Here is a 114634-nt window from a genome sequence, read left to right on the forward strand (position 1 = left end):
GCTTCAATCCCTGGGAGCTGTCATCTCACTCTATACCATTTCTGGCTGTTTTTCTGGCATATTTTGTTGACGGCCTTGGAGTGCTCACCTTTGTTTTTTTTCTTTTCCTTTATTTTTTTCTGTGTCACCTAGATTGGAGTACAGTGGCACGATCATAGTTCACTGCAGCCTGGGACTCCTGGGCTCCAGCAATCCTCCCATCTCAGCCTCCTGAGTAGCTGGGACTAAAGACACGCACCAGCACACTCAGCAATTTTTTTTTTTTAAGAGATGGGGTCTTGCTGGACAGGAGTGGTGGCTCACGCCTGTAATCCCAGCACTTTGGTAGGCCAAGGTGGGCAGATCACCTGAGGCTGGGAGTTCGAGATCAGCCTGACCAACATGGAGAAACCGCATCTCCACTAAAAATACAAAATTAGCTGGGCTTGGTGGTGCATGCCTGTAATCCCAGCTACTCGGGAGGCTGAGGCAGAATTGCTTGAATCCAGGAGGCAGAGGTTGCGGGGAGCTGAGATCACGCCATTGCCCTCCAGCCTGGGCAACGAGAGTGAAACTGTCTCAAAAAAAAAAAAAAGAGAGAGATGGGGTCTTGCTGTCTCCCAAGCTGGTCTTGAACTCTTGGCCCAAGGCAATCCTCCCACCTGGGCCTCTGAAAGTGCTGGGGTTGCAGGTGTGAGCTACCACCCCCAGCCTCGTTCTCATCTCTTACATGCATGGAGGAAATGTTTTCCTTCTGGCTTGCATCTGACCCTGCTCGCTCAGCACAGCCTCAGGTAGTATCAGATCTTAGTTGCAGTCCTGACTCCCTCCCTTACTGGCCATGACAACTTGAGGAAGACCATCCTTTCTGCCTCAGACTCAATTGTCAAATAGGATTTATGCCACCAGCCCCAGCTGTCTCATGGGACTCTTGGACGGATGGAGGTGAAAATGCTCCAAGCACCTGAAGGTGGCAGAGAGGAAAGCTGACCAGCATTGGGTCCTGTAAGAACATCTGGGGAGAGAATGGTAAAGCCAGGTGCCCTCTGGGCCACACTGGGAAGGGCACGGGGAAGATCCCGGGACAGCTCTGAAGAATCTGTTGATATCTTTCCTTCTCGTAATTCCTTTCCACCAGAGGGTAGAGCAAATACTTGGAACCTGGGATTCACCCCAGGCCTCCCCTCACCTGGGAATGCCTTCCAGCTATGCAGGTGGGTCCTAATCTCTCATCTGCCTAAAACTTGCTGTGAATCTAGACCACACCCCTCAACTTTTCTGAGCCCCAGTTCTTCATCTGTAGACTGTGTTCACGCTGCCTCCATTGTGGGAAAATTGAGATGTGCACAAAAGTGTCTAGAGTGAGTACGGGACAACTAGGGCTGCTGCCCCTTCGCCTTATGGGCCCCCACTGATCTCACAATTCAGAGCACCCCTACCACCTGTGAGGCAGTCCTGTGTTGGCTGGAATCAGCCTGTGTTCTAGAATCTTGTCCCCTCCACTGTCCTCCTGGTTCTAAAATCCCACTGCTATTCCATACCAGGCACTCTAGAACCAGAGACTGCTGCTTTTCCTGGGCAGGGCCTGCTTGCTCCAGCTCTCAAGTCTGACTTGCATCTACTCTGTGGGCAAGATGCGGCTGCGAGACCGCATCGCCACATTCTTCTTCCCAAAAGGCATGATGCTCACCACAGCTGCACTGATGCTCTTCTTCTTACACCTGGGCATCTTCATCAGCGACGTGCACAACTTCTGCATCACCCACCACTACGAACGCATGAGCTTTCACTACACGGTCGTCCTGATGGTAGGCTCGGGGCAGGGACGCAAGGGCTGGCTGCAGGAGGCCCGGGGGGCTGATGGAAACCCCACTGTTGTGTCAGGGGGCCACTCTCCCACTAGATGGGCCTACAGTTCTCCCAGGTGATCAGCATCTGCTGGGCTGCCATGGGGTCACTCTATGCTGAGATGACAGAAAACAAGTACATCCGCTGCTCTGCCCTGACCATCCTGAGTGAGTGGCGAGAGGGGGAGGGTGCAAGGGGGAGCGGGGAGCTTTGGAACCCTGAGATATGGCAAGGAGTAGCCAGGGAAGGGTACTGGGGCTCATGGGGGGCTCTCTCCTCCACCCAGTGCTCAACGGAGCCATGTTCTTCAACCGCCTGTCCTTGGACTTTCTGGCCATCGAGTACCGGGAGGAGAACCACTGAGGCCTGGGGAGTCGGAACAGGGCTGAGGAGGCTGAACGAAAAGGCTGCCTCGGGTGTTTTAATAAAGTTGTTGTTTATTTCCACCTGCCAGCTCCTTCATGGGGCAAGGGGTGGGAGGCTGGAGACCTGGGAGGAAAGCAAGTCAAGATAAATGCTTGACCCGCGGGGACTCCAGGCCCGTCCTGCAACCACTCTGGTGGACTCGGCTTTGGGTCCGGGGTCTTAGTGTCTTAGGCTTGACGGAGAGGGGCAGTGAAGAGGTGCCCCCAGCCTCCCCATTACGCCGCCTCTCCTCCACAGGACCCAAGTCCTAGGCTGGCCTAGCCACAAGCAAGGGGGCTCAGGAGGGGCCCACGCGGATGTGAGGGTTCATGAGTGGGTCCAGGTTGGGGTCGCTGTCTGCTGCGGCCCGGCCTAGGCGAGACATGAGGGCAAGGAGGGCCAGAAAGCCCAGCAATCCCAGGAGTAGCAGCAGCCCTGCCCGCTGGAGCAGGGTCAGCGGTCGCTTCCGAGACCCGGCCCGGCTCCTGGGGGGATGAGGGGAAAATCAGGTCAGGCCCCAATCCCTGGTGGCCCCCACGGCCTAGAGAGAAGCCCCGGTCACCACCCATTCCTGAACCTCCATCTCCTCGTCTGTGCCTCAGAGATGATCACTCCTGCACTTGCCACCATAGGGCCTTATTGTGCAGCTCAGACCAGCTGAGGCACACGACTGTGTTCTGGAAACTACAACGTGTCAGGCGTCGGGGAGAGTTACAAAGATTAGCGGGTGTCAGTTCAGGAAGGGGCCTCAAAGAGCCTGAGTCCAAACCTCCTGTGTAGGAGGCACTGAGACAGCCCCAGAGAGAAGCAAACCACAGCTTCTGCTGCACAGCCAAGGCCTCTGCACACCCCAACACCAGGTACTGTCACTCCCCAGAACGAGCCCCTTTGGTTATGAAACTGTCCCTCCCAGGGCCTCTGGTTCCCACTCCCTCTCCACCCCTTCCCGGCATTCCGCCCGCCTGACCCTGTGTACCTTAGCAGCTGGGCCAGCCAACCCAAGGCAGGCCGGCGTCGGTACTTGTCATCGTCACAGTCTCCATGGAGGCCTGGTGTCCGGTCATCATCCCGCGTATCATACACCTTCCTAGGGGCTACAGGGTGGAGCCACTAGCACCAATAGACTCAGGAAAACTGGCCGCTTTGGGGAGGGCTAGGGGGATCACCTGCCCTCCTCAGTCTGACAGAGCATCTCAGAATCGTGCGGAGGTAATGGCTGTGCCTGGATTGAGGACAGGTTCCTCCAGGTGGGTCTCTCTCTGGATCCTCAAGCTCCCCGTACACAAACCACTCCACCACCCTCTTTCTATCCTTCCGCGGCCTGGGTCACTCCCAGGCTCACCATGAGTTAAGGGCTCAGGATTGCCCATGTGGATCACTGTGTGCGGCTCGGGCCGGCCTGGGGAAGCCGGGGGCCGGGGGGCCTGGCTGTAGAAGGCTGGGGCAGCAGAGGCGCTGTCTACCTCCTCTGGTCCAGGGGTACTGCTGGCTGTGGGCGGAAAGAGAGCCATCAGCAGAAGTAGTGGGTAGAGCTCAGGGGTAGAGCATGTGACTGTAGACCAAGGGAGCTGTCAGCAGAGCAGGGAGGCTAAAGCCCAGACAGTCGGTGGAAGCCACCACTTACCATTAAAGCTAGACCAGTCAGAGAAGTCAGACGTGTTGAGGGGCTCGGGCTCTGGGCTCACCACCTCATCGATCTGGAGGAGGGAATCTGGGTCACCAGGCTGCCTAGTACTGTCCCCACCCATCTGGCTCAGGTGGGGCCCAGGGCAGATGGATGGTCAGACAGACAGAGGGACTCTCACCAGAGGGAGGCCCAGTCCTGCCCGGGCCCAGTTGACCGTGGCCAGCTTCTCTCTCAGTGCGGAGGCCACAGGGCCAGCCAGGTTGGTTGGGGGGAAGATGGGGCCATTGCAGCTGGGGCACTGGTAGCCGGCAGGTGCCGTGTTTCGGGGTAGCTGGGCAGCACGTTCATTGAGGCAGGCCCAGTGAAAGAGATCTTAGGGCCCATGAGACAGGGGAGAAGAGACATGAGGAAGAAGACACTTAGGGCTCCTAGCCTAGCAATAGCCCCCAAACCATTGCAGGACATATGGACACACGTGTGTGCCAGAGCCTTCTCCTCCCCGTCCTGTTCCCTAAAACATCAGTCTTCTTGGCTATCACCATCTAAGTCCAGGCAGTGCTACCAAGCTGTCCAGCTCACAGGGGTAAGTTTGGGTGGGAAGAAACGCCACCTCTCCTTTCAGTGAGTCCTCTCTGGGCCTGCACTCATCATACTCTTTGGGCTAATGGCTAATAATGAACAGTTGCAGAAAAGGTTCCTTGATATACACACAGGCACACATATGCATGTACACATCCCTGGGCACACATGTACATGTGCTTATAAGCACATAATCAAACACAAGTAGCATTCACTATATCTACACTATGGGCACAGGAGCCCTCACACATACACATCTATACACTCACAGGTTTGCTAACACTCAGGCACATTCAACCATGCATTCTCTTGTACTCCCACAACACACCTGTGTTCATATGTTTACGTACATACATTTACCCATTCATTCACCCCCAAGTACTAATCAACACACTAACACTCATTTAAACACACAGTGTACATTAAGTGCCTGCAAGTACACACACGCACTCATAAGGAAAAACACATATGGAGCTGCCTCTTGCATGAGCTCCTTCAAAAACTGGAGCTAAGGCTCTTACTCCAGATTCAGGTCAAAGTCATGACACATATGTCTGCTGACTTCTTTTAGCTAACTTTAATGTGGGAAACTCACTTCCTCTCTGTTTAGACTTGGAATCAGTGGTGGATCCTGAATATCTGAAAGCGACATGCCGGTCTGGCTAGCTGATAGTCACGGCCACCAGCATACACATAAGCTTGACTGGCTCTCGCTCAAACCTCCAGATTGGCAGGTCTGAATTTTTAGGAAAGAGGAACTAGGAGCTTTAATTTTTAGGAAAGACAGTGAGGCCTAGAAAGGAAGAATAACTTGCCTGAACTTACAGAGCAGGTAAGGAACTTTAATAGGACTAGAATCTGGGTTCTGAGACTTGGGGGACTCACTGTCCTGCTGCTTGAGGAGGGCCTGGAAACCAGTCACCAAGCTGGCCCCTGAGGCTGGCCTGATCCCCCCGAGGTGCCAAGGCCTCACCATAGCAGACAAGGCGGGTCGTCTCTCGGCTGGCCAGGGGTATGTTGCACAGGCGGCAATTGGGGTTGTAGTCGCTATCTTGGAGCCATTGCAGGTAGGACTGGACGATGCACTGGAGTGGGAGAGAGATGTCACAACTGGTGCTGGGGCTGCTCGGCCTATCACCCCAAGGTCTGACAGTCTCTTTTTCTCTAGTCACAGAGGAGACTCATCCTTTTGTTTGTTCAATCAATATTTATTGAGCACATACTGTGCGCCAGACTCTCTCTTGGGGGCGGGGGATATATCAGTGAACAAAATAAACCAAGTCCTTGCCCTTGTGGGGCTTACATTCTAGCGCGGGGACCCTCATTGATTTGGAGGAAGCCAATACCGCCTTGCCCACCCAGTGCCCTGCTCAGTCGCTCCCCTGAAGGCCCCACCTTGGCGTGATTGGCTACCAGGCAGTGCTCGCAGACGTTGACCCGGTGTTCGAAGCAGAACAGGTTGGTCACCTTTCTCTTGGGGCACTTACAAAGCCCCATGATCGATCCTGGGAAAGGGACCTGAGTTGGTAGGAAGCCAGGTTCTGGTGGCCACCACTACGCTCTCACCAGCCCAGTTTCCACTCTTAACTCCCCCAGACACTCTCTTATTCGCCCCGACCCAAGATTTCTGCCCACTGTTCCTCCTTATGCGGGGAAACACCCCCTGCATAAATCCCACCTCCGGCGACCCCTCAATCCTTCTGGATCCCGCCCCCGGCCAGGCCCCTCCATCAGCGACTCCCCGATACCACCGGCCCCGCCCCCAAGGCCTCCCCTGAGCCCCACCCCCTCCAAGCCCCGCCCCTTCTCTACAGACCCCAGTCTCTGTGTTTACTGATCGGCCGCTGCACCAGTTCCGAAGGGCGGCAGCGATGCTTCGAGGCGAGGAAGGGCAGGGACCACGCTCTCCAAGGATCTTGCTCCGCTCCCTTCAGCCCCGGCCGCCCCGATTATCCCTCCGCTGCCACGTCTCTTCCGGGTGCGGCGCGCCCTGATGACGCCATCGCACCCCTGGGCCACGCCTCCGCTGACGCTAGACGTGAAGACCGGTGGAAAAGAGAGGGGGCCCGAGCGCCGCGGACCTCTGTCCCTACGTCACTTCCGCTTCCTTCTCCGCAGGGCGGGTAATTCGAAAGTTTTTTGCAGCGAGTGGCCTTCCCCGTTGGCGCGCGCCCGGGGCGGCGGCGCTGGAGGAGCTCGAGACCGAGCTTAGTTATGTCTGGGAGGCGAACGCGGTCCGGAGGAGCCGCTCAGCGCTCCGGTGAGCGGAGGGCACGCGGGAGACGTGAGGTCCAGCCGTTTGGGGGACGCAGTCCTGTGAAAGATTGCCCTTCCCTCCCGCTGCTGCCTCCAGAGGAGGCGCCCTTAGAAGGGCTTGTTTGGGAATTTTCTCGCTGTCTCTAGAACCTGTTCTCTGGACTCTAAGCTTAGTCTAGAGTCCTCCTCTACCACTTAACTTTTTTCTCTTTCCAGGGCCAAGGGCCCCATCTCCTACTAAGCCTCTGCGGAGGTCCCAGCGGAAATCAGGCTCTGAACTCCCGAGCATCCTCCCTGAAATCTGGCCGAAGGTGAGCCCCAGGTTTCTCACTTCCTCCCCTTGTGGCCCCTCACCTAATGTTGAGCTCACGTTCATCCCTCTTCTCCAGACACCCAGTGCGGCTGCAATCAGAAAGCCCATCGTTTTAAAGAGGATCGTGGCCCATGCTGTAGAGGTAAAGGCTAAGGAGGGTGTTGTGGGTGAGTAGGCGGGCGAAACTGGGGGCCAGCTATGAGATCAATTGGTATTGTACCCCGCAGGTCCCAGCTGTCCAGTCACCTCGCAGGAGCCCTAGGGTGAGTTCACTTTCATCTACTTAATTAAGTAGAATCTGGGTCACTCTAGAGGTGGACAGCACACATTGGCTGCTCACATCTGCCCAGGGAGCTGTTTTGCAGTACTACAAAAACAGTTTGCCTTTGGGCACCTGCATGCATTGCCAGTCTTGAGTACTCCCTGAAGACTTAATACACTTAACTTTTTATGCCTTGTGTATTTCTACCATTTTCCTGGAACTTCATGTAAAAACTGAGCGATGTCTTAACTCCACATATTGCCTTTCTAATCCATTTTGCCTTTAGCTTTCATTTATGGGTGTTCTAAGATAAGTCATGTGTATGACATTTTTACAGTTTTAGCACAAGCTATTGTCAAAGGATGTTTCATTAATAGACAATCTGAAGACATAATGAATGAGAAATGTGAACTCCTTTGAAGAGCTGATAGGGCTTAGAGTCAACTAGGGAGAAAGACAAATGACCAGTGATGGCAGCGTTGTGTACTGGGACTGCAATAAGGAATACTAGATGCTATGATGGTGGCTAACCCAGACCATGTGGCTCAGGGAATGTTTCATGGAAGAAGAAACATTTAAACTGAGTCTTTAAAGACAAGTAGAGGGTGGGTGCAGTGGCTCACACCTGTAATCCTAACACTTTGGGAGGCCGAGGCAGGCAGATCACTTGGGTCAAGAGTTTAAGACTAGCCTGGCCAACATGATGAAACCCTGTCTCTACTAAAAATACAAAAATTAGCCAGGCATGGTGGCACATGCCTGTAGTCCCAGCTACTTAAGAGGCTGAGGCAGGAGAATCGCTTGAACCCAGGAGGCGGAAGTTGCAGTGGGCCAAGATCGCACCCCTGCACTCCAGCCTGGGCGACAAAACAAGACTCCATCTCAAAAAAAGGGGGCGGGGTTCCAGGCCAAAGAAGAAGCCATGTTTGCAGAGATTGGGAATTTAAAGAAAAATCACAAGGTTTGGGGAATAGCAATTTGTTTAGTGTCTGCAGCAGACCTCAGCAGGGGAGGGGGCACCCTAAGGCAGAGCAGAGCCCGATGAGGCACAAAAGCCACACTCATGACTTGGGCTTCATTCTTGGGTCTGTGGGCAGCCTTTGGAGAGTTCTGGGTAAGGTAGTGACTGAGTCAAGTTTGAATGTTTTAAGAAAGACCCTTCTGGGAGCTGTGGGGAGAATGGTTTGGAGAAGCGCTACCTTGGGGCTCCAAGACCAGTGGAATGACGTGAAGTCCAGGAATTCTGAAGCATGAAGCCAAGGGCGTGAGCTAAAGCCAGGATGACACACAGTACTGGGTTCAGACGGAATCCCTCCCCAGAGGCCTTCCCTGATCACCCTTATCCTATTGCTGGCACATTTCTCTATGTAATTCTCTTAGGCCTTACCAGTTCTTTTTTTTTTTTTTTTTTTTTTTTGAGACGGAGTCTCACGCTGTTGCCCAGGCTGGAGTGCAGTGGCGCGATCTCGGCTCACTGCAAGCTCCGCCTCCCGGGTTCCCGCCATTCTCCTGCCTCAGCCTCCTGAGTAGCTGGGACTACGGGCGCCCGCCACCGCGCCCGGCTAATTTTTTGTATTTTTAGTAGAGACGGGGTTTCACTGTGGTCTCGATCTCCTGACCTTGTGATCCGCCCGCCTCGGCCTCCCAAAGTGCTGGGATTACAGGCTTGAGCCACCGCGCCCGGCCAGGCCTTACCAGTTCTAAAGACAAGGTCTTGCTCTGCCACCCAGGCTGGAGCACAGTGGTGAGATTTTGACTCACTGCAGATCCTCCTTCCTCAGCCTCTCAAGTAGCTGGGACTACAGTCGCACACCACCATGCCTGGCTAATTTTTTTATGCTTTCTCTAATTTTTTTTGTAGAGATGAGGGTTCACTATGTTGCCCAGGCTGGTCTTGAACTCCTGGACTTAAGTGATCCTCCCACCTTGGCCTCCTAAAGTGTTGGGATTATAGGCATGAGCCACTGTGCCTGATCCTTACCAGTTCTTATAGTGTATTTTCTTGCATGTTTGATGTCTTTCTCTCCTCTCTAAGAACATAGGCACCTTGAGGGTAGGGACGTCTGCCTTTCCTAGTAGCCACTCATTCTTGTTGACTGACTGAGATTCATGGTACATCAAACAGGATAAAGTTGCCAGGACCTGGGTGACTGCTTGGCTACAGAGGATGAGGAAGTGGTAGTCAGTGGTGACCACCAATTTATTCAGCTTCCCTGTTTTTTGTTTTTTTGAGACGGAGTCTCATTCTGTCGCCCAGGCTGGAGTGCAGTGGCGCAATCTTGGCTCACTGCAAGCTCTGCCTCCCGGGTTCACGCCATTCTCCTGCCTCAGCCTCCCAAGTAGCTGGGACTACAGGTGCCCGCCACCAGGCCCAGCTAATTTTTTTGTATTTTTAGTGGAGACGGGGTTTCATCATGTTAGCCAGGATGGTCTCGATCTCCTGACCTCGTGATCCGCCCGCCTCGGCCTCCCAAAGTGCTGGAATTACAGGTGTGAGCCACCGTGCCCGGCCTTTTTTTTTTTTTTGAGTTGGAGTCTTGTACTGTCACCCAGGCTGGAGCACAGTGGCGCAATCTCGGCTCACTACAACCTCCGCCTCCCACGTTCAGTTGATTCTCCTGCCTCAGCCTCCCAAGTAGCTGGGATTACAGGCACCTGCCACCACGCCTGGCTAATTTTTTTGTATTTTCAGTAGCGACGGTTTCACTATGTTGGCCAGACTTGTCTCGAACTTCTGACCTCAGGTGATCCACCCACCTCAGCTTCCCAAAGTGCTGGGATTATATGCATGAGCCACCATGTCTGGCCACCCGTTACCTCTTGAACTTCATCTTCAGTTTCTTCCTCTTTCCTTCACTTCAGCCACGCTGGCCTCTTGTTCTTTGACCCTGACTAGTACTCTGTGGCCTCAGGGTTTTTGGACCTTCTGTTCCCACTGCCTAGAACACTTGGCCACGAGTCACTCCCATACCTCCTTCAAGTTGTAGCTAGAATGTCACCTCAGTGAGGCCTGTATTGACCTTTATCTCTTCGCAATTCTAACCTACCCCAAGCACTCTGTCCTGTTCTGTGTTTTCCTGTAGTGCTTGATACTGCTCACATAATACTGAATTTTCTTATCTGTTTTTCCCTTAGAATGGGGCAGGGGTTTTCTCTGTTTTATTCCCTGCTATATTCCCAGTTCCTGGCACAGAACAGGTGACTGATAAATACTTATGGACTGAGTGGACATTTTAGGACAATGCTCATCAGCTGTGTGGCAGATGGACCACAGAAGGCAAGGGCGGAAATGTGGAGAGAAATCAGAAGGTCGCTGGGACCAGCCTGGGCAACATAGGGAGATCCCCCTGTTCTACAAAGAAACAAAAAAAATCAGCCAGAGTGGCACGTGCCTGTAGTCCTGGCTACTCAGAGGCTGAGGTAGAAGGATTGCATGAGCCCTGGAGGCTGAGGCTGCAGTGAGCCATGATCGTGCCACTGCACTCCAGCCTGGGCAACAGAGTTAAGACCCTATATCCGGAAACAAAACAAACAAAAAAAGGTTGCTCAGCTGGTCTGGAAGACACCTAATGAGGGCTTGAGTTGGTCAGAGGGGAGGCTGGATGCTGGGCACATTTTGGAAGCAAGTGACAGCATCAGCAGATGGGGGCAAGTCCACTCGTGTCACAAAAGCAGACTCCTCGGAAGCAATGGTGGGTTGTTTTCTTCTCCCCTCGTCTCTTTCAGGGTCTGATTTGTCTCTTCCTTAAAAAAGTGTGTGTCCTGTGGGTCTTTCTTTCCACGCTGAATCTTCTCAGGCTTTTCTGGAAGTAAGCAGTCCAACTAAGTATTGGGGGCATCCTCTCTTCTGTCCTGGTACAGATTGCCTTTTTCTTGGAGAAAGAAAACGAGCCCCCTGGCAGGGAGCTTACTAAAGAGGACCTTTTCAAGACACACATCATCCCTGCCACCCCCACCACCACTCCTGTGCCCAACCCTGATGCCGAGTCCAGCTCCACGGAAGGAGAGCTGGACGCCAGAGACTTGGAAATGTCTAAGAAAGTCAGGCGTTCCTACAGCCGGCTGGAGACCCTGGCCTCTACCTCCACCTCCACCCCAGGCCGCCGGTCCTGCTTTGGCTTCGAGGGGCTGCTGGGGGCAGAAGACTTGTCCGGAGTCTCACCAGTGGTGTGCTCCAAATTCACTGAGGTCCCCAGAGTCTGTGCAAAGCCCTGGGCCCCAGACATGACTCTCCCTGGAATCTCCCCACCACCCGAGAAACAGAAACGTAAGAAGAAGAAGATGCCAGAGATCTTGGTGAGTGAGAGGCAGGGGTTTTTCTCTGCCGTGTGCTCCAGCAGACGTGCACGGCTGGGGCTCTGGCTCTTTTGGGGGATAGGCAGCACCTGCAGGGTGTGGGTGAGATGCTCCAGCCACCATGTTCCCTTCTCACTCACCTGCTCCCCATTTCTCTTCCCTCAGAAAACGGAGCTGGATGAGTGGGCGGCGGCCATGAACGCGGAGTTTGAAGCTGCTGAGCAGTTTGATCTCCTGGTTGAATGAGATGCAGTGGGGGGTGCACCTGGCCAGACTCTCCCTCCTGTCCTGTACATAGCCCCCTCCCTGTGGAGGGGACACTTAGGGTCCCCTCCCCTGGTCTTGTTACCTGTGTGTGTGCTGGTGCTGTGCATGAAGCCTGTCTGCCTTTGAGGGCTTGGGCAGCAGTGGCAGCCATCTTGGTGTTAGGAAATTGGGCCGCCTGGCCCAGCCACTCACTGGTGTCCTGTCTCTTGTCGTCCTGTCCTTCCTATCTCTCCAAAGTACCACAGCCAGTTTCCAGATGGGCCATAGACTGTGGAGGAGACTCACTGGCCCAGCCAGAAGTTAAAGGGCTGAGGGTTGAGGTGAGGGGCACCCTCTGCTCTTGCCAGGAAGGGTGGCTCCTTGGAAATAGGCCCAGGGGTTCTGCCAGCCTCGGCCTTTCCATCCTGAGTTGCTTTCTGTTGGTGGCTTTCTTCCTGAACCCATCTGCGTAAAGAAGTTTTCGGTTCCGTGAGTTTTCCTTCCAATTCTGTAAATAGTCCCAGAGAGAATTCGTGGGCGGAGGGCAATTCTATCTTGGAGGAAGAAGCTGGACATTCAGCCTGTGAAGTCTGAGTTTTGAAGGATGTGGGGAGCCTTAGTTGGGTCTCAGACCATAAGTGTGTACTACACAGAAGCTGTGTTTTCTAGTTCTGGTCTGCTGTTGAGATGTTTGGTAAATGCCAGGTTGATAGGGCACTGGCTGCTTGGAGCAAAGGGGCCACCAGGTGCTGTGGGTTTCTGTGGCTCACAGCCTCTGGGCTGGTGCCTTGCGCAGGGCCCACGCTGGAGTCTTACCACTCTGCTGCAGGGGTGGAGGTGGCCCCTCTTGTCACCCACACCTATTTCTTACAAAATAAGTTACACAGAGTCTACTTGGCCCTAGAAGAAAAAGTTGAAGAGTGCCAGTCTTACTAGCATTTTGCGACTATGCCTGTAAAGTCCTCGGAAACTCCTTGTGTACCAGACAGCGGCGGGGGCTGAGAGCAATTTTAGTTTTTGGCCTCCCTATCCTCTCACATGAGAACACTGCCTGGATGCATCTCATGATCTCTGGAGAATTTCCCCATCTTTCTCTTCTTTGAATACTGAGGATTCAATAGTGTGGATTTGAAGGCTGCCCTGCCCCGACTCTCCCACCGCACCCCAGTCCGTTGTACCTTTTGATGTTTATAAGTTCATGGAAGTAGACGCTGAGGTATGCAGAGGAGCTGGTGGATAACAGAGAATGCCAGTGAAGATGAGTGCTGGGTCAGGGTACTTGGAAGAAACGTTGCAGGCCAGGCAGGCCCTAATAAAACCCTCTGCCAGGCCTGGGAGTCCCAGGCCATCTGTTCAACGCTCTGTGCTTTGTCAGACTTGCAAGCAAGCCCCCTTGCCGGGGAGGCCTAGGTGTCCTTGAGCTGAACCGCACTGAAGAACTCTTGTCCTCACGGGCTGATATGGCAGAACTCTTGGGAAATGTCTTAGTCCTGCAGAATCAGAGGTCACCAGATGATGCGGAGTTGAGATCATCACTGCAAACTTCTCTGTTCCTGAGGAACTAAATTTAAGGAAAAAAATGGGATTTTGTTTTATAGTTGGAAAAAAATCCTGATTAAAGATTTTCTGCCTGTCCATGGACTGTTTCTTTTATTGAGTCAAAGGCAGAGCCAAGGGTAAGGCCAGGCCTCCTGTGGGCTGCATCACTGGAGTTGTCCCTTTGTCCGGGCGCTCCTAGCCCCGCCCACCCCCATTCGCCCCATGGTAGATCACTGTCCTGCCCCACTTTTTTTTTTTTTCTTGAGGCGGAGTCTCACTGTGTCGCCTAGGTTGGAGTCCAGTGGCGTGCTCTCAGCTCACTGCAACCTCCACCTCCCGGTTTCAAGCGTTTCTCCTGCCTCAGCCTCCCCAGTAGCTGGGGTTACAGGCGCCCACCACCAAGCCCAGCTAATTTTAATTTTTTTTTTTTTTGAGACGGAGTCTCTGTCGCCCAGGCTGGAGTGCAGTGGCCGGATCTCAGCTCACTGCAAGCTCCACCTCCCGGGTTTACGCCATTCTCCTGCCTCAGCCTCCCGAGTAGCTGGGACTACAGGCGCCCGCCACCTCGCCCGGCTAGTTTTTTGTATTTTTTTTAGTAGAGACGAGGTTTCACCGTGTTAACCAGGATGGTCTCGATCTTCTGACCTCGTGATCCGCCCATCTCGGCCTCCCAAAGTGCTGGGATTACAGGCTTGAGCCACCGCGCCCGGCCTAATTTTAATATTTTTATTAGAGATGGGGTTTCACCATGTTGGCCAGGCTGGTCTCGAACTCTGACCTCAAGTGATTTGGCCTCCCAAAGTGCTGGGATTACAGGCGTGAGCCACTGCGCCTGGCCTGTCGTGCCCTTTGTCTTGTTTATTTCTGTCCAGTCCCTAATCCGCTCCTCTTCCAGGAGGAAGAAAGTCGGGTCTGGGGTGAGGGTGCTGAGAGCTCCCCCAGTGCCCACAGGAGATGCCTGGGAAGTAAACATCCTCCCAAGTCCAGCCCTTGTTCCCCATTCCCTTTCAGGCTCCTTTGAAGGAGCCTGAGTTGCTCACTCCATGGTCCAGACTGGATGCTGTGTAGCAGCTGGTGCTGTGGGACCCCTGGGGAGCTGCTCAAAGATGCTGATGCCTGGAAATTCTCCCACTTGGCCTTAGGTAAGGCTAGGACCCTACATGTAGGTGGCACAGACCAGCCTCCCATCCCATCCTCCATACTCGTACTTGCCTCCTAGTCATCCAAACAAATCAAGGCCATTAAGTTTTCAGCAGACTTAATTCACTTTGACCTCCTTTTCTGACCCAGAGGATACGGGTCCCTTCTTCAAGGCTAACCTTTCCACCTTGGCTTTTGATCCAATTATCTTGTCTCTGAAACCTTCCTCTTTCTGCCAAGTCCTAAATGGCTTTTTTTTTTTTTTTTTTGAGACGAAGTCTTGCTCTGTCACCCAGGCTGGAGTGCAGTGGCCGGATCTCAGCTCACTGCAAGCTCCGCCTCCCGGGTTTACGCCATTCTCCTGCCTCAGCCTCCCGAGTAGCTGGGACTACAGGCGCCCGCCACCTCGCCCGGCTATTTTTTTGTATTTTTTAGTAGAGACGGGGTTTCACCATGTTAGCCGGGATCGTCTCTCGATCTCCTGACCTCGTGATCCGCCCATCTCGGCCTCCCAAAGTGCTGGGATTACAGGCTTGAGCCACCGCGCCCGGCCCTAAATGGCTTTTATTTGCTTTGTTGTTAAAAAATGACAACCAGGCTAGGCACAGTGGCTCACACCTATAATCCTAGCACTTTGGGAAGCCGAGGCAGGAGGATCACTTGAGCTCAGGAGTTCAAGACCAGTCTGGGCAACATAGGGAGACCCTGACTCTACAAAAAATGTAAAAAAAAAAAATGGGTGTGGTGGCGCATATCTGTAGTCCTAGCCACTCAGGAGGCTGAGGTGGGAGGATCACCTGAGCCTGGGAGGTCTGGGCTACAGTGAGCCATGATGACGCCATTGCACTCCAGTCTAGGCGACAGAGTATAGACCCTGTCTCAAAAGACAAAAACAACCAAAAGTTGACCAGCATCTGTCGTTAGCTACCACCATTACTCCCTCCTTTTAAGCTTGAAGGAACGTTCCAAGTTGCTGTTTACTTTCTTTGAATTTATTCCCAATGCCCTCATCACTCTCTTTACAGCTCAAAGGTAACCAGTGATGTCCTAATGTCCAGTATTCCAAGCTCAGGACTCTGCCAGCACACCCTCTTTGGAGCTATGGCACTGCCAGCTCCTTTTTCTTGGCTTTTCCTGAAATGTCTGCATACCAGGCCTCAGTCCTGGACCCTCTTTCCCACCTGCCTGCTCTTGCCAGGTAGCCTTAGGTTCTCTGAACTGCCTCCTTGCTCAAGACTTGGCCATCTTTATCTCCAACCTAAAACTGTCCTGAGCTACAAATCAGAATCTAGAACTGCCTTTCAGGAAGTCATCTGAAGCTCTGCTCATCCAGCAGCTTGCTTACTCCTGTGTTCTCTGTGCCATTAGCAGAGCCACCAGCTGACACAGTCACACAGGCCAGGAACCCAGGACCAGCTCCTTCCTTCACCCCATCTGGCCAGCCCCATCCCCCTCAACATCCCCCCACTCCGCAGTCACCAGACAATTGCACTAGCCTCCTGTGGGTGCTTCCCTTTGGCTGCTGTGTCTCCACACTGTCTGCACTGCAGCTAGAACATATTTCCTAAAACACACAATATGATCCTGTCTCTTCCCTCCTTAATTTTTTAATTTTGAGATGGAGTTTCACTTTTGTTGCCCAGGCTAGGGTGTGGTGGCACAATCGGCTAACTGCAACCTCCACCTCCTGGGTTCAAGCAATTCTCCTGCCTCAGCCTCCCGCGTAGTTAGGATTACAGGTGCCCGCCACCATGCCTGGCTAATTTTTCTATTTTTAGTAGAGACGGGATTTCATTATGTTGGCCAGGCTAGTCTCGAACTCCTGACCTCAGGTGATCCGCCCGACTCGGCCTCCCAAAATGCTGGGGTTATAGGTGTGAATCACCATGGCTGGCGTGCTGGGCCTATTTCTCCTCTCCTTAAAACCCTTTCTTTTTTTTTTTTTTTTTGGGACTGAGTTTCACTCTTGTCACCCAGGCTGGAGTGCAATGGCACAATCTCGGCACACCACAGCCTCCGCCTCCCGAGTTCAAGCGATTCTCCTGCCTCAGCCCCTGAGTAGCTGGGATTACAGGCATGTGCCACCACACTCAGCTAGTTTGTAGTTTTAGTAGAGACTGGGTTTCTCCATGTTGGTCAGGTGATCCACCATCCTCGGCCTCCCAAAGTGCTGGGATTACAGGTGTGAGCCACTATGCCCAGCCAAAACCCCTGCCTTTGTTTTTTTTTTTTTTTTTTTTGAGACAGGGTCTGGCTCTGTCGCCCAGGCTGGACTGCAGTATTGTGATCTGGGCTCACTGCAACCTCCACCTCCCAGACTCAAGCCATCCTCCCACCTCAGCCGCCCGAGTAGCTGACACTCAGGCATGTGCCACCATGCCTGACCTTTAAAACCTTTTAATACAATTTCACATCTGAGTGTAATAAGACCAGAGAAAGTTGAAAGCAGGGATTGGAATAGATTTGTACACCCATGTTCCTAGCAGCATTATTCAACAATAACCAAACAGCTGGAAACACAAATGTCTACCAGCACCTGAATGGATAAAGTGTGACCTATCGATACAGTGGAATATTATTCAGCCTTAAAAAGAAGGAAATTGGGCCAGGCGCAGTGGCTCACACCTGTAATCCCAGCATTTTGGGAGGCCAAGACTGGCGGATCACTTGAGGTCAGGAGTTCAAGACCAGCTTGGCCAACATGGTGAAACTCCGTCTCTACTAACAATAGAAAAATTAGCTGGGCCTGGTGGCGGGTGCCTGTAATCCCAGCTACTTGGGTGGCTGAGGCAGGAGAATGGCTTGAACCCAGGAGGTGGAAGTTGTGATGAGCCAATATTGTGCCACTGCTCTCCAGCCAAAACAGAAAGCTCTGCTGACTTCCCATGCTCCGTGCTGCGGTAGAATGGATGGTCGCTGGTGGATCCCCGCAACCAGGACCTAAGCTGATCAGATTCCCCACCTTGAGCAATGGGTGTGAGGAGGGATGAAGGCACCGCCTGTCCAGCAGTGTCTGGTGGGGGGAATGTGTTTGCTCGTCTGCAGGCCCTCCCCCGTCCTGGTTCTGGCAGTCGGCGCCCTACAATGCTTGCCCTTTGAAGTCTCTTCTTTCCATGAGTTCTGTGACTCCCCAGCATCCTCCCAATAAACTCCTTTTTGCTCAAATCAGCCAGCATTGTTTCCTGTTTGCACCCCAGAACCCTGGCTGGTCTAGGGGGCTCCTGACACCTTAGCGGGGCTGATGAGGACTCCAGGCCAAGGCTGGTGTCCAGGCTTCAGCCCATAGACCCAACGCAGGCTGCGAGTTGCTCAGAGGTCCCTGCCTCTGAACCTTTGCTCTCTGCCTCTTGTGTCTTTTCCCACTCCTGCGTCACCTGGGTAGCCCCGCGTCATTAAGTCTGGCTCACACGCCACACCTGCTCAGCCTTTCCTCCCTACCTGCCCCACCCAGTGAAAGCAAAGAGCACAGGTTCTGCAATCCAACCCGGTTTGAATCCTGGCTCTGCCAGCTTCTAGCTGTATGACCCCAGGCAAATGATAATAATTAGACTTTACTGTGCCTCAGTTTACTTATCTGTAAAATGAGGACAATAATAATACCTGTGCCACAGTGTTTAAAAATGAGATGGCCGGGTGGGTGCGGTGGCTCACACCTGTAATCCCAGCACTTTGGGAAGCTGAGATGGGTGGATTGCTTGAGGTCAGGAGTTCAAGACCAGCCTGGCCAAGATGATGAAACCCTGTCTCTACTAAAAATACAAAAATTAGCTGGGCGTGGTAGTGGGCACCTGTAATCCCAGCTACTCGGGAGGCTGAGGCAGAAGAATCACTTGAACCCCAGGGGCTGGAGGTTGCAGTGAGCCGAGATTGTGCCACTGCACTCCAGCCTGGGTGAAAGAGCGAGACTCCATCTCAAAAAAAAAAAAAAAAAAAAAAAAAACAATGAGATAATACAAGTAAAGCACTTAGTGCATGGTGAGTGCTTAATGAACAATTTTCAAGTAGAACTGACCATTCCCTCCCTTTTTGAGTCCCAGAAATCCCAGAAGTCCACACAGACCTCCATCATAGCACCTTCAAGCTCCATTCTGTCTGCTCTGCACACATGTTTACACAGTAGCTGTGTCAACTCCAGCTCAGGCTGGAGGCAGGGTCCTATTTGTCTCTGTTCTCCCAGTGTCCAGACACGTCATGGAGTAAGTGGGTGTGGTGGTTTCTCACCAGCCTAGGCAGGTGTGCCCCTCCAGTGGGAGCTGGGGACAGCGGCTTCAGAGAGCCTCTGAGTGCCCGGTAGGAGGGGCACCGGTGGAGTCAGGAGTGATGGCGCCTGGCACCCTGCCTCAGGTATGAGCCTCCCACACCAAAATTCTAGTCCCACTAACGTGCATATGAGGTGTGAACCCCTGGCTCACACCTGTCCCTATTTCTTGGAGAATGAACTTCACCCTCCCTCTCCACAGGGCAGTTCCCCACACAGCCTACGGACCCCTGCCTCCTCGCCTAGGTCCTCAGCCCGGTGGCCCACCACCCCTTGAGATGAGGCTTTGGCTCAGGCCTGGTGGTTCTCCCAACATGTGGGCCTAGACCAGGCTGCCTTCCCCTCTCCACAGTGTGGCTGACAGGTTGGCAGGCTCCCTGATAGCCACCTGCTTGGGGATCAGTACACCCCCATCTGTGACTCTTCTCGAGCCCTGGTTTTCTCTTTTGAAAAGTGGGGCCAATTCCATCTCTAACGGAATTGGTCGGGAGGTTGTTTTCAAGGTTGATGTCATATGCAAAGCAACCAGCAGAGTTCCTCATCACTGATGGCTAGTAGCATTTTACGCAGCCTGTGATTAACCCTCAAAGGAGGAGATTCATTTTTGTACCCTTTCAGCATTGAGGGTAGGGCCTTGCACAAAGTTAGGGCTCAACCAATATTTGTGGAGTTGAATACCCATTTCACAGGCTAGGAAGCTGAGCCTGAGTTCCTGCAGCTGCCCCACCTATGAGCAGCAGAGTAGGACTCAAATCCGGGTCCTGAGCTATCTTCTGTCCAAGTCTGAATTAAGCACCTGTCTCTGCTTGGCTGGTGGGACCCTGAGAGGACCCCAGTCCTGTCTGTCTGTCTATCTGCTCATCTTCCTCACGTACCAACTGGTAATCATGGAGCTTTTCATGCCTCCCAGTGTCCTCTGATGGGCACCAACATGTGGCCGTGGTGTTAGAGTTGCTAGATTTAGCAAAAAATACAAGATGCCCACTTAAGCCTGAATCTTAAACAACACAATTTTTTAAGAATAAGCATGACCCTGCCTCAATCCCAGCACTTGGGGAGGCCAACGCAGGCAGATCACGAGGTCATGAGTTTGAGACCAGCCTGACCAATATGGTGAAACCCCGTCTCTAAGAAAAATACAAAAATTAGCTACTCAGGAGGCTGAGGCAGGAGAATCGCTTGAACCCTGAAGTCAGAGGTTGCAGTGAGCTGAGACTGCGCCACTACACTCCAGCCTGGGCAAGAAAGCGAGACTGTCTCAAAAAAAAAAAAAAAAGATAAGTGTTTCCCAAATCAGAGAAATAATAGTTTTCTAGTACAACTATGTCCCATGCCACATATGGGGTATAAATATGTGGGGTGAAAATCCTAAATCCTGGCTGAACGTGGTGGCTCACGCCTGTAATCCCAGCACTTTGGGAGGCCGAGGCGGGCGGATCATGAGGTCAGGAGATTGCCATCATCCTGGCTGACATGATGAAACCCCGTCTCTACTAAAAAATACAAGAAATTAGCTGGGTGTGGTGGCGGGCACCTGTAGTCCCAGCTACTCGGGAGGCTGAGGCACAAGAATGGTGTGAATCTGGGAGATGGAACTTGCAGTGAGCTAAGATTGCACCACTACACTCCAGCCTGGGTGACAGAGCGAGACTCTCTCAAAAAAAAGAAAAAAGAAAATCCAAAATCCCAAACTGTGAGCACTGCCCTGACATTCACTGTAGCATTTTGGATTCTGGATTTTCAGATAATGCTAATATTCCAAAATCCTAAGAAATCTGAAATCCAAAACACTTCTAGATAGGCATTTTGGAGAAGAAATTCTCAATCTGGCTGGGTGTAGTGGCTTATACCTGTAATCCCAGCACTTTGGGATGCCAAGGCAGGAGGATCACTTGAGCCCAGGAGTTCAAGACCAGTCTGGGCAACATGGTGAAACCCTGTCTCTACAAAGAAGACACAAATTAGCTGGGTGTGGTGGCAGGCCTGCAGTTCTAGCTACTCGGGAGGCTGAAGTGGGAGAATCATCTGAGCCTGGGAAGTTGAGGCTGCAGTGAGCCAAGAGGATGCCACTGCACTCCAGCCTGGGCGACAGAGTGAGACCCTGTCTCAAAAATAAATAATAAAGTCTCAAAAAAAATTCATCATTTATCTGAGATCCCAATTTATTTTATTTTATTTTATTTTTTTTGAGACAGAGTCTTGCTCTGTCGTCCAGGCTGGAGTGCAGTGGCCGGATCTCAGCTCACTGCAAGCTCCGCCTCCCGGGTTCACACCGTTCTCCTACCTCAGCCTCCCAAGTAGCTGGGACTACAGGCGCCCGCCAACTCGCCCGGCTAGTTTTTTGTATTTTTTTATAGAGACGGGGTTTCACCATGTTAGCCAGGATGGTCTCGATGAGATCCCAATTTAACCTGGCATTCTGTGTTTTATTTGACAACCCTATGTGGGTACACTGGTACGCAGCTCATACCACCGTAAGATCCACTTTTGTGATGTGACAGGGTCTCATGCACACCTCCAGGATTAACACAGTTTAGACACTTGTCATATGCAGCAGTTAGTGGCTTGTCTCTCTTCTTCACTTCCAAGGCCCTTGGCATCCTGCCCTCAGTGTCTACTCCTTCCACCTATCCTCTGAACTATGCCAAACAGCCCACATAGACAGACACACAAAGATCCCCATGCCTCCTCGTCCCCTGTGGGCTATAGCCCAGGCCCTGCCATGGGCCCTTTGCAGGACCCCACCGCTCTTGCTTACACCATTCCCTCTTCTGCTTTCCCCTGCATCCTTGTTTGAGACCAGGCGGCACATCCTGTGTGCAGTCTTTCTGGAGCTCCGAAGCAGAGTGCATGGCTCCTTCCTCTTGCAGCCAGGGCTCTCTGTACAGACCTCTGTGTGGCTCATCCCCCCGCACTGTCAGCTGCAAACCTGGGGCCTCCCTCATCCTCTAGAACTTCTCCTGGGCAGAACCAGGTTGTGTCCATCTATATGTTCCCAAGGCCTATGCCACAGGCAATGTTTACAGGAGACCAGTAAGCACATGAGTGAATTGTGTCCTACCATGTGAAAAAGTCTTTGTTTCCTTACCACTTCTTATATTTGGGCCTTTTAGGCCCCTTCCAGTTTTTCTTCATGGTGTAAATCAGCTACTGTGGTCGTCCGTGTGAATTACTTTTATTTGGAGTTGTTTCTTTAAGCCGTTTCCAAAGTGAGGTTCTCAGAGGCACGACTCTCCATCATTCTGTGGATCTTGTTATACACAGCCAGGTTCCCCTGGTGACAGAGTTGCCTATTCTCCAGCAGCCATACCACGCTGGAGCTCAGGGACTTTCCAGGGTTACGGGGCCCTCTGCAGAGCTGTCGGTTTATATCACATGGTCAGGAATTGTGTAATTTTAGGCTGCCTGGAAAGGTACAATATAACAGTATAACAGGGGCAGCCACAAGCCCCCTGCCGCAAGTCCATGGGGATCTAGAGGTGCAGGTGGACTCAGTGTGAAGATGGACCATGTCTGTGGTTACTTGGCCAGTAGATGCACAGGATTCTGGAAAATACCAGGGTGAAGAATAGCCACAATTCTATTAACTTCAGCCTTTTTTTTTTTTCTGAGAGTCTCGCTCTGAAGCCCAGGCTGGAGTGCAGTGATGCAAACACACCTGAGTGTAGCCTCGACCTCCCAGGCTCAAGTGACTCTCCCACCTCAGCCTCCCAAGTAGCTGAGGCTACAGGCACACACCACCATGCCCAGCCAATTTTTAAATTTTTTGTAGAGATGGGGTCTTGCTATGTTGCCCAGGTTGGTCTCTAACTCCTGGGCTCAAGCGATCCTCCTGCCTTGGCCTCTGAAAGTGCTGGGATTACAGGCGTGAGCCACTGCACTCAGCCTCAAAAAAATTTTTAGCATGTAGTTTGGTAGGACTGACAGATAAAATACAGGACACCTAGTTAACTTTGAGTTTCAAACGAGCAGTGAATCGTGTTTTAGTGTAAGTATATCCCAAACATTATGTGAGACAGATACTGAAAAAGTCTCCATTTTCAGCTGAAATTCAGATTTCACTGGGTAGCCTGTATTGTATTTGCTAAATCTGGCAACTTTCACTTTGAGGGGGTCTGGCATGCTGGATAAAGCTGGTGATAGACGCTCCCCAGGCTGGAAGCTGCCGCACAAAAACCAGACCAGGCTAGAAAGGGCGTGGGGGGATGGTAGGTGTGGGTGACTAGCAGGCTTCTGTCTCTCTCAGTCTCTTAGGAGCAGACAAAGAGCCCACTCTAAGTTGGCCAACGAGCGAGTGGCACAGCCTGTTGAGGAGCAGGAACCCAAGGACACTCAGGCTGCCGAGGAGTGGAACTCGGAGGTGACGGAAACCCCAGCACCTCCCAAGGCGGCGGGCAGGGAAGGCAGGACAGCTGGAGAAATTCTTCCTGTGTCTGATTGGAGGCCTGAACCCCTGTCGTCACACCCAACCTCCAGCTGTCAGGGCGTCCAGGCCCAGCTCCTGGGTTCAGAGCTGAGGAACGGGTGCAGGGGAGTTCAGCGCTGGAGGGCCTCCTGGACGGGTCCCGTTCACACCTCCTACCACACTTTCTCTACAGGGTGGGGGATACAGAAGATGGGGCCCCTGAAAGGCAGGGAGATGGCAAGGATGGGGGGCGTGGGAGGACCCGGGCTGTTGGGTGAGCAGCCTTGACCCTCTCCAGTCACCTTGGCACCTTCTCTACAAAGCCACCTTCCTCAGAACAACTGGAACCCACCGTCACGTTCCTGTTTACACTCCTGAACACGTCTGAGCCCACTGAGCCCAAAGACCCTGAATCGTAAGGCTGCATGAGAGAGAGAGAGAGTGTGTGTGCACGTGCAGGAGCATGCAGGCACGTGCAAAACTGAGGGAGGCGGATGGTGTTTCTCCCCACCCCATACCCAGAAATATTCAAACCTGGGCCAGGACTCAGCCTTGGCCCGTGCAGAGAGGAGGCCCAAAGAGGCCTGCTGGAACCTGGGCCTGTGGCTGGGCACCCCCACACTGCCCACCCACCTCCCTCATCCCCTAGACCCTCTGGCCTGACCTTCACTGCCCACTTGCTCCAGGGACTCGGAGGTCCAGGAGTACCGGTTCCTAGATCAGGAAGACTGGGGCCCCCAGCGGACCTCAAAGGAGATCAGGCGGTTGCAGAATGACTGCATGAGGTGAGCTGGGCGGGCAGATGGGGGCAGGTAGGGTGACAGGGCTGCCCCCAACCGAGGCCAGGTCTGGCTTTCAGGTCAGGGCCCACATGCCTGGTGAGCGGGCATTCAGGAACCCCCACCTTTAATTGTCCAAGAACTTGAGGAATGTTCAGTCTCGGGGAGGGGCTTGTTCCCCAGATGTCGGGCTCTGGAGCTGGGGCCTGCACAATCCCATGGCCGCTCACCCCTCTCGGGTAATGCTGGAGTCAGAGCCCCATCTGTCAGCAGAGGTCCTGAGGTGGGGGCGGGGCATGACAGAGGCGTCCAGGCCATAGACCTGAGTGATCAGCCCTCCCATTCATACACCTCGGCAGGGCTTGTTCCAGCATTGACCCTGTCACTGGCCTGGAGCCACCGAGAATCCTGTGGCAACCCTGCCTACAGCCCAAAGGAGCAGCTAGCCCTCTACCACCCACCCCTTCCAAGGGGAGCCTCAGAGGGTTTCTAGCTCACCCAGAAGCAGCCTGCCCTGCTCTTGCAAAGGAAGGCAAAAAGCATACTTAGTCTTTCTCTGGGTCCCCTGCTACCAATCACTCAGGGAGAACAATTCTCGTCCCACCTGTGGTTTTGCTGGGACAGGAAGACTGGGCTCTTAGTGAGACACTGGTCCCAGGTGGCTGTAGGACCAGGTGGTTGATGCAGGAGGTGGGGGGAGGGGTGCTGCCTGGAACAAAAGCCTGGGGGCTGAGGTGGGAGGGGTCTGTTTTTCAACCCTAGGCTTCGGGAGTCACTGAACACCACCCAAGTGCACAACCTGGCCCTGGGGGAGAAGCTGCAAAACCTGGTGAGACCCTGAGCCAGGACCCCCTTTCTTTGTCTTGCCTTCTCCCTGCCTCCCAGCCCAGCTCTCCTAGAGGGGCCTCGGGTTGGCCTGCACAGCGGGCTACCCACCTCGGGCCCTGCAACCCTTTGTCCAGCCCACCTTGTTGTATAAGAGCCTGAAGGAGGGAGCCCAGGCCATCCAGGAGGAGGCCCAGGCCATCCAGGATGAAGTGAAGGCCCTGCAGGAGGAAAGCCAGGCCCTGCTGGAGGTGGCTCTGCTCAGGTGTGCGGGCAGCTGTGGCGGCGGGGAGGGAAGAGGCGGTTGCCCCACACTGCTCGCTCAAGCTGTCTCTGCCTGCAGTGAGCCAAACCCCCGGAGGGCAGGTCTCCTCTTCATGCTGCCTGACCTGCCCCACAGCCACAGAGACCAGGGTCAGGCCTGGCTGGGCCCCAGGTCAGAGGTCGGACACCTCCTCGGGAGGCCACTCCATCAGCCAGCTTCTCCCTAGATCCCGGAAATAAACTTAGAAGCTGAGCTTCAGCTCCGCCAAGTGTCTGTGGGCCCTGGGCTCAGGTGAGGAGCAGGAGGTCACCATGTCCACACTGAGCTCGGCTCCTCAGCCACCCTCTGACATCACCCCCACTCCCTCAGTTCACCCATCCTGGATCTACCCCTCCCCGACATGGCCCTGCCCTCCCTCCGCCCCTTACAGAAGGTTCCAGACCTGGTTGTCGTCAGCCTTGAGATGAAAGCTCAAGGGCGATGTTCCCAAGATAAGCACTGGGGTGGGGCTGGAAAGGGGCCGCAGTTCCTCCCCAGATGATCCGGGTACCTGCTGTAACTCCAAAGTGCAGAAGGATACTGGGGTGTGGGTGGGGGAGGGATAGGGGAAAAGCCACTAACCATCTGGTGACCTTGGAAAAGACCCTTCCCCTTTGTAAGTCATGGGGTTGGGGGGCAGAGAGAGGTGGTGGCAACTCCCCAAGGGCCTGCATCCTACACCCCTCAGGACTGGAGATACATATCGATTTTTAGTTTCACCCCCAACCCAGAAGCCCTGTGGCCCAGGGCCTCCTGGGAGCCCCCAACCCTCCTCCACCAATGGGGTTGCAGAAAAGAATACAAAAATCTGACACATATATAGTCAAGGCGGAGAAAGGAAGGGATAATGATAGAAGACTGCTAAATTACATACGAAATTGGTTAATATTCTATAGGGCATTTATTTTTAAAATCCCATAACCTGGGCTGAGCACAGTGGCTCACGCCTGTAATCCCAGCACGTTGGGAGCCTGAGGTGGGCAGATCACCTGAGGTCAGGAGTTTGAGACCAGAGTGGCCAACATGGAAAAACCCGGTCTCTACTAAAAATATAAAAAGTAGCCAGGTGTGGTGGTGCATGCCTGTAATCCCAGCTACTTGGGAGGCTGAGGCACGAGAATCACTTGAACCTGGGAGGCTGAGGCTTCAGCATACCAAGATGGCACCACTGCACTCCAGCCTGGACGACAGAGTGAGACACTGTCTCAAAAAAAAGAATTTAAAAATTTAAAGTAAAATAAAAGGTCTCATAACCCTAAGGCTTGTATTATTCACTGGGCAGAAATCATTTGCATCTTAATCGGTTTTCTGTAAAGTAACCTCTAATTTTACAGCATCTAGGCCTAATCGATGGTGAAAGATCAAGCAGAATCCCTTCGTTAATCCTCGCGTGACACAGAAGGGGCTAAGGATGATCATTTTGCCTTATGTTCACCGTAGGGAGACCACAGCCAAGAGGATGGAAATTCAGGTTTGTGGCTCCTCCCCAGGCCTGGTTTGACTTACACCAGACTCCTAGGGATCAGGCCTGGGCAAAGTAACTGATGAAGCGCTTGATTAGTGACCATTTAATTCTGCCCCAGCCTCAGGCTGAGTTGAGCTGAGCTAACATCTCTTTTCTTCTTTTTTTTTTTTTTTTTTTTTTCAGACGGAGTCTCGCTCTGTCACCCAGGCTGGAGTGCAGTGGCGCAACCTCGGCTCACTGCAAGCTCCACCTCCCGGGTTCACGCCATTCTCCTGCCTCAGCCTCCCGAGTAGCTGGGACTACAGGCGCCCACCACCACACCCGGCTACTTTTTTTTGTATTTTTAGTAAAGATGGGGTTTCACCGTGTTAGCCAGGATGGTCTCGATCTCCTGACCTCATGATCCGCCTGCCTCGGCCTCCCAAAGTGCTGAGATTACAGGTGTGAGCCACTGCGCCCAGCCTATTTATGTATTTTTAAACATGGATTCTCACTATGTTGCCCAGGCTGGTCTTGAACTCCTGGACTCAAGCAATCTTCCTGCCTCAGCCTCCCAAAGTGTTGGGATTATAGGTATGAGCCACTGCACCCAGTCAGGAATGCAATTTTAAATAGAGCGGTCAGGGAAGATCTCATTGAGAAGTGACATTTGAGCAAAGACACAAAGGACCTGAGGGAAGGAGCCTGTGGACAACTGGGGAGCAGGGTTCTAGGGAGCCGGAGCTGCCAACACGAAGGCACTGAGTCAGGAGCATACCTGGTAGGCTCAGGGGACAGCAGCAGGCCAGAGCTGCAGGAGCCGTGAGTGAGGAGGACAGGGAGGGGACCAGGTCTGAGACATGAAGGGCTCTATGGTCACTGTCATGACTGTCACTCTGAGTGTGAAGGGAGACTTGGAGGGCTGTGAGCACGGTCGTGACATGGCCAACCTGGGTTTCACAAAGCTGAGTCTGACTGCTATGTAGAGAAAAAAACTGGAGGAGACAAGAATACAATCAGAGAGGCCAGTTAAGAGGCTACTGCAGGCCGGGCGCGGTGGCTCACGCCTGTAATCCCAGCACTTTGGGAGGCCGAGGTGGGCAGATCACCTGAGGCTGGGAGTTTGAGACTAGCCTGACCAACATGAAGAAGCTAAAAACTCTACTAAAAACACAAAATTAGGCCGGGCGCGGTGGCTCAAGCCTGTAATCCCAGCACTTTGGGAGGCCGAGGCGGGCGGATCACAAGGTCAGGAGATCGAGACCACAGTGAAACCCCGTTTCTACTAAAAATACAAAAAATTAGCCGGGCGCGGTGGCGGGCGCCTGTAGTCCCAGCTACTCAGGAGGCTGAGGCAGGAGAATGGCGGGAACCCGGGAGGCGGAGCTTGCAGTGAGCCGAGATCGCGCCACTGCACTCCAGCCTGGGCAACAGCGTGAGACTCCGTCTCAAAAAAAAAAAAAAAAAAAAAAAAAAAAAAACACAAAATTAGCTGGGCGTGGTGGCATATGCCTGTAATCCCAGCTACTCAGGAGGCTGAGGCAGGAGAATCACTTGAACCTGGGAGGTAGAGGTTGTGGTGAGCCGAGATCACGCCATTGCACTGCAGCCTGGGCAACAAAAGCAAAACTCTGTCTCAAAAAAAAAAAAAAAAATTAGGCACCTGAAAATACAAGAGTTCAGGGGATAGGTTAGACTGGAGACATTTACTTGTGGGTTTCTGGTCTATATTTGGTCATTTGTATTGGTTCTCTATTTTGCTGTGTTACGAATTACTCCAAAACCTAGCAGCCTAAAACCATAAACATGTATTATCTCACACAGTGTCCACAGGTTAAGAATTTGAAAGTGGCTTTGTTGGGTGGTACTGGCTGAAGGACTCTCGTGAGGCTGCAGTCAAGACTCTGGCAGCAGGGGCTGCTGTATTCTGACAGCTTGACTGGTGCTGGAAGAACCATTTCCAACGTGACTTATTCACAGGGCTGGCAAGTTAGTGCTGAGTGTTGGCAGGAGGCTTTAGCGCCTCACCATGAGGCCTGTCCACAGGGCTGCTTGAGTGTCCTCACAATATGGCATCTGGGAGGCCACATGACTCTGCAGGCACATCCAGGGGCAAGGGTGCAGGCACAGAGGAAGCAGAGAGTGAGTCAGATGTAACCAGAATGGGGTTTTCCCAGTGGATGTGACCAAAGCAGAGAGGATTGGGGGTTGAGAGGGCTTCCAGGGCCTCAAACTGGGCAAGGTGAGTACACGTGGGAGGTGAAGGAGAGTGCGACGGAGGCGAGCGTGTGGGGCAGGTGGAGAGTGGGGAGGGAGCCAGCAGCAGTGCATTGCTGGTCCTGGAGGATTGAAGACCCCTTGGAGCCAGAGCCATTGGGAGAATAAGGCAGGAAAATGAAAGGTGTTCATGTGCTCTAACTACCTTAAGTGATTTCCAGGAACTCCCACAATCCAGAATGTTCTGGGAGGGGCCATACTACCCACCCAGCAAAGATGGAGGAAGGAAAATTGACCAAGTTAATGTCTGGTGCCTACAGCCATGTAGACACCAGTGGATTCCAACAGCCTGAGTGAATCTCTTGGGTGTCACACACACAGGTGTTTGCACACTCTCCGACACAAACCACATTCCCAGGAGTCATCACTCAGATGTCACACACTCCTGTCCAGGCGTCCTGTTTGTGACTTCACATGATCGAGGGGTTAAATCCTTCCAGGAGTGGGTGGGGTAGGACCATGTGGCTGCTGCCTCAGTCCCTCAACTTATCAGCTGACCTTGGCATCCCACTCCCCACCTGGTGGTGACTGTCCTGTGTCTTCATAAGGAAGGTGTATGCTCCCTGCACTGATGGGTTTCTGATAAGATCCAAGGTCATATTCTGGGCATCGATAATCACCTTGCCAAGAACTGTGGCTTCCTGGTGCACCTCCCTGAAGTCACTGATCACACCACATCCCCTCCCAGACACCCCTAGTCCTCTCATGCTGACCCTCCTCACCAGCAGCACAACAAATGGTGGTGTCCACAAAATGGGGTTTGTGAGCAGGAAGGAGGCTGCTCTGAGAGGGGTCTGTGAAATCTCACACACACGCACACGCACACGAGGGCGCACGGGTGCGCGCACACACACATACTGCCCTGACCCAGCCCCCAAGCTCTGCAGGCATCTTTGAGCCCATCCATGGGCTGCAACCTGCGAGGCAGAGTTAAGGCAGGAGAGGCTATGGGAGGGTGGGAGAAGTCCCAGCTCAAGTCCCTAGGGACCCCCGCAGCCCCGCCTGGCTCTCCGTGAGGTCTGGAAGAGAGGCTTACTATGTGTATGGCGTACTTGAAGTGTCACTTCCCTCTCAGCCCTTGCACATGCTGGAACACCTTCTCAGCCTTAGAGGACCCCCGCAGATGTTCCCTCCCAGACAGAACCCCTCGCTTTCTCACTGGGAGCATGGTGGTCCTCCCTCTACAGGGCACTTTCCACATGGCTGAACCCGAAGCCTGTCTGCCTCGCCTGCTGGACTTTGCTTCCCCATGGCCTTGCATGGCTCTAGCACAGTGCAGAATGAACAGTACTTGCATGTACAAGGGAAGGAATGAATAAGTGAATGGAGGGATAGGTGGATGCATAAATAGGAGGGTGGATGACGGAATCCAGGCAGAGCCAGGGATTAGAAGAGGAAGTCAACTCGCCAGGGAGGCATGGGCTTCCCCTGCTGCGTCCTCTGGGACAGCCTCCCTTCCCAGGACTCCCACTCCTCGCATCGCTGGGCTCCCTTCAGGATAGATGCGGAGAATTCTTCTGGGTCCTCCTCCTTCCTTTAGCTCTAGGCCTTCTGTTTTTGATGGTCAGATGAGGGATGAGTAGTTAAAATTAATGAGCTCCCACTACATGTCAGACACTGCACTAGCTATTTCTTTTTTCTTTTTTCTTTTTTTTTTGAGACGGAGTCTCGCTCTGTCCCCCAGGCTGGAGTGCAGTGGCCGGATCTCAGCTCACTGCAAGCTCCGCCTCCCGGGTTTACGCCATTCTCCTGCCTCAGCCTCCCGAGTAGCTGGGACTACAGGCGCCCGCCATCTCGCCCGGCTAGTTTTTTGTATTTTTTAGTAGAGACGGGGTTTCACCATGTTAGCCAGGATGGTCTCGATCTTCTGACCTCGTGATCCGCCTGTCTCGGCCTCCCAAAGTGCTGGGATTACAGGCTTGAGCCACCGCGCCCAGCCTGCACTAGCTATTTCTACAGATGCCATCTTGTTTAACGAAAATGACAAACCATAACTGAGTGCGGTGGCTCACTCCTTTTTGTGAAAATACAAAAAATAGCCAGGCATGGTGGTGCATACCATAATCCCAGCTACTTGGGAGGCTGACGTGGGAGAATCTCTTGAGCCCGGGAGGTGGAGGTTACAGTGAGCTGAGATCGCACCACTAGACTCCAGCCTGGGCAACAGAGTGAGACCCTGACCAAAAAAAAAAAAAAAAAAAAGATGAAGAAGAAAAAAAAAATGACACCAGAGGGTTGTGAAGCAGGTTTTATTATCCCCACTGTGCAGCTAAGAAAACAGGAGCAGCCGGGCGTAGTGGCTCACGCCTGTAATCCCAACACTTTGGGAGGCCGAAGTGGGCAGATCACAAGGTCAGCAGTTCGAGAACCAGCTTGGCCAACATAGTGAAACCCCGTCTCTACTAAAAATACAAAAAATTAGCCGGGCATGGTGGTGGGCACCTGTAATCCCGGCTACTTGGGAGGCTGAGGCAGGAGAATTGCTTGAACCTGGGAGGCAGAGGTTGCAGTGAACCGAGATCACGCCATTGCACTCCAGCCTGGGTGACAGTGCAAGACACAGTCTAAAAAAAAAAAAAAAGAAAGAAAAGAAAACAGGCGTAGAGAAGCTGAGTGAATTGCCCAAGGTCACACAGGTCCAGCAAAGAGGGGATCTCAACTCAAAATCTGCTCAGGCAGGCAGGGCTGGGTGTGCTGCAGATTAGCCGCCTTGGAGGGAGGCAGAGGCAGTGAGGGTGGCCAGTGGGCACGGCCCTGCTGTGAACACAGGAGCTCTGAGTTCCAGCCCTGGCTTGGCCTCTGTTTTCCTGGGATACCCCGGATGAGACCCTTCCCTCTGGGCCTGTGTCCCTGGGCGACCTTGTTGCCCTTGGAGGGCCATTCCAGGTAAATGATGCAGAATGTGGTGGATGTGGATGGCTCCTGGCTCTCACTGCGGGATGTTCCCTCACTCTCCCTGCCAGCTGGGAGTCAAAGGGCAGTGCCATCCATGGGGTAATGGTTAACCAGGCCCAACACCCCCACTATAGGGAATAACCTATAGACCAGTCCCACACCAGCTGGCCAAGAGTCTGCAGGATGCAGTGGACGAAGGTGTTGGGGCTGGGGCTGGGGGCTGCTGCCCTCTTGGGGCTGGGGATCATCCTGGGCCACTTTGCCATTCCCAAAAAAGCCAATTCACCTGCCCCCAGCGTCTCAGCCCCCCAGGACCTGGACCTGGAGATCCTGGAGACCATCATGGGGCAGCTGGATGCCCACAGGATCCGGGAGAACCTCAGGTGAGAGGCTGGGCCGTCTGCTCCTCCGTTTGCCAGAGGCCCCCTCCCTGATGCTGGCCCTGCCCCTCCCTCTGCCCACCCTGCAGAGAACTCTCCAGGGAGCCACACCTGGCCTCCAGCCCTCGGGATGAGGATCTGGTGCAGCTGCTGCTACAGCGCTGGAAGGACCCAGAGTCAGGCCTGGACTCGGCCGAGGCCTTCACGTACGAGGTGCTGCTGTCCTTCCCTAGCCAGGAGCAGCCCAACGTCGTGGACATTGGTGAGGTCCTGCCCAGCCTTGGGAATGCCCAGAGGGTTGGTGGGGGGGAGCTGCTGGGCCCAGCCATGACACTGCCATCCCCTCCAACAGTGGGCCCCACCGGGGACATCATCCACTCCTGCCACCGGACCGAGGAGAATGTGACCGGGGAGCAAGGGGGGCCAGATGTGGTACAACCCTATGCCGCCTATGCTCCTTCTGGAACCCCACAGGTGGGCCCGGAACCCCCCTACTGCCCTGGCCCAGCTCCCTTGTTTCCACCTAGGGTTCTCCCCACCCTGACCCAGGGAACATGCCTCAACTGGGGCACAGCGCCCCCTCCCGAATTTACTCACGTGGACACTCCATCGCTGCTCCTTTCCTCCACCAGTCATTCAACAAACACTAGTGGCTCTGCTTAAGGCCAGGCCTGTTACAGGGCACCCAGACATGGAGGAAACCAGGGGTGACTGTCCTTGGGGAGCTCACAGGCTCTGGGTGAGGTGGAGGAACAGAATCTAAATTCTCCCTCCTGCCATCCAGCCTTCCCCCACCCCTTCCCCACCCGCCCTTCGCTGGGCCCAGCTCGAAGGATCACCCCCTCTTGGGACTAGGGCCTCCTCGTCTATGCCAACCGCGGCACGGAAGAAGACTTTAAGGAGCTACAGACTCAGGGCATCAAACTCGAAGGCACCATCGCCCTGACTCGCTATGGGGGTGTAGGGCGTGGGGCCAAGGTGAGTGGCAGCCCCCAGTGCACGAGGCCTGGGTGAGGAAGGGGCCGGGCAGTGGACTGGAGGAAGTGAGGGGAAAGGGAAGGAGACGGGGCAGTGTTAAGTGGGGACCCAAGCCCTGGGGTGGGGCAGGAAAGGTGAGGTGTTTTCAGGTTGTTCCACCAAGGGGCTGTGTGGCCTCGGATGCCTCCCTGACCCTCTCTGAGCTATAGGAAATAAAGGGGCTGAGTACAATTTTCAGGTTTGGTATTCCGGAAGTCTAAGTCCTCCTGTGAAGTAGTTCTGAATATTCAGCTTAAGTCCCTCATGTTGGCCATCTCCTTGTCCCTGCCATTTCTTTTCCATCAAAAATTCTGACTAGGGGCCGGGCGCAGTGGCTTACGCCTGTAATCCCAGCCCTTTGGGAGGCCAAGGTGGGCAGATCACCTGAGGTCAGGAGATCAAGACCAGCCTGGCCAACATGGCGAAACTCCATTTCTACGAAAAAGGCAAAATTAGCCACGCGTGGTGGTGCATGCCTGCAATTCCAGCTACTGGGGAGGCTCAGGCAGATGAACTGCTTGAACCCGGGAGCCAGAGATGGTAGTGAGCTGAGACTGCACCACGGCACTCTCCAGCCTGGGAGACAGCGAGACTCTGATCAAAAAAAAAAAAAAAAAAAGTCTGGACGTGGGCATGGTGGCTCACTCTTGTAATCCTAGCACTTTGGGAGGCCAAAGCAGGTGGATTGCCTAAGCTCAGGAGTTCGAGACCAGCCTGGGCAACATGGTGAAACCCTGTCTCTACTAAAATCCAAAAAAAAAAAAAAAAAAATTAGCTAGGCATGGCAGCATGCACCTGTAGTCCTAGCTGCTCAGGAGGCTGAGGCAGGAGAATTGCTTGAACTCAGGAGGTGGAGGTTGCAGTGAGCCAAGACTGCACCACCGCACTCCAGCCTGGGTGACAGAGCGAGACTCCATCGATTAAAAAAAAAAAAAAAAAAAAAAAAAAAAATTAATATAAAAAGAGTAGAATGAAAGAGGGGAAGGGAGAGTTGGTATTTAATGGGGACAAAGTTTCGGATTTGTCAGATGAAAAGAGTTCTAGAGATGAATGGTGGTGATGGTTGAACAATATGGAGGTACTTCATGCCACTGAACTGCACACTCCACATGCTAAGTTTATGTTATGTGTATTTTACCACAATTTTTTAAAAAGTGGGTCAGGCACGGTGGCTTACGCCTGTAATCCCAGCACTTTGGGAGGCCAAGGCAGGCTCATTACCTGAGGTCAGGAGTTCGAGACCAGCCTGGCCAACATGGTGAAACCCCGTCTCTACTAAAAATACAAAAATTAGCCGGTCATGGTGGTGGGCGCCTGTAATCCCAGCTACTCAGGAGGCTGAGGCAGGAGAATCGCTTGAACCCAGGAGGCAGAGGTTGCGGTAAGCCGAGACCGTACCATTGCACTCCAGCCTGGGGGACAAGAGCAGGACTTCATCTCAAAAAAAAAAAGTGTCTATAATAAGAGCTGGGAAAAGAGAAAGAAAGAAGGAAGGTGGAAAGGAAGGAAGAAAAGAAAGGGAAAAAAGGAAAATAAAAAGAAAAGGGAACAAGTAGTGTAGAAATACACAGATTATTAACCATCACCACTACCCATTTCCAGAACCTTTTCATCATTTCGAACAGATACTTTATTTAACAATAACTCCCCAGGTCCCTGCCCCAGCCCCTATTCTATTTTCTGTAACCTCAATTCTACTTTCTGTCTCTATGAATTTGCCTATTCTAGGGACTTCACATAAGTGAAAGTATAAGATACTTGTCTTTTTGTGTCTGACTTATTTCACTTAATATAACATCTTCAAGACTCATTGACGTATCATAACTTTATTTCTTTTTAGGCTGAATAATATTCCATTATTTTTGTTTGTTTGTTTTTTGTTTTTTGGGGTTTTTTTGAGACAGCGTCTTGCTCTATCACCCAGGCTGGAATGCAGTGGCATGATCTCAGCTCACTGCAACCTCTGCCTCCTGGGTTCAGGTGATTCTCATGCCTCAGCCTCCCAAGTAGCTGGGACTACAGGTGTAGCCACACCTGGCTAATTTTTGTATTTTTAGTACAGACAAGGTTTCACCATGTTGGCCAGGCCGGTCTTGATCTCAGGTCATCCGACCTCAGGTGACCTGCCTGCCTCGGCCTCCCAAAGTGTTGGGATTACAGGCATGAGCCACCACACCCGGCCTTCACTGTATGTTACAGCCCACATTTGGTTTAGCCATTCATCTGTTGATAGACACTTGGGCTATTTCCTCCTCTTGGCCGTTGAGGATAACATTGCTGTGGACGCGAGTACACAACCGTGTTATTTTATGCAGCTTCATGGTATTCCACTGTAGGATGTCCCCGTTATTCAGCCAGACTCCACTGATAGGCACTGACTTGGCTGTGCTGAAATGACCTTTGCTGTTGCAAGAGGCACTGCCATAAATGACTTGTGCAAACATCATCTTGCCTATGGGAAGATTGGTCTATCCTGGCTTCCATAGTTGAGGAAGGAGGAAGAGGAACAGGACACATCCGGTCCAGTCCCTCCCTTATACACGGCCTCCTCTGCCCGCTGCAGGCTGTGAATGCTGCCAAGCACGGGGTGGCCGGGGTGCTGGTGTACACAGACCCTGCCGACATCAACGATGGGCTGAGCTTGCCCAACGAAACCTTTCCCAACTCCTGGTACCTGCCACCCTCAGGAGTGGAGCGAGGCTCCTACTACAAGTATTTTGGGGACCCTCTGACTCCCTACCTTCCAGCCATCCCGTCTTCCTTCCGCCTGGACCCTGCCAATGTCTCTGGATTTCCCCCAATTCCTACACAGCCCATTGGCTTCCAGGATGCAAGAGACCTGCTCTGGTGAGTTTGTTCCCTGGGATGTCCTGCCCAGCCCCCAGTGGCCTCCAGACTTCAAGCCCCACACTCACATTTACCCTGAGGGGTCTCTTCCTCCTCCCCAGTAACCTCAACGGAACTTTGGCCCCAGACACCTGGCAGGGAGCACTGGGCTGCCACTACAGGCTGGGTCCCGGCTTCCGGCCTGATGGAGACTTCTCAGCAGACAGGTGAGATGCAGCCAGACCAGTTCTCCCTCAGTTGCCCTCTCCCCCAACTTGCCTCTCCCCTTCCCTCGTGATTATGTTCCCTCTTTCCACTTCAAAGCCTGACCTTTTTCCCTTTCTTCTCTCTCTCAGACCCTCTCCTGACCCCAAAATATCTGTCTTGTCTTTGGGGAAGCCCCTGGATTTCCCTGCCCCTCCCACCTCATCTCGACGTCTGCACCCCACGACTCCCTCTCTTGAAAATGCCAAGCTCCTTCCCAAATCAGGGCCACTGCCACTCCTGACATGCACCAGCCTCCCTCCCTGCAGCACCCCCTGGCCTCCAGGTGCCCTCTCCTCCCAGGCCCCTTCACCCAGCTGTTCCTGTCCTCGTGGTCTGTCTCACTCGGGAGAGGGAGGCCTCATGAGCACCAGGTCCGCATCTGTCGCAGTCATTGCCCAGAGCCTAGTCAGGGACTGAGCACCCAATAAGCGACTCCCCAGTGAGTGAGCAGGAGAGCCTGGCTCCAGCCTTGCTGCCTCTCTTGGTACTTCTGGGCCAGTGACCTTGCCACGTCACTTTCTGGCTCCGGGCCTCGGTGTCTCCTGCATTGGGTTGGGGGCAGTGGGCAAGGCCAAGAGTCTCCTCACACCCTTCACCCTCCCCAGCCAGGTGAATGTGAGCATCTACAACCGCCTGGAGCTGAGGAACTCTTCCAACGTCCTGGGCATTATCCGCGGGGCTGTGGAGCCTGGTGAGCCCTCCTCTTGCTGACTGTTTCCCAGGCCCCTGCTGTGCTCTGGGTGCCACTGCTACTGTGTCACCACCCAGCCCAGCTCCCCGTGCCCACCTCTCCCTCTCCTCTGGTTCTCTGCCCCTTTTCCTCTGGTCAGATCGCTATGTGCTATATGGGAACCACCGAGACAGCTGGGTGCATGGGGCTGTCGACCCCAGCAGTGGCACCGCCGTCCTCCTGGAGCTCTCCCGCGTCCTGGGGACCCTGCTGAAGAAGGGTGAGGCGGCCCCCTCCCCTGGACCAGGGACCTTCGCCCCCGGAGGTCCCCTTCCTGTTCCACCTCCTCTCCCTCACACTGCAGTGCTCCCTGTGCCATGCCTGAGGGCCCTGGGGGCAGAAATGCATGACACCAGCCTTGGCCTGCAGCAGCCCAGTGTGGTACAGGGAATAGACTGTGGGTTGATTCGTGTGCAGCTTCCAAGTGCCTCCGGTGTGCCTGGAAGGAGCGAGGCCCAATGCTGCTGTGAAGCAGGCAGCGCCCAGGCTCTGCCCTCTGGGAGCTTTAGTTCAGCTGGGTCAGGGATGGCAGCCGATTGCTAACTCTGATGTCTCTAATATCTCATGTGCCTTTGATGTGCCAGGCCAGGTTGGGACAAGTCTCTCAGTGGAGGCAGCACTTCAATGTTTCAGTGCTTCAGGGAAGGAGAGGAGGGCAAGGAGGTGGCAGCCGGAAAGGAGGTGGGCAGGGCTGGGTGAGGTGACAGAGCAGGCAGGGCCAGGCCAGGCTGGGAGTTTGGAGTTCAGTCCAAGGGTTGTGGGAAGCTGGTGAAGGCTGGGCATGGTGGCTTATGCCTGTAATCCCAGCACTTTGGAAGGCTGGAGTGGGTGGATCACCTGAGGTCAGGAGTTCGACACCAGCCTGGCCAACACAGTAAAACCCCATCTCTACTGAAAATACAAAAATTAGCTGGGCGTGGTGGTGGCTGTAATCCCAGCTACTCGGGAGGCTGAGGCAGGAGAATCACTTGAACCTGGGGGGCAGAGGTTGCAGTGAGCTGATTGCGCCACTGTACTCCAACCTAGTTGATGAGAGTGAAACTCTGTCTCAAAAAAAGAAAAGAAAAAAAGAAAAAAAATTTTTTGAGACAGGGTCTCACTCTGTTGCCCAGCCTGGAGTGGAGTGGTACAATCACAGCTCACTGCACCCTCGACCTCCTGGGCTCAAGCGATCCTCCTGCCTCAGCCTCCTGATTAGCTGGGACTACATGTGTGTGCCACCAAGCTCTGATAATTTTTTACTTTTTTTTTTTTTTTTTTTTTGAGACAGAGTCTCGCTCTGTCGCCCAGGCTGGAGTGCAGTGGCCGGATCTCAGCTCACTGCAAGCTCCGCCTGCCAGGTTTACGCCATTCTCCTGCCTCAGCCTCTCGAGTAGCTGGGACTACAGGCACCCGCCACCTCGCCCGGCTAGTTTTTTGTATTTTTTAGTAGAGACGGGGTTTCACTGGGTTAGCCAGGATGGTCTCGATCTGCTGACCTCGTGATCCGCCCGTCTCGGCCTCCCAAAGTGCTGGGATTACAGGCTTGAGCCACCGCGCCCGGCCTTAATTTTTCACTTTTTATAGAGACAAGGTCTTGCTGTGTTACTCAGGCTGGTCTCGAACTCTTGGGCTTAAGTGATCCTCGTCGCCTCAGCCTCCCAAAGTGTTGGGACGTGATAATGACCCTGATAGCAAAATAATTTTTTGGCCCAAGCTCCAATCCAGGATCACACTAGTGATCTGGTCACTAGTTTCCTTTAATCTATAATAATTTTTTTTTTTTTTTTTTTTTTTGAGACGGAGTCTCACTCTGTCGCCCAGGCTGGAGTGCAGTAGCGCAATCTCGGCTCACTGCAAGCTCCGCCTCCCGGGTTCACGCCATTCTCCTGCCTCAGCCTCCTGAGTAGCTGGGACTACAGGCGCCCGCCACCGCGCCTGGCTAATTTTTTGTATTTTTAGTAGAGACAGGGTTTCACCGTGGTCTCGATCTCCTGACCTTGTGATCCGCCCGCCTCGGCCTCCCAAAGTGCTGGGATTACAGGCGTGAGCCACCACGCCTAGCTATAATTGTTTGTGATCCGCCCGCCTCGGCCTCCCAAAGTGCTGGGATTACAGGCGTGAGCCACCGCGCCTAGCTATAATTGTTTAGCTGTTCTTTGTGTTTCATGATTCTGCGATTATTGTCCTATTATTTTGTCAAATAACCCTCAATTTGGATTTGTCTCATTTGATTTAGATTATATATTTTTGGCAGAAAAAAGTGTAAAAATGTGTAATTGCAAGCATGTGATCACATCACACTGAAAAATTCATTTGCTGGTTGTGGTGGCTCATACCTGTAATCCCAGCACTTTGGGAGGTGAAGTGGGTGGATCGCTTGAGCTCAGGAGTTCAAGACTGGCCTGGGCAACATGGAGAAACCCCATCTCTACCAAAAATACAGTAATCAGCCAGGTGCGGTGGTGTGTGCCTGTGGTCCCAGCTACTTGGGAGGTTAAGGTGAGAGGATCGCTAGACCCCAGGAAGTTGAGGCTGCAGTGAGCCGAGATTGCACCACTGCACTCCAACCTGGGCCACAGAGTGACACTAGGTCACCCAGGCTGGATGCTGTGGCACAATCTCAGCTCACTGCAACCTCTACCTCCCAGGCTCAAGCAATTCTTCTGCCTGAACCCGGGAGGCGGAGCATCCTGCAGCCTGGCTTCCACCTCCAGTCCCTATACCCACAGTGTGGAGCCAAATATCTGGATTTGAAACTGGCTCTGCTGCCTACCAGCCTTGGGACCCTGGAAAGTCATTTAGCTTCTCTGTTTCTTCAATTGTGAATGGAAATAATAATAGTATCTCCCTCAAGGCATTGTTGTAGGGATTGGTTCAATGTGGATAACGCCCTAACAGGAAATGTTCATGTGTTATCACCAAGTGAAGATGGCTATGGAGTTTGGCCTGGAGGCGGGGGTTGAGGGTGGCAGGTCAGAAGTCTTCCCAGATCATGCCCACAGAGAGAGGGGCAGCGGGCATTCTGGTAGAAGGGCCCACCCGACCCTTCAGGAGGCTTGGAGTTGTGTTCAGTGTTTGGTGCGGGAGCCTCCTGGAAGACCTGGCTGCAGAGTGCCAGGACCTCCTGTCACCAGCTGCCCCGCCTTTTCCAGCTCTCCCCTCCTCCTCACATCCTCAGCCTTTCTCCTAAGGCATCCTAGGATCAGGAGGACCCTGTCCTCCAACCCTCTGTCCTCCATTCCCAGGCACTTGGCGTCCTCGCAGATCAATCGTGTTTGCGAGCTGGGGGGCTGAGGAGTTCGGGCTCATTGGCTCCACGGAATTCACAGAAGTGAGTGTCCCTACAGGGTAGGGGATCAAAATGGGTTCCCGAGGCAGAACAGCGCGGGGCTGACGTCGCCCCTCGCACCCGCAGGAGTTTTTCAACAAGCTGCAGGAGCGCACCGTGGCCTACATCAATGTGGACATCGCGGTGTTTGGTATGGAGGTGGCGGGGAAGGAAAGGGGAGGGGACGGCCTGACGACGGGGTGGGTAAAAGAAGGGGCTGGGGCCCAAATAGTCTTTCTCCCCTCCTCCCACAGCCAATGCTACCCTTAGGGTGCAGGGGACGCCCCCAGTCCAGAGTGTCGTCTTCTCTGCAACCAAAGAGGTGGAAGGGGGCGGGCCGGGCGGGGCTGAACTGGCGGGGGCGGGGCAGTGCGGTGGGCTGGCAGTGTGCTGCACGGGTGGGCGGGACTGGGGAGTGGTACTCTCCAGATCTGCTGGGGCCAGACTGAGGCTAGGGCGAGCTTTTTAAGAAGGACTGGACTGTGGGTGGGCAGGAGACGGTGGAGGACCCGCCCTGTTGTTGGGTCTGGGGAGGGCCCCGCACCGAGACTAAATTCTCCTTCCGGCCAGATCCGCTCACCAGGCCCTGGCGACCTGAGCATCTACGACAACTGGATCCGGTACTTCAATCGCAGCAGCCCAGTGTACGGCCTGGTCCCCAGGTGAGCCCAGGGATAGAAGGGGGCTCGGAGCGAGGCGGTCCGGCCCAGCGCTCTTTATCCTGGCCCCCTTCCTTCCCGCAGCTTGGGTTCTCTGGGTGCTGGCAGCGACTATGCACCCTTCATTCACTTCCTGGGCATCTCCTCCATGGACATCGCCTACACCTATGACCGGGTGAGCAGGCGCCCCTCCGTCCCTGCCTCGGTACCTTGCTGCATGCGCCCCCTCCTCTCTTTGGAACTGTTCTCGCACAGACTGAACCCTGCTCCTTTACTCACTGCTACCTCTGCCAAGTTTCTTAAAAATACACACACACACACACACACACACCCCCACGCGTGCGCGCGTTTTATATAGACGGAGTCTTGCTTTGTTGCCAGGCTGGTCTTGAACTCCTAAGCTCAGACCATCCTCCCACCTCAGCCTCCTAAAGTGCTGGGATTACAGGTGTGAGCCTTGGTGCCAGGGCTCTGCCAAGTTTAACCTTTTCAAGCACCTCTTTATGCTCATCTGTTATTTTATCAAATGTAAGATACTACTGATTATAAGATGTGATTCAGGAAGGGAAAAAAACCCACCGCAAAAAGCCACCGCTTCCAACCAGTTGTAAGATGACATTGCCTGTAAGAAGCATTCTGGGCCAGGCGCGGTGGCTCAAGCCTGTAATCCCAGCACTTTGGGAGGCCGAGGCGGGCGGATCACGAGGTCAGGAGATCGAGACCATCCTGAGGAACACGGTGAAACCCCGTCTCTACTAAAAAATACAAAAAACTAGCCGGGCGAGTGGCGGGCGCCTGTAGTCCCAGCTACTCGGGAGGCTGAGGCAGGAGAATGGCGTAAACCTGGCAGGCGGAGCTTGCAGTGAGCTGAGATCCGGCCACTGCACTCCAGCCTGGGCGACAGAGCGAGACTCCGTCTCAAAAAAAAAAAAAAAAAAAAGAAGCATTCTGTTTCCAAAGATCTTAAAATGTAGCGGGGAAAAAGGTTAATCTCAGCATTGATTAACTCAGATCACTGGTGTGAGCGTTGGCATGAAGGTAAAGCAAGGGTTGCAGAGTGCCCAGCTGGCACCTCCCTGTTTGATGCTCCAAAAAGTACGTTCTCTACCTCACAGCCACAGCAATTCTCCGTAGCAGAGCTGGGATTTGAATCTCTCTGACTCCAAAGCCCCAGGTTCTTCTCCTTCCTGTGAAACTGGAAACTGGCACCAGACCCAGCTCTTCCACTAATTAGCTGTGTGATGTCAGCAGGTTAACCTCTCTGAGCCTCCGTTTCCTTTTCTGTGGGAGTTCTAGAACCCACCTCACAGACATGGCCAAGATTCAATGGAGATATGCCCACATTTTGTAGCTCACTGGAGGTACACCTTCTCCCCCTTCCCATCCCAAGCCTGTCACCTCTGGGCTTTGTTCCCCCAGAGCAAGACTTCAGCCAGGATCTACCCCACCTACCACACAGCCTTTGACACCTTTGACTATGTGGACAAGTTTTTGGACCCAGGTGAGGAGGGAGACAAAGGGCATCCTGAGAACAGGACAGGAGAGGCTGAAGACTGAGTCCTGGCCTTGTGACCTTGCCGCAGGCTTCAGCAGCCATCAGGCTGTGGCCCGGACAGCGGGGAGTATTATTCTCCGGCTCAGTGACAGCTTCTTCCTGCCCCTCAAAGTCAGTGACTACAGTGAGACACTCCGCAGCTTCCTGCAGGCAGCCCAGCAAGACCTCGGGGCCCTGCTGGAGCAGCACAGCATCAGCCTGGGTATGCACAGCCTGACCCTGAGGCATGGGGAGCCCTGCACCCCCAGGACTAAGCCACTGCTTGTTCCTCACAGGGCCTCTGGTGACTGCAGTGGAGAAATTTGAGGCAGCAGCTACAGCCTTGGGCCAAAGCATATCAGCGCTGAAGGGCAGCCCCGAGTGAGCAAGGGCAGCGGGCAGGGGTTGGGAGAGCAGCATCCAGGGAAGGATACCAGGCTGGTAGCTGGGCTGCTGGCTCCAGGGTGACCGGCAGGTCCTGCCTCCACCAGTCCCCTGAAGGTCCGGATGCTCAATGACCAGTTGATGCTCTTGGAACGGACCTTTCTGAACCCTCGAGCCTTCCCAGAGGAACGCTACTACAGGTGAGTCTGTCCCAGAGTCCTGGGAGGTGCCGCCAGGTGGGGCCGGGCAATGGCCCCCGACCTGAGATGAGGTGCTCAGCTTCTCTGCCCTTTAGAGCGCAACCCAGCCCCTGAAGAAGGTGGGAATGTGAGGCTCAGGGAGGGAAGTTGCTTCAGGGTCCCTCTGGGAGCTAGGACTGGAACCTACATTTCCTCCCCCAACCGCCACTGCTGTAAGAGCCCCCGGCCTTCAGAGACAGGTGGAGAGGGGTGCTCTTCTGCCTAGCTGCGTACAGGAGCTAAGCCAGTTCTAGGTCCAGGTTTCTCTTTCCTGGCCCCTGACTGACCCTGATCCTGTCCCATTTCTCCTGTCAGCCATGTGCTCTGGGCAACTCGCACGGGCTCCGTAGCCACATTCCCGGGCCTATCCAATGCCTGCTCCAGGGCCAGGGACACAGCCTCTGGATCTGAAGCTTGGGCTGAGGTGCAGAGACAGCTCAGCATTGTGGTGACAGCCCTGGAGGGTGCGGCAGCCACCCTGAGGCCTGTGGCGGACCTCTGACCCCAGCCCTCTTCCTTCTGCCTGTGGCTGACCTCTGACCCCAGCCTTCTTTCTTAGGCCCTCCCTTTACCCCAACCCTTTCCTGCCTGCTTTCCTGAGATGTCCTGGTCTTCCCTGGTGCCAGGAGGGGGCACTACCACAGGACCCTCTCAAGCTTCTCAGGCAATAGCTTGAGGTCCGTGAGGGGAGTGGCAATCCCTAATGCAACTCACCCTCATCCTGGTGCTTAGGTGGCAGAGGGTGGGCAGCAGGGGACAGGGATGGGATGGCAAAACCACCAGCTACTCTTGGTGGTGGGTAGGTGAAGATGGGATGCATAATGCCAACCTCAGATGCCAACTCAGATCATCAAGGCCAAAGACCAGTGGCGAAAGTGAGGCATGGGGTGCCTTAGGCCTTGCCTAGTCTGCGTTCCTCTCCCTACATGCTGTGTATCCTAACTCCCTACAACAGCCCCTCAAATAAATCACATCTAGTGACTGGTACCAACAAAACAAGTTCCTTTTATTATCTGGGAACCATAGAAAAAGAAACCTAAGTGCTCTGGCCCAGTCCTGGGGCTCTGGGAGGCTCACGCTCCCTCCTCAGGCTGGGGACCCAGGTCTGTCCGCACCCTCATCTTCCTCCTCTGCCATGACCACCTCCTCCAGGGTACGTCCTCGAAGTTTGCTCTCCACTAACACCTTGCATGTACCGGCAGGCGGTAGCCCTTCCTCCACATAGCGACCCCTCAGGAACACAACTCTCTCCTCTCCGTCCAAGGGCAGCCCATGGGCCTGGCACAGGTCCCGTGCTTCCCTGAGTCCATCCAGGGCCAGGAGGTTGACCATGAAGCCCAGAGGCAAGGTCTGGCCCTTGGGGGTGCTAAAGGCACGAGCGAGGCGGGCCAGGGCTTCCCGGCGGGCATGGCCCACATGGCACTGCACAGCGCAACTTGCCAGGTAGGGCAGGGTCTGGAGCAGGCGGAACAGGCGGGCAGCATTGCCCTCTCGGAAGGCAGCATCTACCGCTAAGGCCTTGCGGAGGGGCGGGCAGGTGCGCAGGGCAGCAGGCAGCTGTAGAACCTCACGCAGGGCTTCCACCGAGCCTGTGAGAGCGGGAAGCCAGAATGAGGACGCCTGGTCCTTACAGGATCAGGCCCATCTCCCCTCCCAACACCTTGTCCTTCCTCTCTTCTCAACCACGCCCCTTCTCTAGGCCTAGCCCAACTTCCCTTTCCCCTCTAAGGGCCAGCCTTTGGCTCCTTCCCTGACCCATATTTGAATGAATTGCCTCAGGCTCTTGACTTCCTGCAGTCCAGATCCTTAAGCACTGAAGTGGGCAGGGTTTCCGGATTTGGGAAGCGGGCCCAGATAATTTAATGATTCGCCTGAGAGTGTCCTACGGTGGGTATGTAGTTGAGCCTGACCCCAGTCCAAGTTTTCTGACTTGGATTTCCCACTACCCTGGCTTCCCTGCACCCACAGTTTTGGGAGCCAACTCTGCCCCACCTTCCCTTGAACACCTGGGAAGGCCCCTTCCTTCAGGAGACTCTGCCCCTGCTTCCCTTCCAGAAGAGTCTCAGACACTGGAACTTTGGGCCTCATTTGTAAACTAGGGCTTCTGACCAATTAGTAGGTTGTGAAGTCAACAGCATTTTGTTAAAATTGTATAGGACAGGGACTTTTTTTTTTGAGACAGATTTGCTTTGTCATCCAGGCTGCAGTATAGTGGCTCCCGGCTCACTGCAACCTCCACCACCTCCCAGGTTCAAGCGATTCTCCTGCATCAGCCTCCTGAGTAGCTAGGATTACAGGCATGCGCCACCACACCCAGCTAGTTTCTGCATTTTTAGTAGAGAGGGCCCAGCCAGAACAGAGCTTGTTTGGGCACAGTGGCTCATGCCTGTAATCCCAGCACTTTGGGAGGCCAAAGCGGTAGGGTCACTTTAGCCCAGGAGTTTGAAACCAGCTTGGTCAACATGGCAAGACTCCAATCCCTACATAAAAATAAATTTTAAAAAATTAAAAGAAGCCGGGCGCGGTGGCTCAAGCCTGTAATCCCAGCACTTTGGGAGGCCGAGGCGGGCGGATCACAAGGTCAGGAGATCGAGACCACAGTGAAACCCCGTCTCTACTAAAAATACAAAAAATTAGCCGGGCGCGGTGGCGGGCGCCTGTAGTCCCAGCTACTCAGGAGGCTGAGGCAGGAGAATGGCGTGAACCCAGGAGGCGGAGCTTGCAGTGAGCCGAGATCGCGCCACTGCACTCCAGCCTGGGCAACAGCGTGAGACTCCATCTCAAAAAAAAAAAAAAAAAATTAAAAGAAAATCATGGTCATACCTCTGCTACTGTTAACCAGTGCTGAGTCAACAGGCAAGTCACCTCACCACCCAGGGCTTCGATTTCTTCCCCCACTAGAGCAGGGATAATTACTATGCCTTCTTCGCAAGAGCAGTGTGGACAAAAATAAACAATTAACTGGGCATGATGGCAGGTACCCAGCTACTTGGGAGGGTGGGGCAGGAGGATCACTTGAGCCCAGGAATTCAAGTGGCAACATGCGAGACCCCATCTCTACAAAAAAAATTTAAGTTAGCCAGGTGTGATTGCACACATCTGTGGTCCCAGCTACTCAGAAGGCTGAGGCAGGAGGATCCCTTGTGCCCAGGAGGTTGAGGCTGCAGTGAACTATGATCAAGCCACTGTACTCCAGCCTGGGCAACAGAGTAAGACCCTGTCTCAAAAAACACATTCTACAAATAAGAAAACAGGCCACGTGCGGTGGCTCACGCCTGTAATCCCAGCACTTTGGGAGGCAGAGGCGAGCGGATCATTGGAGGTCAGGAGTTCGAGACCAGCATGGCCAACATGGTGTTGGCCTGTCTCTACTAAAAATCCAAAAATTAGCCAGGCATGGTGGCGCACACCTGTAGTCCCAGCTCTTCAGGAGGCTGATGCAGGTGAATAGCCTGAACCTGGGAGGCAGAGGTTGCAGTGAGCCAAGATCATGCCACTGCACTCCAGCCTAGGCGACAGAGCTAGACTCTGTCTCAAAAACAAACTAACAAATAATAGAGTTTATTAGAATGCATCACCCATAGAAAGTATCTCTAATGCCTTAAACTTCTGTCTCAGGTATATTCGTGGGCATATGTGTTCTTGTTTGCTTTGTAACCCTGACTGGGCGGGGAGGTTAAAAAAAAGTTTGAAAATCTGCCGGGCGCAGTGGCTCACACCTGCAATCCCAGCACTTTGTGAGGCCAAGGTGTGCGGATCACGAGGTCAGAAGTTCGAGACCAGCCTGACCAACATGGTGAAACACCCCCTCTCTACTAAATACAAAAATTAGTCAGGTGTGGTGGCACGCCTCTGATCCCAGCTACTCAGGAGGCTGAGGCAGGAGAATCCCTTGAACCAGGGAGGTGGAGGTTGCAGTGAGCCAAGATCGTGCCACTGCACTCCAGCCTAGGCGACAGAGTCAGACTCAAAAAAAAAAAAAAAAAAAGTTTTAAAATCACTGTTTAGGCCAACTCTCCCGTTCCACCCTTGCCCCTCCACTTTTATTCCTGAGACAACTAAGACCCCGAGATGGGCCCGAGGTCCCATGTCGGGGATTGGTGGATCTTGTGCTGTCCTGGGAGGCGCCTAATGGTGAGATGTTAAAGCTAATCTTTCTTTTCCCTACCTCCACTGTCATGGTGGGCTCCTGTCCCCACGCTCTGCCCAGCCGCCAGGACCGCGACTCACCCAGGTTATAGAGCAGAAAGAGGCCCTGGAAGGCTGGCTGGCGGGGGTGTGGTCCCGCGCCCCGCGCGTAGCAGCGCCGCAGCGAGCCGAAGCCCTCTTGCACCTGGGCCTGCAGCAGCACCGGGTCCGCAGGTCCCCGCGCCGCGTCGGGCCCGAGCCGCGCCACCACGGCCAGCAGCGTGGCCAGCGCCGCCTCCAGCACCACCGCTGCCTCGGCGTCGCCCGCGCCCTGCAGGGCCAGGTCCAGGCGCACAGCTCGCAAGCGGTCTGCCACGAAGCTGGCCACCTCGGCGCGGGCAGCGTCGGCGCTTTCCGCCACCTCACCGGCCAGGTAGCGTACCGTGGCCAGCAGCACGGAGGGCGGACGCAACTGGCTGGGTGGGGGCCGGGGCTTGCCGGCGGCGGGTCGGCTGTACTCCTTCACCGCGCGCTGCGGATCGGCGCGGGGCGGGTCCTGCCGGCACCCCGGCACCACTTCCAAGCGGTGTAGGCGGCGCTCCCTTTCGCGCTGGGCGCGCTCGGCGGCCGGGCACATGTCCGGGCAGGTGCCCACGGGCAGCTCGCAGCCGAGCATGAGGGGCTGCGGGGAGACGGTGGGCGCTCAGCATCCCGGGGACAGCGGTGCTGCGGGAAGGCAAGCGAGGCCGGCTGGGGGTGGGGAGCGGTGGGGCGGGGCTGAACCTGGCTGGGCCCGCCTGCCCGCCATGATCCCCGGCCTCCGGGCCGCCCATCGGGCCGCCTCTGTCCTCTCACCCGGTCCTGTGGAGTTGGCCTCCCGAGATGCACTGCGTTGTAGTCCAGCAACGCCTCTGCGGCTCCGCGCGCTCTGGGGCGGCTAATGGCCCCCATCGAGCGCCAGGTTCAGCTTTGCGCGCTCCCCTTAGTGTTTTTAACGGGTAGCCTGGGCCGCTCCCATGATACACCGGTGTAGTCCCTGCCGCCACCAACCGCTTTGTGGCGAGGAGAGGCAGGGCGGGACTGATGCCACGCCTTCCAGCCCGCTGAGCAATCAGGATTTGACTTTGGGGCCTCGGAGACAGGTACCCCTGCTTTGGGTTCCTCTCCTTCGTCCCTTCCACCCAATAGACCGGCTTCATCGTCTTGTCATTCTCTATTTCCCTGGAGACTCTGCTATTTTCTAGCTCAGGGCTCAGCAAATGTTTTCTGCAAAGGGCCAGGTTGTAAATGTTTTGGGATTTGCAGGCGGCAAAGACTCAACTCTGCAACTGTTCAACAGCCGGTGTAGCGCGAACGCAGCCATCACAATACTGAATGAATTAGCCTGGTTGTGTTCCAACAAATTTTATTTATAGACTCTTAAATTTCATATAATTTTCACCTGTTACATATAAATTTCATCTGTCTTTCTGTCACAGAATATTATTTTGATTTTTTTAATCATTAAAAAAATGTAAAAACCACTGTAGCTCACAGGCCTTACATTAAAAAGGGGGTGGGCCAGATTTGGCTGCAGGTGGGAGTTTGCAGACCCCACTTCTAGAGGGGTAAACTAATGGTTTAATGACCACAGCTGCTGCTCACACATCAAGACAGACAGGCAGGGGCCGGGCATAGTGACTCATGCCTGTAATCTCAGCACTTTGGGAGGCTGAGGCGGGTGGATCACTTGAGGTCAGGAGTTTGAGACCAGCCTGGCCAACATGGTGTAACCCCGTCCCTGCTAAAAATACAAAATATTAGCTGGATATGGTGGCATATGCCTGTAATCCCAGCTACTAGGGAGACTGAGACAGGAGAATCGTTTGAACCTGGGAGGCGGAGGTTGCAGTGAGCCGCGATCACACCACTGCACTCCAGCCTGGGCGACTGAGTGAGACTCCATCTCAAGAAAAACACAAAAAGACAGGCAGGGTCAGAAGTGTGAGTCCTTGATTCCAAGGTGGCAAGTGTAATCAGGGAACTGAGAATTCATTATTTTTCTCATGCTTGGTCCAGTTACCTACAGAAATGGCCCCTGCGATTACAAGACCAGGAGGTGGGGCTAGGCCCTGGGGAGAGGAGAAGGGGCTGGCAGTGCAGGAGCGAGAGTCCCAGGGAAAGGCCCACTCCCTGTTAGGGTGGGAGTTGAGACAGGTGCAGGCGCAGGATCTCCTCTGCCCGCTTCAGGTACTCAGCTGCCTTCTTCTTCACACCTTCCTGGCGGGCAGGCAACGGGTCACCTGTGGAGAGAGACTGCTCAGCTGAGGCACCTGGGCACTACTGGTCTAGTTGGAACCCTTGGTCTGGTCCTTTACAATTCAGAGTATCACCATGTGCTTTTCCCTCTTCTCTGGGGCCCAGCGTCCATTCTTCCCATTCTACAAACAAGAAAACTGAGGCCATGCCGGGTGCAGTGGCTCACGGCTGTAATCCCAGCACTTTGGGAGGCCGAGGCAGGCAGATCACTTGAGATCAGGAGTTCGAGACCAGCCTGGCCAACATCACAAAACCCCGTCTCTACTAAAAATTCAAAAATTAGCCAGGCATGGTGGTGGGCGTCTGTAATCCCAGCTACTCAGGAGGCTGAGGCAGGAGAATCTCTTGAACCTGGGAGGTGGAGGTTGCAGTGAGCCGAGATTGTGCCACTGCACTCCAGCCTGTGACAAGAGCAAGACTCTCAAAAAAAAAAAAAAAAAAAAAAAAGAAAGAAAGAAAAAAAAAAAGAAAACTGAGGCCACAAGAGGTGTTAAAACAAACAAACAAGCTGGGCGCAGTGGCTCACGCGTGTAATCCCAGCACTTTGGGAGGCCGAGACGGGAGGATCACGAGGTCAGGAGATCGAGATCATCCTGGCTAACACGGTGAAACCCCGTCTCTACTAAAAATACAAAAAATTAGCCGGTTGCGGTGGCGGGCGCCTGTAGTCCCAGCTACACGGGAGGCTGAGGCAGGAGAATGGCGTGAACCCGGGAGGTGGAGTTTGCAGTGAGCCAAGATTGCGCCACTGCACTCCAGCCTGGGCGACAGAGCAAGACTCTGTCTCAAAACAAACAAACAAACAAACAAACAATAAAGAAACAAAAATCTGCCCAGGTTACACAGCTGGTCAGTGAGGATCAAAAGGGCTCCTGCTCTGTGAATTGCTTGCTTTTTGCTCCCTTCATCACTGCCCCACCTGGGACCCAGGCCTGACCCTCCACCCTCAGTCCCTACTCACCGGGGACTCCCTGAAGCAAGACGTGTACACCATCTCGGTAGCCCTGGAGCGCGGCAGCATAAGCGCCTGCCTTCTCATCCCGCAGGGCCTGGGTGATGAGATCTGTGGCCTGGCTTAGATAGGCAGGGGTGGGCCCTCCTTCCCCGTCCTCTTCCTCCTCCTGCCCTCCTGGCTCCCAGGGTTCCTGGTCCAGCCTTGCTGACTCCACCTCCATCGTTGCCAGCTCAGCCACATGGGTGGGGCTGGGGGCTGCGCCTTCTGCAATTAGAAAGGGAGGACTCAGACCAGACTAGCCCTTCCTTTCTCAGGCCCTCTGCCCAACCCAAGACCTCTTTTGTTCATCAGGGTATCAGCCTGTCCCCAGTAGAGGGGACCAAGGCCAGAGCAATCCAGAAGTCGTCTGTGGATCAAAAACTGGCCATGATGTATTTGATAGATAGGGTTCATGTGCTTCTGTAAAAACAGCCTTACCGCCGGGTGCGGTGGCTCACACCTGTAATCCCAGTATTTTGGGAGGCCGAGGTGGGCGGATCACGAGGTCAGGAATCGAGACCATCCTGACTAACATGGTGAAACCCTGTCTCTACTAAAAATACAAAAATTAGCCGGGCATGGTGGCGGGCACCTGTGATCCCAGCTACTCGGGAGGCTGAGCGAGACTCCGTCTCAAAAAAAAAAAGAAACAACAACAATAACAAAAAAACACAGCCTTACCTTCCTAATTATTTCATTAGGTACACACTCACTTTAGTTTGTGAGCTCTGGGTCACTGGTCCTATTTCCCTCTTGACTCCAGTTGACCTAGAAATCCAAAAATCCCCTCCAGAAAGTTTCCCTGAAGGATGCTAGGCCAACAACACCAGGCTGAGGGTAGAAATGCTCCAAGCCTTGGAATAATCTTAGAATAGGAGACTTCGAGAATCTCAGGGGTTTTCTGAAGCCTTGCAGCTCCAGGCTCCGGGGACTCTCCCCATGGGCTGAGTGAGTCTCACTGGAGCTGCGTGTGAAGGGTCTTGAAAAGATCCTGGTTGGACAGTTGCTCATGCCTATAATCCAGCGCTTCAGGAGGCCGAGGTGGGAGGACTACTTGAGTGCAGGAGCTTGAGACCAGCCTGGGCAACATAGTGAGAGCTTGTCTCTAGAAAAAATCAACAACTTAGCTGGGCGTGATGGTGCATGCCTGTGGTTCTGTCCCAGCTATTCGGGAGGCGGAGGTGGGGGGATCGCTTGGGCCTAGGAGGTAGAGGCTGCAGTGAGCCACGATCACACCACTGCCCTCTAGCGTGGTGACAGAGCCAGACCCTATCTCAAAAAAAAAAAAAAAAAAAAAAGAAAAAGAAAAAGAAAAAAAAGAAAGGGAAAAAAAAAAAAGAGAAAATAGAAAAGCTCCTGCCCAGGCAGGCGCTCAGCTGACACAAGGACAGAGCACTTGGATGCCTGCCACCCAGAGGCCAGACACAACAGCCCTGTGACACCAACACTGCCTTTCCCTCCCATTCCTTCTTCCCACTCCCCAACCCTGGAGAGGCAGTAGCAGGAACAGGAGGAAGCAGAACGAGAAAAGTGAGAGGCAGGGCACTTGGCTCATACCTGTAATCTCAGCACTCTGGGAGGCCGAGGAGGGTGGATCACTTGAGGGTCAGGAGTTTTGAGACCAGTCTGACCAACATGAAGAAATCTCATCTCAACTAAAAATACAAAATTAGCCAGGCACCGTGGTGTGTGCCTGTAGTCCCAGCTACTCGGGAAGCTGAGGCCAGAGAATCGCTTGAACCCGGGAGGTTGCAGTGAGCAGAGATTGCGCCACTGCACTCCAGAATGGACAACAGAGTGAGACTCTGTCTCAGAAAAAAAAAAAAAGAATAACAGACATGGGCTCTCGCTATATTGTCCAGGCTGGTCTTGAATTCCTGGGATCTCCCTGCCTCAGCCTCCCAAAGTGTTGAGATTACAGGTGTGAGCCAATGTGCCAGGCCTTGGCGAATTTTAGAATGAAAAACTCCAGTGCCTCAGAGCTTGGGACTGTCGAGTCCCAGGATCTCACAGCAAGAAGGTGCCCAGGACCCTAACCTCCATCAGGGGGCCCTTCAATCTCCGGCATCCCCAAATGCCAGTGGCTCCAGGCCCCCAGAGGGGTTTCCCTTTGCAGCTGCTCTTTGAGCTCAGAACTCACTTCCATTGACCAGCAGGCTTCTTGCCTTCAGGATCTGCAGCCAGACCCTGGCCAGCCAGGAAATCCCACCACGAGCTTACAGCGAAGGAACTAAAATGTCCCAGAGCAGTGTGACCCGGCTCTTTCCAAAGCCTTCTCAGTGAGATGGCCCCAACGTGGGAAGTGCCTCCTTTCCTTCCTCATGGCTACTTGTTGCACAGGTGCATCCAGCACACCACACCACGAGCCCTGGCACGGAGCTGCTCATTCTCACTGAAGCTGCTCTTGGTCCACAGGGCAGCACTACTGAGGGGACGTCTTTCCCAGATCTGCGCAGGCACTGAGCAGGCTAGTGGGGCTCTGCCCTCCTCCCTGTCCAAAGGATGTCCTGCCCTGGCTCCTTCCCGGCTGACCCAGCTCATTACCTTCTTTGGAGAAGGGGTCGAAGAGGGCCAGCTCAGCCTCGGTGAGGGGGCCTCGGGCAGGGGAACCAGACGCTTCCTCGGTGCTCTCACAGTTAAAGAGAAGATCCAGGGCCTCCTGGGCAGGGCTGGATGGTGGGGGGTCCACTGAGGAAGAGATAATTGGAGTCATGAATACCCGCATTTATTTCTCAGCTTTCAAAATGGAATTACTCTCTCTCTAAACCCTTGCAGCAACCATGGGCATAGACAAGCCCGTTATTAGGGTTTATGCCCATTTTACAGATTAAGAAACTGTAGTGCAGAGAAGGAAAAGGACCTGCCCAAAGTTCCTCAGCCAGTCAGTGATAGACCTGGACACACGCCCATTTCTCACTAAGACCACTGAGGAGTGAGTGTGGCCCCCTCCCCACTCTGTACCCTCCAGCCTTGGCTCCCTCCTCCCACCCTGATGTACCTGGCACCTCCAATTCCTCAAGGCCCCTCCTTTCTGCAGGGAGCGGCTGGGGTAGCCGGGGGTCATCAGGGGGCGGGGTGGGGATCAGAGGGGGTGGCAGGATGTGCAGGTCCCTGGACATCTCCGAGGGTCGGGTCACCTCCCCACCCTGCAGGACAGAAAGATCAGCCATGGGGAGTCATGGGGTGCAATCTGGTGGGTGGGTAAGTGGCCCAAGTTCTGGTAAGGTGGAAGGTGCACATACCCTGAAGAACTCCTTGAGCTGGGGGCTGTTGTTGAGCGCAGGTATGTGCACGGTGAAGCGAAGCAGGTCCTCTGCCCCCTTTCGCCGCTCCTCGATCACTGAGGCTTCAAATCGGCCTACAGCCCCCAGGACAAGGAACAGGGGAGAGTGGCGGTGACCTATAGGGGCTTCTGCCCCAGGGCCACTTTTCCTGGTCCTGCCTGAGATGCTCTGAGCAACTCACTGCCCTCCTACCCCTTCTCCCAGGAATCTTCTCTGGCTCCTCCTGGGGTGAGGGAGGGGCTTCCAGGACGGATCAATTTCCCTATTCATTCATTTGCCAGATGTTTACTGAGCACCTACTATATGCTAGACTCAGAAGGTGAACAGGGGAGGAACAAGTCTCTGCCCTTGTGAATATCACATCCTACACAGGGGGAGCTAGGTAGTTAACAAGAAACAAAAACATTTCTGATGGCTTTGATCTAATGAGGAGAAAAGTAAGGCTCAGAGAGGGAAAGTGACTTGCCCAAGGTCACACAGCAAGTAGCCCCCATTTGTTTTTTGAGACAAGGCCTGGCTCTGTTATCTAGGCTGGTGTGCAGTGGCACAATCTCAGCTCACTGCAACCTCTGCCACCTGGGATCAAGCCGCCCTCCTGCCTCAGCCTCCCAAGTAGCTGGGACTATAGGTGCACACCACCATGCCTGGCTAATTTTTGTATTTTTTGTAGAGATGGGGTTTTACCATGTTGCCCAGGCTGGTCTTGAACTCCTGAGCTCAAGTGATTACCTTGCCTTGGCTTCCCAAAGTGCTGAGATCACAGGTGCGAGTCACAGTTTCACTGCTCTGTCCTAGGTATTATGCAGTGCAGGCTAACTCTGGTCCAGTTACTGTGTGGCCATTCTGTGGTACTTCCCCACTGGCCTGGCATAACCTGACAACAGCAATCTTTCACCTTGCTTCAAAAGAACAAAAGAACATCTTGGCCAGGCGTGGTGGCTCACACCTATAATCCCAGCATTTTGGGAGGCCAAGGCAGGTGGATCACTTGAGGTTAGGAGTTCAAGACCAGCCTGGCCAACATGGTGAAACCCCGTCTCTACTAAAAGTAAAAAAATTAGGTGTGGTGGCGCACACTACTTGGGAGGCTACTTGGCTACTTGGGAGGCTGAGGCAGGAGAATCACTCAAACCTGGGAGGGCAGAGTTTGCAGTGAGCTGATATCATGCCACAGGACTCCAGCCTGGGTGACAGAGTAAGACTCTGTCTCAAAAAACAAAAACAAAAACCAACAACAACAAAGAACATCTCACGTGAGTACGCAGACGCGAGCAACTGTTCAGCACTGTCTAATACAGATATGAGCTACATATGCAATTTTACATTTTCTAGCAGCTACATTAAATAAAAGGAAAAAAGAAACAACTTTTTTTTTTTTTTTTTGAGACGGAGTCTCACTCTGTCGCCCGGGCTAGACTGCAACGACGCAATCTTGGCCTCCCAGGTTCAAGCGATTCTCCTGCCTCAGCCTCCTGAGTAGCTGAGTTTACAAGCGCCCGCCACTACACCCAATTAATTTTTTGTATTTTTAGTAGAGACAGGGTTTCACCAAGTTGGCCAGGCTGGTCTCGAACTCCTGATCTCGTGATTCATTTGCCTCAGCCTCCCAAAGTGCTGGGATTACAGGTGTGAGCCATCACGCCCAGCCACAAGTTAATTTTAATTTTTTTTTTTTTTTTTTTTTGAGACGGAGTCTCGCTCTGTCGCCCAGGCTGGAGTGCAGTGGCCGGATCTCAGCTCACTGCAAGCTCCGCCTCCTGGGTTTACGCCATTCTCCTGCCTCAGCCTCCCGAGTAGCTGGGACTACAGGCACCCGCCACCTCGCCCGGCTAGTTTTTTGTATTTTTTAGTAGAGACGGGGTTTCACCATGTTAGCCAGGATGGTCTTGATCTCCTGACCTCGTGATCTGCCCGTCTCGGCCTCCCAAAGTGCTGGGATTACAGGCTTGAGCCACCGCGCCCGGCTAATATTTTATTTAACCCAATATATCCCAAATATTCTCACTGCAACATGTAATCAATATAGTAAGTATTGAGATAGGCTAGGTGCAGTGTCTCAGGTGTGTAATCCCAGCACTTTGGGAGGCCAAGGCGGGCAGAGCAGCTGAGGTCAGGAGTTCAAGACCAGCCTGGCCAATGTGATGAAACTCCGTCTCTACTAAGAATACAAAAATTAGCCAGGTATGGTGGTGTGCACCTGTAATCCCACCTACTCAGGAGACTGATGCAGGAGAATCCTTTGAACCTGGAAGGTGGAGGTTGCAGTGAGCCAAGATAACACCACTACACTCCAGCCTGGGTGACAAAGAGAGGCTGTCAACAACAACAAAAAATTGAAAAAAAAGGAAAATAAAATAGAGCTAATAAAGACAGGATTTTTGTTGTTTTTTTTTTGAGATGGAGTTTCACCTCGGCTTCCCAAAGTGCTAGGATTACAGGTGTGAGCCACCACGCCTGGCCCAACAGGAATGTTAAAAGGTGCAATACACAGTAAGTGTTAGGCTGCTCTGAGCCTCAGTTCCCCCATCTGTCAAATGAGGTCATCTCTAAAAGCCCTTCCAAACATGTCTCTGCCCAGAGTTTCAGGCCCTCTCTATCCAGCCCCCACTGGCAGAGGTCCCCTTTTGTCCAACGCTCCCTTCATCTTTGGCCTGAGTGCCCCGATCTAACACTCACCGAACACCTGGGCCCGGGGGAACGCAGGGAACTCCTCAAGGCGGCGGAAGAGGTTGCGGTGGGTGTAGGCCAGGTCTCCATGCAGCTTGCGGAAGTCGCTGTACCGCTTCCAGACCACCACCTACGAGGGACATGAGACTTGCCCAGAACCGGCAATGGTGGGAGGCAGCCGCCCCCGGTGCCCAGCCTGCCCCCAGGGTGGGTGAGGATCAGGATGCAGCTGCAGCAGCCCCTTGCCCAGGGACAGGGAGGAAGGAGGGCCGGTGTCCAAGCAGAGTTACCAGCTGCCCCTTGACAGTTTCCAGATCTGGAACTGCAGAATGGGCCCTCTTCCTCCCAGGAGCCTCACCTCTTTGACATCCTCTGGGTCCTTCTTTGAGATGAACTGAGAAAGAAAGGCAAGAGCTGGTTGAGACCAGAGACCGCCATCTGACACCCTCTCACCCTGTTTGCCCCAGGTGCCTCCCAGTCCCCCTCATGGGGCAATGGCCTTTGGCCTTTGGCCTCTGGCTTCAAGGCATCCTGGCTTTAAGCCTTTCCATATAATTTTAGAAACTTTTCCTACTATGTACCTCAGTTTCTCCATCTGTCAAATAGAAGGACCTCTAAAGGCCCGTCTGGACTGCTCCAACCTCAGCCCAACTTTTTTTTTTTGAGATGGAGTCTTGCTCTGCCGCCCAGGCTGAAGTGCAGTGGTGCACTCTCAGCTCACTACCACCTCTGCCTTCAAGGTTCAAGCGATTCTCCTGCCTCAGCCTCCCAAGAAGCCGGGATTACAGACATGCACCACCACGCCTGCTAATGTTTGTATTTTTAGTAGAGATGGGGTTTCACCATGTTGGCCAAGCTGGTCTGGACTCGTGACCTCAAGTGATCCGCCCACCTCGGCCTCACACTTACAGGCGTGAGCACCCGGCCATCAGCACAATTTTTATCCCGGTTCCTTGAACAGGCAATGGCCCTGCATCTCCTTCTGAAACCAAAGAACCCCAAGTCTCCAAAGAAGGGAGGTTCTGGCCGGGCGCGGTGGCTCAAGCCTGTAATCCCAGCACTTTGGGAGGCCGAGGCGGGCGGATCACAAGGTCAGGAGATCGAGACCACAGTGAAACCCCGTCTCTACTAAAAATACAAAAAATTAGCCAGGCGCGGTGGCGGGCGCCTGTATTCCCAGCTACTCAGGAGGCTGAGGCAGGAGAATGGCGTGAACCCGGGAGGCGGAGCTTGCAGTGAGCCGAGATCGCGCCACTGCACTCCAGCCTGGGCAACAGCGTGAGACTCCGTCTCAAAAAAAAAAAAAAAAAAAAGAAGGGAGGTTCTGCCTCAGGAACCTCCTTCCCTGAGGGAGAAGGTCCTGTGCTTCAGCGCCCTGGACACAGAAGAAACCATCGCTGGAGCTGAGGTCTCTGGAAGGGCAGACTTGGGTCTGAAGTGAAAACGAGATTCAGTTTTCATCATGTTATGTTCATAATAATTTTAAAATAATGCCCTATGGTTTAGGGTACTTGACAGTTTAATAATATATCCTATGCCAGGCACGGTGGCTCAAGCCTGTAATGCCAGCACTTTAGGGGACCCAGGTGGGCAGATCACTTGAGTCCAGGAGTTTGAGACCAGCCTGGGCAACATAGTGACACCCAATAGCGGCAAAAAATACACAAAATTAGCTGGGTGTGGTGATGTGGCACACCTGTAGTCCCAGCTACTTGGAAGGCTGAGGTGAGAGGATCACTTGAGCATGGGAAGCAGAGGTTGCAATGAGCTGAGATCACACCACTGCACTCCAGACTGCAGAGTGAAACCCTGTCTCTTACACACTAAATAAATAAATAAAAACATCTATTCCTTATCCTAGATCCCACTGAGGCAGACACAATTAACATGCCCATTTAAGAGATAAGGAAATAGAGGCTTTGAGAGGTGTGGCCATAGAAGATCACACACTAGGTAAGAAAGATTGCTGGAACTAAAACTTTGGACTTGGCTTTTGACAACAGAGACTTGCCTAAAATATTCTGGTAAAAGAAACTATTTAAAAACCATTGAGTGGTCAGGTGTGGCGGCTCATGCCTATAATCCCAGCACTTTGGGAGGCCGAGGTGGGTGAATCACTTGAGGTCAGGAGTTCAAGACCAGCCTGGCCAACATGGTGAAATCCTGTCTCTACTAAAAATACAAAAATTAGCCAGGCGTGGTGGCAGGCGCCTGTAGTCCCAACTACTCAGGAGGCTGAGGCAGGAGAATCACTTGAATACAGGAGGCAGACGTTGCAGTGAGCTGAGATCACGCCACTCAACTCCAGCCTGGCAACACAGCGAGACTCTATCTAAAAAAAATTTTTTTTTTTTTTTGTATTTTTAGTAGAGACGGGGTTTCACCGTGTTAGCTAGTCGGACCTAGGGCCTGACACCGTGTAGTGCCACAGGAAGCTAGGTACGGTGTGGCTTGTAATCCTAACACTTTGGAAGGCCAAAATGAGAGGATTGCTTGAGGCCAGGAGTTTGAGACCAGCCTGGGCAACATGGCAAAACTGTGTCTCTACAAAAAAATTTAAAATTAAGCTAGGCATGGTGGCACATGCCTGTAGTCCTAGCTACTCAGGAGGCTGAGGCAGGAGGACGGATTGAATCCAGGAACTTGAGGCTGCAGTAAGACGCGAATCATGCCACTGCACACCAGCCCAAGTGACAGAGCAAGACTCTGTCGCAAATAAAATAAAATAAAATAAAATAAAAATATAGGCCAGGTGCGGTGGCTCATGCCTGTAATTCCAGCACTTGGGGAGACCGAGGTGGGAGGATCACTTGAGGTCAGGAGTTCGAGACCAACCTGGCCAACACAGTGAAATCCTGTCTCTACCAAAAACACAAAAAGTAGCCGGGTGTGATGGCACACGCCTATAATCCCAGCTACTCAGGAGGCTGAAGAAGGAGAACTGCATGAACCCAGGAGGTGGAGGCTGCAGTGAGCTGAGACAGTACTACTGTACTTCAGCCTGGGCAACAGAGCAAGACTCTGTCTCAAAAAATATACACACACACATATATATATATATAGAGAGAGAGAGAGACAGAGGGAGAGAGAGTGAGAGAATGTGCTTTATATTTTATATATTTATTATATATAATACATTGTATATATAATATGTACACAAATATATCAAAATAATGCATGTTGCTTGGTTTAAAAAGCCAATGGGAGGCCAGGTGTGGTGGCTCACACCTGTAATCCCAGCACTTTGGAAGGGTGAGGCCGGTGGATTACTTGAGGTCAGGAGTTCCAGACTAGCCTGGCTAACAAGGTGAAACCCCATCTCTACCAGAAAATACAAATATTAGCTGGGCACGGTGGCAGGCGCCTGTAGTCCCAGCTACTGGGGAGACTGAGGCAGGAGAATGGTGTGAACCCGGGAGGCGGAGCTTGCAGTGAGCCGAGATCGCGCCACTGCACTCCAGCCTGGGCGACAGTGCAGACTCCATCTCAAAAAAATAAACAAATAAACAACAACACAAAAAAGCCACTGGGAAGACTTATAATAAAAGGTTACAGTTCCTTGCCACATCCTTCCTACCCCAACCCCACCTCCAGTCTATCTTCCCAGGGACAACGTTTTTATTTGCATTTTTTAAAAGGGGTGTGTGTGTAAGTGTGTGTGTGCATTTTAATATTGAGCTGGGGTCTCACTGTGTTGCCCAGGCTCATCTTGAACTCCTAAACTCAAGCAATCTGCTCCCTCAGACTCCCAAAGTGCTGGGATTTACACGCATGAGCCACTGAGCCCGGCCTTATTTGCATTTATTTTTAGGCATGGAAAAGACAAACGATTTGGGGAAAGCATATTTTAAATAGCTAAGATTCTGCACTTAGACACTTTATAAGTGTCCTTACGTGCCTGCTTTGCTTTTATAGTTAACTAATGCACCAGCTTAATAGTCGCCTAGTTGAAAATTCTAAAAGTACAAAAAACTTACAGTAAAAAGTCTTCCCCAACTTCTGTCCTCAGTGACACAGTTCTTCTCCCTGGGGACCTTCTTGTTACCCGTTCTTGTATATCATTCTACAGGTGTCCTGTTTTACTATTTTTAATTATTTTCATGGTTTCCTCCATGTCTCTCTATAAATTGTGCTTATGATGTTGCTATCGCTTCATATATCAACTCTAGCCTATCTATCTTCCTGCTGTGACCTTGATATGGCGACTTACTCCTTAAGTCCTTCCGAACTGCATGAATTTTTTTTAACCATTGACCAGTATTATTTTCTGAAAAATTAAAAACGGTTAAACTCGTTAAAGGGATTTTATGTAAGATCAAACAAACCAATAAACAAAACTTACTCTACGAGACTGGAGTACTAATAATTGGGTTAAACCAGAGTTTTCATGTTAATTTACAGAAATTCACAGTCTGATGCCCAGACACTACACGCCGGGCGTGGGCATACACGCCTTGCTTGTCCGGGAACGGCCATCCACGCCCTTTTAAAAAAAGACAGCGCCCACTCACGGCCCCGCCCCGCTGATGGTTAAAGAAGTAAACGAACCCTTGTTCGTTTACTGCAACCGCCGCTTAAAGGGGAAACCCATTTCTGTCGTCTAAAAAGGGAGTGGTGGCTGCAGCGCCTTTCCTTAAGGTAAAACTCGGCGCCCCTCTAGTTAAAAGGGTAAAGTAAGCGCTGGGCCCCACCTCACCTGCGCGGTTACTTTGTACTCGGTGTAGCCCTTGGGGTGCGTCCTGGGGTCCGACACTGTGTAGTGCCGCAGGAAGTCATCCTTCGCCTGGCGGGACATGAAACCGAGCTGGAGCGGAGCGGAACGCCGGACTCCGCTTCCTCCCTGTCCCCACCCCTCCGGCCCGGCCTCCGACCGCCGCCGCCTCGCCTGGGCCTGCGCCCTTCTTCCTCCGGCCCAGGGATTTTATCGCAAGTGACAGCGCTGTTCCGATCCCGGGTGCGCGGCCAAGGGAGCGTCTGAAAAGTTCCTTCTCTGTGGTGAAGCGTAAACCCAAGTCATTGGAAAGATTGGTGGGGGAGGTTGTGATCACTCGTCTCATTTCTGCCGGGTGATCAAGCCCACCCTATCCAAGCGTAAACCCTTGTCACAGTCCTCCAAAGGACCTCTCCCCTGCTTCCCAAATCCCTGCTTTCATTCATCCACCCAACTCCTATTGTGCCCATTATGTGCAGGACAACGTCAAATTATTTCCCTGTCAGGATTCCCTAATTCATGTTTTCTGGAAAGTAGGGAAGCAAAGAACGCTGGAGAAGCAGGATGGTGTCATGGGCTCTGAGTCACGACTCTTACTAGCTGTAGGAGTTTCCCATAACTACTCAGCCTCAGTTTCTCATTTGTAGAATGGAGATGTTTATAATAGAATCTATGTAGGTCAGTGGAGCTTTCTTGCAATGGACTTGCTGCCAGAACACAGGTGTCGTGAAAATCACCATTAAATCAAAGCCAAAATGGGGGTTTGGTGCCGTGGCTCACACCTGTAATCCCAGCATTTTGGGCGGTGGAGGCAGGTGGATCACTTGAGGTCAGGAGTTCAAGACCTGCCTGTCCAACATGGTGAAACCCCATTTCTACTAAAAATACAAAAATTAGCTGGGCGTGGTGGCGCACACCTGTAATTCCAGCTACTCCAGAGGTGGAACTGGCCGATGGCTTTAGCTCAGGAGGTTGAGGCTGCGGTGATCTGCAATCGCACCACTGCACTCCAGCCTGGGCAACAGAGTGAGACTCCATCTCAAAAGAAAGGGTGCAGGGGAAGGAAAAGACTCAGCTCAACATTGTCATCTGATTTGGGCAAGTCCACCACTACTGGCTATCTGATTTACAAGTGTGATGGGATCCACAAAAGAACCATCGAAAATTTTGAGGAGGCTGCTGAGATGGGAAAGGGCTCCTTCAAGCATACCTGGGTCTTGGGTAAGCTAAAAGTTGAACGTGAGAGTGCTATCACCACTGCTACCTCCCTGCTGGCAATTAAGACCAGTCAGTACTGGTCTTATGTGACCATCATCAATGGCCCAGGATGCAGAGACTTTACCAAAAACCTGATTACAGGCACATCTCAGGCTAACTGTGCTGCCCTGATTGTTGCTGCTAGTGTTGGTGAATTTGAAGCTGGTATTTCCAAGAATGGGCAGACACGTGAACACACCCTTCTGGCTTACACGCTGGGTGTGAAACTAATTGTTGGTGTTAACAAAATGGATCCCCATGGGCCATTCTAAAGAGGAGAGATGGGGGCCGGGCGTGGTGGCTCACACCTGTAATCCCAGCACTTTGGGAGGCTGAGGTGGGTGGATCACGAAGTCAGGAGCTCAAGACCAGCCTGACCAAGATGGTGAAACCCCATCTCCACTAAAAATACAAACATTAGCTGGGCCTGGTGGCGGGCACCTGTAATCCCAGCTTCTTAGGAGGCTGAGGCAGAGAATTGCTTGAAACCGGGAGGCAGAGGTTGCAGTGAGCTGAGATCGTGCCACTGCACTCCAGCCTGGGCAACAGAGTGAGACTCCATCTAAAAAAAAAAAAAAAAGAAGAAGAGGAGCGATGGGATAAATCATTAAGGAAATCAGCACCTACATTAAGAAATTGGCTACAACCCTGACATAGTAGTATTTGTGCCAATATCTGGTTGGAGTGGTGACAACAGGCGGGAGCCAAGAGCTCACATGCCTTGGCTCAAGGGATGGGAAGTCACCTGTAAAGATGGCAATGCTGTGGAACCACGCTGCTCAGAAGCTCTAGATCGCATCCTACCAACTCACAAGCTCTTGGTTCTGCCCTTCCAGATGTCCGCAATATTGGTGTTATTGATACTGTCACTGTGGGCCATGTGGAGACTGGTGTTCCCAGACCCGGCATGGGTTTTGAGACCTTTGCTCCAGTAAGTGTTAGAATTGAAGCAAAAATCTGTTGAAATGCAGCATGAAGCTGGGAAGCTTAAATATAATACATAGTATTTAGTGCAAAGGAAGCATTGTGAATAGCTACTCTTGTTCCTGGAACTCAGGTGTACAGGTGCGGTGCCTTGGTCTTCAGAAAGAAGCAAAGCATGGCTTGGGGCTCATGCCTGTAATCCCAGCACTTTGGGAGGCCAAGGCGGGAGGATTACTTGAGGCCAGGAGTTCGAGACCAGCCTGGGCAACAGGCTGCCCCTGATTTCATGAGAAATTTAAACATTTAAAAATCATGCCTGTAATCCCAGCACTTTGGGAGGCCGAGTCAGGCGGATCACTTGAAGTCAGGAGTTCAAGACCAGCCCGGTCAACATGGTGAAAACCCATCTCTACTAAAAATACAAAAATTAGGCTGGGCGCGGTGGCTCACGCCTGTAATCCCAGCACTTTGAGAGGCCGAGGCAGGCGGATCACAAGGTCAGGAGATCGAGACCATCCTGGCTAACACGGTGAAACCCCGTCTCTACTAAAAATACAAAAAACTAGCCGGGTGTGGTGGCGGCGCCTGTAGTCCCAGCTACTTGGGAGGCTGAGGCAGGAGAATGGCGGGAACCCGGGAGGCGGAGCTTGCAGTGAGCTGAGATCTGGCCACTGCACTCCAGCCTGGGCGACAGAGCGAGACTCCATCTCAAAAAAAAAAACAAAAAAAACCCAAAAATTAGCCAGGTGTGGTGGCGGGCACCTATAATCCCAGCTACTCGGGAGTATGGGGCAGGAGCGTTGTTTGAACCCGGGAGGCAAGAGGTTGCAGTGAGCTGAGATCGCGCCATTGCTCTCCAGCCTGGGCGACAAGAGCGAAACTCTGTATCAAAAAAAAAGAAAAAGAAAGAAAGGGGGGCGAGGGAGAGAGAGAGAGAGAGAAAGAAAGAGAAAGAGAAAGAAAGAGAAAAAGAAAAAGAAAGAAAAGAAAGAAAGAAAGAAAGAAAGAAAGAAAGAAAGAAAGAAAGAAAGAAAGAAAGAAAGAAAGAAAGAAAGAAAGAAAGAAAAAAGAAAAGAAAGAGAGAAAGAAAGATTAATTAGCTGGGCATGGTGGCGTGGGCCTGTAGTCCCAGCTATTCTGGAGGCTAAGGCAGGAGGATAACTTGAACCTGAGAGTTCAAGGTTACAGTAAGCTATGATGGAGTCACTGAGTTCAAGGTGGCAGTGAGCTATGATCATGCCACTGCACTACAGCCCGGGCAACACAGTGAGATGCTGTCTCAAAAAAAAAAAAAAAAAAAAAAAGCAGACTCCAGGTCAAACTCTGGAGGGTCTGAACTGGGTAGTTCATCTAGCAGTTGCTCAGGAGGACGCCAGGGATGGGGGATGTCCCCTCATGCAACACACACCAGAAGTCCTCTGAAGACCCCTTCAGACACTGCTCCCCTCTCCAAAGTTCCCTCGGCAGGGATATTATCCCAGTTTCCTTCTCACCGATCTTTCCCTCCCTCTCTGGCTCAGTGTCTCCCACACTCTTCCCTTTACCCTTCTTTCTCCCTGTCCTCTCCAAGCCCTTTTCCATCTAGAGCAATATAGCCCCTGGCCTTCTCCAGATCTCCCACCCCACCAGTTCCCTCACCAGGAGGAGCAAAGAGAAGGCGGCAGTGGAGGCCGGGCATGGTGGCTCACACCTGTAATCCCAGCACTTTGGGAGGCCGAGGCGGGTGGATCACCTGAAGTCGGAAGTTCAAGATTAGCCTGACCAACATGGAGAAACCCCGTCTCTACTAAAAATACCAAATTAACCGGGCATGGTGGTCCATGCCTGTAATCCCAGCTATTCGGGAGGCTGAGGCAAGAGAATTGCTTGAACCCAGGAGGCGGAGGTTGTGGTGAGCCGAGATCGCGCCATTGCACTCCAGCCTGGGCAACAAGCGTGAAACTCCGGCTCAAAAAAAAAAAAAAGGCGGCGGCAGTGGAGCAGGAGAGGCTGCAGGGGCGCCGCGCTGGGCTGCCCACCATGCTCCTCCAGGGTCTGCTCCCCAAGCTCACCCAGGGTAGGGTATGCTTGACCATGTGGTGGAGACCTTTGTGATGAATATCACCTTGTTATTTTCATATTTGTCTCTGTGAATAGTTCACCTTTTATTTATTTTTTTGAGACGGAGTCTTACTCTGTTGCCCAGGCTGGAGTGCAATGGCGCAATCTCGGCTCACTGCAACCTCTGCCCTCTAGGTTCAAGTGATTCTCCTGCCTCAGCCTCCTGAGCAGCTGGGATTACAAGCACACACCACCATGCCCGGCTAATTTTTGTATTTTTTTGGTAGAGATGGGGTTTCATCACGTTGGCCAAGCTGGTCTCGAACTCCTGACCTCAAGTGATCCACCCACCTCGGCCTCTCAAAGTGCTGGGATTACAGAAGTGAGCCACTGCGCCCGGCCTAATTCACCTTTTCAAGAAAAGCATTGTTTCCTAAGGGCACCTGGGAGGACGTGAACACTGGGGTGACACATATGTCAGTGGGTGGCTGACTTCACATTAGTTGAATTTGCGTACAGTCCTACTGGTTCAAATAATCATAATTATAGCTGACACTTACACAATACTTATGACATACAAGACACCAACTCATTCGGTCCTCCTCCCAACACTAGAAGGGAAACTGAGGCACGGAGAGGCTAGGCAAGTTGCTCAGCATCCACCAGTGAGTGGCAGGCCAGGATTTGGCTCCAGAGTCCAGGTTTAAGAGCCTGCAGACCACCAGGTCTGTCTTGCAAGGAGGACAGGGCAGGGGCTTCTAATTTTGTACCCTGAAGGGCAGTTTCTTCATGTTCTAAGCTTGTCCACGCAACATTCACTTCCCTTCTTCCACACCTTTTTTTTTTTTGAGACGGAGTTTCACTCTTGTTGCCCAGGCTGGAGTGCAATGATGCAATCTCAGCTCACTGCAACCTCTGTCTCGCAGGTTTAAGCGATTCTCCTGTCTCAGCCTCCCGAATAGCTGGGATTACAAACATGAGCCACCATGCCTGGCTAATTTTGTACTTTTAGTAGAGACAGGGTTTCTCCATATTGGTCAGGTTGGTCTACAAACTTCCGACCTCAGGTGATCTGCCCACCTTGACCTCCCAAAGTACTGGGATTACAGGCGTGAGCCACCGCACCCAGCCCTTTCTTCCACTTTTAAGGAAACCTAGGCTGGGCATGGTGGCTCACGCCTGTAATCCCAGCACTTTCCTAGCACTTTGGGAGGCCAAGGTGGGAGGATCACCTGAGCCCAGGAGTTTGAGACCAGCCTGGGCAACACGGCAATACCCCATCTCTACAAAATAAAAAATTAGCTGGGCGTGGTGGCACAAGCCTGTAGTCCCAGCAAGGAGATGGGAGGATGGCTTGCGCCTAGGAGGTCAAGGCTGCAGTGAGCTGTGATCATGCCACTGCACTCCAGCCTGGGTGACAGAGGGAGGCTCTGTCTCAAAAAAAAAGGAAACCCAGATTTTGCACAGGTCTCTACCCCTCCACAAAAGGATCCTAGTGCCAGCTTCAGAGTAAATCCCAGTGTCTCTTCCTCACCTTTTGATAATAGCATTCAACTTTCCTTTGGGAAAACTGCCCTTCTTCCATTGGATATACTCTGCTGGGAGGGTTGTTGGGCCACAAATCCACATCAAAAGATAATCGTGAGCCTCAAGCTGCGCCGGGCAGGCTGCCTCTCCTTGGCATTTGAATTTTGAGCAGAGAGACAAAAATTGAAGACAATTAGGCCTGAGCTATTTTGGGAGGCAGCAGGATAGGTATAGTGACCAAGTGTGCTGGGTTCGAGTCCAGCTCCCTCACTTCCTAGCTGCGTGGCTTTGAGGAAGTCACTTAACCTCCTGGAGGAAATGTCATCCAGGAGCCAGTCGATACCAGGCAGCATGTTCTTCCCAGCAACGGGGCTGCAGCCCTCGATGTACCAGTGGTGGCTGTAGAGTTCAGCTCCAGGGCCTGGGAGGACAAAGGTACTGGTGGTGGCCAGTGCCTCCCCTCAGCCCCTTCCCTCCCTGCTCAAGGGTCAGCCCATCCAGGAAGCCTCCCCTGGCCCCTGGGAGAGCTTATCTGTTCCCCGGGGCACCTGAGCTCTCTGTACAGTCCCACGCCAGTGCCACCCCTTAGTGTCCCATATAAAGGGGGGTCTTGATAGGCAGCACTGCATAGGGCTGTCCCTAACTGCATTGCTGAATGGGTAGTACTTAGAACAGAACCCTGCAGAATAAGCAGCTGTTAGGACCCTGGGCCGTGAAAACATCCACCAGTCTTGCCACTTGGACTGGACCCCTGGGGTGGCCTCATTTCCTATCCTTTCCCAGCCTGACACTGGTTCCGAGTTCCTGTCGCCTTCAGGAAAGGACTCAGCTACCCCTACCTGATGTGGCCCCCTCCCGCCCTCTGGCTGCACTCCCTCCCACACATGACTCTATGCCCCTCCCCATTTCCCAAGAGCCTTTGCTCTTCATGCCTGTCCTGTGATCCCCTCTGCCTGAACCTCTGCTGGCCTCATACAGCTATTCAGGTTGTCCACTGCACATGGGGTCCTGGCTACAACAGAGAATTGGGAGCTGAATTTCAGCCCATGTTCCATTCAAAAAGTTGGAGCCCTGGTCTGGAGCTGTGTCCCTTTTTCTAATTCATACCTATGAGAGTTGGAGTTCCCCTGGTGAACCGTCTTCCCCTTTCTCTACCTGGAAAACTACTCACATTTTATTCCCAGTTTTAACATGACCTCCTCTAGGAAGCCTGCCTGGACTCCTCTGGATGGAATCAGTTGCACCGTGTCCCATGCTTCTATAACTTTTTTTGCATCCCTTTGACATAGCCGCAGCTCACCATTGACTGCAATGGTCTGTTCCTTTCTGTCCCCTGCTGGATTGTGGGTCCCAGGTGGTCTCTAACGCTGTTGAATCAACAAATGACTCAGCCAGGAATCAGGGCAAGGAGTGGTTTATTTCACAGCTGAGTGAAGGATGAGGCCCACAGCCTCGGTAGCAGCAGTAGCAGCTCCTCCCCGCCCAGTCCTCTTTTCTTGGTATGGTAGCCAAAGGCCAGGCCAGGAGCCAGGGAAACAGCCAGGGCACAGCCCTCCCGCCACAGGAGCTGGGTGGCCACAGAGCAGCAGCGGGCAGCAGTAGCAGCAGCAGGTTGGGGTGGAGCAGGGGGAGTGTTAGTTTGGCTGGCTGACTCCCATGCCCCCATGGATAGTGTTTGGTGAGGGTTGGGGGACCTGGACTGCTAGGTGGAGGGACATCTGGAGTGGCTCAGTCAGCTGTGAAGATGCGGCTGGAAATGTCATCCAGGAGCCAGTCGATGCCTGGCAGCAGGTTCTCCCCGGTGACGGCGCTGCAGCCCTGGATGCACCAGTGGTGGCTGCGGATGGAGTCCAGCTCCAGGGCCTGGAAGAACAAAGGTGCTGATGGTGGTGGTCAGTGACTGCAGAACCTGCCTTCCCTCAGCCCCTTCCCTCCCCAGCCCACAGGAGCTCCATGCCTCCCTCAAGGCCCTGTTCCAGGTCATCCCATCCAGGAAGCCCCGCTGGTCCCTGGGAGACTTTGTCAGCCCCCAGGGGCACCTGGGCTCTCTGTCCAGTACCACACCAGTGCCGCCCCTTAGTGATGTAAATGCAACACGGGCTCTTGAGCATCCACCAGGATCTGGGCATCATGCCAGGAGCCCCACACATCCTCTCTCATTCTCCTCAAGTCCTCATGAGCCAGGGATTGTGTCAGCCATTTCACCAAGGAGGAAACCAAAGTTCAGAGAGGTTAAGCAACCTGCCTAAGGGCACATAGCTCATAAGTGGCACAGCCAAGATTTTAACGCTGCTCTTTCTCACTGTGGTGCTTGAGCACTAGAATCATGGTTAAAATGTGGGCTCTGGGGTCAGACAGGCTTCTGGTCTATTTAGTGGCTGTGTGACCTGGGACAAGTTACCTAATCTCTCTGAGCCTGCTTCACCATGTGTAAAATAATAGTTCTTACCTCATGAAGTTGTTGTGAGAATGAAATGAGTTAATCCATGCAAGGAGCAGAGCATACTGAAAGCACTCTGTGCTGGCTACTGTTAGCCTGTGAACAACACATGTGCAGTTCTGCCTTCCCCAGGCTGTGGGCCACCCCATGCCTTATTAATCACTGGATCCCCAGTGCCCTGCATAGGTCCTGCCACCTAGCAGGGGCTAATAAATGCTTTTATTATTACTTTTTTTGTTATTTTTAATAAATGCTTTTAAAATAAAAAAAGTGAGCCCCTTTCTCTCAGTGGGCCTGTCCCAGGGCCTGGACTCACCTCGCGGATGGCGTTAGAGGACAGTGCTCCAGGCAGGTCCTGCTTGTTGGCAAAGATGAGGAGGGTGGCTCCGGCCAGGCGCTGGGGAAGAGAAGACAGAGGGGTGGGGTGGGGACTCAGAGGACAGCCTGACCCCTCCTCTAACGGCCCAGAGCATCTGGGGTGAAGGATCGACCTGGAAGATCAAGGTGAGGCCCTGTGGTGGTGGGAGAGGCCAGGAGTGAGTTTGTGGACATAGCTATCAAGGCTGGACCACATGGGCGATGGCAGTCCTGGGCCAGGGTTCTGGTTCCAGTCAACCACCACAGGGGACACCGCTGTCCCCCATGCTTCAGCTTCCTCTTCCATAAACAGGGAGGGGTGCTGGATAAGATGATCCCTGAGCTCTCTGTGGTTCTAGACTGCTCCAATCTGATGACCAGACGTGCACAGAGAATGTGATCTCTCCCGCTTCTGGGTTCACACAGCCCTTTAACCGTTCCACTCCCGACAGGCCACGCCATCCACCTCTGATTCTAGTTGTTTCCACATATGCATCTGTTATTGGGAGATGTGGGTGGACGGGTCTAACCCTTGGGCCTTGACCTGCCTTGACCAGCATCTGATGGCCCTGATCTCATTTGACCTGCTTCACTCACACAGGAGGTGTGTGCAGTGTGCCCGGGACAATCCCGAGTCTGCCTGCAGAATCCCCCCTTTCACTCTCACAAGTGTCCTCATTTTCAACTAAATGCAATGTTGTAGCTTCAATCAAACACTGGAAACAGAAAGTATATTAGTGGAAAAACTGGTGAAATTCAAATAAAATCTGTAATTAAGATAATAGTAATTCACCAATGTTGATTTATTAGTTTGGACAGGCCACGGTTAGGTAAGATGGGGAAGCAAGGTAAAGGGTATATGGGGGACCTCTGTACTATCTTTGCAAGTTTCCTTCTTTTTTGTTTTTGAGATGGAGTCTTGCTCTGTTGCCCACTCTGGAGTGCAGTGGCACAATCTCAGCTCACTGCAAGCTCTGCCTTCCAGGTTCACACCATTCTCCTGCCTCAGCCTCCTGAGTAGCTGGGACTACAGGCGCCCGCCACCATGCCCGGCTAATTTTTTGTATTTTTGTAGAGATGGGGTTTCACCGTGTTAGCCAGGATGGTCTCGATCTCCTGACCTCGTGATCTGCCCATCTCGGCCTCCCAAAGTGCTGGGATTACAGGTGTGAGTCACCGCGCCCTGCCCCTTATTTATTTTTTTTTTTTTTGAGACAGGGTCTTGCTCTGTCACCCAGGAGGCTGGAGTGCAGTAGCATGATCACAGCTCACTGCAGCCTCGACCTCCTAGGTTCAAATGATCCTCCTGTCTGAGCCTCCAGAGTAGCTAGGACTACAGGTGCGTGCCACCACCCCTGGCTGAGGTCACACAGCGAAGAGTCAGACTCTTGAGCCAGGCTCCACGGCCTCTCAAAGCTTCATGCTGGCCTTGGGTCATCCTCCCTAAAGCCCAATGATGTGGGTGTCATCATCACCATTTCAAGGCACGAAAACTGATGCTCAGGGTATTGACGTAGTAACACCCCAGGGACGTTAACTCAATCTCAGTCCACAGCATGTGTCCTGCCTCTGGCACCATGGGCCTCCCATGGTGGGGGCCCAGTGAAGGAATGGATCCTGCCTCTAGTTTCCCTCTGGGGCCACGGACCCCTCTGGGCATCTGCTGAGAAGGCGGCCACATGTCCACACATTTGCACAAAGGGTAGGAGCTGCCCACCTCCTCCACCAGCAGGCTCTGGAGCTCCCGCTGGCAGTCCTGCATGCGCTGGTGGTCCGCGCTGTCCACTACCCAGATGAGGCCGTCGGTGCTCTCAAAGTAGTTCCGCCAGTAGGACCGCAGGGACTTCTGGCCACCCACATCCCAGATGTTCAGCTTGAAGCTGGGCAAGAAGCAGGTGACAAGAGGGTCAGCTGGGCCCCTCTCCCACCTTCCCTGCCCTGCTCTGGGTTGGCCCACCCATGGGGCCCCTGCTCACCCTCGGTGCTCCAGGGTCTTGATGTTGAAGCCCAGTGTTGGGGAGATGGTGTCGATGTCCTCCCCATTGAACTTCTTCAGGATGGTTGTCTTTCCAGCATTGTCCAGGCCACTGGGGCGCAGCAGGTTAAGGAGAAGTCCCTGTTCTCCGCCGGGTGGTGACATCGTCACAGGGGACTCATTATTTTCCGTCATGTATCAAACTGAGTTCAGCACATGCCTGGCCATCATTGGCCCACAATAAATGTGAAAGTATCAAGATATAAATATCATCTCTACTGCCCAAAAGCTCCTTAATTTGTTGAACACCTACTATGTGCCAGACTCTCTTCTGGGTGCTTGAGGACAAAGCCCTGCCCTTAGGAAGCTTACACTCTAGTGGGAAGACAGTCAATAAAGTACAAACAAATGAGAAAAGAAGGAGCTGCCAGGTCCCGGCTAGTACCATCAACACAACAGAGAGGATTTCCGAGAGGGCCATCGGAGGCTCTTTCAGCTCGGGTGCCGGGGAAGGCCCCTCTGAGGTGTCTGGAGTTGAGACCCAAAATACAAGGAGCAAGCTTTTTGAAGAACTAAGGGAAGAACAGGTATCTGGAGGAAGCCACCCTCATGTGTTTCTGGAATATTCCAGACCTGCTACTGCAGAGTGCAAATTAATGGGTGTGCTTACTGTGGGAGGGAACCACCCTCCTCTATCCTCCCAACACTGCAGCTCAGTTGGGCGTGGTGGGGTGGGCAGGTCCTGGACTGGACCACCTCTCCCTGCTCATCGGGGCTGGGGCGAATGAGCCCAGTCCAGGAGAGGGATGAGGAGGAGACTTCCCCTGAGGCCCAGCCTTAGTCCCTGGAACCTGGCCGCTGATGACCCCCTGCCCCCAAGCCATCATCCATGTTTCCTTCCCCTTTTGATCATCCCCACTGGCTGATGAGCTTGCCGTTCTTTCTCCCACCTTCAAAAGAGCAAATAGGCCGGACGCAGTGGCTCATACCTGTAATCCCAGCACTTTGGGAGGCCGAGGCAGGTGGATCGCCTGAGGTCAGGAGTTCGAGACCACCCTGGCCAACATGGCAAAACGCCATCTCTACTAAAAATAAAAAAAATATGCCGGGCGCGGTGGCTCAAGCCTGTAATCCCAGCACTTTGGGAGGCCGAGGCGGGCGGATCACAAGGTCAGGAGATCGAGACCACAGTGAAACCCCGTCTCTACTAAAAATACAAAAAATTAGCCGGGCGCGGTGGCGGGCGCCTGTAGTCCCAGCTACTCAGGAGGCTGAGGCAGGAGAATGGCGGGAACCCGGGAGGCGGAGCTTGCAGTGAGCCGAGATCGCGCCACTGCACTCCAGCCTGGGCAACAGCGTGAGACTCCGTCTCAAAAAAAAAAAATAAATAAAAATAAATAAATAAATAAATAAAATAAAAAAAATAGCTGGGTGTGGTGCTGGGCACCTGTAATCCCAGCTACTTGGGAGGCTGAGGCAGGAGAATTGCTTGAACTCGGGAGGCAGAGGTTACAGCGAGCCAAGAACCCGCTTCTCCCCCAGTCCTCTCCACCTCAGCAAATGGCTCCTCACCCTTCTAATTGCTCAGGCCAGAAACTTCCATGACCTCACTACTTCCATCATGGTCCAAGTCACCATTCTATCTTGCCTGCATCACTGCAGTGGCCAAACTGGTCTCTGATTCCTTCTATCCTCTGCACTTCTCACTGAAAGGGAAAACCAAAAACCAAAAGGCCCTAGGTGAGGTGGTTCCCAGTCAACAGTCCTCCCCACTCCAGACACACTGCGCTCCTCGCCAGTCCTCTGAACATGCCAGTTAGTCCTCCCAGGGCCTCTGACTTGCTGTTCCCTTTGCTTTAAAGTTTCCCCCCAGACTGCTATAAGGTTCAACCCTCACCTCCCTCATGTACTCAACTGTCACTTTTTTTTGAGACAGAGTTTCTCTCGTCACCCAGGCTGGAGTGTAATGGCGCGATCTCAGCTTACCGGCTCACTGTAATCTCTGCCTCCTGGGTTCTAGCAATTCTCTTGCCTCAGCCTCCTGGGTAGCTGGGATTAAAGGTGTCCACCACCACACCCAGCTAATTTTTGTATTTTCAGTAGAGACGGGATTTCACCATGTTGGCCAGGCTGGTCTCAAACTCCTGACCTCAGGTGATCCATCTGCCTTGGTCTTTCAAAGTGCTGGGATTACAGGTGTGAGCCACCATGCCCTGCCATCATACACTGGCCTTCTTTGACCACCCTAAATTGCATTATTCTCCATATATAGATATGTAGTGGGAGCTCATCCTGGAGCAGTAGAAGGCCGTGTTCCCCAGAAGCATGGTCCAAAGCATGGCCCATATACATATATAATATGTATGGAGAATATATATATGTATAGATAGAGACGGGGTCTATGTTGCTCAGGCTGGTCTCAAACTCCTGGGCTCAAGCGAGCCTCCCACCTCAGCCTCCCAAAGTGCTAGGGTTACAGGTGTGTGCCACTGAGCACCCAGCCTCTATTACATATTTTACTTATTTCCTGTGTTATTATTTTTCTACCCCCCTGCATTACAGAATTTCCATGAAGGTAACATTGTTTTTTTGTTTTAGTACCCTGGCCCCTAGGACAGTGCCTAGCACATATTAGGCACTCAATATTTATCAAATGAGTGAACTGTATGCTTTTCTCAGAGCTCTTTAAAACAGACATGGGGCCGGGCGCGGTGGCTCATGCCTGGAATCCCAACACTTTGGGAGGCCAAGGCAGGTAGATCACTTGAGGTCAGGAATTCGAGACCAGCCTGACCAACAAGGTGAAATCCCGTCTCTACTAAAAATATTCTTTAAAATGAGCCGGGCGTGGTGGTGGGCACCTGTAATCCCAGCTATTTGGGAGGCTGAGGCAGGGGAATCGCTTGAACCCGGGAGGCGGAGATTGCAGTGAGCTGAGATTGCGCCACTGCACTCCTGCCTGGGCAACAAGAGCGAACCTCCGTCTCAAATAAAATAAAATAAAATAAAACAGACATGGGCCGGACTCCGTGGCTCATGCCTATAATCCCAGAGTTTTGGGAGGCTGAGGTGGGAGGATCACTTGAGCCTAGAAATTGGAGGCTGCAGTAAGCCTTGACTGCGCCACTGCACTCCAGCCAGGGCAACAGAGCAAGACCCTATCTCAAAAATGTGAGATTTGATTATTAAGTTATATGTGCACGTAAGCATCTTATCTCCCCTGCCATTCCCCCGCGGGGCCTGGCACAGAGCAGAGGGAACGGGTGTGGGCGCCTAAATGGACTCAGAAGGCGCACAGCGCGCACGGGGCACTCGGGCTCACATACACACATCCTCAGCCACAGGGTCATCCAAGGGCCGCGTAGCACCAAAGAGGCAGACTGTTGGATCCACGCTCGAAAGGATCCGCAGAGTCCACATCCGCCACCCGCCACCCCGCACGCCCCCAAGATTCGCAGCTGGAGGGCGGGGCCGGGGCCTGGAACCCTTGGGCCCGGGGGAGATGAGAGCCGGGAAGGCAGCGGCCCCACGCTTGCGCCAGGCCGCCGGTGGTGGCGTCCGAGTCATCTCCGGGACCCACCGCCCCTGACACTCAGGCCACCCGCCGCTGCGCCTGCAGGCCCGCTTCTGCGGCCCTCGGAGCTGGCCCCAGCCCCAGGCCAGGGGTGCTGCGCCTCCCGGCCCCCTGGGCGATTGGTGGGGCCGGCGTGGTGACGCCAGGGGCAGTTGGGACGCGCCGGCCGCCGCGTTCCGCTCCCGACAGGGGGCGCCCGGCACCGCCCGCCCGGCGGGGCCCCGCTACCCCCGCGGCTCCGGCGTCTGGAGGATACAGCATGAGCAGTCGCAGCTCCCGCTCTTTCTGCTTCATCTTCTTCAGAATGGTCAGGAGCCCCATGGTCCCCGGAGCCCCTCCCGGCCGCCGTTTCTTCCCAGTCCCGGGACCCCGCTCCCGGTTCCTATTGGCTATCACGCTCGCCGACGGCATAGCCAATTGGCTGGACGCTCGTTTGGTCCCGCCCCCGCCGCACGTGATCGCGAGGTCGCCCGCGCAGCTGCTGCGAGAGTGCCCCTAGCGGCGCAGGAGCCTTTTGTGCTGCCGCCCGCCCTGAGGCTGCGCCTCCCGAAGGCTGAGGCTGGGGGAGCAAGGGCGACACCCCCATCCTTTCCCCCGCCAGACCGGGGCTCTGGGCCGGAGCGGAAACCTTGAAGTTCCTGAGTTGCATCTTGGCTGCGTCTGACCTCAGAGTCAGAACCCAGGGTCTCCAGGTACGGACGAACTCATCTTGGGGCCAATGTAGGCCCCTGTTCCCAGCAACACGGTCCAAATCCTGCTCCTCTGGGCCCTCGGCATCGTCCTTAATCTGCCAGTGACAGAGCAGAAAGTTGGGCCTCCCCCTACCCTGCTCCTGTGGCTCTCAGTTCAGGGCGGCGGTGCCCCCTGGAGGCCGTTCGGAAACGTGCGGGGCGTCCCTGGGTTCCAATGACGGAATTGTAGTCCGGTCCCAAAGGCTCCCCCACCCAGAGGCCCAGCGTTTCCCTGTTGAGAAGCACAATTCCTACTTTTGCGGATGGAAAAACCCAGATGGTGCTTAGCACAGTGGCTGGCATGTAGTAGGTGCTCGATAAATAGTTGTTGTTGAATGAATGGCTTTGTCCAAGAGTTTCATTCTTTACCTTAGCGCTTAAGAAGTCCAGAGGAGGCCGGGCGCGGTGGCTCACGCCTGTAATCCCAGCGCTTTGGGAGGCCGAGGCGGGCGGATCACAAGGTCAGGAGATCGAGACCACGGTGAAACCCCGTCTCTACTAAAAATACAAAAAATTAGCCGGGCGCGGTTGTGGGCGCCTGTAGTCCCAGCTCCTCGGGAGGCTGAGGCAGGAGAATGGTGGGAACCCGGGAGGCGGAGCTTGCAGTGAGCTGAGATCTGGCCACTGCACTCCAGCCTGGGCGACAGAGCGAGACTCTGTCTCAAAAAAAAAAAAAGAAGTCCAGAGGAAGTGAGGAAATAGGTCAAGCATCAAGCCTATTGTAAACTCAGGAGAGAGCCTTATTGTCTTAATTTGGTGCCCCAGCCGGCTGCAGGCTAAATGTGAATAGGCAGCGCAGAAGATCCTCTCTCATGCTTGGGAAAGAGCTGTCAGCACCAGCTGAAGACAATGGCTAACTCCTGTGTAACTGTTTGCAATGCGCTCCACGTGTTCAGCTTCATCCTCCCTGCAACCCTGAGAGGTTTCTATTCTTTTCGTAGCTATGATAATGGAATCCCAAGTGTTTAAGGAGCATGGGTGAGATTCAAACTCTGGTCTGGTCAATGGTAAAGCACAATGTCTTCATGCCTCCATGAAGTTTGCCTAGACAGCGGTCTGGAAGAAGCTGGAGCTTCCCATCTTGCAGAAAGGGGCTTGTGGTCAGAGGAGGACTGAACAGATAGGCTGCCTGAGTGGGACCCTTGGGTCAGCACCATTTACCCTCCATCAGACACACACAAAGGAAGAAACTGAGCATAGCGCCTACCCAGAGACTTTGAAACCCAACTAAGATCAAAATGGGAAATGCTAGCTGAGCGCGGTGGGTCACACCTGTAATCCCAGCAGTTTGGGAGGCTGAGGCGGGTGGATCACAAGGTCAGGAGTTCAAGACCAGCCTGGCCAACTTGGCGAAACCCTGTCTCTACTAAGAATACAAAAGATTAGCCGGGTGTGGTAGTGGCACCTGTAATCTCAGCCACTCGGGAGGCTGAGGCAGAGAATTGCTTGAACCTGGGAGGCGGAGGTTGCAGTGAGCCAAGATTGTGCCACTGCACTCCAGCCTGGGCGACAGAGCGAGACTCCATCTCAAAAAAAAAAAAAAAAAAAAAAAAGGGAAATGCCTAGAGGTAGGAGCCTGCCATCCTCCTTCTAGGAGCCTGCACCACAGGCATTCTGGATATGACGCGGAAATTCACTGTGGCATAGTTTGGAACAGCAAGAAGTTGGAAAAAACCTAACTGTCTCCAGTGAGGGCAGGTTACCTAAGCCGGGGTAGGTGCATGTGGATTCCATGAAGCCCTTAAAACGTGAAGCGGGCCGGACTCAGTGGCTCATGCCTGTAATCCCAGCACTTTGGGAGACTGAGGTGGGTGAATTGCTTGATCCCAGTAGTTCAAGACTAGCCTGGCCAACTTAGGGAGACTCCCATCTCTACAAAAAATACAAAAATTAGCCAGATGTGCTCACTTGAACCCAGGAGGCAAAGGTTGCAGTGAGCTGAGATTGTACCACTGTACTCTAGCCTGGGCGATAGAGTCTGTTTAAAAAAAAAAAAAGCCGGGCGCGGTGGCTCACGCCTGTAATCCCAGCACTTTGGGAGGCCGAGGCGGGCGGATCACAAGGTCAGGAGATCGAGACCACGGTGAAACCCTGTCTCTACTAAAAAAAATACAAAAACCTAGCCAGGTGAGGTGGCGGGCGCCTGTAGTTCCAGCTACTTGGGAGGCTGAGGCAGGAGAATGGTGTGAACCCGGGAGGCGGAGCTTGCAGTGAGCTGAGATCCGGTCACTGCACTCCAGCCTGGGCGACAGAGCGAGACTCCATCTCAAAAAGAAAAAAAAAAAAAAGACATTGCTAAGTGGGCATATTTCCAGTTAATGTTATTTTATTTATTTTTTTTTTTGAGGCGGAGTCTCGCTCTGTCCCCCTGGCTGGAGTGCAGTGGCGCGATCTCAGCTCACTGCAAGCTCCGCCTCCCGGGTTCCCGCCATTCTCCTGCCTCAGCCTCCCAAGTAGCTGGGACTACAGGCGTCCGCCACCACGCCCGGCTAATTTTTTGTATTTTTAGTAGAGACAGGGTTTCACCGTGGTCTCGATCTCCTGACCTTGTGATCCGCCCGCCTCGGCCTCCCAAAGTGCTGGGATTACAGGCGTGAGCCACCGCGCCCGGCTAATGTTATTTTTAAAACTAAAACAGGACTGAATTTGTTTTTGTTTTTCATTTCATATGGCGCGGACATCTTTCCACACTGCTATCTTACAGCTCTACCTCACTGTTTTCTGTTTCTTTGAGACAGGGTCTAACTCTGTCATGAAAACTAGAGTGTAGTGGCATTATCACGGCTCACTGCGGCCTCGTCTTCCCAGGCTCCCACCTCAGCCTCCTAGGCAGCTGGGACCACAGATGTGCACCATCACACCTAATTTTTTTTTTTTTTTTTTTTGAGACGGAGTCTCGCTCTGTCTCCCAGGCTGGAGTGCAGTGGCCGGATCTCAGCTCACTGCAAGCTCCGCCCCCCGGGTTTACGCCATTCTCCTGCCTCAGCCTCCCGAGTAGCTGGGACTACAGGCGCCCGCCACCTCGCCCGGCTAGTTTTTTGTATTTTTAGTAGAGACGGGGTTTCACTGTGTTAGCCAGGATGTTCTCGATCTCCTGACCTCGTGATCCGCCCGACTCGGCCTCCCAAAGTGCTGGGATTACAGGCTTGAGCCACCTCGCCCGGCCATTTTTTTTTTTTTTTTAGTAGAGACGGGGTTTCACCGTGTTCGCCAGGATGGTCTCGATCTCCTGACCTCGTGATCCGCCCGTCTCGGCCTCCCAACGTGCTGGGATTACAGGCTTGAGCCACCACGCCCGGCCAGCAATGTTTTTTAATCTATGAGATGCAGTCCATTAAGGAAGTGGATTGTAAAATTAGTGTCACAAATAGGTTGAACTGTATGAAATTGCCCATATTTGACAGTTTTGAGTACACAGATGTATTTCAAATGGTTCAACTTAGTAGCATTAACAAAAATGAAACAGAATGAACAGAACTGAAAACATTACTACTTTTACCCATGTAGTAAAGGTAAGTAGTGTTTGCTGAAACATTTGTTTCAGATATTTATACAGATATGAATACTTCTCACTGTGAGTCACAGTCACAAAAGTTTGAAAATCAGTGCAATGCAGCTGTTAACTGGGGAGTAAGTTTGGGAGAACATAAAATTATTGCCTTGGGTGTTTCTTTTTCTTTTTCTTTTTTTTTTTTGAGATAGAGTCTCGCTTTGTCACCCAGGCTGGAGTGCAGTGGCATGATATCGGCTAATTGCAAGCTCCACCTCCCGGATTCACGCCATTCTCCTGCCTCAGCCTCCTGAGCAGCTGGGACTACAGGCGTCCGCCACCACACCCGGCTAATTTTTTGTATTTTTTTTTTAGTAGAGACAGGGTTTACCCATCTTGGCCAGGATGGTCTCGATCTCCTGACCTCGTGATCCGCCCGCCTTTGTCTCTCAAAGTGCTGAGATTACAGGCATGAGCCACTGCGCCTGGCCTGCCTTGGGCGTTTCTATATTTTCTTTTTTTCTTTGCGACAGAGTCTGACTGTGTCGCCCAGGCTGGAGTGCAGTGGCACAGTCCCGGCTCACTGCAACCTCCGCCTCCTGGGTTCAAGCGATTCTCCTGCCTCAGCCTTCTGAGTAGCTGGGATTACAGGCATGAGCCACCATGCCCGGCTAATTTTTATATTTTCAGTAAAGACAGGGTTTCACCATGTTGGCCAGAGTGGTCATAAACTCCTGGCTTCAAGAGACACGCCTTCCTCAGCCTCCCAAAGGGCTGGGATTACAGGTGTTAGCCACTGCACCCAGCCTTGGATTGTTTTATTTCCTACCAGTAGCATTGAAAGAACTTGTTCAAATGTCTGGCTTAAAGTCTTGCCTGTCCATGCTGTTGTTCCCAGGGGCCACATAGTAGAATTTCAGTGAATAGAAATTAAAAAAAAAAAAAATCCAAGGTCTGTGAAAAAGGAGGAGTTCAGGAAGTCACTATGTTTAACTTTTTTTTTTGAGATGGAGTCTCACTCTGTCGCCCAGGCTGGAGCGCAGTGGCACAATCTCAGCTCACTGCAAGCTCCGTATCCCGGGTTCACGCCATTCTCCTGCCTCAGCCTCCAGAGTAGCTGGGACTACAAGCGCCCACCACTACGCCTGGCTAATTTTTTGTATTTTTAGTAGAGATGGGGTTTCACCGTATTAGCCAAGATGATCTCATTCTCCTGACCTCATGATCCACCCGCCTCGGCCCCCCAAAGTGCTGGGATTACAGGCGTGAGCTACCACGCCCGGCCAACTATATTTAACTTTTTAAACATTTTTTAGAGACAGAGTCTCACTCTGTCACCCAGGCTGGAGTACAGTGGCAGGATCATGGCTCACTGCAGCCTCAAGCAGTCCTCCCACGTCAGTCTCCTGAGTAACTGGGACTACAGGTGCTTGCCATCAAGCCTGGCTAATTTTTTGTATTTTTAGTAGAGACGGGGTTTCACCGTGTTAGCCAAGATGGTCTTGTTCTCCTGACCTCGTGATCCACCCGCCTCGGCCCCCCAAAGTGCTGGGTTTACAGGCGTGAGCTACCACGCCTGGCCAACTATATTTAACTTTTTAAACATTTTTTAGAGACAGAGTCTCACTCTGTCACCCAGGCTGGAGTGCAGTGGCACGATCATGGCTCACTGCAGCCTCAAGCAATCCTCCCACGTCAGTCTCCTGAGTAACTGGGACTACAGGTGCATGCCATCAAGCCTGGCTAATTTTTAAAATTTTTTTGTAGAGATGAGGGTGTCGCTGTGTTGTCTGGGCTGGTCTTGAACTCCTGTGCTTAGGTGATCCTCTCACCTCAGCCTCCCAAAGTGCTGGGATTACAGGCTTGAGCCACCGCGCCCGGCCAAGCCTGGCTAATTTTAAAAATTTTTTTGTAGAGACGAGGGTCTCGCTGTGTTGTCTGGGCTGGTCTTGAACTCCTGTGCTTAGGTGATCCTCTCACCTCAGCCTTCCAAAGTGCTGGGATTACAGGCATGAGCCACCCCACTTGGCCTGTGTTTAACTTTTGAAGAACTGACTGTAGCTAGGAATTGGGTGGAGAGGCGTTTAAAGACAAGTAAGGGGCCTAATTACAAGCTGTGTTTTCATTTGCCTCATGGAAAGGAGGAAAGAGAGCTTTTTTCTTTTCTTTTTTTTTTTTTTTTTGAGATGAAGTTTTGCTTTTGTTGCCCAGGTTGGAGTGTGATGGTGAAATCTCAGCTCGCTGCAACCTCCATCTCCCAGGTTCAAGCGATTCTCCTGCCTCAGCCTCCCAAATAGCTGGGATTACAGGCATGTACCACCATGCCCAGCTAATTTTTGTATTTTTAGTAGAGACGGGGTTTCACCATGTTGGTCAGGCTGGTCTCAAACTCCTGACCTCAAGTGATCCACCCACCTCGGCCTCCCAAAGTGTTGGGAATACAGGTGTGAGCCACCGCACCTGGCTTTTCTTCTTTCTGTTTTTTTACTTTCAAGCAGAGGAACAGAAGAGAGCTCTTAAATAAAATCTTTGGGCCGGGCGCGGTGGCTCAAGCCTGTAATCCCAGCACTTTGGGAGGCCGAGACGGGCGGATCACAAGGTCAGGAGATCGAGACCATCCTGGCTAACATGGTGAAACCCCGTCTCTACTAAAAATACAAAAAACTAGCCGGGCGAGGTGGCGGGCGCCTGTAGTCCCAGCTACTCCGGAGGCTGAGGCAGGAGAATGGCGTGAACCCGGGAGGCGGAGCTTGCAGTGAGCTGAGATCCGGCCACTGCACTCCAGCCTGGGCGACAGAGCGAGACTCCGTCTCAAAAAAAAAAAAAATCTTTGGGAAATACCTTTGGAAGAAAACTAGGAAAGAAGATGTATAGAGCTGTAGTTATATATAACTGTGAATATGAATATATATATATATGTATTTTTTTTTTTTAACAAGAAAGAATCGTGAAATTAAAATACCCAAATCGTGACATCTGTGAAACCTGCTTTTGAAGGGGAAACTTCTTAGGGCTGAGTAAGTGGCTTGTAACCTGAGGAGAGATCTAGAGCCTTTTACCAAGGCATATTTACCCAACACCTGGAAAGAAAAGTTTGGCATTATTATTATTATTTTTGAGAGAGGGTCTCACATTATTATTATTATTTCTGAGACAGGGTCTCACTCTATCACCCAGGCTGAAGTGCAGTGGCACAGTCACGGCTCACTGCAGCCTTGATCTCCCTGGGCTCAGGTGATCCTTCCACCTCAGCCACCTGAGTAGCTGGGACTAAAGGTCTGTGCCACCACACGCAGCTAATTTTTGTATTTTTTGTAGAGACTGGGTTTTGCCACGTTGCCCAGACTGGTCTCGAACTCTGGGCCCCAAGTGATCCTCCCATCTTGACCTCCCAAAGTGCTGGGATTACAGGCGTGACCCACTGTGCCGGGCCTGAAAATTTGGCATTATAGTTTTAATTTTAAAAAGTAAATCATTTAAATCAGCCATCATATTTCATGTATTACCTTTATAATAATAACAAAAGTAACAAAACTCTATATTATGGAACCAGAATGAAAAAAGGCCGGGGGAGAAGACTCTGCTTAAATTAGAATTGCTGACCATTAAGCATTAGGAAGGAGTATACCCAAGTATTTTATTTATTTATTTATTTGTTTATATATCTAAATATTTATTTTTAAGTTTGCTCTAGACACACAGTTTCTGTTTTTTTATTTTATTTATTTATTTTTTTGAGACAGGGTCTCTTTCTGTCGTCCAGGCTGAAGTGCAGTGGCATGATCACAGCTCACTGCAGCCTCGTCCTCCCAGGCTCACATGATCCTCCCACCTCAGCATCCCAAGTAGCTGGGACCACAGGCACATGCCACCATGCCCAGCTATTTTTTAAAATTTTTAATTTTTTTTTCTTAAATAATGATGAGGCTGGGCATGGTGGCCTTTTCCTGTAATCCCAGTACTTTGGAAGGCCAAGCTGGGTGGATCACCTGAGGCCAAGAGTTTGAAACCAGCCTGGCCAACATGGCAAAACCTCGTCTCTATTAAAAATACAAAAAATTGGCCAGGTGTGGTCACGCGTGCCTGTAGTCCCAGCTACTTGGGAGGCTGAGGCCTGAGAATCGCTTGAACCCGGGGGCGGCGGGTGGCAGTGGAGGTTGCAGAGATTGCACCACTGCACTCCAGCCTGTATGAGACAGAATGAGACTGTCTCAAAAGAAAATTAAAAAAAAAAAAAAGAGGGAGCAAGTTATGATTGTGTTCGTGTGTGACAAGCAGCACTTATAAATGGTGTAAATTGCTCCAGATTTCTTATGCTTATAAAGGAGTCTCAATAAGAGATGGGAAATTGGGTTCTGTGGATTCTTAGTTTTCCCTGTTTAACCCTCACTGTCATTTGTTGCCCTCTGTGGACTTGCCTTATTTTTCTGCAGTGTTGCAGCAAGTGAAATATTCTCCATGCAGCTGCTCATGAAACCTGAACCAGGAGGTAGCAGATATCTGTGTTAGAGGAGTCTCTTTCCCTTATAGATGATGTAAGTTAAATTACTACCCAGTCTAGAGTGCACCAGCTTCAGACATAATGCACAAACCATGTCACTGGGAGTCAAACTCTTACTCTATGTGCTGTCCTCTGGGCTGGCTACATTCTCAGGCAGAGCCCGCCCATGGGAGTGGGTCGGCCACCAGAAACACCATCTTAGTAGCACCCCAGGGGGGCACATCCCCAGCACCTACCACTTTCCCAGTAGCTCCAAGGAAAGTCCCAGGCCTGGCCTTCCTTGGTCTGGCTTGGGTCACGTGCCTATTCCTGACATCAATCACTGTGACCAGGTGAGACTGGCAAGGCCAGGGCCCCAGGCCCATGCTGGAGCACAGGGTTGAGGTCACCTTGTTGCCCAGGTTAACCTCAAAATCCTAAGCTCAAGTGATCTCCCCACCTTGGCCTCCCAAAGCGTTGGGATTACAGGTGTGAGCCACCACGTCCGGCCTATTTAATTCTTTTAAACTTTTATACATTGTTTATATTAGATTGTTTATGATAAAGTCACAGTTTTAATGAGAAGACAGAAAACCTGTTTTCCCTCTCTGATAAGACAGTCTATGATGCCAGTCTTATTTTTTGGACCACATGCCTGTGACAGAGGCACCAACCAGCACGTGCTGGCAGCTTACCCAAGTGTAGGTTTTGTCCCACTACTTAATAAGCAAAGAACTGGAAGCACAGAGATGGCAACTGCATACAGACCATAGTTCTGCCCTCCTACCGCTCATCTTCCTGTAGGTCTTTTTTTTTTTTTTTTTTTTTTTTTTTTTTTTTTTGAGACAGTCTCACTCTGTCACCCAGGCTGAAGTGCAGTGGTGCGATCTTGGCTCACTGCAACCTCCACGTCTCGGGTTCAAGCGATTCTCCTGCCTCAGCCTCCCGAGTAGCTGGGATTACAGGCATGCACCACCATGCCTGGCTAATTTTTATATTTTCAGAAGAGACAGGGTTTCACCATGTAGGCCAGGCTGGTCTTGAACTCCTGGGTTCAAGTGATCCACCCACTTCGGCCTCCCAAAGTGCTGGGATTACAGGCGTGAGCTGCTGCGCTCAGCCTCTGCAGGTTTTACATATCCAAAGACAGCTGGGTCCCTAGTGCTGGTCACTGATGATTCAGTGGGTGTGTACATCCTGCATGCCACTGCTGCATGCCTCATAAGACAAGTCAGAGTTTTGGAGCATCTTCATTACAGGTCTTAGCCCATCTGCCAGTGTGGGAGGCAACAGAGGCATCCTCCCCAATTTCCAGATGACAAAAGGAGGTGTTACTCATCCCCCAAGGGCACATGACATCTGCAAGCTATTCCAGAACCTTCAGAGGTAGAAAGGACTTGAAAATCTGAGCTCTTCCAACAGCCACGTGCTCGTCCACCTCACCTGTTGCCTGTGCTGGATGCTTCCTGCCTCTATGGGGCTGAGCCTGGTGAATGAATGCAGGAGAAACTGCTGCCTCTGGCTGCCTGTGTCCTGCTGTGCCCTTACTCTGGAACCTGAGAGGCAGGTACCGCTCTTCTCTCCATGTGACAGACCCCCCCACTCACCTGGATCGCTGCAGCAGTCTCCTGACCAGCTTCCTTGCTCACCTGCTCCAAGGCACAGAGACCTTTTTATTTTTATTGATTTATTGAGACAGAGTCTCACTCTGTCGCCCAGGCTGGAGTGCAGTGGCGTGATCTTGGCTCACTGCAACCTCTGCCTCCCGGGTTCAAGTGATTCTCGTGCTGCAGCTTCCAGAGTAGCTGGGATTACAGGCATGAGCCACCATGTCTGGCTAATTTTTGTATTTTTAGTAGAGATGGGGCTTCACCATGTTGGCCAGGCTGGTCTTGAATTCCTGACCTCAGGTGATCCACCTACCTTGGCCTCCCAAAGTGCTGGGATTACAGGCATGAGCCACAGTGCTCGGTCAACCCTTTAATTTTTTATTTATTTTTATTTATTATTGCTATTATTATTATTTTGAGATGCAATCTCAGTCTGTTGCCTAAGCTGGAGTGCAGTGGCTCCTGCTTCAGCCTCCCGAGTAGCTGGGATTACAGGCGTCCACCACCACGCCCAGCTAATTTTTGTGTTTTTGGTAGAGACAGGGTTTCGCCATGTTGGCCAGGCTGGTCTCAAACTCCTGATCTCTGGTGATCCGCCCACATCCGCCTCCCAAAGTGCTGGGATTACAGGTGTGAGTTACCGTGCCAGGCCTGAGATGGAGTCTTGCTCAGCAGTGCAATCTTGGCTCACTGTAGCCACTACCTCCTGGGTTCAAATGATCCTCCCACCTCAGCCTCCTAAGCATGCGCCACCACGTCTGGCTAATTTTTGTATTTTTAATAGAGACAGGGTTTCATCATGTTGGCCAGGCTGGTCTTGAACTCCTGACCTCAAGTGATCCTCCTGCCTCGGCCTCCCAAAATGCTGGGATTACAGGTGTGAGCCACCATGCCCGACCAGGGACCCTTTTAACCTCTGCATCAGATCACATTCTCCTCTGCTCAGAGCCCTCTGGTGTTCTCTGTATCTTTCAGAGTAAAAGCCCAAGGTTCTCACTGGCCTAAGAGCCCCTGCGTGAATGGCCCGTGGCCTCCACCCCAATTTCTTGCTCCCTCGACCCTGCCAGTCCCGGGAGTCCACTACACCACTCTGCCCCCGACCCCAGCCAGTACCTCACTGTCATGGCTCTCTCCTCTTCAATTCTTTGCTCGAATATCCAATGTCAAAAACAATTTTTGTTTGTTCAAATGTCTCAATGAGGCTCAGTCTGACCCCACTATTTACATGTGAAATCCCCCACCCCACACTCCCCACGGCCCTTACCTAGCTCTCTTTTCCCTGTGGTACCTGTGGACTCCCACCAGACTAGATAATTCACTTAATAGAATTATTGTCTCCCTGCTCCTCCCTAGGATGGAAATGCCACAAGGGCAGGACTTGGATCTTTTTTAAAAAACAGATGTCTCCCAGCACCCAGAGCAGGGCCTGCCACATAGGAGATGCTCAGGATATAGTTGCTGGGTGATAGAAATAAGGATAGAGGTTTGTGAATTGCTTTCTAGCTGCTCACACAGACAGGAAGCAGCAGGGCTTCACCAGGCTTGTTCTTGCCATCAGGTTTCTCAGCCCCCAAACCATGGCAGACCCGGCTCCCACTCTCTGAGATCCCCACAGATTCCAACTCCCACACCGGCCCCAAATCAAAAAGGGCGTCTTGGCTGGGCATGGTGGCTCATGCCTGTAATCCCAGCACTTGGGGAAGCCGAGGCAGGTGGATCACCTGAGATCAGGAGTTTGAGACCACCCTGGCCAACATGGCAAAACTCCATCTCTACTAAAAATAAAAAAAATAGCTGGATGTGGTGCTGGGCATGGTGCTGGGCACCTGTAATCCCAGCTACTTGGGAGGCTGAGGCAGGAGAATTGCTTGAACTCGGGAGGCAGAGGTTACAGTGAGCCAAGATCGTGCCACTGCACTCCAGTCTGGGCGACAGAGTGAGACTCCATCTCAAAAAAAAAAAAGAAAAAAGAGGCCGGGCGCGGTGGCTCAAGCCTGTAATCCCAGCACTTTGGGAGGCCGAGGCGGGCGGATCACAAGGTCAGGAGATCGAGACCACAGTGAAACCCCGTCTCTACTAAAAATACAAAAAATTAGCCGGGCGCGGTGGCGGGCGCCTGTAGTCCCAGCTACTCAGGAGGCTGAGGCAGGAGAATGGCGGGAACCCGGGAGGCGGAGCTTGCAGTGAGCCGAGATCGTGCCACTGCACTCCAGCCTGGGCGACAGCGTGAAACTCCGTCTCAAAAAAAAAAAAAAAGAGGGCATCTCGGCTGGGCGCAGTGGCTCACGCCTGTAATCCCAGCACTTTGGGAGGCCGAGGCGGGTGGATCACAAGGTCAGGAGATCGAGACCATCCTGGATAACATGGTGAAACCCTGTCTCTACTAAAAATACAAAAAATTAGCCGGGCGTGGTGGCGGGCGCCTGTAGTCCCAGCTACTTGGGAGGCTGAGGCAGGAGAATGGCGTGAACCTGGGAGGCAGAGCTTGCAGTGAGCCGAGATCGGGCCACTGCACTCCAGCCTGGGGGTCAGACCAAGACTCCGACTCAAAAAAAAAAAAAAGGGGGGGGGCATCTCATAGGTACCCCTCCCCATGGGTGCCGGGAAGGGAAGACTCAGCCCCAGAGTGGAAGGCAGGTGGCAGTGCTGGGGGAGGCACCCAGGTCTCTGTCTGCAGCACCAACCTCGGTTCATTGCTAGTCCCTTGTTTAGAAAAAAGCCTCCCAAGAGGTACAGGCAGGCCCTGGCCTCCCGCACAGCAAGAAGGACCCTGAGAAGTCATTGTCAAGTTCCTTCATTTTATTTTATTTTATTTTATTTTATTTTTTTTTTATTTTTTTTTTTTTTGAGACGGAGTCTCGCTCTGTAGCCCAGGCTGGAGTGCAGTGGCCGGATCTCAGCTCACTGCAAGCTCCGCCTCCCGGGTTCACGCCATTCTTCGGCCTCAGCCTCCCGAGTAGCTGGGACTACAGGCGCTGCCACCTCGCCCGGCTATTTTTTGTATTTCTTAGTAGAGACGGGGTTTCACCGTGTTAGCCAGGATGGTCTCGATCTCCTGACCTCGTGATCCGCCCATCTCGGCCTCCCAAAATGCTGGGATTACAGGCTTGAGCCACCGCGCCCGGCCGTTCCTTCATTTTATTTTATTTATTTTGAGACACGATCTTGCTCTGTCTCCCAGGCTGGAATGCAGTGATGTGATCTCAGCTCACTGCAACCTCTGCCTCCCAGGCTCAAGTGATCCTCCCATCTCAGCCTCCTGAGTAGCTGGTACTGTAGGCTCACGCCACCATGCCCAGCTAATTTTTGTTTTCATTTTTGGGGTTGTTGTTGTTGTTGTTGTTGTTGTCAGAGATGGGGTCTTGCCGTGTTGCCCAGGTTGGTCTTGAACTCCTGGGCTCAAGTAATCCTCCTGCCTTGGCCTCCCAAAGTGCTGGGATTATAGGGTGTGAGCCACAGCGCCTGGTTAAGTTCCTTCATTTTACACATGAGGAAACAGGTCCAGAGAGGGCACAAGGCTGTCTGAGACATTGAAGCTTGGTGCACGTGAGCTGCAGGTGAACTCAGCTCTCTAGAGAACCCCATCCCCAGACTTTCTTCCGGATGGGGCTCCCTTTCCAGCTCCTGGGACCCTGGTCTGGGGCTTCTGGGAATCAGTCCTGCTCCTGCAGACCCACAACAGGTACAAATGCTCCCTGCCCTCTAAGGGTGTCCTGTGCCCCTGTTATTTCCACTCCAGGCCCCAGGATGTTTGTTGGATTGAAGGGGTGGCCTACCTCTCCACACCTGTGGGCGTTTCTCGTTAGGTGGAACAAGAGACTTGAGAAAGGAAATGAGACACAGAGACAAAGTATAGAGAAAGGAAAAGTGGGCCCAGGGGACCAGCGCTTAGCATACAGAAGACCCACGCCCGCACCGGTCTCTGAGTCCCCTCAGTATTAAAGAAAAGGAAGCGGCAGGATAATAGGATCATTATAGGGAGAAAGTCAGCAGTAAGACATATGAATAAAGTTATCTGTGACATGAATAAGTTTAAGGAAAAGTGCTGTGCCTTGATATGCATATGCAAACATCTCCATAAACCTTTTTAGTGCATAAAGAGCAGCATTGCTAGCAAGTCCCGCCTTTCGCCCTAAGGTGGTTTTCTCCTTTCTTAGTAAACAGAACATACAATCGGGTTTTACACCGAAATGTTCCATTGCCCAGGGATGGGCAGGAGACAGATGCTTTTCTCTATCTCAACCGCCAACAACCGCCAAGGAGCCTTCTTTCCTCTTGTACTGGTCCCCCGCAGCACAGACCCTTCATGGGTGTCAGACTGGGGGATGATCAGGTCTTCCCCTTCCCACAAGGCCATATTTCAGACTACCACATGGGGAGAAACCTTGGACAATACCTAGCTTTCCTAGGCAGAGGTCCCTGCGACCTTTGGCAGTGTACGTGTGGCTGGGTACTTGAGATTAAGAGAATGGTGATGACTTTTAACCAGCAAGCTGCCTTCAGGCACTTGTTTAACAAAGCACACCCTGCACAGCCCAAAATCCTTTAAACCTTGAGTCACCATAGCACATGTCTCTTGCAAGGACAAGGTTGGGGGTAGGGTCACAGATTAACAGCATCTCAAATACAGAACAAAATGGAGTCTCTTATGTCTGCTTCTTTCTATATAGACACAGTAACAGTCTGATCTTTCTTTCTTTTCCCCACATTGGATCAGTGAGGAATAACATGAGAAGAGCACAGGGAGGCTGCAGCAGAACCTGGGTTTGCCTGTCTCCGCTGCCTCCTTGTACTTGGCCAGTTCCCCTCTTCTTGCCAGGCCTCAGTTTCCCCAGTTGCAAAACAAACTGGAGAATCTCTGGAGTCCTCTGATGGTGACTGACTGCTGACCTGTGTGGTCAAAGCTCTCCTGCACCCTTGGTGCTGGTTCTGCCAAGGGCAGCGCCGTCTTGTCTGTTGCATTTCAAGTCACTAGCTAGCCTGGGTTGGGCTTCATTTCCCACCCCACTGCACCCCAGCCAGCCCTCCAGTCCCTTGCTCCATGAGCTTGGCTGGCCACTCCCTGGCACCAGCCTCCGCATGAGGCCCTCCCGTCTTTAGGGGTAACTAGGACAAGAGCAAAGGACTTATCCTGTCTGAGGTCACTGGTGCCCACTTTCCATACCTTGTTTCAGTCATCAGGGCAGCCCTGGCAAAGTGAGGGAATTATCACCATTTTACAGACAAGGACAGTGAGAACCCAGAAAAACCAAGGGCCTTGTCCAAGCTCACACAGTAGCAGGACAGAGCGAGGATTGAACCCTGGTCTTTTCGGGGCTTCCACTGCCTGGGAAAATCCAGGAGCTATGGTCGCAACTGCCATTTGCAAACAAAGCCCTGGGATGCTCTCAGACTCTTCAGAGCTCAGCTGTTTATAATTTATACTGCCTGCCCATTTCCAGAAGTTCCAGACCACTTCCTGGAAAGATGTGCAAGTACATTAAAGGAATGGCAGAGACTCAGAAGCACAAGGCATTGGAGGTGGCAAAGAGCCAGCAGGAGTGGGGGTTGGGGAGGGGAGTGAGCGTGGGAAGATGCACTGAGGACCAGGCAGTGAAGAGCCCCATAGAGCCCTGGGGAAGTCACTTAGTTCCTGGGAGGCCCAGCTATTTGCAGACTCTTTTTTCATTTTTATTTTTTAACACGGAGTCTCTGTTGTCGAGACTGGAGTGCAGTGGTGCAATCTCGGCTCACTGCAACTTCTGCCTCCCAGGTTCAAGCAACTCTCCTGCCTCAGCCCCCCGAGTAGCTGGAAATACAGGCATGTGCCACCATGCCTGGCTAATTTTTGTATTTTTAGTAGAGACACGGTTTCACGAGGTTGGCCAGGCTGGTCTCGAACTCTTAATTTGCCAACCTTGGCTTCCCAAAGTCCTGGGATTACAGGTGTGAGCCACCGCGCCTGGCCCAGACTCCATCTTTTTCTTTTTCTTTTTCTTTTTTTTTTTTTTTTTTGAGACGGAGTCTTGCTCTGTCACCCAGGCTGGAGTGCAGTGGCCAGATCTCAGCTCACTGCAAGCTCCGCCTCCCGGGTTCCCGCCATTCTCCTGCCTCAGCCTCCCGAGTAGCTGGGACCACAGGCGCCGCCACCTCGCCCGGCTAATTTTTTGTGTTTTTAGTAGAAACGGGGTTTCGCCGTGTTAGCCAGGATGGTCTCGATCTCCTGACCTAGTGATCCGCCCGTCTCGGCCTCCCAAAGTGCTGGGATTACAGGCTTGAGCCACCGCGCCCGGCCCCAGACTCCATCTTTAATGAGCACTGAAATGTGCTGGGCACAATGTGCTGAAAGTAAGTCTGTTTTTCTCTCCCCACGCCCTGGGGAGTCCCCATGATGTGGCTTCCCCTGTCTCTGCCCAGCATTCAGTACATCTGGAATCATCCTTTGGCAAGCCCTTGCTTTCCTGTCCACGGGTCCCTGACTGCTGGGACCTTCCTCCACATCTTGGGCAGCTGTGAAACAATGGACAGGAAGAGTGCTGGGCTTGGTATCACAGGCAGGGGGGCATTGGAGTCTATCAACCTGGGGAGGTGACCAGGGTCCAGGATGTGCTGCTGAGTGGCAGTTTCCTCATGTCGGAAGCTGAGCTGAAATCAACTGGCATCTACTCACCCTTCTTCTGCCAACAGTACCCAATGCCCTGGGGAACTGCCCCTTCTTTACCCCTAGTCCCTATGGTTTAGATGGGGCTGACCCCAACCCTGGGCTCCAGGATGGGCTTGAAGTCCTGGCCTTGCCAATCTCACCTGGTCACAGTGATTGATGTCAGGAATAGGCACATGACCCAAGCCAGACGAAGGAAGGCCAAGCCTGGGACTTTTGTTGTAGCTACTGGGAAAGTGGGAGGGGCTGGGGATGTGCCCCTGCTGGGGTGCTGTGAAGCTGGTGTTTCTGGTGGCCATCCTACTGCCATGAGCGGGCTTTGCCTGAGAATGTAGCCAGCCCGGAGGACAAATAGAGGAAGAGTCTGACTCCCGATGACATCGTTTGAGCATCGTGTCTGAAGCTGGTACACTCTAGACTTGGTAGTAACTTAGATCATCTATAAGGGAAAGAGACTCCTCTAACACAGATATCTGCTACCTCCCAGGGAAGGTTTCATGAGCAGCTGCATGGAGAATACTTCACTTACGGCCGGGTGTGGTGGCTCATGCATGTAATCCCAGTCTCTTGGGAGGCTGAGGCGGGAGGATCACGAGGTCTGGAGTTCGAGACCAGCTTGGCCAAAGTGGTGAAACCCTGTCTTTACTAACAATACAAAAATTAGCGGGACGTGGTGGTGTACGTATGTAATCCCAGCTACTCAGGAGGCTGAGGCAGGAGAATTGCTTGAACCCAGGAGGTGGAGTTTGCAGTGAGTCAAGATTGCGCCACTGTACTCCAGCCTGGGTGACAAGAGCAAAATCCTGTCTCAAAAAAAAATTTTTAAAAGGCTGGGTGTGGTGGCTTACGCCTATAATCCCAGCACTTTGGGAGGCAGAGGCAGGTGGATCACTTGAGGCCAGGAGTTTGAGACTAGCCTGGTCAACATGGTGAAAACCCGTCTCTGCTAAAAATACAAAAGTTTTGCTGGGTGTGGTGGTGTGTGCCTGTAGTCCCGGCTACTTAGGAGGCTGAGCCAGGAGAATCGCTTGAACCCGGGAGGCGGAGGTTGCAGTGGGCTGAGATCGTGCCACTGCACTCCAGCCTGGGCGACAGAGCAAGACTCCATCAGAAAGAGAGAGAGAGAGAGGGAGGGAGGGAGGGAAGGAGGGAAGGACAAAATACAAGCCTGTTGTTACATGAATAAAAATTAATCAGATATGTATTGAGTGCCTTTGTTAAGTTTAACAGATGTTTATGTGACTTAACTGTGGGCCGTGCACTGTTCTAAGCCCTTTACACAAATTACTTAAATCCTTCTATTATGGCCGGGTGCGGTGGCTCACGCCTGTAATCCCAGCACTTTGGGAGGCCGAGGCGGGCGGATCACAAGGTCAGGAGATCGAGACCACGGTGAAACCCCGTCTCTACTAAAAATACAAAAAATTAGCCGGGCGCGGTGGCGGGCGCCTGTAGTCCCAGCTACTCAGGAGGCTGAGGCAGGAGAATGGCGTAAACCCAGGAGGCGGAGCTTGCAGTGAGCCGAGATCGCGCCACTGCACTCCAGCCTGGGCGACAGAGCGAGACTCCGTCTCAAAAAACAAAACAAAAACAAACAAACAAACAAAAAAATCCTTCTATTATCCCCATTGGCCAAGCATGGTGGCTCATGCCTATAATCCCAGCACTTTGGGAGGCTCAGGTTGGCGGATCACCTAAGGTCAGGAGTTCGAGACCAGCCAGGCCAACATGGTGAAACCCCATCTCTACTAAAAATATAAAAATTAGCTGGGCATGGTGGCTTGCACCTGTAATCCCAGCTGCTTGGGAGGTTGAGGCAGGAGAATCACTTGAACCCAGGAGGTGGAGGTTGCAGTGAGCCGAGATCATATCACCTCACTCCAGCGTGGGAGACAGAGCAAGACTCCGTCTAAAAAAAAAAAAAAGCCGGGCGTGGTGGTTCACGCCTGTAATCCCAGCATTTTGGGAGGCCGAGGTGGGTGGATCACCTGAGGTCGGGAGTTTGAGACCAGCCTGACCAACATGGAGAAACCCCATCTCTACTAAAAATACAAAATTAGCCGGGCGTGGTGGCACATGCCTGTAATCCCAGCTACTACGGAGGCTGAGGCAGGAGCATTGCTTGAACCTGGGAGGCAGAGGTTGCGGTAAGCCGAGATCGTGCCATTGCACTCCAGCCTGGGCAACAAGAGTGAAACTCCATCTCAAAATAAAAATAAAAAAACAAGGTGAGCGCAGTGGCTCACGCCTGTATTCCCAGCACTTTGGGAGGCTGAGGCAGGCAGATCATGAGGTCAGGAGATCAAGACCATCCTGGCTAACATGGTGAAACCCCATCTCTACTAAAAATACAAAATATTAGCCGGGCATGGTGGCGGGCACCTGTAGTCCCAGCTACTCAGGAGGCTGAGGCAGGAGAATAGTGTGAACCCGGGAGGCGGAGCTTATAGTGAGCCGAGATCGCCCCACTGCACTCCAGCCTGGGCGACAGAGCGAGACTCCATCTCCAAACAAAAACAAAAACAAAAATCAAACAAAAAACCCCACAAAATTGTATGTTTCTGTTTGCCATAAAGACAACCACCATAACATATCATCCCCATTTTACAGATGAGGTATAAAGAGGTTTGTTAAGTAACCTTGCCCAAGAACAAGTTCCAGGTCTTAGGATAGAGCCTGCCCATCCTTCATTGTCCCTTCAAAAGAGCTCCTGCTCTGGAAATCCCTCCCTGACCTCCCCAGCAGAAAGTGACCTCCCCAGTGGGAAGTTCTATGACAGGAAGTGCCTTCCTCAACAGGCGTGTCCCACACACCCTTGGATTGTAAACTCCTCCCAGCTGAGGCTTGGCTCCCACTGAGGTGTGGATGGGAAGTCAGTAGCCAGTCAGCACTGCCAGCAACTTACTGGCCTCTTTTTCTGCTTTCATCTGTAGCTTTCTGGAGGTGCTCTGAGAAGGCCATGCCTAATATGACCTAATCCCTAATATGAGGGATGCACATGGTGGAAGGACCTAGACTGAAGGGCCGTCATCTTCAGCAGCTGGAGATCTGAGCGTCTGTCTAACCCCAGAAGTGTGGGAAAGAATGGGGACAGGGTAGGGGCTGGACACAGTGGCCAAGATTGCACCACTGCACTCTAGCCTGGGTGACAGAGTGGGACTCTGTTTCAAAAAAAAAAAAAGTGGGGGCACAGGGCTTAAATGCATCCTGGCTTCTCCCAAAACAGTAGTGTGACTTTCTCTTCCCTCTACCTCAGTTTCTTCACTAGTAAAATGATGAAGTTGGTTGAGGAGAGCCCACTAGGAACCCAGAGCAGGTCCTGTGGGAATGAGCGAAAAGTTTCTTTCCTCAGAAAAGTTTTGGGGTTCCTGGGTGGCAAGCTGCCTGCTGGACTTTAACTCATTAATTCATTAACTGAGCGTCTGTTATGTGAAGGCAGTGTTTGAAGCACTGAGGACCCTTCAAAGAACCAGTCCTGCCATGCAGGAGCTCATTGGTAGGTGTGGTATTTGGGAGGCCTCCAACCCTCCACCCACTGGGGCTGCTGGCTCTGGACTAATGGACTAGGCCTTTCCAAGCAGGGTGTGGAGCAGGACTGAGGCCTGGAAGAGAGAGGTTGTGTTCTCCCTGCAGCCCTGCCCCTCCTGTGGGGTGACCTTGCCCCTCTGGGCATTAGTTTCCTCACCCTCTTTTTATGGACTGAAAGTTTGTGTCCCCTGCAAACTCACACACTGAAGTGCCAACCCTTGGTAAGATGGTATTTGGAGGTGGGGCCTTCAGGAGGTAATTGGCTGAGATAAGGTCGTGAGGGTAGGACCCTACCATGGGGTGAATGTCTTTATAAGAAGGCAGAGAGACTATCTGAGAACACGGTAGGAGTGCCAACATCTTCCAGCCAGGAAGAGGCCTTGCCAGGAGCTAAACCTACCAGTACCTTGCTCTTGGATTTCTCAGCCCTCAGAACTGCGAGAAATAAAAGTGTCATTAAGCCACCCAGTTTCTGGTATTGCATTATAGCAGCCTGAGCTGACTGAGACACCGTCTAAGGCAAGGTCAGATTGGATGGTCCCACCAGCCTGGGAGAAGTCTCCCACAGCCATTCCTAGTTAAACATTACCCACTCCCCCTCCTTCCCTCCCTCCCTGCCACTCCCTCTCCCAGCCGCCTCCTTAGGAAGCCATAAATGCTGCCTTCTTTGGTCTTCTCCCAGGGCTGTGGTGTTGTGGGAAGAGCTACACCTGCTGTCTCACCTCTGTCAGAAGCTGAGATCTGGAGAAGAAAGATTGGGGGTCCGGGGTGGGGGCTGGGATCTGGAGTGGGGACACTAGCCCCTACACACACACACACACACACACACACGTGCGGGTGTTTCTTCTTAGTCACATCATGCATAAGGCACCTGCAGATCCTCCCAGGGGAGCTCATAGGCTGGCTTAATGAGCCCTTCAGGTGCCTGCCTCAGGCAAGATGCCCCAGCCTTCCTGGTTTCTGGGAAACAATAATTCAGAGAAACAGGGATGGCCTCACTGCGTGGGGCATCCCACTTCAGCCTCTGCCCCCAGGCCCCTCAGAAACTAGGAGGGCAAGGCCCAGCTGTTATGCCCAATCCCACCCACCCAGGCATTTTAAATTAGGAGCCTGCATTAATAATCTTAGAATCCAGAATATGACACCACAAATCTCAGGAGGGGGATTCCTTGCCGCATAGTACTTTACAATATCCCAAGAGCTTTCTTCTCATTTCATTCTTTCCCATCTTCAAAACAACTGTTAAATAGGTATCATTTCTTTGTAATTGCCAGCATATATTTGAAGACACTGAGGCTCCAGGTGATAAACTGGGTGAGTGGAGTGCCAGGACTGAGAGTCAAGTCTTTTGACTCTGAAACCCAGACTTGCTTTATGCCTGGTTCTAAGGATAGCAGGGGACTGCACTCTCCACATTGCTGCCCATGACAGACATCACTAATCGATCATGGTGTGGCAGACATTGCTAATCAACTGCAGTACTCTTTTTTACTAAGCTCAGAGGTGTCCATGACTCTTTAAAACAACATTCCAGGGAGGGATTGCATTGGGAGTTATACCTGATGTAAATGATGAGTTGATGGGTGCAGCACACCAACATGGCACAAGTATACATATGTAACAAACCTGCACGTTATGTACATGTACCCTACAACTTAAAGTACAATAATAATAAAAAAAAAAAAAAAAAAAAAAAACAACATTCCAGCCACCATCACCTATCAGAAGATCATACCTGTATTTGCCATTCTTGTGACCCCACATCATCAGCCATGAACCCTCAGGTCTCAGGTACAACCCCAAGACGCTCTAGTCACCAGACCATAGGACTCTACAGACTGCGTGCATGCTGTTCTTGGACAGGAATTACTGGCCTCTCTGGCCCCCAAACAGATGCCCCATCCAAGTGTGGTCCCTCTTAGAGATACAGCAACCATGCAGATATGCCTGGGGCTTCAGGGTTTGCTAGGTCTTTATTTTTTAATTTTTAATTAATTAATTTTTTGAAACAAGGTCTTGTATTGCCCAGGCTGGAGTGCAATAGCAAGATTATAACTCACTGCAGCCTTGAACTCCTGGGCTCAAGTGATCTCCCATCTCAGCCTCCTGAGTAACTGGGAATACAGGTGTGTGCCACCATGCCCAGCTAATTTTTTTTGTTGTTGTTTTAGTAGAGATAAGGTCTTGCCATGTTGTCCAGGCTGGTCTCAAACTCCTGAGCTCAAGTGATCCTCCTGCCTTGGCCTCCCAGAGTACTTGGATTACAGGCATGAACCACTGCATCTGGCGTAACAAAATTGTTTTTTTTTTTTTTTTTTTTTTTTTTTTTTTTTTTTGAGACAGAGTCTTGCTCTGTCGCCCGGGCTGGAGTGCAGTGGCCGGATCTCAGCTCACTGCAAGCTCCGCCTCCCGGGTTCACGCCATTCTCCTGCCTCAGCCTCCCGAGTAGCTGGGACTACAGGCGCCCACCACCGCGCCCGGCTAATTTTTTGTATTTTTTTAGCAGAGACGGGGTTTCACCGTGTTAACCAGGATGGTCTCGATCTCCTGACCTCGTGATCCGCCCGTCTCGGCCTCCCAAAGTGCTGGGATTACAGGCTTGAGCCACCGCGCCCGGCCACAAAATTGTTTTTATCCCCACTTTACAGATTTGGAAACAGAAACACAGATGAAATTACGAACCCAAGTCACGTAGCTTGGAAGTTGGGCTCCTAACCACTGGACATCCATCTTTCCACTGCTACGCAGTCTGTTGTACGAAAACAGTAATGTATCCATCTGTTCTATCCAACGGCCATTGCTTATTTTTGCAGACATGCTTCCATAGTGGTCTCAGAAGGTTTGGGGGTGGTTGTATTATCTGGCTTAGTTCCTGTAATGAGCCTGGGAGTGGGTAGTTGTACCATCCTGCAGCCCTTACGGATGAGAAAACTAGGGCTCAGAGAAGGAGAGTCACTTTCTGAAAGCTGGACAGCTCCAATGTGGGCTGTGATCCAGTTCCAATTCCAGAGCTCAAGGGCTCTCTACCCCACATGAGCCTCAGTCCCCACTGGCTTCTCCTCTCATCTCAGTCCCTGGCTGCCTGCCCTCCCTCCCCCGGAACACCCTCCTCACACCTGGCCTTTGGTCTTCCCTCCTCTCCACCCTCCACCATCCTCTTTCCAGAGAAGGGGCCCAACCGGAAGACCAGTTCATGTTAGGAAATTCTAACCACGTGAACAAGCCTGAGCCAGGGATTCTGAGCAACTGGTGGCTTTAGGAGAAACTGAAACTTGGCCCTCTGGGGGCGGAGTGGCCACTGGGGATTTAAAGAGCCACCAGTTCCTTAGGCCTCCAGAGGGCACTGAGAAGTCACAGCTGCTGAGGGACGACTCTGCTTCCCTGCCTAAGCCATGCACCTCTGCAGGGGCAATGGGCTGCTGACCGGGACAGTGAGTACAGGGGATTGGGGATCGGGGGTGAGAAGGGGAGCATCCCAAGGGTTCTCAGTGCCCAGGCAGTGACAGCTGCAGTCAGGAGCTCCTAGTCCCAGCTCCATACTCTTAGCAGTGTGACAGACAGCTCTGCATGCCCCTCTCTGGGCCTCACTTTCCTCCCCTGAAGTCGGGATTGGAATAGAGTTGTTTCCAGCTCTCACATTGCAGGTCCAGCCTTCGGTTTAGAACTTGACCTCTGGGTACTTGCTCTCCCCTAACGTACCTGGTCCCCCCTCACTACCCTCACAGCAGCCTTTCCTTCCTTCTCCATATAACCCAGGCCGGCTGGCCGTGGTGGCTCACGCCTGTAATCCCAGCCCCTTGGGAGGCCGAGGCAGACAGATAACATGAGGCCAGGAGTTCAAGATCAGCCTGGGCAACACGGCAAAACCCCGTCTCTACTGAAAATACAAAAATTAGCCGGGTTTGGCAGGGCACGTGTGTAGTCTCAGCTACTCGAGAGGCTGAGGCAGGAGAACTGCTTGAACGCGGGAGATGGAGGTTGCAGTGAGCTGAGATTGTGCCACTGCACTCCAGCATGGGCGACAGAGAGAGACTCTGTCTCAATAAAATAAAATAGGCCAGGCTCGGTGGCTCACACCTGTAATCCCAGCACTTTGGGAGGCTGAGGCGGACAGATCACCTGAGTTCAGGAGATTGAGACCATCCTGGCCAACATGGTGAAACCCCGTCTCTACTAAAAGTACAAAAATTAGCTGGGCGTGGTGGTGCATGCCTGTAATCCCAGCTACTCAGGAGGCTGAGGCAGGAGAATTGCTTGAACCTGGGAGGTGGAGGTTGCAGTGAGCCGAGATCATGCCACTGCACTCCAGCCTGGGTGACAGAGAGAGACTCTGTCTCTAAAATAAAATAAAATAAAATAAAAATATTCCCTGGGCCATGGTTTCCCTTGGAGGCTCTGCCCATCTCACAGGAGCCCCATTCACTCTCCATGGGTCCTGTCTCAGCCTTTAGTCTCTTGGTGCCCCAGTGTTACAGTGAGCCTGGCGTGGACATGGCCCCAGGGAGCATATGGCCAGGGTGGAGCTGTGGCAGGAGCCTAGGAGCATTCAGAATTTGCGGCCAGGGTGGCCAGGGCCTTGCCTGAGGTCCTTACCCTCAAACAACATGCCCCAGAGAGACTTGGGGGAGAGGGCTGGGCTGTGAGCTCTCCAACAGTCCCTCTTGCTCTGACTTTGCAGAGCTCTGGACATTTAGGTAAAATATTTTATCTAAGTTTCATTCACCCCAGGGTACAAGGTGGTCACAACTGTCAACCTTTGAGTCCACTCTTCCACCAGAGTAAACCCTTCATTCATTCATCCTTCGCTACCACCCCACTGCGATGTGAGCAATTTGAGGACAGGCATTTGTGTGTATTTTGTTTGCTATTGTGTCCCCCTAGCTTATTGCCTGGAACATAGTAGGAGCTTATACATGTTTGTTGAGTAAGTGAATATCTGCTTTGGGCTTGAGCTGGGCTGGGCACAGGGAACATCTGCCCTCATGGAGCTCACAGGGAAGTTCACACCTTGGTGTGGAAATCATGGCAGTGAGAAGAATGGAAGCTGAGCTTTATGCCACGCCAGCTCTGGGCTGCCTGCCGCATGGGCTTTACCCCTCTGCTGTAGTGCTTCCATTGCAGGGATGGGGCAATTGGGTTCAAGAATGTGGGGCTTGGCTGGGCGCGGTGGCTCACACCTGTAATCCCAGCATTTTGGGAGGCCAAGGCTGGTGAATCACCTGAGGTCAGGAGCTCAAGATCAGTTTGAGACCAGCCTGGCCAACATGATGAAACCCCATCTCTACTAAAAATACAAAAATTAGCCAGGCATGGTGGCAGGCGCCTGTAGTCCCAACTGCTTGGGAGGCTAAGGCAGGAGAATTGCTTGAACCCGGGAGTCAGAGGTTGCAGTGAGCCAAGATTGTGCCGCTGTACTACTCCAGCCTGGGCAATAGAGCGAGACTCTGTCTTAAAAAAAAACAGAAAAAAGAATGTGGTGTTTGAAGTCAGCTCTGTCTGAATTTGAATCTCAGGCTTCCCATCTTCCCTGTTTGCCCTCCCACCCTCCACGTGAGCTATGAGCAGGACATGGAGTGAGGCTGGCATTCCAACACGGTGTGCAGTGCCTGCTCTAGGGGTGCCAAGGGAGCTTCTGGGAGAACAAAGACCCTTGGGAACTTGACTCAAGGGGAAAGACTTGGCTTTACAAATGGCAGGCCAGGATGGAGGGCACAAGGCCTGACCGCGCCCCCTGAGTCCTCTGCCTCGTGCCCCTCAGGACCCCGAGGAGCAGCAAAGGCTGCTGAAGAAGCAGAAGAACCGGGCAGCCGCCCAGCGAAGCCGGCAGAAGCACACAGACAAGGCAGACGCCCTGCACCAGGTGCGGACAACGCTTTTCCTTGTCTCTGACTCCACTTACCGGCCCGGTCACCCCTTCTCCACCCCACCTGTGAGCAGACTTTCCCCAAACTCCTGTATTTTTCTAGGTCACCTGGGTTTGGGATGAGGAAAGGGTCCTGTGGCTGAGATTTGGAAAGTTCTGGGTGTTGGGTACAAACCATGTACCAGGTACACACCAGGATCCAGGGACACAAAGGGTTATCCTCAGCCCAGCCTTGTCCTAAGGTGTCTGCAGTCTCAGGCAAGGAAGACAGGAAGTGCAGGCAAACAGGGAGACCCCAACACAATGGCCAGCTGAGACACTGGTTAAAATGCAGATTCTAGGCTGGTCACAGTGGCTCACGCCTGTAATCCTAGCACTTTGGGAGGCTGAGGCTGGAGGATTGTTTGAGCCCAGGAGTTCATGACCAGTCTGGGCAATATAGCGAGACTCTGTCTCTACAAAAATTAAAAAATAGTTAGCTGGGCATGGTGGTGCACACCTGTAGTCCCAGCTACTCAGGAAACTGAGACAGGAGGATCGCTTGAGCCCAGAAGTTCAAGGCTGCAGTGAGCCATGATTGCACCACTGCATCCAACCTGGGCAACAGATTGAGACCCTGTCTGTAGAAGAAAAAAAAAAAGTGGATTATTCTTCCTCTGCCAGCTCCCACCTCATGAGGCCAGGTGGGGCCCAAGGACCTGCATGGTAATCTGTGATTAACCACTCAGGGGTCAGAGTTCAGGAGGTGGCCAAGACCATACTGTGAGAACTGTGGTTCAGGGTTAAAATGGGCGGGGTTTCCAGTCCCAGTTTCAAGTTGCTTCCTTTACTGAGCTTCATGCTCATCTGAAAATACCATAGATGGTGGCTTAAACAACAGACGTTTATTTCTCACAGTTCTGGAGGCTGGGAAGTCCAAGATCAAGGCGCCGGCCAATTCGGTTCCGGGTGAGGGTGCTCTTCCTGACTTGTAAGTGGCTGCCTTCTCACTGTGTGCTTATGGCCTCCCAGTGCACATGAGAGGACAGAGTGATCTCTTTCCCTTCCTCTCCTTTTTGGGGTTTTTGTTGTTGTTGTTGCTTTTGATACAGAGTCTCACTCTGTTGCCCAGACTGGAGTGCAGTGGCGCCACTTGGCTCACTACAACCTCTGCCTCCTGGGTTCAAGTGATTCTCCGGCCTCAGCTTCCTGAGTAGGTGGGATTACAGGCATGCGCCACTACGCCCAGCTAATTTTTGTTTTTCAGCAGAGGTGGGGTTTCACCATGTTGGCCAGGCTGGTTTCAAACTCCTGGCTTTAAGTGATCTGCCTGCCTCAGCCTCCCAAAGTGCTGGGATTACAGGCGTGAACCACCGCACCTGGCCCCCTCCTTTTTGTTTTAATTTTTTATTCATTTATTATTTATTTATTCTTTCTTTTTTTTTTTTTTTTTTTTTTTGAGACGGAGTCTCGCTCTGTCGCCCAAGCTGGAGTGCAGTGGCGCGATCCTGGCTCACTGCAAGCTCCGCCTCCTGGGTTCACGCCATTCTCCTGCCCCAGCCTCCCGAGTAGCTGAGACTACAGGCGCCCGCCACTGCGCCCGGCTCATTTTTTGTATTTTTAGTAGAGACGGGGTTTCACCGTGGTCTCGATCTCCTGACCTTGTGATCCGCCCGCCTCGGCCTCCCAAAGTGCTGGGATTACAGGCGTGAGCCACCGCACCCGGCCCTTTTTTTTTTTTTTTTTGAGACAGAGTCTCGCTCTGTCGCCCAGGCTGGAGTGCAGTGGCGCAATCTCGGCTCACTGCAAGCTCCGCCTCCCGGGTTCACGCCATTCTCCTGCCTCAGCCTCCTGAGTAGCTGGGACTACAGGCACCCGCCACCGCGCCCGGCTAATTTTTTGTATTTTCAGTAGAAACGGGGTTTCACCGTGGTCTCGATCTCCTGACCTTGTGAACCGCCCGCCTCGGCCTCCCAAAGTGCTGGGATTACAGGCGTGAGCCACCACGCCCGGCCTATTCTTTCTTTTTTATGTCTTCATATTCTTTATTTTTTAATAGAGATGGGGGTCTTGCTATGTTGCCCAGGCTGGTCTTGAACTCCTGTGCTCAAGCAATCCTCCCACCTCCATGTCCCAAAGTGCTGAGATTACAGGCATGAGCTACCATGCCTGGCCCCTTCCTCTTTTTTTTTTTTTTTTTTTTTAGAGGGTCTTGCTCTGTTGTCCAGGTTAGAGTGCAGTCCACGATCTTAGCTCACTGCAACCTCAGCTTCCCAGGCTTAAGCGATCCTCCTCACCTCAGTCTCCCGAGGGGCTAGGACTACAGGCATGCACCACCACACTTGGCTAATTTTTGTATTTTTTGTAGAGACAGAGTTTCTCCATGTAACCCAGGCTGGTCTTGAACTCCTGGACTCAATTGATCCACCTACCTCGGCCTCCCAAAGTGCTGTGCTGGGATTACAGGCTTCAGCCACTGCTCCCGGTCTCCCTTCCTCTTCTTATAAGGACACCAATCCTATCAGATTAGAACCCTATCCTCTATCCTAGGACCTCATTTAATCTAAATTACCTTCTAAGAACCTTATCTCTAAATGTAATCACATTGGGGATAATGGCTTCGACTTATAATTTTTGGAGGGAACACAATAGGGTCCATAGCACATAGGTGGTGGCACTGAGTGGTCTAAAGAGGAGATGAGCAAGGCGCAGTGGCTCACGCCTGTAATCCCAGCACTTTGGGAGGCTGAGGTGGGTGGATTACTTGAGGCCAGGAGTTCGAGACCAGCCTGGCCAACATGGTGAAACCCCATCTCTACTAAAATACAAAAATTAGCCAAGCACATAGCTAATTAAGCAGTCTCAGTAGCTGGGATTACAGGGACTTGGGAGCTAATTAGCCAATCTCAGTAGCTGGGGCAGGAGAATTGCTTGAACCTGGGAGGCAGAGGTTGCAATGAGCTGAGGTCATGCCACTGCACTTCAGCCTGGGCAACAGAGAGAGACTCTGCGGGCGGATCATGAGGTCAGGAGATCGAGACCATCCTGGCTAACATGGTGAAACCCCGTCTCTCCTAAAAATACAAAAAATTAGCCGGGCGTGGTGGCTGTGATCCTGGCTACTCAGGAGGCTGAGGCAGGAGAATGGCGTGAACCCGGGAGGTGGAGCTTGCAGTGAGCCGAGATCAAGCCACTACACTCCAGCCTGGGCGACAGAGCCAGACTCCGTCTCAAAAAAAAAAAAAGAACTTTGAGTCCAGGGCCAAAACAAAAAAGAAAAAGGCGATGAAGCCTGAGCTTAAGAACAAATGGGCGTTTTCCCAGAGGATGAAGGTCAGAAAACACATTGAGAACAAATGACACAGTGCTGGCACAGGCGTGGGGAGCAGCAACCTGTAGACCAGGTGAGAGTGAGAACTGGTGCTCAGAATGGTGCCTAGGAGACCCATGCATTCGTTTATTCCTTCCTTCTGGAAATGCCTATTGAGCGTCTCCCGTGTGCCAGACACAGTTCTAAGCACTGGATATAGAGCTGTAGACACAGTAGACAAACGCCCACCCTAGCCTCACCCCACAGGGCTTATATTCTCCTGGGGAAGCCAGACCCACAGACAAAAAGTCCCTCGAGTGGTCAGGATGTCAGATGGTGTTAAATCCTGTCAGGAAAACTAAAACAGGGAAGAGGAAAGGGACGAAATTGAAATTGTCACTCCTTGAGCCTCCTGAAGGTAGCAAATGAATGAATAAATGAATGAGTGAGTGACTCAGTTCCTGGAGGTCTTTGGAGAATTTAGGTGAAGGGTGACCTAATGATACATTTTAGAAATGTCCATAATTCCAGCTGTGGGCGGTGGCTCGCCCCTGTAATCCCAGCACTTTGGGAAGCCAAGGCTGGCGGTCACGAGGTCAGGAGTTCGAGACAAGCCTGACCAACATGGTGAAACCCCATCTCTACTAAAAATACAAAAATTAGCTGGGCATGGTGGTGCGCACCTGTAGTCCCAGCTACTCGGGAGGCTGAGGCAGGAGAATCATTTGAACCCAGGAGGCGGAGGTTGCAGTGAGCTGAGATCGTGCCATTGCACTCCAGCCTGGGTGACAAAGCAAGACTCTGTATCCAAAAAAAAAAAAAAAATTCATCATTCAACGTGCAGAAACCAGTCTGGGAATGGGGCCGGTGGCTTTCAGGCCTGTTAGAACTTTGAGTCCAGGGCCAGGCACGGTGGCTCACGCCTGTAATCCCAGCACTTTGGGAGGCTGAGGTGGGCGGATCATGAGGTCAGGAGATCGAGACCATCCTGGCTAACATGGTGAAACCCCGTCTCTCCTAAAAATACAAAAAATTAGCCGGGCGTGGTGGCTGTGATCCTGGCTACTCAGGAGGCTGAGGCAGGAGAATGGCATGAACCCGGGAGGTGGAGCTTGCAGTGAGCTGAGATCGAGCCACTGCACTCCAGCCTGGGCGACAGAGCCAGACTCCGTCTCAAAAAAAAAAAAGACCTTTGAGTCCAGGACCAAAACCACATTTTTATGCAAAACACCCTTGCAACTTCTTCTTTCAAAGTGTCCAGAAAAGGGGACGGGGGGTGACTGAAGGAAGTTGTTCAATGTATTCAGCCCTGTGTGAGATGTGGACATAAAATTCTTTCTGCATTTTTACCACTATTGTCATCATAAATGGTTATTTAGAACTGCACATTGATTGTGTCTCAGGGGTTCTCAGAACCGGCATTCAGCAGAATAGAACTTAATAAATGCTGATTCAGGGATGCAGAATCGAACACACTCGTGCTATCAACCTGTAAAACAATCTCCTGAATCCTCCCACAGTGCTCGTAGGGGCAAGTTCTGGGCCCTCAAAAGATCTGGCACTGGCAATAAGCAATCTAGGACAGAATGACATCAAAGTTGCCACGGGAAGGCCCTGTTAGGATTTGCACGGGGAAGGGCGGCGGAAGGGTGTCCAGGCAGAGGAAACAGGAAATGTGGCCAGGAAGCAGAGTTCATGTGAGGGTCAGGAAGGGAGGGGAGAAAGAAAGAAGGCGGGAGAGAGAATACCAGAGGTCTGAGCTGCGGCCACCACACAGGCCTGGAATTCTACCACAGGGAATTTGGTGGGTGCCTCTAAAGGGCTTTAACCTGCAATTAATGACACGGTTGCTGAATGGCTCCTGTGGGCGAGGGAATAGGTGGTTTGGGGGGCACATGGGTTGGAGGCCCATGGAGATACCAGGTGAGAAATGGCACTGGCTCTAGGGCACTAGCGGTGGGATGAAAGCAGGTGGATCTGAGCCCCCTCAGGGGGTGGGACAGCGGAAACTTGGTAGGTGGTTATGAAGGGCTGACCAGAGAGTGGCCAAGAGACCCCACTTGGCTATTCCAATGGTGGTGGCATCTGTCTCCTGAAGTTGAGAACCCTGGAAGGGGCCAAGGCTAATGCAGGGCTCTTGACACTGGCTGAGGTTCCCCGCCCCTTCCATCTGCTTCTCTGCAGCAGCACGAGTCTCTGGAGAAAGACAACCTCGCCCTGAGGAAGGAGATCCAGGCCCTTCAGGCCGAGCTGGCGTGGTGGAGCCAGACCCTGCACGTGCATGAGCGCCTGTGCCCCATGGACTGTGCCTCCTGCTCAGCTCCAGGGCTCCCGGGCTGCTGGGACCAGGCTGAGGGGCTCCTGGGCCCTGGCCCACAGGGACAACATGGCTGCCAGGAGCAGCTGGAGCTGTTCCAGACCCCGGACTCCTGTTCCCCAGCTCAGCCACTCTCTCCAGGTCCACAGCCTCATGATTCCCCCAGCCTCCTCCAGTCCCCTCTGCCCTCACTGTCCCTTGGCCCCACTGTGGTTGCTGAACCTCCTGTCCAACTGTCCCCCAGCCCTCTCCTGTTTGCCTCACACACTGGTTCCAGCCTGCAGGGGTCTTCCTCTAAGCTCAATGCCCTCCAGCCCAGCCTCACAGCCCAAACTGCCCCTCCACAGCCCCTCGAGCTGGAGCATCCCACCAGAGGGAAGCTGAAGTCCTCTCCCAACAACCCTTCTTCTGACCTGGGGCTTGCATGTCTGCAGAGCAGGGAGCACAAACCTGCTCTCTCAGCGGCTGCTTGGCAAGGGCTGGGTGTGGATCCCAGCCCTCACCCTCTCCTGGCCTTTCCTCTGCTCGCCTCTCTCAAGTCCACTTCTAACCTGGTCTCTGGAGCTGCGTTGGCCCCTTCTTCGGGCTCAGGAAGCAACCTTAGCACACGGGCCTCTCCTCCCTCGCTACTGGGTGCTGCCCTGCGTGGCTGACCAGCTGGCCCAGGATTTCACAGTGGAAAAGGAAGCCACCACTGATGCCTCCCACTGTGACAGGCCCTGTCACCATCAATATCTTATTTCAACCCCACAGTTGACCTGAGAAATCGAGATGATCACTCCACTTTTTCAGACAAGGAAACTGAGGCTCAGGGAAGCCAAGTGACAAGGCCAAGGTCATGAAGCCTTTCTTGGAGCTGGAAACACCACCCTCTGCTCCTCCTTCTCCTGTCCTGGCCCAGGCATCCTAGGGGCTGAAATCCTGGAAACTGAGGGCTGATGTGAGAAGGTTTGTGTGCTGGGATCAGAGAAGGGCTCTCTGCACTCCTACGTGATTCCAGGGCCAGAGCCCTGCGGTCCCAGAAATCCTGACCAAGCTGGGGCAGGTCCAGAGTCCAAGCCCTGGTGGGTAGAGGCCAAGTAGAAGCCCGGACTCTTGCTTCCCCTAGTAGTGTTTTCAGTGCCAAGAAGCTGAACCTGCAGGCTGGAGTTGGGGAGAGGCCTGGAACAGGCCCATCTGGGATTTCTACAGCCTGGGTACTCATAGCCACACCAAGGCTTCTGGGAGATTCTGCAGGGTCAGCTCTCCAGGCTGTTCCCAAATAGCTCCCTGCCTCCCCACTGCCCCTAAAACCACAGTGGAAGAGCCATTCATCTCATAAACAAAAAGCAAGAGGAAAGAATGAGGAAGGACCCTGTGCAAGGTTATTTTCAAGCAGTGATGGGCTTGCACCTGACAGCAGGGAGGCTATACCTTTCCTGGTAGCACCCGCCCCTGTGTGGCCCCTAGGCCCCCATTACCCTCAGACCCCGCCTAAGCAGTTCCCTCATTGCTCCTTGGCCTGGGCTAACAGCAGGAAGAGCAGGGCCCAGGACCCAGCGGGAGTTCAGTGATGGTGTCTGCTTCAAGAGGGTGTTTTGCACTCTGACTGCAGGACAAGCATTCTAAGGGGGATTGGGGAGAGAAACCCTGGCTCTTCACCCAGGTTTCACTCACATGTAAATGAAACACTATGTTAGTATTTAACACATTCCTGGATACTGAACACAAGTCTTGGAACATATGTGATGGAAATAAAGTGTTTTGCAATCTTTTCTGCTTTGCCTAGTTGCTTAAACCTCTGGTTGTAACCTATAGAGTCTTTGAAAGAAGAGAGAATAATAGAGATGGGCAACCCCTCATGAACTGGCTAATCTCCCTCCCATACTACAGATGAGGAAACTGAGGCTCAGAGATGAGATGGACTTGCCCAGGTGTATTAGTCAGTGTTCTCTAGAGAAATAGAACCAATAGAGTGTGTGTGTGTGGAGAGAGACAGAGAGATTTGTTCTGTTTTTTCTGAGATGGAGTTTCATTCTTGTCACCTGGGCTGGAGTGCAATGGTGCAATCTCAGCTCACTGCAACCTCTGCCTCCTGGGTTCAAGTGATTCTCCCGCCTCAGCCTCCTGAGTAGCTGGGATTACAGGTGCCCACCACCACGCCGGCTAATTTTTGTATTTTTAGTAGAGGTGGTGTTTCACCATGTTGGCCAGGTTGGTCTCGAACTCCTGACCTCAGGTGATCGGCCCGCCTTGGCCTCCAGCCTGGCTAACAGAGCACTCTGACATGCCCAGCCTCTGATTTTTAAATTCATTTAAAAAATATTCAGCACCTCTTTTCAAACACTATCCTAGGCATTTGGGATAAAGAAGAGGACAAAGCAGACAAAAATGCTTATATTTAGTAGGGAAGTTGGGTCAAGAGGGGTAAGACAAGAAAAGAGGAATCAAGAAGGTCATGGTGGAGAAGGTACAATTTAAAATAGGGTGGTCGCCCAGGCACGGTGGCTCACACCTGTAATCCCAGCACTTTGGGAGGCTGAGGTGGGAGGATCACTTGAGGTCAGGAGTTCGAAACTAGCCTGGCCAGCATGGCAAAACACCGTCTCTACTAAAAATACAAAAATTAGCCAGGCATGGTGGCAGGCACCTGTGATCCCAGTTACGCAGGAGGCTGAGGCACAAGAATTGCTTGAACCTGGGAGGTGGAGGTTGCAGTGAGCTAAGATCACACCACTGCACTCCAGCCTCAGTGACAGAGCAAGACTCAGTCTCAATAAAATAAAATAAAATAAAATAAAATAAAATAAAATAAAAAAGGTGGTCAAGGTCGGTTCAATAGGAAGAGGGTATTTGAAGCCAGGTGTAATGGCTTTAAATCCCAGCACCTTGGGAGGCTGAGGTGGTCAGATCACTAGAGGCCAGGAGTTCAAGACAAGCCTGGCCAACATGGCAAAACTTAAACTTCTTCTCTACTATAAATAGATACACAAAAAAAGAAAATTAGTGACTGGGCACGGAGGCTTACGCCTGTAATCCCAGCACTTTGGGAGGCCGAGGCGGGCAGATCACCTGAGGTCGGGAGTTCGAGACCAGACTGGCCAACATGAAACCCCATCTCTACTAAAAATTCCAAAAAAATTGCTGGGCATGGTGGCGCATGCCTGTAATCCCAGCTACTTGGGAGGCTGAAGCAGGAGGATTGCTTGAGCCCAGGAGGCGGAGGTTGCGGTGAGCCAAGATCACGCTATTGCACTCCAGCCTGGGTAACAGAGCAAGACTCCATCTCAAAAAAAGAAAAGAAAATTAGCAGGGCATGGTGGCACATGCCTGTAGTCCCAGCTACTTGGGAAGCTGAGGCACAAGCATCTCTGGAACCCAGAAGGTGGACGTTGCAGTGAGCAGAGATCACGCCACTGCACTCCATCCTGGGTGACAGAGCTAGACTCCATCTCAAAAAAAAAAAAAGGAGAACATTTGAGCAAGGTCTTGAAGAAGGCAGTGAATTAGCCAGGTGGAGATGCGTTCTAGGCAGAGGAAACAGCCAGTGCTGAGGCCTGGGGGTAGGTGTGAGCCTGGAACATTTGAGACAGGAAGCTGGTGTGGCTGGAGGGAATGAAGGAGGGTCAGAGACGGTCAGTTGGTCAGGGATAAAGTCAGAGAGATAACCAAGGGCCAGATCATACAGACCACTGCAAGGGCATTGCCTTTTTTCCATGAATCAGGGAGCCTGACATTTACAAAAGATCAGATTGTTCAGGGGTGAGAGTGGAAGCAGTGAGGTGGTAAGAAAAGGTCAGCCCATCTGACAAGGGATTAATAACCAGAATATATAAGGAGGTCAAACAACTCTATAGGAAAAAAATCTAATAATCTTTCTTTTAAAATTTTCTTCCTGGCCGGGCGCGGTGGCTCAAGCCTGTAATCCCAGCACTTTGGGAGGCCGAGACGGGCGGATCACGAGGTCAGGAGTTCGAGACCATCCTGGCTAACACGGTGAAACCCCGTCTCTACTAAAAAATACAAATAAAAAACTAGCCGGGCGAGGTGGCGGGCGCCTGTAGTCCCGGCTACTCGGGAGGCTGAGGCAGGAGAATGGCGTAAAAACCCGGGAGGCAGAGCTTGCAGTGAGCTGAGATCCGGCCACTGCACTCCAGCCTGGGCGACACAGCGAGACTCCGTCTCAAAAAAAAAAATAAAATAAAAAATAAAATAAAATAAAATAAAATTTTCTTCCTATTTTCCTGAAAGAAACCTAATAATCTGATTTAAAAATGGGCAAAAAGGCTGGGCACAGTGGCTCACGCCTGTAATCCCAGACCTTTGGGAGGCCGAGGCGGGCGGATCACTTGAAGTCAGGAATTCGAGACCAGTCTGGCCAACATGGCGAAACCCTGTCTCTACCAAAACTACAAAAATTAGCCAGGTGTGGTAGCGGGTGCCTGTAATCCCAGCACTTTGAGAGGCATGTGTCTGTAATCCCAGCTACTTGGGAGGCTGAGGCATGAGAATTGTGTGAACCCAGGAGGCAGAGGTTGCAGTGAGCTCAGATCATGCCACTGCACTCCAGCCTGGGAGACAGAGCGAGACTTCGTCTCAAAAAAAAAAAAAAAAAAAAGTGGGGGGAGGCAGAAGATTCCAGTAGACATTTCTCAAAAGAAGATATACAAATGGCAAATAGACATATGAAAAGGTGCTAACATCATTAATCATCAGAGTAATGCTAATGAAAACTACAATGAGATACCACCCCACCCCAGTTCAAATGGCTTATACCCAAAAGACAGTCAATAACGAATGCTGGCGAGCATGTGCAAGAAAGGGAACCCTTGAACACTGTTGGTGGGAATGTAAATTAGTACAACCACTATGGAGAACAGTTTGGAGGTTCCCCAAAAAACTAAAAATAGAGCTACCATATGATCCAGCACTCCCACTGCTGGGTATAGATCCAAAAGAAAGGAAATCAGTATATCGAAGAAATATCTGCACTCTCATGTTGCAGCACTGTTCACAATAGCCAGGATGTGGAACCAACCTAAGTGTCCATCAACAGAAGAATGGATAAGGAAAATGTGGTACATATGCACAATGAAGTACTATTCAGCTATAAAAAGAATGAGATTCTGTCATTTGCAACATGGATGGAACTGAAGATCATTATGTTAAGTGAAATAAGCCAGGCACAGAAAGACAAACATCACATGTTTTCACTTATTTGTGGGATCTAAAACTCAAAATAATTGTACTAATGGAGATGGAGAGTAGAAGGATGATTACCAGAGGCTAAGAAGAGGATTGGGGGTGGGTGGGGGGAGGTGGGAATGATTAAGAGATTAAAAAAAAAAATAGAACAAATAAGACCTACTATTTGATAGCATATAGTAGGGTGACTATAGTCAATAATCATTTAATTATACACTTGGAAAGAACTAAAAGAGTGTAATTGTGTTGTTTGTAACACCAGGGATAAATGCTTGAGGGGTGGATACCTCATTCTCCATGATGTGATTATTGTGCATTGCATGTTTATATCAAAACATCTCATGCACGCCTACTGTGTATTCACAAAAATCAAAAATTAACAAAAAAGAAGTGGTGGGATTCAGGATGTGCCTTACAGATAGAGCTGATGGGATATGCTCATGGATTGAGTGTGGTGAAAGGGAGGAAGGAAGGATGACTCTGAGATTTGGGACCTGAGCAACTGGTAGTGCCAAAAAACAAGAAAGGCTGGAAGAGGAGCAGTTTGGGGTTTCATGGTGGGGATCAGGAGCCCTGTTTTGGCCATGTTAAATTTGAGATACCTATTTGACATCCAACTGTTTTAAATAAGAGTCTGGAGTCTGGGAAAGGTCAGAACTGGATAAATAAATTTGGAAGTCATCAGTAGGTTGGTGGACAATGAGAGATGGGCAGGATGACCTCTGAGGGCCTTTGCAGCCTGTGTCTTCTTGTGCACCCAGAGCTCTCAGCCTGATAGTCTTTCCCTTATCACTCCTTCATGCCCAGAATTTGCCCCCATCCTTCCTCTTCAAATGCTCCTTCCTCCAGGAAGCCTCCTGTAATTTTCCAAGATAAAAGTGACCTGCAGGCCCAGTGCATTGGCTCACTCCTGTAATCCCAACACTTTGGGATGCTAAGGTAGGTGGATCATCTGAGGTCGGGAGTTTAAGACCAACCTGACCAACATGGAGAAACCCCATCTCCACTAAAAATACAAAATTAGCCTGGCGTGGTTGGTGCATGCCTGTAATCCCAGCTACTCGGGAGGTTGAGGCAGGAGAATTGCTTGAACCCAGGAGGCGGAGGTTGTGGTGAGCCAAGACCACGCCATTACACTCCAGCCTGGGAAACAGGAGCGAAACTCCATCTCAAAAAAAAAAAAAAAAAGTGACCTGCTTTCCTCACCATGTGCTTTTCTATCATCTCCCTTTTTGTGTGACTGCGTCTTGCTACCCTCTTATCGCCCTCAATGACAGCACCAGTGTGGCACACAATGATTATTATTATTATTATTACTGAGACAGGGAGGCCCAGGCTGGAGTGCAATGGCACAAACACAACTCACTATAGCCTTGACCTCCAAGGCTCAAGTGATTCTCCCTCCTCGGCCTCCCAAGGTGCTAGATTTTCAAGTGTGAGTCACCACACTTGGCCAACACATAATGAATACTTTTATTTTTTAATTTTTCACTTTTTAAAATTTTCGTTAGAGATGGGGTCTTGCTGTGTTGACCAGGCTGGTCTTGAGCTCCTGGCCTCAAACGATTCTCCCATCTCGGCCTCCCAAAGTTCTGCGGTTACAGGCATGAGCCACTGTGTCCGGCCAATGAGTACTTTTAAAAAGCCTGTGCTTTCGGAGGCAGTGGAGCATGGTGGTTAGACAGCATAGACTCCAGGGTCAGATAGGATTAGGTTCGAGTCCCAGCTCTATTATTTCCTCACTCAACTTCAAGACTCAGCTCTCTCATCTGGAAAATGGAGATTTAAAAAGGTACCCACCTACAGTCCACCCAATATATATGTGTGTGTGTATAGACAAAGATAGAATGTATAATGTAGACAGGTGATATGATTTGCTTGTGTCCCCACCCAAATCTCAACTTGAATTGTATCTCCCAGAATTCCCGCCTGTTGTGGGAGGGACTCAGGGAAAGGTAATTGAATCATGGAGGTCTGTGTTTCCTGTGCTATTCTCGTGATAGTGAGTAAGTGTCATGAGATCTGATGGGTTTATCAGGGGTTTCTGCTTTTGCTGCTTCCTCATTTTTCTCTTGCTGCTGTCATGTAAGAAGTATCTTATCCCAGTACTTTGGGAGGCCGAGACGGGCGGATCACGAGGTCAGGGGATCGAGACCATCCTGGCTAACACGGTGAAACCCCGTCTCTACTAAAAAATACAACAAACTAGCCGGGCGAGGTGGCGGGCGCCTGTAGTCCCAGCTACTCGGGAGGCTGAGGCAGGAGAATGGCATAGACCCGGGAGGCGGGGCTTGCAGTGAGCT

General features: G+C 52.4%; 8 protein-coding genes across 40 annotated transcripts; 4 read left to right on the forward strand and 4 right to left on the reverse strand.

The window, feature by feature from the left end:
- Positions 1–871: 871 nt before the first annotated feature.
- On the forward strand, positions 872–2273 carry TMEM262 (transmembrane protein 262). 3 transcript variants are annotated; one of them, XM_065529422.2, is made up of 5 exons: positions 872–1008; positions 1118–1193; positions 1657–1787; positions 1895–1994; positions 2114–2273. In XM_065529422.2, exons 1-5 carry the CDS (start codon positions 1006–1008, stop codon positions 2188–2190), a joined length of 387 nt encoding a protein of 128 aa, XP_065385494.1. In that variant the 5' UTR covers positions 872–1005; the 3' UTR covers positions 2191–2273. The 3 variants fall into 3 exon arrangements, with proteins under 3 accessions (XP_065385494.1, XP_073869331.1, XP_073869332.1); XM_074013230.1 differs by lacking the exons at positions 872–1008; positions 1118–1193 and having other exon boundaries at positions 1468–1787; XM_074013231.1 differs by lacking the exons at positions 872–1008; positions 1118–1193 and having other exon boundaries at positions 1468–1787; positions 1895–1962.
- Positions 2247–6414, reverse strand: ZFPL1 (zinc finger protein like 1). 5 transcript variants are annotated; one of them, XM_005577320.5, is made up of 8 exons: positions 6255–6414; positions 5834–5943; positions 5412–5523; positions 4038–4231; positions 3857–3929; positions 3575–3721; positions 3209–3326; positions 2247–2717 (listed from the first exon to the last, which is right to left on the reverse strand). In XM_005577320.5, exons 2-8 carry the CDS (start codon positions 5933–5935, stop codon positions 2531–2533), a joined length of 933 nt encoding a protein of 310 aa, XP_005577377.3. In that variant the 5' UTR covers positions 5936–5943; positions 6255–6414; the 3' UTR covers positions 2247–2530. The 5 variants fall into 5 exon arrangements, with proteins under 5 accessions (XP_005577377.3, XP_073869329.1, XP_015289970.3 ...); XM_074013228.1 differs by having other exon boundaries at positions 5324–5523; XM_015434484.4 differs by having other exon boundaries at positions 5834–5956.
- A 145-nt stretch (positions 6415–6559) lies between these two features.
- On the forward strand, positions 6560–25388 carry CDCA5 (cell division cycle associated 5). Of its 2 annotated transcripts, XM_074013225.1 has the most exons (10): positions 6560–6698; positions 6911–7005; positions 7084–7149; positions 7235–7270; positions 11131–11565; positions 22995–23108; positions 23477–23568; positions 23840–23938; positions 24695–24761; positions 24895–25388. In XM_074013225.1, the coding sequence occupies exons 1-10, from the start codon at positions 6653–6655 to the stop codon at positions 25246–25248; spliced, it is 1404 nt and encodes a 467-aa protein (XP_073869326.1). In that variant the 5' UTR covers positions 6560–6652; the 3' UTR covers positions 25249–25388. The 2 variants fall into 2 exon arrangements, with proteins under 2 accessions (XP_073869326.1, XP_005577376.2); XM_005577319.4 differs by lacking the exons at positions 22995–23108; positions 23477–23568; positions 23840–23938; positions 24695–24761; positions 24895–25388 and adding an exon at positions 11731–13446.
- A 6459-nt stretch (positions 25389–31847) lies between these two features.
- Positions 31848–44019, forward strand: NAALADL1 (N-acetylated alpha-linked acidic dipeptidase like 1). 8 transcript variants are annotated; one of them, XM_005577329.5, is made up of 18 exons: positions 31848–32060; positions 32147–32319; positions 32410–32531; positions 32913–33035; positions 35638–35921; positions 36023–36127; positions 36773–36858; positions 36998–37117; positions 40125–40210; positions 40295–40358; positions 40462–40529; positions 40778–40869; positions 40951–41041; positions 42286–42367; positions 42450–42623; positions 42697–42781; positions 42892–42984; positions 43339–44019. In XM_005577329.5, exons 1-18 carry the CDS (start codon positions 31861–31863, stop codon positions 43523–43525), a joined length of 2235 nt encoding a protein of 744 aa, XP_005577386.2. In that variant the 5' UTR covers positions 31848–31860; the 3' UTR covers positions 43526–44019. The 8 variants fall into 8 exon arrangements, 3 of the variants coding, with proteins under 3 accessions (XP_005577386.2, XP_065385482.1, XP_045228045.2); XR_012423093.1 differs by lacking the exon at positions 40462–40529; XM_065529410.2 differs by lacking the exon at positions 42450–42623.
- Positions 44011–48180, reverse strand: SAC3D1 (SAC3 domain containing 1). Of its 3 annotated transcripts, none has more exons than XM_005577328.5 (3): positions 48007–48180; positions 47254–47833; positions 44011–44612 (listed from the first exon to the last, which is right to left on the reverse strand). In XM_005577328.5, exons 1-3 carry the CDS (start codon positions 48100–48102, stop codon positions 44110–44112), a joined length of 1179 nt encoding a protein of 392 aa, XP_005577385.3. In that variant the 5' UTR covers positions 48103–48180; the 3' UTR covers positions 44011–44109. The 3 variants fall into 3 exon arrangements, with proteins under 3 accessions (XP_005577385.3, XP_045228046.1, XP_045228047.2); XM_045372112.3 differs by lacking the exon at positions 44011–44612 and adding an exon at positions 45816–46080; XM_045372111.3 differs by lacking the exon at positions 48007–48180 and having other exon boundaries at positions 47192–47899.
- Positions 48181–48539: 359 nt separating this feature from the next.
- On the reverse strand, positions 48540–61289 carry SNX15 (sorting nexin 15). Of its 5 annotated transcripts, none has more exons than XR_012423096.1 (8): positions 61091–61289; positions 56753–56788; positions 56404–56524; positions 53686–53801; positions 53442–53589; positions 52988–53131; positions 50411–51548; positions 48540–49433 (listed from the first exon to the last, which is right to left on the reverse strand). XR_012423096.1 is itself a non-coding variant. In XM_045372113.2 (8 exons), the coding sequence occupies exons 1-8, from the start codon at positions 61187–61189 to the stop codon at positions 49327–49329; spliced, it is 1029 nt and encodes a 342-aa protein (XP_045228048.1). In that variant the 5' UTR covers positions 61190–61289; the 3' UTR covers positions 48540–49326. The 5 variants fall into 5 exon arrangements, 2 of the variants coding, with proteins under 2 accessions (XP_045228048.1, XP_073869328.1); XM_045372113.2 differs by having other exon boundaries at positions 50411–50668; XR_012423098.1 differs by lacking the exon at positions 53442–53589 and having other exon boundaries at positions 50411–50668.
- Positions 61290–68251: 6962 nt separating this feature from the next.
- ARL2 (ARF like GTPase 2) lies at positions 68252–75556 on the reverse strand. Of its 4 annotated transcripts, XM_005577343.5 has the most exons (6): positions 75456–75556; positions 71627–71737; positions 71368–71530; positions 69610–69690; positions 69303–69389; positions 68252–68716 (listed from the first exon to the last, which is right to left on the reverse strand). In XM_005577343.5, the coding sequence occupies exons 1-5, from the start codon at positions 75518–75520 to the stop codon at positions 69333–69335; spliced, it is 477 nt and encodes a 158-aa protein (XP_005577400.3). In that variant the 5' UTR covers positions 75521–75556; the 3' UTR covers positions 68252–68716; positions 69303–69332. The 4 variants fall into 4 exon arrangements, with proteins under 4 accessions (XP_005577400.3, XP_005577399.2, XP_045228043.1 ...); XM_005577342.4 differs by lacking the exon at positions 69303–69389; XM_045372108.3 differs by lacking the exons at positions 69303–69389; positions 75456–75556 and adding an exon at positions 74952–75081 and having other exon boundaries at positions 71627–71845.
- Positions 75557–75696: 140 nt separating this feature from the next.
- Positions 75697–108901, forward strand: BATF2 (basic leucine zipper ATF-like transcription factor 2). 10 transcript variants are annotated; one of them, XM_065527991.2, is made up of 5 exons: positions 75697–75891; positions 98327–99109; positions 101437–101538; positions 102439–102511; positions 107015–108901. In XM_065527991.2, the coding sequence occupies exons 2-5, from the start codon at positions 99071–99073 to the stop codon at positions 107113–107115; spliced, it is 315 nt and encodes a 104-aa protein (XP_065384063.2). In that variant the 5' UTR covers positions 75697–75891; positions 98327–99070; the 3' UTR covers positions 107116–108901. The 10 variants fall into 10 exon arrangements, with proteins under 10 accessions (XP_065384063.2, XP_065384059.1, XP_065384060.1 ...); XM_065527987.1 differs by having other exon boundaries at positions 98327–98443; XM_065527988.1 differs by having other exon boundaries at positions 98327–98432.
- The last annotated feature ends 5733 nt before the right edge of the window (positions 108902–114634 follow it).

The sequence above is a fragment of the Macaca fascicularis genome, chromosome 14 (genome assembly GCF_037993035.2).
Source record: "Macaca fascicularis isolate 582-1 chromosome 14, T2T-MFA8v1.1".
In the NCBI taxonomy this organism is placed as follows: Eukaryota; Metazoa; Chordata; class Mammalia; order Primates; family Cercopithecidae; genus Macaca; species Macaca fascicularis.

What these genes read in the sequence shown, in the direction of transcription:
- ZFPL1 (XM_005577320.5), bottom strand. Translation starts at nt 5,935, where the DNA reads ATGGGGCTTTGTAAGTGCCCCAAGAGAAAGGTGACCAACCTGTTCTGC. An exon ending in TGGTAGCCAATCACGCCAAG is followed by an intron (nt 5,524 to 5,833) that starts GTGGGGCCTTCA and finishes CTCCCACTCCAG; the next exon opens with TGCATCGTCCAGTCCTACCT. An exon ending in TCCTGAGCCCTTAACTCATG is followed by an intron (nt 3,327 to 3,574) that starts GTGAGCCTGGGA and finishes TCCACCCTGTAG; the next exon opens with CCCCTAGGAAGGTGTATGAT.
- SNX15 (XM_045372113.2), bottom strand. Translation starts at nt 61,189, where the DNA reads ATGTCCCGCCAGGCGAAGGATGACTTCCTGCGGCACTACACAGTGTCG. An exon ending in CGACCCCTTCTCCAAAGAAG is followed by an intron (nt 50,669 to 52,987) that starts GTAATGAGCTGG and finishes TTCTAATTGCAG; the next exon opens with AAGGCGCAGCCCCCAGCCCC. An exon ending in CTTGCTTCAGGGAGTCCCCG is followed by an intron (nt 49,434 to 50,410) that starts GTGAGTAGGGAC and finishes CTCTCTCCACAG; the next exon opens with GTGACCCGTTGCCTGCCCGC.
- ARL2 (XM_005577341.5), bottom strand. Translation starts at nt 75,520, where the DNA reads ATGGGGCTCCTGACCATTCTGAAGAAGATGAAGCAGAAAGAGCGGGAG. An exon ending in GAGCTGCGACTGCTCATGCT is followed by an intron (nt 71,738 to 75,455) that starts GTATCCTCCAGA and finishes GCTGCGCCCCAG; the next exon opens with TGGCCTGGACAATGCTGGAA. An exon ending in AAGACCCTGGAGCACCGAGG is followed by an intron (nt 71,531 to 71,626) that starts GTGAGCAGGGGC and finishes CTTCTTGCCCAG; the next exon opens with CTTCAAGCTGAACATCTGGG.
- SAC3D1 (XM_005577328.5), bottom strand. Translation starts at nt 48,102, where the DNA reads ATGGGGGCCATTAGCCGCCCCAGAGCGCGCGGAGCCGCAGAGGCGTTG. An exon ending in GGCCAACTCCACAGGACCGG is followed by an intron (nt 47,834 to 48,006) that starts GTGAGAGGACAG and finishes GTCTCCCCGCAG; the next exon opens with CCCCTCATGCTCGGCTGCGA. An exon ending in CTTTCTGCTCTATAACCTGG is followed by an intron (nt 44,613 to 47,253) that starts GTGAGTCGCGGT and finishes CCGCTCTCACAG; the next exon opens with GCTCGGTGGAAGCCCTGCGT.
- NAALADL1 (XM_005577329.5), top strand. Translation starts at nt 31,861, where the DNA reads ATGCAGTGGACGAAGGTGTTGGGGCTGGGGCTGGGGGCTGCTGCCCTC. An exon ending in GCCCAACGTCGTGGACATTG is followed by an intron (nt 32,320 to 32,409) that starts GTGAGGTCCTGC and finishes CCCCTCCAACAG; the next exon opens with TGGGCCCCACCGGGGACATC. An exon ending in GGAGACTTCTCAGCAGACAG is followed by an intron (nt 36,128 to 36,772) that starts GTGAGATGCAGC and finishes CACCCTCCCCAG; the next exon opens with CCAGGTGAATGTGAGCATCT.
- BATF2 (XM_045372107.3), top strand. Translation starts at nt 99,071, where the DNA reads ATGCACCTCTGCAGGGGCAATGGGCTGCTGACCGGGACA. An exon ending in ATGGGCTGCTGACCGGGACA is followed by an intron (nt 99,110 to 101,436) that starts GTGAGTACAGGG and finishes CGTGCCCCTCAG; the next exon opens with GACCCCGAGGAGCAGCAAAG. An exon ending in ACCCCTTCTCCACCCCACCT is followed by an intron (nt 101,608 to 107,014) that starts GTGAGCAGACTT and finishes GCTTCTCTGCAG; the next exon opens with CAGCACGAGTCTCTGGAGAA.
- CDCA5 (XM_074013225.1), top strand. Translation starts at nt 6,653, where the DNA reads ATGTCTGGGAGGCGAACGCGGTCCGGAGGAGCCGCTCAGCGCTCCG. An exon ending in AGAAGATGCCAGAGATCTTG is followed by an intron (nt 11,566 to 22,994) that starts GTGAGTGAGAGG and finishes TGTCTCTCTCAG; the next exon opens with TCTCTTAGGAGCAGACAAAG. An exon ending in CCGAGGAGTGGAACTCGGAG is followed by an intron (nt 23,109 to 23,476) that starts GTGACGGAAACC and finishes TTCTCTACAAAG; the next exon opens with CCACCTTCCTCAGAACAACT.
- TMEM262 (XM_065529422.2), top strand. An exon ending in AATGCCTTCCAGCTATGCAG is followed by an intron (nt 1,194 to 1,656) that starts GTGGGTCCTAAT and finishes TCTTCCCAAAAG; the next exon opens with GCATGATGCTCACCACAGCT. An exon ending in ACTACACGGTCGTCCTGATG is followed by an intron (nt 1,788 to 1,894) that starts GTAGGCTCGGGG and finishes ATGGGCCTACAG; the next exon opens with TTCTCCCAGGTGATCAGCAT.